The sequence below is a fragment of the Lithobates pipiens genome, unplaced genomic scaffold (assembly GCF_037356315.1).
Source record: "Lithobates pipiens isolate NorthernLeopardFrog02 unplaced genomic scaffold, aLitPip1_a1.2 Scaffold_16, whole genome shotgun sequence".
Taxonomy (NCBI): domain Eukaryota; kingdom Metazoa; phylum Chordata; class Amphibia; order Anura; family Ranidae; genus Lithobates; species Lithobates pipiens.
In genome coordinates, this window is record NW_027507748.1 from 615512545 (window position 1) to 615656723 (window position 144179).

The 144179-nt window shown below is 43.5% G+C and overlaps 1 protein-coding gene across 1 annotated transcript; it reads right to left on the minus strand.

The window, feature by feature from the left end:
- Positions 1-8705: 8705 nt before the first annotated feature.
- SLC46A3 (solute carrier family 46 member 3) lies at positions 8706-70233 on the minus strand. Its single transcript, XM_077484080.1, has 6 exons — positions 69956-70233; positions 57102-57354; positions 44095-44962; positions 20986-21069; positions 16072-16228; positions 8706-13401 (listed from the first exon to the last, which is right to left on the minus strand). Exons 2-6 carry the CDS (start codon positions 57288-57290, stop codon positions 13320-13322), a joined length of 1380 nt encoding a protein of 459 aa, XP_077340206.1. The 5' UTR covers positions 57291-57354; positions 69956-70233; the 3' UTR covers positions 8706-13319.
- Between the last annotated feature and the right edge of the window lie 73946 nt (positions 70234-144179).

Genomic DNA, 144179 nt, shown 5'->3' on the forward strand with positions numbered 1-144179 from the left:
GTCACCTGCCACACGTTGCAGATTGTCACTTGCCACACCATCTGCCACCAGATACAGATTTCCACGTCACCTGCCACATGTTGCGGACTGTCACTTGCCACGTCACCTGCCACATGTTGCAGATTGTCACTTGCCATGTCACCTGCCACACTTTGCAGATTGTCACTTGCCACGTCATCTGCCACCAGATACGGATTGCCACTTGCCATGTCACCTGCCACACATTGCAGACTGCCACTTGCCACATCATCTGCCACATGTTGCAGATTGTCACTTTCCACGTCATCTGCCACCAGATACGGATTTCCACATCACCTGCCACACGTTGCGGACTGTCACTTGCCACGTTACCTGCCACATGTTGCAGATTGCCACGTCACCTGCTACACGTTGCGGATTGTCACTTGCCACGTCACCTGCCACCAGATACAGATTGCCACTTGCCATGTCACCTGTCATTTGTTGCCAATTGTCACTTGCCACGTCACTTTCCTGCTGTCGGGGCGGAGGGAGTGATTGTGATGAGTATGGACAAGATGGAGGGATGAGGTGATGCAGGTAGGAGGGGCCAGCACACTCAACACACTCAGGGGCGGACGCATAAAGGGAAGATTGCTGGCGCTCTGCCTCTGTCACACAGTGCCCCTATAGTGTCATATTTTGCTCCCCATCACAGAATGCTCCGGAAGTGATGTTGCAGCCAGAAATTTAGCACTGCGCATGCACGATGCGTTCCAAACACTTGCACCATGCGTTTCAAATGATTTGCAACAATGCAGACCAGTGAAACAGTCCGATAATGTCAGAGAAGTGAGGGGAGGTAATCCCCTCCCTGAGCCACAGTTACCTGCTCTCTCTCCGCCGCTCTGTCTAAAGTTAATGTCACGATTACCTCCCCTCACTTCCGTGACATTATCCGACGGTTTCACTGACCTACATTGTCGGAAACCCTCTGAAACGCATGTGTAAGCATTTGGAACGCATCGCGCATGCGCAGTGCTAAATTTCTGGCCGCAACGCCACTTCGGGAGCATTCTATGATGGGGAGCAAAATATGACACTACACCGCTCCTCCAGGCAGCTCCTGTCACGTGACGTCGGCTCTGAGTCTGAGACTCCGAGTCTGACGTGAGTCACGTGACTGTCTCAATGACATCACTCGTTGCTAGACGCCAGGCGGGCAGGCGCTAGCAACGAGTGCAGGGTTGCCAAGCCAACGGCTCAGCTCCACCCACCTCCTAGCTCCTCCTGGTCCAGTGCCGCCGTGTAATACACCAGAGTCTCTCTCTCTCTCTGCGCCGCTGATCGCTGATGAGACAGAGAGAGAGACTTGGGCATAGCAGCGCTGCAGCCTGCAAGTCAGTCGGTGACAGTGTGATATTTTCGGGGGGGGCAATTGTCCTGTTGCCCCCCCCCTGGATCCGCCCCTGAGTGTGTCTCTATTTTCTATATTCTGCATATTAGTAGTAGTTAGCTTTAGGGGGGTTATATATGTACTTCCCTTCCCTCTCTCCTCCTGTGTAATTCATATATACACTCCTCTGGATAGGATCTGATATCTATATGACACCTCTTGTGGCTCTGTGATAGGCTAATGGTGGAGGCGTACCTCTATTTTATGTACACACCCCATTTGAGCAAATTTAAAGTGGCGCCGAACCCCTTTTATAAATAACCTCCTCTTAGTAAGAGGCATGGTGAGTTTTTTTTAAGTTGTAAATTTTTCCCACAATTCTTTGCAAAATTAAGATTTTGTTTTCTTTTTTCACCTAATTTTCATACTAATATGTTATTACTCACACAACAGCATATGCATACATGCAACTACACCCCAAAATACATTCTGCTACTTCTCCTGCATATGGCAATACCTCATGTGAGACTTTTTCACAGCCTGGCCACATAGAGAGGCCCAACATGCAGGGAGCATAAATTACACATCTAATTTCTTGACTACCCCTTACGCTTTTGAAGGTCCTGGAGTTACCAGGACAATGGAAACGCCCCAAATTAGGCATAATGAGTCTTTTGAAACATGTAATTTTTTTCCATGTTTTTGGAAAATGTGTAAAGAAAATAAAAAACACTTTTTTTTTTCTTTTTACACAGTTGTCCATTTATAAGATATTTCTTGTACATAGCAAAAATTACACCCCAAAATATATTCTGCAACTCCTGAGTATAGTGATACCACCTGTGAGACTTTTACACAGCCTGGCCACATGCAGAGGCTCAACATGCAGGGAGCACCATCAGGTATTCTAGGGACATAAGTTTAGATTCTGACTACCTATTACACTTTTGTGAGGCCCTGTAGTGGCACGGGTGAGCACTGATGTGACATTGATGAGCCATGTATGGGGATGTATGAGCATGAATGTGGATGGACAGATGAGCCATGGATGGGCACAAATCTGCACTGTGGGAACTTTAGATCCAGCCCACAGCGCCTCTCCTTCCTCTCCTCGCACACTGTAACGATCGGTGCGAGGAGAGGGGAGGAGCTGATCTGGACATGCTGCTGTTTTTGTTGACATCTGATCGCTCCGTCTTTGGATGGGGCAATCACTTGGTAAAGGGCTGATGTCATTGGCATTTTACCCAGATCCATGACGCGTTGGGTCTGGAAGACCCGACTGTCACGGACATTCCCGGGTGGGCGCCCCAGGGGGCGCGTAGGATTGAAATTCTGGGAGGACATCATTGTACGCCCTCACAGAGTCAATCGGCTATGACCCAGTTAATAGGTGGTTAATGGGAATTTTTGCTCATTCAGCCTAAAGATCATTTTTTAGGTAATGCATTACTGTTGAAGGAGAAGACCTGGCTCAGAATTGGCATTTCAAATTGTCCCAAAGGGGTTCAGTAGGGTTGAGTTTAGGGCTTTGTGTAGGCCACACAAGTTCCTCCACACCAAATTCATGGAGCAAAGTTCTGGAGTTGCACACCATTTCCAAAAGGGAAAAATAAACTTTTTTTCAGTACAAGCACACATATGCCACCCAGGATCCTCCGTCTAACATGTTTCACCCTCTACTGACCATTCTTTGTGGAGCTCCAGTAGTAGTAGATATTTGCGGGTGGAGTGTCTGCTGAAATAAACATGATTTTACCCTTTGGAAGCGGTGTGGGGTTCCAGCAGGTTGCTGGTGTGTGTGCGTGCGTGTGTGTGTGGTGATGGTGGTGGTGGGGGGGGGGGGTTAGATCCTGCAGATAAGGTTTACATCGGTGTTAGGAGCAGCTTCGTCTTTTTTGAGCAACATATGTGTTTATGGAGCTGGCTTATGGTGCACGGGGCCAGTCATGCTGGAACAGAAACAGCCTTTCCCAAACTGTTCTCACAAGGTTGGAAGCACACAATTGTCTAAAATGTCTTTGTATGCTACAGGACTAATAGTACCTTCACCAGAAACCTACAAGCTCAATATTTTGGAGAGGTGCCAAACTACTGTATACTATATTATGTGCATTGAGTTGCAATTTCATATGAATGACACTGCTTTTATAATGCAGATAGTATCCTGCATTAACGTGTTGGGATTAACACAGTGCCCAACTGTGAAGCCAGCCTTAAAGTGTCACCAAACCCACATCATAAGAAAAACTCTCAATAAATGCTGTATTACATGCTGTTCATACTCGCTGTGATTCAATTTCTGTATTCTGCAAAAACTCTGGTTGATCCTGCTCCTCTCTATCTCTACCTTCTGTTCATGTTCCCAATTCAGCTAGGGAATTTTCAGCTGTGGTGGCAACTCTGCACATGCTCTGTGAGTTTCTATGCTGAGCATTTCCTCTCGATCACATCTGAGCAGCCCATATAACTATAGAATAACACATGCGGGCAAATACACAGTGATAAATGCCCACTCCCTCCCTCCACCATGCGCACTAACCAGCTAAACACAATGGGGGCAGGATATTACATGTAGATTAATGGCAGCTTCACCTCCCTCTTATTCTAAGACACAGGCTGAAGGGGTATGACACAGCCTGTGACTGGCAGAAAGATGCCCAAACTACATTATTTCCACAAAATAATAACGATTTGATTTCAAATTTATATATATATTTGTATGCCGATTTAAAACAGTTTATTGAAATTTTTTTGTTTATTTTTACTCTGTATTCCAAAGACTGTTTTTCATTTTATTTTTATTTATTTTTTTCAACACGTGACCAGCAGCAGAGGACTAGAAGCTCCTCCTGCTTATGTTTCCCTGCAGACGGGCTGGGAAAGATCTTGGTCATTTGACAGCTGCATATCCATTAGGAAAAGGGTACTTTTGATGTTTTTTTTTAAATAAAATAATTACAGTGCCATCATGTAAATGTAAATTAAACTGCGTGTGTTTAGTATCACTTTAATGAAAGCTACAGATTTTAAAATGATTTTTGGAAATGACAATAACATGCAATGAGATTTTGGTAATTGAGTTTACATCTTTTTAAACGATGGTAATACTTGACTTGAGATTAGAATACATAATAGAGGGTTAAATATAGTTGAGATATCAGACTGCTGATTACAGGTTCTCTTGCTGCCAAGTCACTGTTCAGCTCTCTTGTGATGCAAGTTCTGTTTACTCAGCAGTTTTTCTTTCAGCTACACAGCTCATTGTAATCCAGCAGTTCACATTTCTGCAAACTGGTATATTTTCAGGCTCAAAAGTGCTTAGTCACTGATGCAGCTGCTGTATAAGATGGCTGGAGAGCTTCGCTAATTGTGAGGAGGCAGACATATTTCTTCCCATGATTAATCATGGAGAAGGCTAACAAAATAAAAGTGTCTGTAAGCACAATTATTTCACTTCAGAGAGTAAATGTCATGTGACTGGAGGTTTTAGGTTGCATGAATGTGTTGTAAAGGGACAGCATCCTTTTTAGCTTAGCTTTTTATGATGGTAGCCAATCAGCTTATAGCTTCAGCTTGTTGAATTATTATTTTTTTCAAACCTGGAAGCACATTGGTTTCTATGCAGAGCTGCACCAAATTTTACACTCTTCAGTTTTAGTAAATCAACCCCATGATTAGCTTACAGAAAACATGTGCTTTACCTGTTTTGGCCCCAACTGAAAAGTCACTTTAACCTCTTCCCGCCTGCGCTATAGACTAAAAACGGTTACAGCGTGGGGTCACATTGCTGGGAGGGCGTCTATGGACATCGTCCCAAGATCACAGGATCATTAGGACACAGCGGATCACAGATCAGGATAAAGAGCCAGTCACAGCAGCTATTTGACATGTGGCCAGCTGTGTCCAATCACAGCTCATCACAGTGTAAACAGGATTTGCCCGGTATCGACAAATCCACACAAGGGACATCTACACTCATAATCAGTATCCTAATGATCATTGCAGCCCACAAATGCTGCCTATCGGTTCACTCTCATCAGTGCACATCAGTGAAGGAGAAAAATTACTTATTTAGGAAATGTTATAACAAAAACTAAGAAAAGTTTAAAAAAAAAAACAAATTTAAAATTGGCCTGGGCAGGAAGGGGTTAAAAGCAGTAGGCACGTGATTAAAGGATCTAAATACATTCCAGGTACATCAAAAGAAAAGGTGTGCAAAGCCTTAAAGTTTGTTTTCTTTAAAAGTAGCCACAGCCTGGAGAGAAAACCAGTCCCCTACCCACAGCTGCACAGTGCGCATCTCTGTATGGAAGCAGAGAACTCTCTGCAGAAGTCCAAAATGCCCACTGTTGTGTGAGAGGCAGAGCTCTCCAATCAGCAGGAAGCATAAGTTTTGCTTATTGCAGAGCTATAGCTTTGAATTAGCAGGGTGTGTCAGACCTCTGCAGAGAGACCATTGCTTTTTCACAAGGAGCAAGGGTCCTGTTTTGGCCGCAAAGTTTTGCAGGCGGCCGTGTAATTGCATTTGCACTTACATTTTTTCCTGTTTTTTTTTTTTCGGTTAAAAACGCAGTACTTTTAAGTTAATGCACTGTTGCATTTGTTGCCGCAAGTTTTGACACGGTTTGTAGGTAGTGACTCCCAGATTGAGGAGCACTCTGTTTTTTTGTGGGTATAAAAGTTCTTTGCTATTCCCACACTGTTTTGTGGGTGAAGTTTCATACTGGTTCCCACATGCCATATTTTGTTGAGAATCCTTTACAGGCAATGACTGTCTGAAATCTGGAACCCATGGACATTACCAAAGACTGGGTTTAATTCTTTCTGATGCTTTGACAGACTAACTAACTGCAGCTGTCTTCATTTGTTGTTTGTGGGTCTTTCTGCCTTAAGTTTTGCCTTCAGCAAGTGAAATAAATGCATGCTTAATTGTGTCGAGATCAGGTGATTGACTGATATGCCATTGCAGAATATTACACTTCTTTTGCTTCAAAAGCTCCTGGGTTGCTTCTGCGGTGTGTTTTGGATCATTGTCCTTCTGTATTATGAAGTGTCGTCCAATCAACTTTGGCTGAATCGGAGTTGACAGTATATCTCTAAACACTGCAGAATTAATCGGGCTGCTTCTGTCACATCGATAAACACCAATGACCCAGTGCCACTGGAAGCCATGCATGCCCATGCCATCACACTGCCTCCACCATATTTTAAAGATAATGTGTGCTTTGAATCATGATCTGTTCCAAACCTTCTCCACACTTTTTTTCTTCCCGTCATTCTGGTACAGATTAATTTTAGTTTCATCCGTCCAAAGAATGCTTTTCCAGAACTGGTCTGGCTTTTTTTATGTTTTTTTGGCTAAGTCTAATCTGGCTTTTCTATTCTTCAGGCTTATGAGTGGTTTGCAATGGTTTTGTGGTGAACCCCGTATTTGCTCTCGTGAAGTCTTCTCTTGATTGTAGACTTTGACAAAGATACGGCCACCTCCTGGAGAGTGTCCTTCACTTGTCTGGCTGTTGTGAATGGGTTTTTCTTCACCATAGAGAGGATCCTAAAATCATCCACCACTGTTGTCTTCTGTGGACGTTCAGGCCTTTTTAGATTGCTGAGCTCACCAGTGCGTTCTTTCCTCAGAATGTATCAAACTGTTGATTTGGCCGATCCTAATGTTGCTGCTATCTTTCTGATGGATTTGTTTAATTTTTAAAGACTTAAAATGGCCTGTTTCACTTGCATGGACAGCTCCTTTCAGGCATGATGTAGGTTCACAGCAATAGATTCCAAATACCGTATATACTCGAGTATAAGCCGAGATTTTCAGCCCCTTTTTTAGGGCTGAAAGTGCCCCCCTCGGCTTATACTCGAGTCACCGCCGTCTGTCTACCCGATCAGCATGTCGTGCAGACAGACGGTGGCCATTCCACTATTCAAAAGCCGCGCCTCCCTGTCTGTGATAGGCGGAACACTCAATTTCCCAGCAGTCAGTGGTCCGCCTATCACGGACATCCGCTCATCCTCATACTACGGACGAGGATGAGAGGATGTTCACGATAGGCGGAACACTGACTGCTGGGAAATTGAGTGTTCCGCCTATCACAGACGGAGGCGCGGCTTTTGAACAGTGGAATGGCCGCCGTCTGTCACAGACGAGAAGAGGTGCGGCGATCCTGGCATGTTTTTACATGCAGATCGCTGCAGAAGGACAAAGGCACAGGGCAAAGGCACAGGACACAGGGATGGACGGACACACAGGGATGGACGGACACACAGGGATGGATGGACACACAGGGATGGACAGGCATGTCTCACCCTCGGCTTATACACGAGTCAATAAATTTTCCCATTTTTTTTGTGGTAAATTAGGGGCCTCGGCTTATATTCGGATCGACCTATACTCGAGTATATACGGTACCACACTTAGATTCAACTCCAGACCTTTTACCTGTCTAATTGATGAAGAAATAATGAAGCAGTAGCCCACACCTGACCATGAAACAGCTTTTGATTCAATTGTCCAATTACTTCCCTTGAAAAAAGGGATAGCTATTTTTAAGAGCTGTAATTCCTAAACCCTTCCTCCAATTTGGATGTACATACCCTCAAATTAAACCAGAGAGTGTTTGAATATGTTTTGGTAAATACCTGAAAAAAAAAAAAAAAAAACTGTGCGTGTGTCCAAATATATATGCACCTAACTGTATCACAGCAAAAGGTGATCAGCGGGTGCAGGCCAATGGATGTCTGGCAGCACCCGCTGATCATCAAGGAGCAAGGCTGGACGGAGCTCTGCATATGTAGACTGCGTATGCAGAGCTCCGTTCAGTCAGTGGAGATGTGATGGATTTTCCTGCTACGGGGCGGCTGTTCTGTGCACAATCACAATCACACACACACACACACACACACACACATATATTATACATACATACATATATAATTCTGCACTTCTGCCTAGGGGGTGCGTGTCGCTTCTGCTGTGATTAGTCACAGCAAAAGCTGATCGTCAAGGAGAGAGGCTGGGTAGAGGTATATGTAGACAATGCAGAGCTCTGTTCTGCCAGTGGGGATGTGAATTTCTTACCCAGAAAGCCGAAATGAAAGCAGATGAAGTTCAGTATCCAGAAGTTGACCATCCAAATAGGTCAGCAGCCAGTATAGGAGCTCTGGTACACAGCAGCTTGAAATGAAGGTCAGTATATTTACATTTTATTACACAGTTTTCTGCAAAGTGCTGCTATTGGTATGCTGGGAAACTACAGAGCAGCACAAAGCAGAGTATGGAAGTATACCAGAATTTCTGTAGAACACAGATTAATGTAAACAACTCCAGAACAATCATTACCACACATTCAACAGATTGGAATTATCTTTTAATACTTATATGTATAACAAAATTAGAAAACTTCAGTTACAAAATTTCAAAAATATATCCGATATTAAGTATTTAATACGTGGCAATGGCAAGAATTTCCCTTTAATTTGTGCGGTTACAAAGAAAGCATGCTGATCTTTTTCATACTGGAATTACTAGAATTCAAAAATGTGATCAGTAGATTCTGAAATCAAGTGCTATAATACAACGTTTATAGAATACTATATAAGTCTTTATCAACTCTTTTTTTTCAAAAAGTGCACAGCATGATTCATCAATTTCATGCACATGTTGCTATAAATAAACCTTTAACAGTCCAGTCCAGCATTAAAGTCATCCTTGCAGTTTAAAATATGTAAACTACCAACAAGACTTGATGGGTTGGAATCCACACTGCAGAATGACCAGAAATTTGGGAAGCTCTATTATGCAATTGTAAATTCAACCTTGGACCCACTCCTTGCCATTTCCCAGATTTTACTACTGGCCAAGTAGCTGTGATAGGCATCCTTAATGGGCAATAATGAAATATAGGATCTGAAGATGGCTTTTTTTTTTACCAGAGAGTACCTTGGGTTCTTGGACCATGCTGCAAGCTGAGTTTATGCAAACTTAGTCACCTACTCTTTAGTCAAGCTGTTGGATTATCAACTTTAACCTGAACCTTTTAGGCTTGCAGAAATCCTAGTAGAACATATTCATGCAAAGTATTAATTGGACTTTTAGAAGCATTCTGCCTAAAAAAGGACATGAAGGTGCTCCATAGTCATATGTATGGACAAAGTAACAAAATGTGATCTCTCTAACGGCTAAGTGTAGAGTGACTCATAGCAAGCTCTAAAGGCCCCTTTTACACGGATGTTCCGATCCAGTTCGCCTGTCCATTTTTCAGGTGCACCCGATCGGAACCTCCATTCTTCTCTGTGCAGTGGCGGGTGTAAACGAACATACAGTATATCCATTTACACCCGCCTACATCCAATCCAATCCACCAAAAAGACAGATGGGGATCCCCTTCAGTCCAGCAGATCAGATCAGATGTTGGGTGTAAACTGGCAGGCAGTCCATTTAAATCCGGCCACCCATAGAGGACACGTCTGTGTCCGTATCTGCATGAGCGGACATGGACCTATCTACTGCTCAGCGGGGATCAGCTGAGAGATCCCCAGCTGAGCTAGCGGATCCCAGCTGCAGTTCGCCCCATGTGAAAGGGGCTTAAAACCCCACTCTGTGAAAATTTAAAAAAATCCACTCTTGCAGTGGGGTTCCCCTGCACTGTAATTAAGGAGAAATAATTACCTTACCCCTTGCTCCAGCAAAAAAAATGTTACTCAAAAAAAATGTGCAGAAGCTCTGTATGTAGGTAATAATGTATTAAAGCAGTCTGATGGGTTTCAAAAACCTTATGCTTTCATTCATGAGTTAGCCAATAAATAGCATCATTCCAGCCTCAAACTTCTGCTTTCATCAATGGCTAACATAGTACAATGCTCTGCTGCTTCCATAAAGTGCAGAGTACAATTTCACCAATGGAAAAAGAAAACATCCTTTAACACAGATTTTCAAACAATAACATGTAACTTAAACATGTACTCAGAGGACTAATTCCAAAAATGTTAGGTGGTACTTCTGGCTCCTAAATTAAATGTATATATGGGACTGATCTGAGAAATTACAGTTTGGAAAATAAATAAACATGGTTAGGGAGTACTGGTAATAAATTATACATGTCCTGAGGTTCTAGAAAAAAAAGGCTGAATACCACCAGGGGGTACTCATTAAAGTGGAGTTCCACCTACCTTTACGACTTGGTCTTAAACAAAAGACCACCCCTCTTTTTGGATATACATTTTTTTCCTTTCCTTAGTAGTAAGCAGCGATGACGTCACTCCCGCACATGCGCATGGGAGCCGAGACTCGCAGCATTGCATGCGCCGTAGATAGCGGTGCCCGTCTTTGGGCAAATATCTCCTAAACCGTATAGGTTTGGGAGATATTTCTTGGACCTACAGGTAAGCCTTAATCTAGGCTTACCTGTAGGTCAAAGTGGTTTGTAAGGGTTTACAACCACTTTAATACAAGTTCATATTGCTTAATATGCCAAATAATTAATAGTCCCAGTACACCATGCTAGCATGAAAATGTGTATGCAGACTATTTTTTCTCAATGGGTGAATAAGTGCTTTCTCCACGTGTCCAGGTGAAGTGTGCATTCACCAGATATAAGTGGCTGACAAAGCAGCCTATGTGCTTCTAAGGAAGAGCTCTGTGTCCTCTTGTTCTTAACAACTCTTCTTCATAAAAGATCCTAATATGCCCCACAATAGAAATATTTCTGGTGATAACTCTCATTCAATCATGGATAATATAAGAGAGCCAAGAGATTACGAGGTCGTTCAGAAAGAGCTGCGCCACTCGCGCATGCGCAGTAGAAAACCAGCTGTGAAGGCTCCACTGCTGGTTTCCCTTAGGTACAATGGTTGCGCCTGCACCCGATCCGATGGACGGATCATCCTCGGTGGGCCGACATTGCGGGCTCCCTGGACAGGTAAGTGTCCTTATTAAAAGTCAACAGCTACAGTGTTTGTAGCTGCAGACTTTATACAAGAGACCCAAGAGATAGATTGTAGTGTAGTGTGTTTATTGAAACAAGGTGCAGACAAAATTGTCCACCAAGCCACCATGTGTTCTAAAGGACGAATGGGTGACAGACAATAGACCGGATATGGCGTTGCGGCTCAGCTCAGCTATGCATTAAATGCATAGTGGCTGAGCCGAGATGTCATATCAGTGGGTACGAGCGGCAGCGCAACTATACTGTAACAGTTGCGCCGTACAGGCATCTAAACCATGTGAGTACTTTATTTTACCAACGTTGTCTGCATCTTGTTTCAACACGCTACACTATGACCTATCTCTTGGGTTTCTTATATAAAGCCATGACTGAATGAGAGTTATCATCAGAAGGATTTCCATTCTGGAGCTTATCAGGATCTTTTATGGGAAAAGTTGTTAAGAACAAGAGGACACAGAGCTCGTCCTTAGATGCACATGGGCTGCTTTGTCTGATGAGTGCACACTTCACCTAGGCACGTGGAAAAAGCACTTATTCACTCATTGAGAAGAAATAGTCACCATACACATTTTCACACGAGCACAGTGGATTGGGACTACTTATAATGATTTGGCATATTAAGCAATTTGGACTTGTATTATTATATTGTTAATGTATAGTTGATCCTTCATTAATATAGATGTGGTAATTGGCTTTTTAAAGTGAGAAACTAGCACCAGCGTTTTGCTATATTTTGTGACACTGGTGTTTATACAATTTAAGGGGCAGCAGGTTCTATTAAAAACGCTTTAACAGTGTTGGTTAAATGTGTAAGTTACACTTCTCTACATAGTGTCTGTTCCAAGAAGTGATGCTTTAAAACTCTCCTGTTGGCTGCAGACTTCCTGCCCCTATGTTCTTGTTACAGCTCTCTCCAGCTCCATTCAGGCAGTGTTAATTTCCAGCTTTGTTCTAGCTCTCTCTAATGCTACAGCTTAGCATTTCCTTGTGACTCTTCTTACAGTTCAGTCATGGCTTTTCAACAGGCATCAACACACGCTAATGACGCTGGGAGTAGCTAGGAAGGTATTTAAGCAGCATTCTTTGAACGGGCTGGTGCCATGTTTTCTTATCAGCTACCTGAATACTATAAATAATGAAGTCTGCTATTGCCTGATTGCTGCTGACCCAACTTCTGCCCTGTCTACTGCTTATTCTTTACAAATCCTTCTCGATTACCCTCTGCTTGCCACCTGCCTTCACCCCTGCTTCAACCTGACTACTGTTTTCCTTACAGCCTTCTCTATTGCATACTCATTGCTGACCTGGACTGCATGTCTACCCTGTGTTTGTAATCTGGCAAGACCCCTGCTTGTATCGGACTGCTTTTTGCTAGCTGTTTGTCTTGACCCCTTCTACAGACTAATCTTTAGTTTTCTGCCTTACCCGCTCTCTGCATAGTAGTAGGGCTTCCACTGGGGGGCCTCGACCAGGGGCCAGTTTGCAGAAAACAAATCTAGGGGCCACTAGGGTTCATGGCCATTATCCGCTGCAGGGTGCTCTGATGAAGACGAACTTGTATTCAGACTCCATGCTCTTGGTGAACCTGTCAGTTCTACTCATAGCACTCATAGGGGCCGATCACTTCAAATTTAAGCTATAAAGAACATAACAGGGATCACAAATGTGTGGGCATTAAGTGCACAAGGATAGAGCTGCATTTTTAAAGCAGTTTACAGTATATAGTAAAAGGATGCTATGAGACATACAGAACATACATACTACACTGATCTTCACTAAACGTATTACATCATTTTTTATGGGCTTCTCCCTTAAGTTCATTTGTAAATTAGAAAACCAAAATCTACCTCATTACCCACTTGGTAAATGCTATATAGATCATGGATCCTTATTTTAAGGAAAAAAAGACTAGTTTGACCAGCTACAGATGCTATATTATGGGAAGTATTTAAAAGGAAGTGAAAATGGCAAGTGCTCTCAGGCTTAAAGTGTTAGTGAGTCATGATTTCTGTCATTCAAGATCCCTCTTCAGTGCTGCATTCTTCATTAACAAGAAGAATATGATCCCTTTCTTGATAGCCAAAACACAGCAAGAACCTGCAATGAAATAAACATTAAACATTAGTGACGACTGTTAGCAATGTTTTCTTCTTAAAGGGTACGTGCACTGTAAAGTGAATTATCCTATCTGCTGCTGCCTCCCCCCCGCTATTGAACATATACTTCTGTAGCTCTGTCCATATTTTCAATATGAGGGCAGACCGTACACTTTCAGAGGGCCCTGCTCGTTAGAGCTTACAATCTAGAAGGGAGGGTCAAGTTGAAACAAGGTGATAACTGTGGGGGATGAGCTGATGGAGAAAATTAAAATACAGTTGTTAGGTGTGGGTAGGGTAGGCTTCTCTGAAGAGAAAGGTTTTCAGGGATCATCTAAAAGCTAATAAAGTAGGAGATAGGCAAACAGATTGGGGTAGGGCATCCCATAGGGTTGGAGAGGCTTTGGAAAAGTCCTGGAGGTGAGCATGGGAGGAGGTGATGAGGGAGCTAGAGAGTAGGAGGTCTTGAGAGGAATGAAGAGAACGAGTAGGTTGGTGTTTAGAGACTAGGCTAGTGATGTAGCTGGGGACAGAGTTGTGGATGGCTTTGTACATAGTTGTTAGTATTTTGAATTTAATTCTTTGGCTGAGCGGAAGCCAGTGGAGGGATTGACAGAGAGGAGTAACAGACACAGAGCAATTGGTAAGGTAGATGAGTCTGGCAGCAGCATTCATGATGGATTGAAGAGGAATGCGGTGTGATTCTTGTCCAAATCACATCCAGTTTCCCGCAGCTCCCCGTGACTTACCTGGATTCTTGCTTCGACTTCACAGCACTTTCTCTAGCGGTTCTAGCGGGGACTGAAGTTTGGACTGGGGGCGCTTCAGTGAGCTTGTTTTATGCCTGTCACCAGTGGTTTCTGTGAGTGCAATACTGTTTCATTTTAACCCTTTTTTGAATAAACATTGCTACACTATTGGCTCTCCCTCTCCTCTTGCAGTGCAGGAAACTGCATGTGATTTGAACAAGAATCCCACCTCATTCCTGTTCAAATCACATGTCATTTTCTGCAGTGCGATCAAGCCCATTAATTTTGTATGGGCTCAAATTGTACCGCACAATATCGGTAATTGGTGTTGGCGAGTGTTTGAAGTATTGGTTTTAGATATCGGAGCATTTGCACAAGTACAAGTACTCGTGTATCTGCAAAAGATACCGATATCGGTGCAACTATACCTCTTTAGACATCTCCTCTGTCTTGAATCATTCCATGGACATATGCACAGTTCAGATTCCATTCTCTTCAATATAAGGCCCATCAACCTATGGAAGTGAAAGGCCCGGTTGTATGCCAAGAAATTTTCCAAAAAGAGTCTGGGCTGCATTGTGCATTTTCTTGGCAGTGACATATAAATAAACATGGGACTGTGGCACCACTTTTTAAAAACAGCTGGATTGGACAATACTTATTTGATATCTATGGTCATCTGTACAATTTGTGTAGAAGACCACATCAGCTTCTACCACTTCCCAATGTAAGCTGGAAATTAACATTCACTTTACAAACACAGGAGGACACAGCTTGCCGATGTACAGGCACAAGTAAAAAACATGAAGGCTGCACATCCTTGCTCTTCAGAGCAACAATTTTTTTTAAAAAACAGTTGTGTAGATGGCCGATTAAGGGGCTTCCCAAACACCCCATTGGGCTTCACTTAGTAGAAACAAAGCAATTTAATTACTCTTTATGGGAATCATTGGCCCTACAACCCGTAGTCACACAGTGTGTGTAAGACATTGGCTGCTCCACCTAATGCCGCGTACACACGACCGGACTTTGAGGAACTAGGTCCGATGGACTTTCGGTGGAGTTCTGACGGACTTTCCGAATGAACGGACTTAGCCACACACAATCACACCAAAGTCAGACGGATTCGAACGTGATGACGTATGACCGAACTAGAATAAGGAAGTTCATAGCCAGTAGCCAATAGCTGCCCTAGCGTCAGTTTTTGTCCGACTAGCATACACACGAGTGGATTTCTCGGTAGAAACTGTGTCCGGCGGAAAAATTTGAAACATGTTCCATTTCTAAAGTCTGTCGGATTTTTGCAAATCAAAAGTCCGCTGCAGCCCACACACGATTGAATGGTCCGCCGGAATCGTTCCGTTGGACCTTTGATGTCGAAAAGTCCGGTCGTGTGTACGCGGCATAACAGTGCAAAACATCCTAATAAAATATACAGAACATCTCAGAGGGAACATGTCCTACTGGAATGCTCTTCACTGATTTTGGCAATACAACAGCGGGTGGATGACTATTAAAAAGGCCATCTACACTAAGGCAGTAACAGAAAAATGGTTACTCCAATACTCCTGATACAATAGTTCTTTGTTCTTGCTTCATTAAGGGAAGGATTGTACCAAAATTAAACAAATCACGTCAGTATTTGTTCATGTATTACAATCTTTCCCGCAAGCACATAAAAATCTCAATGAGCAATACATTCACAACCATACAGAACAAATCTAATATAATCATTAACCAAATCCACATCTTGTGTCCATCACAAGCTTATCCTGTTTAACAAAGAGGCCTTTAGAATCAGAATTACATAATGTCTAATTTTTACAAAAAATTTAATTAATTGATGAGGCATGTACTGTATATAAAATACTTTAACTAGAAAATTTGATATCTGTGTAAATATCACAAACAAAGCTTCTTACCACACTACTCCGATTGGAATTAAGCAAAGCGCGGCAGACAACAGGAAACAAAAGCCAGGAAACCACAAGACAGTGGCTGCATAGATGCTGTTGTAAAAAGCAACGGTCAGGGTTCCAATTAAACTCTCCAAACAGGCGATGCATGCAAACAGAGCTCCTGAAACAGAGGAAATAAGGAAGCTGTGTTAGAAAAGACTGGAGGTCAAATGTATCAAGTGAAAGTGAAGTCCAACTTTGATCAGGATACAGTAGCAACTAGTGAGCAGGTTTTTCATACAAGACTTGATTTGTATCTTGTACCTTCTAGACCAGGAGTTTCCAAACTGCGGGCTGAGGGCCAAATGTGGCCCTTTGCCAGCCGTTATCCGGCCCTTGTGGAACTATTCCTCCCACTTACACAAACAATGGGGCACTATTTCTTCCACCAATACCAATGATGGGATACTATTCCTCCTAATAGGGACACTACTCATACTCCTATTGACCACTAACCCTGAGGCCATATTTATTCTCTCTCATGCTGAGCCTGTGACATTTTCTGCCCCTGCTGGCCACGATCCGGCCCTCCTAAAGTCTGAAGGACAATTAACTGGCCTTTTGTTTGAAATGTTTGGAGACCCATGTTGTAGAGAGATAATAAGCAATAGAAGCCTTGTGTCAATATATAGTTATGGAACTTGGGTATTGTGATGTTATTCCCAGAGGACCCAGCATGAAAGAGCCCCCATTCCATGATCAATGTAATCACTAAATGAAAGGTCCTATCCACTCAAAACTATGGGATCCATAGGGAGCAGCATTATGATCTGATTGAGGGCATACTGCTGCTTTAAAGTGGAAGTAAACTCCCCTATCGTTTTCAGCCAAGGAAGCTGCCATCTTTGCCTCTGTTTAATCTTCAACTGCTATGGTGCTGCACATGTGATTCGTTATGACACCAGCCATTGGATGGTTTGATAGTTTGGCTGAGAGCACAGCCAATGTGCAGTTAGCATTCCCGGCGTGCCTTTTTTTTTTTAACTGGTTAAATCGATGGGTTTACTTCCACTTTAAAGAAAAAAAGACTGCCACCTTTATAAAATACAGCCATATAATTTTATTACTAGATTTGCATTGCCTTTAACTGATACCACCTCCAAATCTAATGTAAATGCAATTTTTTCCTTTTCTTGAATGGCCTGATGGGATTTTATCTAATTAACAACTGCCTTCAAGCCCATGCTCACTTTCACATATTTTTTTACCTTTATTTCACACAGTGCTCTCAAGGTTTTGCCCAGCTTTTGGGTGGGAGCTGGGCTCAAAGGTGCAATTCGGAAATATTATTGCGGAGCTCCACCCAAAAGTGGAAGCTCTGCGTATCTGCTTCCTCCCCCCTGCGGTGCCACATTTGGCACCTTTCATGGGGGAGTGGGTACCTGGTTTTGACAGCTCCCACTTCTGGGTGATCTCACAGCAGGAACATAACTTTGGATTATAGAGTCCCACAGCAGAATTCTGATGGGGCCCTTAGCTAATTCTCAGCTGGCAGTGTCAACTGTGTCAATATGGGGGAGATTTACTAAAACTGGTGCACACAGAATCTTGTGCAGCTGAGCACAGTAACCAATCAGCTTCTAAATTCAGCATGTTCAATTAAGCTTGGATAATAAAACATAGAAGCTGACTGTTAACTATGCACAGCTGCACCAGATTTAGTGCAGTTTTGATACATTTCTCCCTATGTGTCATTTTTTTAACATAACATATGCCTTAGGCTAGGTTCACACTTCTTCAGTTGCGGGACTGTGTGTAAACTGCAGGTTTTCCTGTATTCACAGAAAAAAAACTCACTGCTGTTAGCACTGCAGTCTAATGGCACCCCCACACACTGAAAACCGCAGCGCTTTTTTTCCATGCTGGGAACCACAAAGCACTATGTGGTTTCCCTGTGGCTGCGATTTTGAAAAAAGGTGCAAGGACATTTTCCCTGCATTTTTCATAAACAAGCCATACAATGAACAAGCTGCTGTGTCCATGTAAATGTGGCCATACGGAAAGCACAATAGTATGAACGTGGCCTAAAACAAGAAAGGGAAGCAGGGAAGTTGCCAGCATAGTCAGTCTACTAGGGAACAGTCCTTTGGATAAAAATCATAGTTGAAGTAGTAGTAATAATAATAATAGTTTTTACTGCATGAAGGGGATCTGTGACCAGCATAGACCCGGAAGTCTGCCTTTGGTTTTTATACACTGGATTGGGGGTCATCAACCTGTATATGGCAGAAAGGTGACTGGTACATCGCTTTCTGGGCTTGCTGACCCACCATTCCAGATCAAACAGAGTGCAATGCAGAGGGACTACTTGTAAAGCTGGAGCTGTAGTAGGGACCCAGAGCCGCATAAGCCAATGCCTCCTCTATAGTGCTGGCTCCTGTCCAATGCGGAGTGATACCAACTGCACTTCATCTCTTATCCTGTCTAGCAGTTTCCAAGTGCCCTGCAATCTTGTACAGTACAGCAAACAAGGGGTGAAAGCAGGCAGCACTGTGTTGCTTTCTTACCACCTGCTTTAATCCCTTGGACCCTGCAGAAGCATGCAGTTGTGGAACACTTGCAGAGTGGCCTCATTTATTTGAATGGGTCATGATTGACAGGTTGTTGCACCCACCAAAAGCAACAGGGGGCCTAATTCCTGCTGCAACATGTGTATACTGTTGGCTGCTGCCTCCGCAGCTAAAGGGGGTAGAGATTGGGGTGGTAAAACTGTGACTCAACTGCAGAGTTTTAACACACACGCACACTTTACATGTGAACGAGCCCTCAGGCTGCCACTGCCAAATTCAACTAAGTGTTCATTTACAAGTGCTGCAGGCACTGCTGTTCCTCTGAAAAGAGATCCAAGTGTGTTTGACAGGTGGTGAGGAGGCAATATAATGCCTCCTCACCACCTGAATTAGACCCATGATTGCGACATGCTAGTGCGGCAATCGGAGGTTTAAATCAGGTGTGAGGAGGCGACACTGGGCCTGGTGATCTTTGACTTCTCCCATGTTCAGATAGATCCGATTAGGACTGCAAGCAATACACAGGGTGCCATGAAGAGGCCTTGCAGCTTATGCATGTGTTTGCAAATTCGTGCTAACTAAACCCTTGTTTTTAGCACAGACCGTTGGACAGCTTAATTCAGTTGGTCAGCAGACTGGTTGGTGAGTTGAGCTGGGAATGTTCTCTGGTTTTGTCTTTTATGCGTTTGCCCCTCTATGTGCTCCTTGCTGTGATGGTCAGTTATAGATGGGGGCATGGGCCTTTGTTTCAGATAGATCTCCACCTCTTTAAGGTTGCCTACCCCTGCTTCACAATAGAGCTGCACTATTAATCGTTAAAAAATTGCGATCTCCATTCACGACCCCTGACGATCTCTCCTGCTGAGAGTAGGCGATTCTTTCATATAAACAAGTGGAGATATTATCTGCTCACTCAGCTGTCAAAAGAAAGCATCCCGGGCAATCTGCCAAGTTTAGAACTTGAAACATTGTAACTAACTTGCTTCTTAGATCAAAAGGATAGAACCTCTTGTGTAAACAAATAATCAGGGCAGTCTGCCAAGCTTTCCAGTGTAAATGCAGGAAGTTTAACCACTTAAAGTGGTTGTAAACCCTTACAAACCACTTTGACCTACAGGTAAGCCTAGATTAAGGCTTACATGTAGGTCCAAGAAATATCTCCTAAACCTATACGGTTTAGGAGATATTTACCTGAAGACAGCCAGGCGCGCAGGCGCACTGGGTAAGACACAGATCGCGGCGATATGCCGCGAGTGTCGGCTCCCGTGCGCCTGCACGGGAGTGACGTCATCGCTGCGCCGGAGCAGTGAGACCCACGGAGACCCACCAAGAAGATGGACGCTCGGAACTACATCTTTTTCTGACACTTCTTTCTTAAGTTAAAATCAATATTTTTTGCTAGAAAATTACTTGGAACCCCCAAACACACACACACACACACACACACACACACACACACACACACACACACACACACACACACACACACACACACACACACACATATATATATATATTTTTTTATTATTATTTAGCAGAGATCCTAGGGAATAAAACGGCAATTGCTGTAATATTTTATGTCACACTGTATTTGCCCAGCGGTCTTTCAAATGCAATTTTTTGGGAAAAAATACACTTCAATAAATAAAAAAGAATGAAATAGTAAAGTTAGCAAATTTTTTTTTTGTTTTAATGTGAAAGATAATGTTACGCTGCGAGAATCGTGAAAGAATCGTGGTCTATTTTCTAAGCAAAAAAAATGTGATTCTCATTTTAGCCAGAATCGTGCAGCTCTACTCCCCAGTGAGGCTCAGCTTCTATCCAAGGCCCCATAGCAGCTGCGTGGCCAGCTATTGCTAGTGTTAAACCACTGTTCTTAATATATGTTCAGCCTTTCAGTACCTATTTTAATTTTTGATACTTTCTCTAAATACATAATCATTAACTGCCGAAAAGACGTCAACTTTTTAAATATCAACTCTACCCCAAGCTGATTATTCAGTTTTGGGTTGAATTATAGGTTTGATACTCCTGTAGTCCTAGGTTATCACCTCTTGCAATCATAACATATCTTGCTCTGTTTATACAGAATTTTCTACATATTCCTTTGGACCATCCACAGTAGAGGGTGATTGAAAACATCAGCCACCACATGAGACATATCACATCTGCAGTGCTGTAGCATTGCTGGCCCTTCAAAGTGGAAACTTCCTCTTTAAGGGCCTATTTCAAGGAATTAACATGGTATCAAACTAACCAGAATCAACTGATTTTTTTAAAATGTATTTATCATTATGGCTAGACTTATTGTTTCATTTCACTTTGTAGATATTCTGGTTGTGCTCACAGAGCGTGTATAACTTTTTACCTTGTTCATTATCCAAAACTACTTTGGACATCATTGATCTCATCACTGGAAGAGGCATGGCAGAAAATAGAAGAGGGACTCTCACTGTAAAAAAAAAAGTTTAACATATCAGACATTATGTAATTATTAAAACATTATGACACATTTCATCTGTTCTTTTTAGTAACACAGTTTTAAAAATTCTTCTTGTGTGACATTACATATTATAAGAAAATATGGATTGCCAATAAAGCTGACTATACCGTATTTTTCGGACTATAAGGCGCACGTAAAAGCCTAAATTTTCTCCCAAAAACGACCGTGCGCCTTATAATCCGGTGCGCCTTATATATGACCTGTTGACATCGCTGGAGTTCTTTGTTAACAGTATCTGTCAGATGGGCGCGCATGGAGTCACAGATCAATAGGGATGGAGATTCGTGGAAAAAGCCACCCGGTCTCTTGACGTTAACCTTCGGACTATAAGGCGCACGTAAAAGCCTAAATTTTCTCACAAAATCGACCGTGCGCCTTATAGTCCGATGCGCCTTATATATATATGGAAATATCCATTTTATCAGCCGGTCGTTGCTAGTGCGCCTTATAATCCGGTGCGCCTTATAGTCCGATGCGCCTTATATATGGAAATATCCATTTTATCAGCCGGTCGTTGCTAGTGCGCCTTATAATCCGGTGCGCCTTATAGTCCGAAAAATACGGTACACTAGAAGCATTGGCCAAATGCCTGACCATATATCAGTTTTAAAGGATAAGTTCACCTTTTCACAAAAAAAAGTGCATTTATTATTTTTTGTTGCAGGAGCCTGTAAAGCATTACACCAGCACTCAGCAGATCACTGGTGCCATGCAGGTCTTCTGCAGATCTGTCACTGTCACTGGGCTTCCTGCGATAGTTCATGGAAAACTACAAGCCAACAGCTGCAAAGGCTGCCAGACCTTATTGTTTTCTATTCACAGAGAGCTGTGCATGTGAGAGGCCGGGTGGGTAGTGCCCCACATGTCTGCAAATTTTGTCAGCTAGCGGGGAGAAGATTCCTCGCTAGCTGTCACAGCAGAGGAGTGGGAGGTGCGGGGGTCAGTGCAGTCATAACATGTTACACTGTGATTATGGGTTTAACATGTTATGTTAAGTCATCCTTTAACTTTGTTGTTAAAAAATAATTTATTGTTTGGGGGGACTGTACCAAAATTTCCCCACATACAGCTCTGTGAAAAAAATACTCAGTTGCCACAATTTTTCACTTCACCACTTCACTTCACCAAGACTCGGTCATATGGACCAAATTTGGCATAAAAAAAAGTAGGAAATATTCGGGATGATTTACTAAAACCTGGAGAGTGCAAAATCTAGTGCAGCTGTGCATGGTAGCCAATCAGCTTCTAACTTTAGCTTGTTCAATTAACCTTAGACAATAAAACCTGGAAGTTGGTTGGTTTCTATGCAGAGCCACACCACATTTTGCACTCTCCAGCTTCAGTAAATTAACCCCATTGTGTGTATGTAATGGAAAGCTCCTCCAGTTTGATGCCTTAAAAAACGAAATTTCATCTACCCAATACTCATTTGTTTTGCTATTTACAATTTATGTATGCATATACCATTCAATTTGGTGCGTCACCTCTTTAGGTTCAAGCGAGTGTCTGGAATCATTGCTTAGAGATGACGCTTTCGATATGGCCCTGTCCATTATTTACAAGCAATTGTTTGGTGAGGTTGTATATGGGAGAAAAAAAGTGCTTAAAATGAAAGCAGCATTGAAGCTGCGACTCAAATGTGTGCTATCACTAAAACAGCATAATATGTAGTCGCGCTTAACATGTACAGCATAAAACATCTAATAGTGAACAGTCCTTATTAAAGGACTGTTCACTATTAGATATAAAGAGCAGGGTGATAGGTAGACAGCAGTGCCAAAATCTTGAAATTAGTAGTCCATGTGTAGACTTTCAGATACAGTACATTCCCTTCCAATCCCCTGTGTAATGGACACTATACAAGACCACCACCAATGATAAGAAATGTCTGCTTACCAGATGTAATGGACCTTTAAAAACGCCAGTAACGCTTGTGGCTGATTACCCCACCAGGGACTGAATTGCAAACTGACCAAGGACCCTGCCCTTACATCACTTTTCCAATAAGGAGGACTGTTCACTATTAGATGTTTTATGCTGTATATGTTTAGTGAGGTTGGCAAGCTACTTGCACGCTGTAGAGCTGCTTGGGTGGCGATGTTCCCCCAGATGGATGGGGATGACTGAGATAATACAGTGGTGTGAAAAAGTGTTTGCCCCCTTCCTCATTTCCTGTTCCTTTGCATGTTTGTCACACTTAAGTGTTTCGGAACATCAAACCAATTTAAACAATAGTCAAGGACAACACAAGTAAACACAAAATGCAATTTGTAAATGAAGGTGTTTATTATTAAAGGTGAAAAAAAATCCAAACCATCATGGCCCTGTGTGAAAAAGTGATTGCCCCCCTTGTTAAAACATACTATAACTGTGGTTGTCCACACCTGAGTTCAATTTCTCTAGCCACACCCAGGCCTGATTATTGCCACACCTGTTCACAATCAAGGAATCACTTAAATAGGAGCTGCTTGACACAGTAAGGTCCACCAGAAGATCCTTAAAAAGCTACACATCATGCCGAGACCCAAAGAAATTCAGGAACAATTGAGAAAGAAAGTAATTGAGATCTATCAGTCTGGAAAGGGTTATAAAGCCATTTCCAAAGCTTTGGGAATCCAGCGAACCACAGTGAGAGCCATTATCCACAAATAGCGAAGACATGGAACAGTGGTGAACCTTCCCATGAGTGGCCGGCCGCCCAAAATTACCCCAAGAGCGCAGCGACGACTCATCCAAGAGGTCACAAAAGACCCCACAACAACGTCCAAGGAACTGCAGGCCTCACTTGCCTCAGTTAAGGTCAGCGTTCATGCCTCCACCATCAGGAAAAGACTGGACAAAAATGGCCTGCATGGCAGAGTTCCAAGGAGAAAACCACTGCTGAGCAAAAAGAACATCAAAGCTCGTCTCAATTTCTCCACAACACATCTTGATGATCCCCAAGACTTTTGGGACAACATTCTGTGGACCGATGAGACAAAAGTGGAACTCTTTGGAAGGTGTGTGTCCAAGTATATCTGGCGTAGAAGGAACACTGCATTTCATAAAAAGAACATTATACCAACAGTAAAATATGGTGGTGGTAGTGTGATGGTCTGGGGCTGTTTTGCTGCTTCAGGACCTGGAAGACTTGCCGTGATAAAAGGAACTATGAATTCTGCTGTCTACCAAGAGATCCTGAAGGAGAATGTCCGACCATCTGTTCGTGTACTCAAGCTGAAACGAACTTGGGTTCTGCAGCAGGACAATGATCCTAAACACACCAGCAAGTCCACCACCGAATGGCTGAAGAAAAACAAAATGAAGACTTTGGAGTGGCCTAGCCAAAGTCCTGACCTGAATCCTATTGAGATGTTGTGGTATGACCTTAAAAAGGCCGTTCATGCTCGAGAACCCTCTAATGTAACTGAATTAGGACAATTCTGCAAAGATGAGTGGGCCAAAATTCCTCCAGGACGCTGTAAAAGCCTCATTGCACGTTATCGCAAACGCTTGGTTGCAGTTGTTGCTGCTAAGGGTGGCCCAACCAGTTATTAGGTTTAGGGGGCAATCACTTTTTCACACAGGGCCATGATGGTTTGGATTTTTTTTCACCTTTAATAATAAACACCTTCATTTACAAATTGCATTTTGTGTTTACTTGTGTTGTCCTTGACTATTGTTTAAATTGGTTTGATGTTCCGAAACACTTAAGTGTGACAAACATGCAAAGGAACAGGAAATGAGGAAGGGGGCAAACACTTTTTCACACCACTGTATTTGGGAAATTAATTTCTTCAGGTTAGTGTCGGCCAGAGACCATCTTATCTAATAAAAATTTCTACACCGTAGAATTGTATATACCTGACTCCGGACAGATTGGCTAAAATTTCTCCTGCCCAGTCACGCAGACTTCCTCCACATCTTTTGGGAGTGTGCAGCTATCAATATTTTTTGGTGTGGAGTTACTGAATGTATAGGGGAGATTACGACACTGTGTGTACGGCTGGAAGTGGAGACCTGCCTTTTGGTTTTCGTTGACACCCTAGCCCCCAGAAATGTGACACGCACGCTATTGACTTTATTGTTTTATTATGCTAGGAAATTAATAGTACTTTCCTGGAAAAAGCCTAATCCCCTGACTGTTCCAGCATGGAAGGCGCTCATTAATAAAGCCATCCCTCTATATAAAGCCACGTATACTAGTAGAGGTGTACCTCATAAGTTTGATAAAGTGTGGGGTGGATGGATGAATAGTGCATCCACAGTGTCTGATTAAATGGATGTTTTCTATTACTGGTGGGAATTTCATTTTATGTTCAGTAGACGATGGATGGTTATTGATCATCGTTAAATATTATTGATATGGGGATGGAGATATGGACCTGAGCAGGGCCGTCTTTAATATTGATTGGACCCTGGGCCAAACTTTTCTTGGGGCCCCCCCATGCAGCTTCGCTCTCCACCTGCTCTGAGACATACAATAAATAGCAGTTAGACTCAAAATCAGTTTACTTAATCAGATCAGGCAGATATTGCGATTGGTTGCCAGAGGTTACAGTGTATCATTACCGCTCACTGACTGGTTGCTAGAGGTTACAGAACACATTACAGCTCACTGGTTAGTTGCTAGAGGTTACAGCACATGATTTCTGCTTGTTAATTGGTTGCTAGAGATTACTATGGATATGACCTCAGGGGGGCATGATATACATATCAATGCCGCCGCTATTTACTTATGAATGCCGGTAATTTACATGTAAGCACAGGGTCTGCAGGTGAGTCATCTGTACACAATGGGGAAGTGCTGGGCAGCATTAGTAGCAGCACTTCACACTGAGATATTGGGACACAGCACAGGACTAAAACCTCAAGGGGCAAGGGAATTTAAACCATGATAGTTGGCAAGTATGAAGCAGCTGCTTTGGGCCCCACAACAATGACAGGGCCCAGGGCAGCTGCTCCTTTTGCCCTGCCTTAAAAATGGCCCTGGACCTGAGCATTACATCTGTGGTTCTAGTGTCAACGGGTCATATGCCATAGATGTTTGAAGATAAAATAATGACATTGTATGATGCTGAATTTAAGTACATATGATAAATAATGGTATTATGGTCTTATTTCAAGCCTCAGAGTTATACTGCCGGCCCAATTCTGAGACGTGTTCTGAGTTTTAATTTTTGAATGTTGTTGGAGAGTGAGGTCTGGTGTCAGACTCACTCTCACTTTTTATGTGTTTGTTTTTTGTATGTTATCTGAAAATTACAATAAAAATAATAATAAAAAAAAAGCCTTTATTAGTGGTACCCAATGTAGTCATAGAACACAATTATTGTTAAACCCCTCTAAAGGTGGCCATAAGCTCTACCACTGGTATCTAACCTGGGCCAGAAGACCATATGTGGTACTTTGGTACTTGCTGTGTGGCTCTTTGCAGATCCTAGCAGTCAGTAATGGGGCTTTATCTGACTTACTGCAGCTTCTAATTCACAGCGTTAGGCCTCTTTCACATGGGGCGGCTGCTCTGCCGCTGTTAAAAGCATGTTTTGTTATTTTGAAATTCCAAGACTCCAGGCACAGGGATCACTTGCAGTTGTACATTGTGATTAGCAGAGTTTACGTGTGTTTGCATGCGTTTACATGCGGCCATGTTTGGCTGCGGTGGAACATTCTTGCCATTTCTGATGTACTTCCCATTTTTCTTTCCTTGTTGCCACTGCTATCCGCAGGTGAAATAGTACACTGCGATTACCTGCGGTTATGTGCAGATATGCGCTAAACCGGTCCTGGATGCAGTCAAATTCATTTTTTCTAACCGCACAAAAACCCCAGGTGATGAAACTGTTTCTAAATGCAGTGTCTGAATGGGGCCATAGGAAAAAGCATAGTGTGAGGTTAGGTGCAGTAGATAACTTCATCTATCTGCAGCTAAAAGCTGAATTCTATCCACCAGTGTGAAAGGGGCCTAAGAAGCTCACAGTGTGCACTGAAATCAGAGTAAGCAATTTCAGTACAGAAGAGCGGTGTGTACAACTGTGCAAGACTGATGGATGGAGTTCAGCTTTAAATCTTTGAGGGAAATACCATTATGGCTGAGATAGAAGCTGTGCAATGTTAACTTGCTAGTTTCCTGTGTAGATGGTAGGCTTCTGAATTAAATTAGTGACCCAAATAATGCAATAAGTGTTCAACAACATATAGAGAAAGGCTGATGTCTGAAGATTATAGTACTGCTGTATAACTAAGAATCAGTAATATATATATATATATATATATATATATATATATATCACTTTGATAAGAGGGAATGAGTCAGCACTTATCAAATTATTAAAGGTTTGCTAATGAAACAGACTTCTGGTTTTACTGTATCACTTAATACTTTCCTTTACTAGAGGCTTTTAAAGTGTATTTCCAACCAAAAGATGTTTTTTTTGCATAATGATTTTATTGAACATTTTTTGATGGCACATGGTACCCACAGTATAGATTACAAAACACAAACAGTAGATTCTGAGTTAAAGCGTTAATAAACCCAGGACCCTGCATTCACTATATCTGATCCCCCATAGTACACAGAACATGAAAATGCATTTGTTTTAGTAAATATAAACTGCTAAATACCTTTTCTCATCAGCAGTTAGAACAGTCTTGTGACTTCTATCAGTGTCGGGTTAAAGATTGTAGGAGGAGTTTTCATACTGCACTGACTGTCTTATCAGGATCCAGGACCCCTGACCCTCTGTCTGGACAGTGCTGATTACATGCACTCTCCCAAGAAAAAAAACACTCTTGAGCAATACACACCAAACTGAGCATGTGCAGCCCGACTCCAGTAACTGTCTTCTCTGGACCTGTTCTGGAGTCAGTGGAAGTAGGAGGATCTCTGCATACAGGATCACACAGCCTTTTTACACAATGTGGAGGATTAACCCCTTAGGTACCACACTGAATATAACAAGCAGGCTTTACTGCATATACAGATTGATTTTACTGTTGTGGGTTTAGTAACACTTTAAAAGAACTGAAATTCAGAAGTTGGGTGAGCCAACAATTATACTACAAACAGTATAACCTGAAAAAAGAAAAAAAAAAGAAAAGGTTGGGGGAGGAGTGGAGAGGAAGGGATAAAAGGTAACAGGTAAATGATCCCTTAGTTAAGTACTATGTTGTTAAGAAGTCCACTAAATACAGGTCTAGAGCAGCTTATCTGAAGTGGACAGTTGTACCTAGAAATGGTAGGGGTATAAAAGGATTTACAAAGGTGGTGTTCAGGGGACAAAGGGGCAGGAAAGAAAAATAAAGCAAGGAAAGATAAAAAAAAAGGGGGGGTGAGAGGAGGGGTGGATGAAGGGCATCAGGGGTGGCCTGGATAACGTGTCTGTTTGTCCCTTCCCTTGCCAGCCTGCCAAGGCCTCCAGAGTCAGACCAGGGTCAAGGGTGAGTCTGCCATATGTAATCATTCCAATTATATAAAGTTTGTGTCCTTTGTACTGTATTGAGTACTTTAATTTTAAGATAAGGTTTGTTTACCTTTTTTACACCTGTAATGTTTAATTTAGAAATCTGCTGAAAAGACAAAAAACATCCTACTGTTTATTTAGAGGGATTGAAGAAAGTGACAAAGTTCAGCAGGGTGTTTGGGGACACATCTGACAATTTAAATAGAAATTGATTTAAACTGAAAAAATATGGGAAAGTGTATGGTAGTCCGAAAGAATGATCCTTCTTACATACTAACATGTAGAATGAAGAGATGTGAGGTGTTCTTGTAAACCAAACATAGGATTGCACCAATACTGATACCGGTATCAGTGCAGATACTAAGCATTTGCACAAGTATCAATACTTGTGCAAATGCTCTGATACCTGAAACCAATACCTTCAGGCTCAGTTCTTTCAGCTGTCAGTGGGATTCCCCCACTGACAGCTGAAATGTAAAAAAAAAAAAAAAAAAAAAGGCAATTACTGGTTGTTAAGGAGCGGGGTCGCCACGTCCTTAACAACCGATGACTCATTCAACTGTCAAACTGTGTAAACAAAGTCCCGGTGTTCTGCCGTATAGTGTCTGGCCATCAAATAGTGTCCACCCCGTACTGCGCATGCGCAGTACGGAGCAGACAAAGCTTCGGAAAATCTCTGAAGCTGAACGGCGCCTGCGCCGTAAGTGGAGGTGGTAGCCCCACCATCCAAGCGGACATAGGGTTGTGAATATTAGAAGGCCCCTCGCGGGCGAGCTTCGCTCGCCACGCTTCGGGCTCGGCCTCGCTGCGCTCGGCTCTTTTATATTCCTACTCTATGTCCACTTGGATGGTGGGGATGGAACCTGGACTCACGGCGCAGGCGCCGTTCATCCTCGGCAATTTTCGGAATCTGTGTTGCTGTGTACTGCGCATGCGCAGTACACAGCGGACACTATCGGATGGGGGACCTTATATGACAAGACACCGGCAATTGGAACTGTCAAAAAACAAACAAACGCTAAAATAGAAAGATAAAAAGAAACATTGTTTCATTTTGTAGCTGTTTATTCATCTACAGATCAAAGGGATGAACTTGGGATGAACTTGGGATGCAACAATTGATCCATCAAGCAAACGATACTCCAACCAAATACTCCACAAAATGGGCGGGCTGGTTACACTTTAGAGACTCTTCGCAATTTACTGAGCTCATCCAGGTGACCCGAGTTACTCCTTACCTCCACTCTATAATATATTACAATACACACACACGCGGACAGATTGGACATACCATGGGCTTTGGAGACGCAACTTTCGGGTACCTTCTTTTATCTTCTGACTCAAAGTATAAAGTGCATGTTTTCTCAGTTCTGTTACTCAGGCACTACCATCTCACCCTACCTAAGGAAAGCCCAGACGAGGGATTGCCCGCTGGTTTCGCCTCTAAATTTGGGAGATCCAATCTGTCGCATGCCAATTATACACCCTTGTTCATATCCAGTAATCGTTCTGTCCTGTATCACTACATTATATATATATAGCACACGCTCTTATAGACTCTTGTAACGGATAACTCCTACACTTAGGGAACACAACTATTAAGCTACTGGGTTAAACTGTAGGCTCCCATCAAGGTGGTTGACTTCCAGCTCCCTCTGCACAGCAAGTTCCCAGTCGGTGTGCAGAGGTCGAGAAGGGAGCGACCTACTATCCCACATGCGCAGATGACCCTATTCAATAAATTGACACTGAGTTGTCCTGAAGGTCGTCCTCCTCAAGACTGAGCTCATTTTTAACTAGTCTTTACTTACTTTTTCCTCTATGGAATGATGTTGTTGATTATATTTTATTAACTAAATGGTCGACACCAGATATGTGTTTATTCCTTGGAATTCACGCTTGATATATGTGTAAGGTGATATGACGACTGCATTCAGACGGATGTAACATTATGCTCATTGTTTGTACACTTCGTACTGTTTTATTGAGCTGTTTCTGTATTATTCTACTTAATAAAAATGATATGAGAAAAAAAAAAAAAAACAGTTGCCGGCTTGTATCAGTAATTGATATTAGCGGGTACTAAAACAAAAAGTATTGGTACTCGTTGTAAAAAAGAAAAAAAAATGGTATCCGCGCATCCCTATTTGCATTAAAGTCCTAAACTGAAAGCCTGTTTTACTTACCTAAATCTGTGGTTACAAGAAGAACCAGGTCCTGAGACTTCTGTTTTCTTCACTACAGAGGAGGAGGGACCATTTTAGGATGTCTACATCACTGGGCTGGGTGTTGTGGAAACTTCCTTTGGGCTGTGCAGAAGCAGGATCCTCTAAGACCCTGGAAGACTGCACAGCATGGTAGTGTCATGAAGATGGGATAGTGCTGGCACTGACTGCAGTGCTAAATCACCACCACTGGACAGCGGAGTTAAATACATGAGGCCCCCTTCCACTTATACATCTTGTCCTGCAACTTTGGACTGCAAAGTCACATGACAAGTCATACCCCATGATTTCCAAAGAGTACAATTCATATCTGTGTGACTTCAAGTCGCAGCGACTTTAAAGTAGTCCCTGCATTGCTTTGGTCTGACTTTGATGGGACTTGAGGTTCAAAGACCTCAAGATTATACAGGCATTGCTTCGAGTCGCATCAAAACTGCTGCAAAATTGCTGTCAGAAAAAACTGATCAGTGGATGCAGCCGTAGATCAAATATTTTCTAACGTGTCCCTTTCTCTTTTGACAGAAGTCGATTAAATTATTGGCTTCTGTAAAGCGGCCACACCCCAGAGTGAATAAAAATCGATTTATTTTAATAAAATGCTTTTGGAGTAAAAATCCATCTCAAGCTATTTAAGATACAATCATAATTTAGTTTATTCATTGATTATTCATCTGCCTTTCAGGCCGATAGCGGATATCAGGTGCCGATATTCTGTAGATTTAAACTTTATTTTTACACTGTCCTTTAAAAAAAAAAAAAAAATTTCCATGACTTTTATTGCTGTCACAAGGAATGTAAACATCACTTGTGACTGTAATAGGCAGCACAGCTACTCTTTATGGAGGGATCTGGGTCCTATAAGACCGCAAACCCCTCCTCTGCACTTGAAAGTATTCAAAACGGCAAGATCTGCGTTTTTGAAAACTTTCTATTTTTTTAAAATAGGATACCAGTAATCTGAAAGTGATGTCATGACCTCGCCTCTGAGTTACTAGATCCTCTGCTTTGTTGGGGTCTTTGGCAAGCCAGAGGACATGCTGGCTGATCGCTCGGCCTCCCAGTGGGACAGGAGACTCGGGTGGAGCAGTGGGATGAGGGGGGCATCCTTGAAACAACAACCAAGCAGCTGCTGAGTTGCAACATTGTCATTACAAGAAAGCCGACCGTCCGTTCTAAAGAACGGTACTGGGGTGATGTCTGCAGCTGCAGGCATCACCCCGGTATAACCTTTTGAAGCAATATCGGTAACATCGGTACCTTTGTGACTGATACCAATGCTTAAAAAAAAACAAAAGTGAATATTGTCCACTCATAATCGGCTGCACCTCTAATCGGTCGACCCCTTGTTAGTAGGCAAGAGGCTACCCTGCAGTCCCCTCAAAAGGCCCTGCACAGGTTGGGTCTGTCACACTTCCAATCTGGAGAGATGAGAAGATAAAGACAATGGGGATGATTTACAAAAACTGGTGCACACAGAATCTGGCACAGGTGTGCATAGTAACCAATCAGCTTCTAGGCTTTGTTATTAAAGTTTAATAGGACACACTGAAGTTAAAAGCTTATTGGTTACAATGACAGCTGCACCAGATTCTATGTGCACCAGTTTTAGTAAATCTCTCCCCAATGTCATAAGTAGTATTGTGATCTGTGTGAGCGGTCACGTTGTTGTTCCAGGCTAGTGACTCACTGGGTAGTAAAACCAGTATTGGGATGACCACCTGGGAGCTTGCACTTTTATAAAATAAACTAAGAAATGGCAGCCTCCATTTAACATTGTTTGGCCAAGCTGCCCTGAGCAAGCCAAAGAGGCTTTGTTAGAAACTCACAACCTATATGCTAAAAAGATCTGCTCAGACCACATGCGCATCTAAGGCCTTGTGCATATTGGGCTTTTACCCCAATCAGTGGCGGTCCGTTCATACGGGGTGTAGGGGTGCCGCCCCCCTAATGCAGGGCTTTTTATGTTTTTTAGAAGCACATTAAAGCCTGAGGCTCTAATTGACTTAAAGAAATGGTGGACTTGGTGAGCAGAGCACTGGAGGGGTTGCATTGTTTGCCCCTGCCCCCTAAAAAATGTTCCTCCAGCCGCCAATAGTTATAAGGTCCCCTCCTTTATTAACGTGTCTGAAATAAGAAAAATCTGTGTAGCCCTGTAGCAATGGGTGCTATTTACTAAAGGCAAATCCACTTTGCACTGCAAGTACAATTGGAAATAAAGTCGCTGTAGATCCAAGGGGGATATGCATAAAAACCAGCATTTTAGCTTGCACATGATTGGATGATTGGATGATAAAATCAGCAGAGCTTCCACTCATTTCAGATTTACCCCTTAGATTTAAAGCGACTGCACTTCCAAGTGCACTTGCAGTGCAAAGTGGATTTGGCCTTTCGTAAATAACCCCCAATGTCTTTTAATTTTTCCACCGTTATTTTTGTTGGCAAGTTAGAATATATTTGGTTGTTGTAGGGTACAAGGGATTCCATGTCTACACGGATTTACCCCAGATACTGTGTTTATTGTAAATTGATTACCTTCTGTTTGGAGTATGCAACTTGGTTCAAAAGGAGTGCGTAAAATCATGTTCAGGTCTCAGGGAAACCCTTACTTAAAACCAATTCACCCCCAACAAAACTCATGGACATGCTGATGGCTTTCCCAAGTGATGTTGGCCCTGGAATTATGCAGACACCATTAAATTGAAGTTCAAACCCCAAGCAACCTTTGGAGGAACCCTGGTTGGAAATGACTGATGTAAATGATTAACCGCTCGCCGTTGAGCCGCCGTCATTATACTGATTAGTATATTGGCTTGTTCCCACAAATCGCTGTAGCTGTACGTTGGTCCCTTTAACTGCTATAGCAGGCGCATGGTTTTCCGTTTTCATCCAATCTCCATAGAGGACAGCGGGTCTGACAGGTCTGTTTCCGCACAGTGAGCAGAGACAGACCTGTCATGTATGCTCAGCGGATCAATCCTTGCTGAGCATACATGGAAAAGCCCTTTTTCAAAGGGGCCTAAGGTGTATTTTTGCTAATTAATGAATATATAGATGAAAACTAGTCAGACTGGTGTCTTTAATGAAGATATTCTGTCACTCTTATGCCCTGTACACACAATAGGATTTTACAACAAAATCCATGTTTCTTTTCCGACGGCTGTTGGCTCAAACTTGTCTTGCATACACACGGCCATACAAATTGTCAAGAACGACGAGCCAAGAAAAATGAAGTTCAATAGCCAGTGCGGCTCTTCTGTTTCATTCTGAGCATGCGTGGAACTTTGTGCATCGGAATTGTGTAAACACGATTGGAATTTCTGACAACTGATTGTGTTGTCAGCATATTTGACATCAAGAATTCAAATTTTGTGTGTTGGAAACTCTGATGGAAAATGTCTGATGGAGCCTACACACGGTCGGAATTTCCAACAAGCTCCCATTGAACATTTTCCATAAGAAAATCCTATCGAGTGTACAGGGCATAACAGTTTAGTGCCATTTTCATTTTTTGATCTTATTGCTTGGTACTAGCTCTGATGAGTGTATTATAGCTACATTCAGAGGCCTACTTACCATTGTCTGTAGTTCACATGGGAGGGTGACAAGAATACAGTAGCAAAGTTCCATAGATAATGTAAATATTGGCAGTTATACATTAGGTTTCCCCATCAGAGTGCCCCCTTACATATGGTGTCCCCATCAGAGTGGCCCCATACATCAGGTTTCCCCATCATTGTGCCCAGTCTGGATCTGGACCACTGCCATTTAGTGAAGGACCTCAACGACCAGTTGTTGGCGCCGTACCTAATTGCACATAAGGCCAGATTCTGGTACAAAAAAGTGTCTGTATACTTATTTCAGTTGGCTCTGCTGAATGCTTATGTGCTATACAAAGCGTTAGGATGAACTGGACCCTTCCTTGAATTCCAGGAACAGATGATCACAGCCCTTCTGTTTCCAGACGATGCTGTGACCCAACTTCCCAATACAAATGCAGTGAGCCGGCTGCAAGAGACACATTTTCTGCATGTGCTCTCTGGTACCCCTACCCAAAGAAACCCCCAAAGAAGATGATGTGTTTGTAGAAAGCGCGGATATAGGCGTGACACCCACTTTTATTGTCCCTCCTGTCCAGACCAACCTGGTCTTTTCATTGTTTTGAACGCTACCACACACTAGTGGAGTATTAGCATAGGGTACAGCATTGCACAGTCCTTGGCACACGTACACAGGGTCTCCAAAGGTATGCCATTCAGCTGCAGCACTGATTTATCTTGAAAGCAACAGCGTTTGCTCTCACGATACGAAAATCAGCAACTCCAGCGCTGTAGGAGGTGATTTCACCACCACAGTTAAAAAAAGTTATAAAAATAGTGCATGTATGCCCATCATTAGAAGTAGGTGGATGATGTGCGGTATTCTAATGGTGGGCATACCCACCGATCAATCTCTTTTTTTTTGTTCAGCCCACAGGCTGATTTCACTTCCTCACTACCAATCAGTTTAAGAGGACTTGAAAAGTCAAGATAGCACAAAACTCCTCCAAATGACCCCATTTTGGAAAGAAGACACTTCAAGATTTTTGCTGAGGCATGTTGTGTCCATGGAATATTTGATATTTTGCCACAAGTTTCGGGAAAATGAAAAAAAAAATTCTTACAAAAAGTTGTCACTAAATTATATATTGCTCAAACATGGCGTGGTCATATGTGGAATTAAATCTAAAATACATTCTGATGCTTCTCCTGAGTATGGGGATTCCACGTGTGAGACTTTTTGGGAGGCTAGCTGCGTACAGGACCCCAAAAACCAAGCAACGCCTTCAGGTTTCTAAAGGCGTAAAATTGTGATTTTATTCCTCACTACCTATCACAGTTACGGAGGCCCTGAAATGTCCAGATAGCTCAACGCCCCCCCCCCCCCCCCAATGACCCCATTTTGGAAAGTAGACATCCAAGGTATTTGCCAAGAGGCATGGTGAGTATTTGCAGCTCTCATTTATTTTTGAAAATGAAGAAAAAGAGACTTTTTTTTTAATTTGCAAAACTTTGTGACAAAAAACAAGATCTGCAAAATACTCAACATGCCTCTCAGCAAATAGCTTGGGGTGTCTACTTTCCAAAATGGGTCATTTGGGAGGGTTCTGTGCTATCTGGGCATTTCATGGCCTCCGAAATTGATAGGCAGTGAGGGGTGAAATCAATATATGCCCTTAGAAAGCCTGAAGGCGGTGATTGGTTTTCGGGGTCCTGTACGTGGTTAGAATGCCAAAAAGTCCCTCACATGTGGTATCTCCATACTCAGGAGAAGCAGCAGAATGTATTTTGGGGTGTAATTCCACATATAACTATGCCATGTTTGAACAAAATATCATTTAGTGACAACTTTGTTAAAAAAAAAAATATTTCTCAAAACTTGTGGCAAAATATAAAATATTCAATTTCAACATGTCTCTCAGCAAATAGCTTAAAATGTCTTCTTTCCAAAATGGGGTCATTTGGGGGGGGGGGGGGGATTTGTGCTATCTTGACATTTCATGGCTTCCGAAACTGTAATAGGTAGTGCGGGATGAAATCAAAAATTTATGCCCTTAAAAATCCTGAAAGCGGTGCTTGGTTTTCGGAGGCCGCTCCCAAAAAGTCTCACACATGAGGTATCCCCATAATCAGGAGAAGCAGCAGAATGTATTTGGGGTGTAATTGCACATATAACCATGGCAAATGTGAGCAATATATCATTTAGTGATAACTTTTATTCTTTTCATTTTTCAATCACTTGTGACAAAAATATAAAATATTCAATGAGCTCAACATGCCACTCAGCAATTTCCTTGGGGTGTCTACTTTCCAAAATGGGATCATTTGGGGGGGGGGGGGGTGTCATACTGCCATTTTAGCACCTCAAGAAATGCGGCAGTCAAACTAAAAGATGCGTAAATTCTAGTAAATGTACCCTAGTTTGTAGATGTTATAACTTTTGCGCAAACCAATATACATACACTTATTGATTTATTTTACAAAACACACGTGACTGAATACATTTTGGCCTAAATGTATGACCAAAATTGAGTTTATTGGATTTTTTTTATAACAGAAAGTAGAAAATATCTTTTTTTTTTCAAAATTTTCTGTTTATATCGCAAAAAATAAAAAAATCGCAGAGGCAATCAAATACTATCAAAAGAAAGCTCTATTTGTGGTAAAAAAAGAACGCAAATTCATTCGGGTACAGCATTACATGACTGCGCATTTACTAGTTAAAGCAGCTCAGTGCCAAATTGTAAATGTGCTCTGGTCATTGAGCAACCAAATCCTCCGGGGCTGAAGTGGTTAAAAGATTTGTCTGAAGACCATACTGATGCAAATCTCCCTACTGTGAGTAATTACAAATAGCAGCAATTTATAGAATTAAAAGTGCCAAAGCATAACTACCATTATGCCCTGGTTGTACAATAAGTGATTTCCTTTTGTATTTTTCATTTATTTTCAGTGTTAATGGAAAGACACCTGCAGTCTCTGATGTTTTCTCGATTCATTAGCCCACCGGTAATGACATAGCATCAGCTAATTTTCCATATCATAAATACAATGTGTAACAAAAGCTGAAACCCACTGGTCTGAAAGTATGACAAATTGCGTATAAAAACATATTTGAACCTCCAATGCAATACTCCAAATGCAATACTGCCAATGCACACGTTCCTGCACGGCTGTATCTTAGATTGGGTGCTGAAATGACCAACGGCTGGAAACAACTGCAATCATGAGAAGGAAGTCTCACCAGCACCCCAGGATCTCCAAAACTGGGTCCAAAACTTTAATCATATAGTATCAAAAAAAGATTAAAATTGTTGATACATTACAACCATAAGCAACATCACAATCCCAATTATCTGTCTTCAAGAAAACACAGATAGGATAGAGTGGTATTAAGACCTCCTGGCTGGACTGTGCCCAAGGTATATATCCAGAATATACAATGGACTCCAACGCTTAAATGGGATTTGTGAGGAATGCTCTTATTTAGTGGATGCCGCAAGCACTTTCATGAGACACCAGCTCATGTATATAGACCAAAAGAAAAAATGGAGGTGCTGCGCTTCCAAAAAAAATGGGACCTTACACGAAAATGTTATAGAGCTAATTATTCAGATGGAGATATGTCAGATGGTATATATTCAAACTAGTATGGTAAAGTAGTAAGGGAGAACTCTTATCCTAATGTAGAAATTCTTCTATCAATAGTGCCTGCAACAGTGTGTACACAATAACTGTCACAATCCCAAGTGCAACTTATATCTCTATGATATAAAAATAGTGCTAAGTGCAAAACCACATACAGTGGTCTAACTATAAATCAGACTTCTATGACAGAAAGTGCTGAGTGCATCATAGCAAAACCAAAGTGACTGAAATATAAACAAACAGTTACTGGCTACGTAAGCGCAAACTAGTGACAATAATAAAGTACAAAAAATGCAAAACTACAGTGCAAAAAATGCAAGCAAGCAAAAATAAAGTGCAAAAAATGCAAACAAAGTGCTTAGTGTAACACAAAATATTAATAAAAAACATATAATAATCGAACTATAGAACAAAACTCCATAAACAGAAAGTGCTGAGTGCAAAAAATTGGACTATATCCAGCTGTTAATGATGTGAACACAGTCCCGTGATGATGTCACATAAACATCTAAAGTGATTCTGTGCTGGAAAATATCTCAGAGGTTCTTCTTCCACATAAGTGATTTCACGCATAAGCTGGATATAGTCCAATTTTTTGCACTCAGCACTTTCTGTTTATGGAGTTTTGTTCTATAGTTCGATTATTATATATTTTTTATTAATATTTTGTGTTACACTAAGCACTTTGTTTGCATTTTTTGCAATTTATTTTTGCTTGCTTGCATTTTTTGCACTGTAGTTTTGCATTTTTTGCACTTTATTATTGTCACTAGTTTGCGCTTACGTAGCCAGTAACTGTTTATATTTCAGTCACTTTGGTTTTGCTATGATGCACTCAGCACTTTCTGTCATAGAAGTCTGATTTATAGTTAGACCACTGTATGTGGTTTTGCACTTAGCACTATTTTTATATCATAGAGATATAAGTTGCACTTGGGATTGTGACAGTTATTGTGTACACACTGTTGCAGGCACTATTGATAGAAGAATTTCTACATTAGGATAAGAGTTCTCCTTCCTACTTTACCATACTAGTTTGAATATATACCATCTGACATATCTCCATTTGAATAATTAGCTCTATAACATTTTCGTGTAAGGTCCCATTTTTTTTGGAAGCGCAGCACCACCATTTTTTCTTTTATATATCCAGAATGCGACAATCACGGTCTCCCCCCTCACTGGTCCTGATATTTGTTCAATAACCATACCCCTTAATTTGTGTATTTTATGCTTCTTAGCGACAAAGCATATTGCTACAGGTTTATTTAAAATCGGGGGCTTCACCTTTCAGGGTCCTCTTCAGCGCTACTCTTATATCACTGTTTCTGGAATTGTCATTTTAAAAAGGGCCAACTGTTTTCCCTACATACACCAATGAGCAGGGACATTTTAAAATGTAGACACAAAACTCTGTGTTGCAGTTCATATATCCTTGTATGCAATATTGTCTGCCATTATGTGGGTGGGTGAAATGTTCACCAAATAGAGTTGCAAACATTACAATTATAACATCAGTAACAACCGCTTTTTTGTGAGATTCTAACCTTTGGCTTATCTGGACGTCATGCCCCGTACACACGAGAGGTATTCAACTCAAGCTTGCCTTGCATACACATGGTCACACAAAAGTTCTCTGGAACTCTGCCAGCAAATGTCAGATGGAGCTTACACACTGTCGGAATTTCTTACCAAAAGCTCACATCTGACTTCTGCTGGCAGAATTTCTGATTGTGTGTATGGGGCTTTAGAATTACCAATGAGCAGGGTACAATTACATACATCATAATTTGCAAAACCAACTGACAGGAACGTGTTGCTACACTACCAGAGTGCACACCCGAAACATCTCCGTGATAGCCTACACATTCCTCAGTTTAAAAGGGTAATGCGTATCTGCTCTGATGAACGTGAGAGGAAATTACAACTAGAGACTATGTATGGGAAATTCATTGAGCGAGGGTATCCCATCACGACACTTGACAAAGCGCTTAGCAGAGCCACTTCAAATTCAGTTAAAACTAACAAAACAGAAGATAGGCCTTTGTTCATACATGGTTCTAACCAGGAATCAGATTGTATTAGGCAGGTGATTGCACGCAACATTAACATTTTGAGAGCTGACAGTATGTTGACAGCCAGTATCAAGAATCCACCATTACTAGTCCACAAACGAAGTAAGTCCTTGCGCGACATATTGATACAGGCAGACCGGAGATCTAAATATGTTAAGCCAAAGGTTAGAATCTCACAAAAAAGCGGTTGTTACTGATGTTATAATTGTAATGTTTGCAACTCTATGATATTTGGTGAACATTTCACCCACCCTCATAATGGCAGACAGTATCGCACACAAGGATATATGAACTGCAACACAGAGTTTTGTGTCTACATTTTAAAATGCCCCTGCTCATTGGTGTATGTAGGGAAAACAGTTGGCCCTTTTAAACGACAATTCCAAAAACATAGGATTGATATAAGGAGTAGCGCTGGAGAGGACCCTGAAAGGTAAAGCCCCCAAATTTAAAAAAAAAAACCTCCTCCTTCACACCATGAGGCATACTGAACATATACCTTGGGCACAGTCCAGCCAGGGGGTCTTAATACCACTCTATCCTATCTGTGTTTTCTTGAAGACAGATCATTTGGATTGTGATGTTGCTTATGGTTGTAATGTATCTACAATTTGCATTTTTTTTACGCTTTTATTTTTGATACTATGTGATTAAAGTTTTGGACCCAATTTTGGAGATCCTGGTGTGCTGGTGACACGTCCGTCTCATGAAAACATATTTGGAGGTGACAGATTTATAAAGAGGAAAAAAAATACGGTTTTTAAGACCTTGTCATCTCATGTCTTGAAGGTTGCAACCAGAACTATGGAAGGGTTAAAAACCTTTTATTTTAATTTGCCATCTGTGTCCCATCAGGGAGATTTCCTTTTAGTTCCTGTCCAGTAGTTACAGCAGGATGTAACAGGAAATCTCTGAAGAGCGAGGGAAATGTTCTCTTAAACAATGGTCACCAGGAACAGCTTCCAATTGGAGGACTTCCTCTCTATTCCTGTCCCAATGACAACTCATAATTTTGGATTTCCCAGAACTTTGTTCTTTTCTCAATGGTCTCTAGAACAAATATTGATTGAGAATCTCCATGTGGAGACATAGACAGCATCAACACCCAACAGGGGTTTTAGCCTCTCTCTAGACCAGTGATGGCGAACCTTGGCACCCCAGATGTTTTGGAACTACATTTCCCATGATGCTCACCTATACTGCAGCATGCAAGAGCATCATGGGAAATGTAGTTCCAAAACATCTGGGGTGCCAAGGTTCACCATCACTGCTCTAGACTATCCAAACCTGATACAAATGTTGGCTTTAGATGCACTTTAACCCACTTACCGTCCGTGCTATAGCCGAAACATGGCTACAGCTCGGACTTCATTTGCTGGGAGGGCATCCCTGGACGTCCTCCCATGCTTTAGCGGCCTGCGCGCCCCCTGCAGGGTGATGATGCTGGGATGATGCCTGTAGTTGCAGGCATCATCCCAGTACTATTTTTTTTTTTTGGAGTTGACAGTTGGCTCTCTTGTAAAAGCAATCCTAATAGCCACCGGATCGCATTTACAAGCAGCGGGAGGGAATGTTTCCCTCTATCCCGCCAGGAGTCCCGATCGACCAGCCAATACTTCTGCCAGCTGATCGCAGAGTAGAACAAACACAGGATCAGCTTTGTTCAGCTCTTGGCTATGGTAGCCCATAAGCAATAACCTGACCACACTTCCAGGTTACCTGGATGTAAACTGCGCCATTTTCAAAAGTCAAAATCATTTGAACACATAGATTGGGGTTTCTTTAAGACTTTCCAGAAAGAGTAACTGTCACATGCGTATTACAGGCACAAAGGATGTTTACATTCCTTGTGACAGCAATAAAAGTGATCGAAAAAAACCCATAGGTGCCCCACTGCTTGCCCGCATAGGTGAACGCATGCGTCAATTCCACATGCACGCAAACAGCGATCGTCCCACACATGTGAGGTTTTGCCATAAATGTCAGATCATGGGCAGTAATTTTAGCACCAGACCCAATGTGTAAATCTAAAGTGGTAAACTGTAAAGGCTTTTACAGGGTCACCTATTCATAATAAATGCATATAGTTTGTGGCCGTAGCACGTTTATGCATAACTTTAAAGTATGACATGTTTGGTATCCATTTATTCAGCATAACATCTTTTTTATTTTACCATAAAAATGGGTTATGCATTTTTTTTGCATTAAAATAAAAAAAAAAAAAAGTGTATGATAGTTTGATATGTTTTTTTGCCCCTAAATTCCAGGTACTTAGTTCTCACCTACTGGCAAAGCCTACATTGCTTATGCCCAGCAGGTCCTCTGTAACATACTGTAAAGTAGGCCTCCGCTCTCCTGCCTCCTCCCTATAACACAATTGCAAAAAAAAAAAATGTAATATGTTTTTTTCCCCAAATTCCAAGTACTTAATTCTCACCTACTGGCAAAGCCTACATCACTTCTGCGAATGAGCAGGATCTGCCATGTCTACGTATGCAATGGATCTCATTTAAAAAAGGCAGCACCAGAGAGGAGCAGTGTAGACAATGCTGGACACCATAAACTAGTAAGTATGTTTTTTCTTGGTTTTATACAGAGGCAAGTTTTAGAAAATAAAAGAAAATGTGTATATACACACCCTCAGATGAACTATGTCCACTAAAAGGATTAAAAACGGGGATAGGTTATGAAATATTTACTAACACTAAGGATTGGAGCTTGGAACTGGTTGTTTCTACCATAATTTACTCTGATAATATCAAAGATAATAACTTGTCTGAGATGAGAATCCATAAACTCTTATGACACTAAAGACAAAAATCAGATTATGCAAATAGTACTTAAAGTTAACCTTCATTCCCAAATACCCATATTTATTACAGTAATCCTCCTTAACTTAAAATTGCCTCTTTTTTTTTTTTTTTATATTGGTCTGGCCTACTGTCTCATGCTTGCCAGGTGTGAATTACCGTACATTAGCGATATCCTGGGATCTCTATGTCAGTTATCCCAGAAGGCATCAGTTTCTACTCTGTGGCTGGACCCTGTGCCCACACACACAGACACAAACACACACACACCAGGGCCGTCTTTAATATTGACTGGACCCTGGGCAAAAATTTTCTTGGGCCCCCCCCCCCCCCCCATGCAATTTCACTCTCCACCTGCTTTGAGACATACAATGAATAGCAGCTAGACTTAAAATCAGTTTACTGTATCAGATCAGGCAGAAAATGTGATTGGTTGCCAGCAGTTAAAGTGGTTGTAAACCCTTACAACACACTTTGACCTACAGGTAAGCCTAGATTAAGGTTTACCTGTAGGTCCAAGAAATATCTTCTAAACCTACACGGTTTAGGAGATATTTGCCGAAAGACAGGCACCACTGTCTACGGCGCATGCGCCGTGCGTGGCGGCTCACGTGCGCATGCGCGGGAGTGATGTCATCGTGGCTTCTCCGAATGACAGCGGCAGAGCAGCGAGACCCACTGAGAAGATGGATGCGCCGGACTACAGGCGACAGCGGTGACACAGCTGAGGCTGATACCAAGTCAAATTGAGGGTTAACTATGCCATCCAAAACTAACAAAAATAATTCTGTCTGGGAATAAATTTTAAACGTAGGGTTTTTTTTTTTTGTTCTGTTTTTTAATCATTGTAAAAAATCATTCTTTAAATGTGGGACTAATCATTTAGAAAACAGTGATGGAGATTAAACAAATATTTATCCAGCCCCAACATTGCGTTGCCTTTTTATGGCCTTGTAATAGTGAACATAGAAGGTAATTTCTGCCAGGAAAATGCTGCCATTGGAATCTCTGAAATTGGTGGATAATCCTGACTATAGTATAGATGCCCAGAAATCTGAATTACTGGTGGAAAAGACTTTCAAGCACTAAGAGGCAATTGATGACAGCTTACACTTTTTGCTTCTTTTAATATTCCAATAGGTGTAAACTGGCGAACATGCATTTCTAAGAACTGCAGCTTCAAAACAAGGTATACCCATATGGAAAAAAATTTACTTGCTTATCACAGAGAACCTTACCTAACATCATGGTTACGGTTGTTGTGGCAAATGCAGCCATAACGATCCCTCCAATCCAAGATGCCATTCCAATGAGGCAGATATAGGAATCTTTCAGACAGCGCGTGAAGAGGAAAACGCCCAAGAAACTGCCTACAAAGCAAAATGTAGACAGAGCCGATCCCCATCCGATGAGTACCGGGCCCCAGCACAGAGGTGAGTCCAGCTCATATAAGGTGAACAGGTTTATAGCTCCAAAATTGGCAAACAAAAAGAACATAAAAGCAAACAATAGGAGGCTGATTGTCAGTCGTTTCTTGCAGGATGCATGTTTAAACAATAAAAAGACTCCGGAGAAGAGTTCCTTAAAGCCTTCTTTGCTGAAGACAGGTTGATAAAATTCTGACCTTTTTACAGTTTCTTCCAGTATAAAAATTATGTACAAAATATTTAAAATGTGCAAAACTGCTGGTATGAAAAATGACCATTTAAATCCCAGTCCATTAATGATGTACCCAGATGTGATCCCTGAAATCCCACTTGACACCCCAAAAACCATATCAATAAAAGCTATGCGAATATTCTTCTTCCGGACGTCCTTTGCTATATCTGCTATGTAAGAAAAACATCCCCCCAAAAATGTAGCAAATCCACCCAGGAATCCGCTGAGTACTGAAGAGAGATACAAGCCTTCCAGTGGCCACTCAAAGAAAGACACTGAACAATAAACAGTGACGGTAATTAAGCCACCTATAGAGGGCAGTAGTAAAGATGCCTTCCTCCCGTGATTATCACCATAAGAAACCAGTATTAAGGCCATTATCAGACTTGGGACGAGAGAAATTAAATCCAACTTTGTAGAGAACATAGAAGCTCGCTTCTGGACTTCCTGCAAGTAAAAACAGAAAAAAGCTTGATGTAATCACTTTAATAACAGAAAAATAACTTTAATTTGGTAGTAAATTTCAATATTAAAAAAAAAGGTGCACCTATACTATGTGCGTTGAATATACTGACTTCCTCGGTAAAACATTTCAAAATGTATAATTTGAAGCATCTTACAAAAAATTCTCTTGACTTTTAGGTCCCACATCTTCCAATAGGGCATGTTGCGATTACACTTGGAAGACTCAGCAAGGTTCCCAGCAAGGCAATGGAAGCCAGACAGCGCACACAGTTACTCATGGCCATTTGCATGCAATCACTCATGCAGCGATTACCTGCAGATGATTGGTTCTAGACACAGACTGTCAACTGAGTGATTACATGTAAACAGTCAAAAATGTCTGCAAGTGCTGTCACGGTTAGGCTCCCACTGCTTTCCATGGGGCTTCCTGCACACAGCTAATTGCAGGAAACCCAGCTAATGGGGAAACGAAAATGGTCCTATTTGGATGTGTAAATGGGGCCTTATTCTGTGGTAAAACAAATCTGGCTTTATTCAAAAGAATGCTATGAGCTACATGAGTTCAACATTTGGTGAATGCAGTTCAGTGTAAAACAACCACTTGGTGGCTTAATTAATTTAAAGCGTATCTAATCTATAAAGGGAAAAAAAAAAAAAAAAAAAAAAAAAACTTGATTAACCGCTTCAGCCCTGGAAAATTCTATCCCCTTCCTGACCAGAGCACTTTTTGCGATTCGGCACTGCGCTGACTTAACTGACAATTGCGTGGTCGTGCGAAAATTGCCCCCAAACAAAATTGATGTCCTTTTTTTCCCCACAAATAGAGCTTTCTTTTGGTGGTATTTGATTACCTCTGTGGCTTTTATTTTTTGCGCAAAAAAAAAAACAATATTTTTTACATTTTTGCTATAATAAATATCCCTAAAAATAAAAAACTATTTTTTTTCTCAGTTTAAACCAATATATACATATTTCTGGGGGAAAAAAAAAAATCACAATAAACGTATATTGATAGGTTTGCGCAAAAGTTATAGCGTCTACAAAATAGGGACAGTTTTATGGCATTTTTATTATAAATCTTTTTTTTTTTTTACTAGTATTGGCGGCAATCTGTGATTTTTAAATCGGGACTACGACATTATGGCAGACACATTGGACAATTTAGACACATTTTTGGGACCACTGGCATCAATACATAGATCAGTGCTATAAAAATGCATTGATTACTGTGAAAAGGTCACTGGCAGTGAAGGGTTATCACTAGGGGGTGATCAAGGGGTTAATTGTGTTCCCTGTTTGTGTTTCTAACGGAAGGGGGGAGGGGACTGTGTAGGGGAAGAGCTAGATTGCTGTTCATGCTCTGTATGAACAGACGACCTGTCACTTCTACCCTCAGAGAACCCGGAAACAGTGTGTTTACATACAAAGATCCCAGTTCTCTGTGTCTCAGCGGCGATCACGGGAGCCCGGCGGTGATTGTGACCACCGGGCACTTGCATCGGCTCGGGGGCATGCAGCGGGTGCGCCCCCGTGTGGCCACAGGGCGAAGCAACGTAATATAAGGTCACTTCGCCCGGCCGTGCCATTCTGCCACAGTAAAACTGAGGTGGCTGGTCGGCAAGTGGTTAAGCTCTAGTGGTACATACGAGTTGAAGAAATCGTGTCAGTCCAACTGCAGGTGTATTCAGCATTACAGTCCTGCTTCAGAACAACCAGCATTCAGCCTTCCTAACTAAAACACAGCACTTCTGCTCAGGCCTTACACCTTAGGCCTTGATCTATCTTCCCCAGACCTGATGCTCAGCACCTCTGTGCTTGCAGCTTTGTGCTGCACTGGCTCCCTCCTGACTCCAAGGCCAGAACTCCTGTCTGCCGGGCAGCAATGTCTCTAAGGCCGCGTACACACGGGCGGATTGTCTGCCCAACTAAGTTCGTCAGACAATCCGACAGACAGTCCGTTCAAAATTTGCATGAACGGACTTGACCACACACGATGAGCAGACAGTCCGCTGAAAGCGTGCGCGATGACGTGTACAGCACGTACGACGGGACTAGAAAAACGACGTCCTATACACTGCAATGCAACCTTCGGCCGTGTAAATCCTTTCTGAGCATGGGCCATACTTAGTTCGTCCAACTTGCCTACACACGAGCGGACTGTCCGCTGAAACCAAGTTTGGACGGACAAAACCAAGTTTGAACGGACAAAATTTCGGAAATTCCGTAAGACTTTGTTCGTCAGACAGTCCGCTGAAAAAGTCAGCTGAAGCCCACACACGAGCGGATTGTCCGCTGAAACACGGTTCAGCGGACTAAGTTGGACAGACAATCCGCCCGTGTGTACGCGGCCTAAGGATGAGCACTGACCTCTATTCCTGGGATGATTACGAAGCCAGCGCACAGGTGTGCAATTAGTATTTCTGCCAAAATCAGGCACACACTGCTCATATTCACCTTTTACACGGGGGTCGCATCGCCACAATATTATATATATTTTATACTGAAGCTTAGCTTATTGAGGCTGAAGTTTTTAGATCTAGTGGTTGCATTAGTTTTCTTTTTTGAGGCCTTTCCCTTTATTTTCACCTAGTAATCCTGCAAACACCACAGTTCCTATGCTTTCATGACTATGCATTTTTCTCCAATGTATCAAAGGGGGTAGCCATGGTTGTCATACATGCTAGACTTCAAACATGTCTGCCTTTGCTCCATTACAGGTTGGATTGATGGGACTAGTAGTTTAAACAATAGCGATAAGGATCTTTGCTACTTCTCACAACAAAGTGACAAAAGGATAAGATCAACAGGTTTTCTTTACTTGCTGAAAAGTGAAAACGAATCCCCACATCAAGGACTGTCGTGGTCAGAGATCAGTAACTATAGCAGTAGAAAGGCTCCCACTGACCAGCAGGATAAGTATAAAAGCAGGTCACCCTGGCAGATGACTCGGGGGTCGAAGCACTAACCGATATTCACCACAGCTCCAGATGGAGATGGGTTTTGCGTGTTAGTACCATGTCATGGCCCTCAGGATCGCGCCAACAGTCAGTGAGCAAGCCAGGGTCCAGCAGCAGGTATAGCAAAAGGGTAGACAGCAAACAAGCCAAAGGTCGGTGGTTGCAGGTTGGGATCAAGCAGAAGCGTACTCAAGGAACAAGCCAAAGATCGGCTAGCCCCACTGTGTGTTAATAGACACATGGCCTGCCTCAAGTGGCTTGCTATGGGGACTGTCGGAAGGGAGGAGGAGCAGAAAGAACTGGTGGGAGACACCAGAAGACAAGGTTTGGGACTATTGCACAGAAAAGGTAAGTATGACATGTTCGTTATTTAAAAAAAAAAATACCTTTACAATAACTTTAAATGATTCAGCCACATAGATATCAAATATTCAAGCCAATTATAGTTGCTTTAGGAAAAGCACATTGCCAAATTGTATTTGCTGTTTTTACCCACAAATTCAAAAGACTTATGTGCTATGGTCATAGTAATGGTTTTCTTACAATGAGAAGTCATCTGGTTGTTATAGTAGAACTCTAGGCAAAGATAACAAGATAAAAAGGAATACCCCCAAAAAAATCTAATAAAACCAACTTTTTCTGCAATATTCACATTCATTCCAGATATTTCCCATGCAACACTTTTTTTCTACCACCAGAAGTCTCAGTCTGATGGTAAGCATCATTCAATCCACTTTCTCTGAGACCTGGTTGTTGTGGAACCACCCCACCCTGAGACTGGACATCTGCTTTCTCTTCTTATATGCATGTACCCCATTTCAGTACTTTTTGTTGCCCCACTAGGAAAATTTATTTAGGTTTTGTCCAGGAAAATTCAAATATAGGAGGTGTAGTTTCACATACATCACTTCTTTTTGAATAGCTTAATTTAAATAAATAAAAAAAAGGGGGGGGCATGAAACAGACAGGCAAGTTTTCATCATACTCTGATACTATGATAAAATCCTTAAAGTGTTACTAAACCCACAACAGTAAAAATAGTCTGTATACGCAGTAAAGCATGCTTGTTATACTCACTGTGGAACCTAAGGAGTTAATCCTCTGCATTGTGTAGAAAGGCTGTTTGATCCTGTCTTCTCTGATCCTCCCCTCCTTCCACTGACTCCTAATAATTTCCTGATAACACAGAGTCTATGGAGTCAGGCTGCATATGCTCAGTTTGGTGTGTTCTGCTAGTTTTTTTGTCTTGGGGGAGTGCATGCCAATCAGCACATAGGTCACATGACTAACTGCTGATGGAAAGGTATTTAGCAGTTTATATTTACTAAAATAAAAATATGGCATTCCCATGTTCTGTGTACTGTGGGAGACCAGATATTGTAAATGCAGGGTCCTGGGTTCAGGTCTACCTGAAAAACTGACAGGTGGATCTGATCAGGAAAACTGTGTGAAAGGGCACTAAGCCCTGGTTCACACTAACACAACTTGTCATGCGACTTGAGTTGAAAGTCGTATGTCAAGTCGCACCCCATCAACGGTAATGGAACCATTCTAATCAGTACGAATCAAGTCGCTCTGACTTAGAATAAGGTTCCTGTGCTACTTTTGGTGTAACTTCAACACGACTTGCATTGACTTCTGTTAAACAAGTCATATACAAGCCACGCCTAAGTTGCGCAGGGATGCCGGGTCCAGAGTTGCGTGACTTTGAAGCTGCATCAGTGTGAACAAGAGCTTAGACTTAAAATCTGAACTGGCAGAAAATTTAAAAGTACAGCACTTTGGGTCAGAAGAAGAAAGGGAAAAAAAGTTGAACAATTAAATGTTAGATTTTGTTTGATTTGAACCCAATGGGGTAAACAGGGATTTTACTATTCTGTTTATGTTTTATTTGATCATTTGTTTGACTACTGTCCATTACTTTGATTGAGATTTGTATGTAAATGTTTTACTGCTATACCTGATTGTTATATACCAGAACCAGCTGCCTTGAACTTTTCTGTTATTTGTATGGAAATTTCAATAAAAATTCTTTAATGGGCAAAAAAAAAATTTAGTTTGATTTGCCTGAGTATATTTAAATACGTAAGGACCGCCTCCTGTATATACATGTCAGTACTTTGAGGAGGGATATCTTGGTAATGGCAGAAGCTGCTGTCACAACAGAGAAATCCCTCTTTACAGGAGGCAGATCTGTGTGCAATAACGGTGGTCTCTGCGGTGGCTTTGCCACGAGATCACCGTCACTTACCGGAGCCGTCGGTAGCGGCGGAGGCGATCGGGGCCTTCTTGCTGCTGGGTATGGAGACGAGTGATGCCAAGATGGCCCCCACTCGTCTCTATACCATAGGAGGGCGGAAACAACGTCAAAACGTCACTTCCGCCCATACCTCTTAGCCCTTGTACACACGGTAGGACATTCCGACAACAAAAGCCGTTCGTAACGTGATGATGTAATATCGTTACGATAGGACTACGTTCAGGCTAGTAGCCAATAGCTTTGGTCTAGGAATTTGATCTGAGCATGTGTGGCACTTTGTCCGATCGGAATTCTCTACAAACGATCGGACTTCGTCCGATCGGACCATGTTGTCAGAAAATTTTATAGCCCAGCTCTAAAACTTTGTCGGTCGGATATTCTGCCGGAAATTATCCGACAACACGGTCCGATCGGACATTTTCCGATGGAATGTCCGACCGTGTGTACAAGGGCTTAAAAAGGTAAATTTTTTTCAATGTAATTTTTTCAAATTACTTTTTTTTTTTTTTTTAAAGTCCAAATATGAGATCTGCGGACTTTTTGACTCCAGATCTCATATTTAAGAGGACCTGTCATGCTTTTTTCTATTACAAGGGATGTTTACATTCTTTGTAATAGGAATAAAAGTGATCCATTTTTTTTTACACTGTAAAAATAAATAAAATCAAGTAAAATAAATAAGAAAAAAAAAATTTTTTTTTTTTAAAACACCCCGCCCCGACGAGCTCGCGCACAGAAGCGAACGCATACGTGAGTAGCGCCCGCATATGAAAACGGTAGTCAAACCACACATGTGAGGTATCACTGCGATCGGTAGAGCGAGAACAATAATTCTAGCCATAGACCTCCTCTGTAAAGCATGCAACCTGTAGAATTTTTTAAATGTCGCTTATGGAGATTTTTGAGGGTAAAAAAAGTTTGATGCCATTCCACGAGCGGGCGCAATTTTGAAGCATGACATGTTGTCTATCAATTTACTCTGCGTAACATTATCTTTCACAATATAAAAATAAATTGGGCTAATTTTACTGTCTTATTTTTTTTATTCAAAAATTTTTTTACAAAAAAAAAGTGCGCTTGTAAGACCGCTGCGCAAATACGGTGTGAAAAAAAGTATTGAAATGACCGCCATTTTATTCTCTAGGGTGTTATAACAATAATAACAATATAGCAATCATTTTCTAGCAAAAAAAAACAGTTTTAAATGTGTAAACACCAAGTCTGAAAAAGAGTTGTGAGCACAGGTAATTTAAAAATGGACTTGCTATTTAAAAAAACCTCCTGTATCTTTGATGTAGCCGTGTATGTGTGAAAGTATTAGGACTTGGAATAAAGTGGCCAGCTTTACTTTAAATGACATTGTACATATCCAAGTTTACCCAGCTTCACTTCATTGTCTACAAAGCATGAAAGAGTCGCTTGTGATTAGATTACAGATGGATATGTAAAAACATAATACAGCCACAACCAGAAGCAGGAAACTCCCTACTCAACACCACTTTACAACACCCGAGATACATGTATTTATTTTATTTTTTGCTTCCTCTTACGATCAGCTTTAGTTATCACCGCTGAAGTAATATTTAAAGATGTAGTAGAATTAAACCATTTTTATTATATCTGAAATTGTATGTAAGATAACTGGACAGCTTTTATAGAACACCATCATATTTTGTATTCAAGCTCATGCACACAGTTGTTAAATGAGATCTGAAATGTACACTTTTTTTTTTTTTTACAGACCCGAATGCAGCTTTATTTTATGCAATGGAGCCCACCTCACATAATCTAAAGCTGTGTTCAACTGCATACAAAAACCATTAAAAAAAATAGAATAATCTGTGTCTGCGATCCTGCTTATGGACTGTATTTAAAGCGGTTCTCCACCCTAAAGGGGAAGTTCCGCTCATCTGATCCCTCCCCCCCCTCCGGTGCCACAATCGGCACCTTTCAGGGGGGAGGGGGGTGCAGTTACCTGGATAATCCAGGTATCTGCACCCACTTCCGGGACAGACCGCCGCAGATGCCCCCCCCCCCCCCCCCGTTGTGTTCTGGGAAACACACAGTTCCCAGGACACAGCAGGGACCAGCAGAGATGCGCAGCGCGACTCGCGCATGCGCAGTAGGGAACCGGGCAGTGAAGCCGCAATGCTTCACTTCCCGATTCCCTTACAGAGGATGGCGGCGGGGGCAGCAGAGAGACGAGCGATTGCTTGTCATCTGCCGCCGACATCGCTGGACCCTGGGACAGGCAAGTGTCAATTTATTAAAAGTCAGCAGCTGCAATATTTGTAGCTGCTGGCTTTTAATATTTTTTTTTTTAAGGTGCAGAACCGCTTTAATGGTGTAGGCATGTAATGATTTGGGATAACATTTACATGCATACACCATTTATTGTAATTTAGAAAGGTGGCTGTTTGCATCCTAGAAACCAAGGATGCTGGTGGGCACAAGCTGCCTACATCCTAGCTGCCTGCTGACTCTTTGTTAACGACAACTCCTGCTGCTTAGTCCCCCTGGATGGCTTCTGTTGCCTAGCTTCCTCGGTTGCTAGGGAGCAGGTTAGTTCTGCCACTTATGGTCCTGGTACCTCTGCCAACTAGTATCCTAGAAAAAAAAAAATGAAGAAAGGGTGCCCCAGCCTAGTGCGTGATCTCAAAAAAATTTTGTTAAAGTGGTTGTAAACACTTACAAACCACTTTGACCTACAGGTAAGCCTAGACCTACACGGTTTAGGAGATATTTACAAAAAGACAGGCACCGCTGTCTATGGCGCATGCGCTGTAGACAGCGGCGCGCAGGCGCACTGGGCATGCTGCTGGTAACGTGATGTCATCGCTGCTCCGACGCTGTGAGTGGTCGGAGCAGCAATACCCAGGAGAAGATGGACTCCCCGTGCTACAGGGGACAGCGGCATCATCGCTGGCTCCTGTGTCAGGTAAGTGACACATAATGGGCTACTATGTGATGCATAGTAGTCCATTATGCTTTACTTTTGCAGGGAGACAAAGAGGAAGTAAACCCATCAGGGTTTACTTCCTCTTTATACAAAAACATAAATACATTTGCTAACAGAAGTCCAGACTGTCAAAGCATATCAAAGTATTAAAATTCAAGATTCTGATCTTAAATTATGTCCTCCCAAGCCTAGGAGAAAGCTGATTGGATGAACTGATTTAATACTTTGATATGCTTTACCAGTCTGGACATCTGTGAGTAGATTTATTTATTCTTTTGTTTAATAAATAGTTTTAGAGATGATGTACTAGGCTGATGCGCCCTTTTGTTTTGTTTTTTTAGTTGTCTGTGTGGCATCCCTGGTCCAGAGAAGGCAGCAAGGCATGGTGTGATTATATTTCCTTTCTTATAATGGATGTGTTATAAGCTCTTGAATCAGATAACCACACTCATGTGCAGGAGGTGATAGGTTTCATTTTGTAACCTAATGGTAGATGGCAGAAGCTCCCCGATTTCATTTACACTCAATTACATCTAATACAGTACTATATACACGTAAAAGAACAACTGAGCTTTAATACAGAACTAAAGGGAACTTTACTTAACTCCTTGCTAACAATCTGGGTCCCTTGCCAGCGGCGACATTGTCTTCCTGGGTGCCAGTCTCTGGGCATCTCTTGCGCATGTGCAGGAGTAAATCCTCCTGGCACACAGGGACCATGCTGGCAATGCAAGCGGAGCTGAGCATGCGCAGCTCAGTTTACATGCTACAGAAGACTGTGACCAGGCAGATAGGTGTATTTTAATGGAGAAGTGACATTGCATTTCTCTTCTGCGATAATAGCCTCCCTGCTGCAGTATTTTGTAAAACGCATTCCGTTCCACTTTAAGCTGGCAATAGACTGTTGAAACTGAATTTTTGCTTATTGGGTGGCCCTGTCTGCCCCCTCCCACCCGACATCCGTTGTTTAAAAAGTTCAAAGGAACTGGGCAGAAAATGGTCAGCCAAACAGTGGCTGAATCCAACCAGATGCAGACACTGGTCAGGTATTTTTGTTTTTTCTTTATAAATGCTTTATTTATATTTAACAAAGAATACAGTAGGTTACATAGCCATGTAAGGCAGAGTAATCATACAAGTAGACCGAACCCTCAAACCGAGGGAAGCAGTATACAGTTTGACATAAACAATATAGAGAAATCATCAGAGTTGGTGACAAGACTGTATGGACAAATCAAGAGGCATATTGGTGTTGATGTGGTTTGGGTATTCTGACAGCTGCTATATAATATAACAGCCTCAGTGGGAGATTCATCTATCCATCCATGCTGTATAGCAGATGTAGAGGAATCTATTAGATCCTTTTTATTCAGCCTATGGGCTAAATGAAAAAAGACTGAATAGGTTATGTATGCATACCTCCCAATTTTTCGAGACAGGAACAAGGGACACTCATTAGCAAAAGTATGTAGGCAGAGGACTTGTTCAAGTAGCCACTGAGGGGTGGGGGGATGCCAGCGACTGAGGAGCAATCGCTCGCTGATTGGCCACAGTGGGAGCCAATTAGCGGGTCCATTAAAAAAAAAACTACCTGCAAGCAGCATCTTTGGGGCGGTGAAGGAGCGGTGTATACACCACTCTTGCCCATTGAAATGAATGGGCACCACTGCCGAAGCACCTGCAAAGCGACTCGGCAGCGGCGCTACACGGGTGCATTTAAGCCTTTAGCGCTGCTAAAATGACGGTAAAACACCCCTAAAACTAGCAGCGTTTTTCTGTCAATGTCCGCCTCAGTGTGAAAGCAGCCTAATAATGTCACTGATTCCCAAAAATGTGTCAAAAGTGTCAGCTACAGTAGGTGTCTGATCTGTCTGCCGCAATGTTGCAGTCCCTCAAAAGAAAACGCCATTACAAGTAAAAATGAAATAAATAAAAATGCCATAAATATATCCCCTATTTTGTAGAAGCCATCACTTTTGCCCAAACCAATACAAAAAAATAAAAAAAAAATAAAAAAATAAATAAATCGCTGATCGCCGCCATTACTAATAAAAAAAAAAATATATTAATAATAATGCCATAAAACTATCCCCTATTTTGTAGACGCGATTTTTTTTTTTTACCAAATATATGTAAAAGAATACGCATCAGCCTAAACTGAGGGAAAAAAAAAATATTTTTGGGGATATTTATTATAGCAAAAAGTAAAAAATAATGCGTTTTTCAAAATTGACGCTTTTTTTTGTTTGTAGCGCAAAAAAATAAAAACCACATAGGTGATCAAATACCACCAAAAGAAAGCTCTTTTTGTGGGGGTAAAAAAAAAGGACATCAGTTTTGTTTGGAAGCCATGTCGCACGACCACGCAATTGTCAGTTAAATCGATGCAGTGCAGAATCGCAAAAAAGGCTTTGGTCAGGAGGGGGGGTGGGGGGGGGGGGGGTAAATCCTTCTGGGGGTGAAGTGGTTAACAGACAGTGCATTTGGTTTTATCCCAATATTATAAATAGGGCTGTACACAAAATGTCTGTGTAGCATTTGTGAACAGGGAAGATATGTTCAGTTTTTGTGGCTGAGGAATTCATTTGCAGTATTAATGTATGCTGAATATACTATGACAGTGCTATACCCTGCCACTGTGCACAAAGGAGTATATGTCACACAGCGTTATCACTGATGCAGGTTGAGGGGCTCCAGAATGTCTATTCTGAATGGAGAAATCTTACAGTATCTGTAATGCCCTGATTGGGTTCTGGAGTTCGGAGAATTTGAAGAGCTTTGGGAGAGATGACGCCTCTAATCCTGTGTCCACGTTTTACTGGAGACCAGCATGGGTGTGGAGACAGACACTGGCAGAGTGTCCACCCTGGCCTCAAATAGAGGTGGCCAGATCTGAGCAGACCATCACTTGTGAGGCACCTGAGGTGCATCTTTAGGCAGGGGCCTGTGTAGCCCAGGTGGACATTTCGTGTCAGAAAGCTGACTGAGCCAAAGTGGTGAATCTGTGTGGAGATCGTCTCAGGGACTACAAATTCTGGATAGGCAGGAAGATTTAGGTTTTGATGCTGGAAAGCCTTGCAATAGTAACCATGTTTTATTTTTGAATGTTCCATTTAAATAAAAGTGGACCACAAGCCCTGAAACTTGCTGATCTATAATGAATGGAAAGCACTACACTGAACAACCCCCCCCCCCCCCCCCCACAATACATATAAGATTTTTTTTTTTTCATATGCAATGCTGTTTATGCTAAAAGAGTGATTTTATTTATTGAAATTGAAATAATGGAAGAGTAGGTATTTTTATCAAAATGGTGAAGAATTTCCTTGATTAATTTTCATAGAAAAATGGTGTTATCTGTATCTACCCTCTGCAGAAATCTGAGGCCCATTTACAGGCCAAGATAACGTCTTCACCTCAGGCCATAATCTTGAGGCAGCATTCAAAATGGCTGACAGTGTGCACTTAAATGATAGCAGTATCAAGCACTTTACACTCTCTTATCAGCATGCACCAGTGAAGCTTCCAGTTCAGATAGCCCACAGTAACTTTTATGACTCCGCTGTGTTCTTCACTATGAACAGAGTATATGTGATGTTATCCTACAAAAAAAGTCAGCTTTATTAATGCAATTTACATACATCGGGTGGTTTATGAGAATTGAAGTAATGAAATAACAGGACTGGTGATCATGGCAACAACTGACAGTAAACAATTGTTCAGATTTACATTTACAGCACCAATTTACTTTTCTCCAGGTCTAAAAATGAATAATTTGGCAATATTTTTTTTTTTATATATCTAATAGGCATGGTTCACCTTTACCAAAAAACTGCCAATAAAGCTAAGGAGCACCTGTACATCAAAACAAACTGCGACTTTGACCAAAGTTGAATAATGCTCCTATAATGCTATAAATGCACCGTCATTTTAAAATGCGCTTACCTTTTGATGGATATAGCCGGGGTTACTCTGATTGGTTTCGCAGTGTGATACATTGTCACTGATAAGAGTAGTATTAAATTCATCCTGCCACATCCGGTGATAGATGTACTGCCCTATTATTGGTAAACTGACAAAACTTGCAAAGCAGTAGATGGCCATCACTGGCTCCACCATCTGGAGCTGCTTCATGTTGGCACCTTGGCAGGTCCTCTACTCCATGGACACATCCACGATCTTCTTCACTTCTTTATCCCTGTTAGCAACATAGACAGACTTATTCAAATGTTCAAATAACACTAGAAATACCAAAACTATGGGAAATATTTCATCTCTGGATATCAATGATGAAAGAGACAGGTGTCACCATAACTCAAAAAAAAAATAAAAAAAATAAATAAAAAAAAGGGTACAAACCCTTCCCCAAGCCACTAAATACAAGTGTTTTCATCACTGCTGGTGTTGATTACCACTCACTTCCTGTCCAGTTGACAACATAGCACCAGGACATAAAGTGAGGAGAAATCTCCCCAATGGGGACACAAGAAAGAAAAACATACAAAAAAAAAATCTAAATTCTTTAGACTAAAAACACGGAAGTTTACCTTTAGCCTATTGATACTCTATCTGCATTGCTGCCGATGTTTGTAGTGTGCAACACTGAATGCTACAAGGAATTGCTTCATAAAATACCAGGGTGATACCAGTCTGACTCATTGTGTCATACCGGTATATAATGAGTAGTCACATCAGACTGCATAGTTTATTATTACATGTGACAAAGTGCTCCCAACCCAAAGCAAATTATTGGAGGTAGAGCCAAGGTTAGGCAAACATTTCAGTCAGTTCAGCTGAAATCAATAGATCAATCAGATAATCAGAGATACAAGACTACAGGCAGTCCCCAGGTTATGAACAACATAGGTTCTGTAGGTTTGTTCTTAAGTTGAATTTGTATTTAACCACTTAAAGACCGAGCCTCTTTCTGAGATTTGTTTAAAAAAAGTTTTTTTTTGCTAGAAAATTACTTAGAACCCCCAAACATTATACATTTTTTTTCTAACACCCTAGAGAATAAAATGGTGGTTCGTTGCAATACTTTTTGCACTTTTTTTGGAATAAATACACTTGTTTGAATTAGAAAATAAGACAACAGTAAAGTTAGCACAATTTGTTTTTATATTGTGAAAGATAATGTTACGCCGAGTAAATTGATACCCAACATGTCACGCTTAAAAATTGCGCCCGCTCGTGGAATGGCGACAAACTTTTACCCTTAAAAATCTCCTGGCGACGTTGAAAAAAAATTCTACAGGTTGCATGTTTTAAGTTACAGAGGAGGTCTAGAGCTAGAATTATTGCTCTCGTTCTTCTGATCACGGTGATACCTTACATGTGTGGTTTGAACACCGTTTTCATATGCGGGCGCTAGTCACCTATGCATTCGCTTTTGCAAGCGAGCTCGTCGACACGGGGCACATTTAAAAAAAAAAAAAATCTTATTTACTTCATCTTTTTTGTTACATTTTTACACAGTTTTTTTTTTTTTTATTGTAAATGTAAACATCCCTTGTAATAGAAAAAAGCATGTTAATTCTCTGATCACCGGCGAGGAGATCTCAGAGAATTTGAAGCTTCTCCCAAATAAGGCCCCCGGGCCCTGATGGCCTTCCGTATGAATACTATAAAAAAAAACTTTCCTCACTGCTCCCACATATGCGTTTCCTCACTGCTCCCACATATCCGTTTATTTAATGGATTCATGGGCAAAGATGAAATCCCACGAGACATGCAGACCTCACACCTCACGTTCATACCCAAATCTGATAAAGATCACACACTGTGCGGGAATTACAGACCCATAGCTTTATTAAATTCGGACCTAAAAATTTTAACAAAATTATTATCCCTCCGAGTAAATGAGATCCTCCCCTCCCTGATCCATACGGACCAGGTGGGCTTTGTTGCAGGGCGCCTAGCAGGGGACAACACCAGAAGAGTGATCAACTTAATTGACATCATTAATAGACAAAAAGATGGGGCGCTGTTGCTCAGCTTAGATGCTGAGAAAGCCTTTGATAGGCTTAGCTGACCTTTTATGTTTTCCACCCTCGAATATCTAGGCTTCAGGGGGCTGTTTCTTAGGGCGATTAGGCACTTACGCAACTCCATCTGCCTCCATCAAAACACCCTTTGCGGCATCTACTTCCTTCTCCATCTCAAATGCAACTAGGCAAGGATGTCCGCTCTACCCGTTGCTTTTCACCCTGTGTATCAACCCCTGGCGGCCCAGATCTGACGGGACCCCAACATCAGTGGCGTAATACAAGAAAATACAGGTAAATGGTGCAAAACTAAAATAATAATATAGAACAACACAGTGCTTGGTAAGCATAGATTTATGCACAACAAAGACCTACAGTCCATTCTGTATGGTGATGAAGTAGTCCATGAATTATGCACTATGGCTATAGAGGCATAATATGCTCAATAGCAATATGGGTGAACAGGATAGGGGAGGGGAGGGGAAACACAATCCACAAATCACTGCAGCCGTCTGGTGGAAACAGAAACCTTGTTCCCAAGAACACTAAAACAAAACAAAAATAGGCGCCTCTGGGTGGAAACTGTATAACAGTTTTAATTTAACAAGTAGTTACAGGCATAACTCATATTTAAGTTATAAGTATAAGGCCTGGTAAGTTCCATACAACGGGGGGTCATCAGTGAGGTCAATCCCAGGGATGGATGTGCTGTCCCTGTGTCGCTGCGTTCGTCTCCAGAGCCGCTAGATAGTGTTCAGCCGGCAGCAGTGAATGGGCATCAGAACGAGGCTTGGGAAGCAGGCTGGAATCCAGACGGAGGGTGATGACGTCACTGGAAAACACATCCATCCCAGGGATTGACCTCACTGATGACCCCGTTGTATGGAACCTACCATAACTTATACTTACCACTTAAATGTGAGTTATGCCTGTAACTACTTGTTAAATTAAAACTGTTAGACAGTCTGTACCTAGAAGCGCCTCTTTTTCTTGTTTTGTTTTAGCGTAATGGTTAGAGGTCACAAATTTAAAATCTCATTGTTTTGTGGATGACATTCTCCTGACCCTAACATGCCCACATATCACCCTCTCCAACCTTCATAAACTCCTTATGGAATACGTGTCCCTGTCAGGATGCAAGGTTAACCCAGCTAAATCAGAACCCTCCCACTCAACCTCCCCCCTGTGGAAGTGCACCGCCTATTAGAAAACTTTTCATACATGTGGAAGTCTCACGCCATCAAACATCTGGGGGTATACCTCACTACGAATCTCTATATGATGCAAACTTCAGACCCCTGTTTGCGTCTATACGATCCCTATTGACCAAATGGAGACATTACCCAATGTCTTGGTTTGGACGCATTGCCTCATCAAGATGAACATAATACCTAAACTCTTGTACCACTTTATGACCCTCCAGATGCCCATCTCGTCTGCCCAGTTTAGGAAACTCCAGAATGATCTCCTAAATTTTACGTGGAATTATAAACAGCACCGAATAGCCCGCTCCATAATGTGTGCCTCCTGAAAGGATGTGGGTTTGGCCTTCCCACATCTCCAGCGTTACTATTATGCGGCCCAACTGAGGGCTATAGCTTCCTGGGTTACCCTTCCGGCCTATAATCGCTGGACTCAAATAGACTAAATATGGCTAGCCTCCATCCACCCGAACAATTTATTGTGGAATACTAATGCCGATGTCCCCTCCACCGCCCTACTACATACCATGAACCTCCTACACACTGTTTAGAGACAACTAAATCGCAACACACCCCTACAATCTGAGGCCTCCTTGGTAACAGCTTTTCTTTAAAATCATAAAATGCACAACAGCTTAACCTCCCAGATGATTTCCCCCTGGTTGCAGAGGAATCTCTTTCAATATGGACATCTGGTGAACCCAGTTTCTAGGATTTTGTTGCCCCTCGACAAACTCAGAACTAAACCCGAACTCCCCCGCAGCTCCTTTTATGGTTACCTCCAAATCAGGCACTACGCACTCACCATCACCCCAACCCTCCAATTCTCTACGCCATTCCCATTTGAATGCTTAATCTTATCAGGCCCTACACAGAAAGGGCTGACTTCGGACATATATAAGCTTTTAAATTCCTATGATATGGTCTCTCAGGGGAAACATAGCTATATGCGTAGATGGGAGGAACACCTTGAAGTGGAGCTAACCCTTGAAAAATGGGCCATCATATGGTCTTGGGCGGCCAAGAGTTCTATGTGTACTCTTTACAAAGGGAACACATACAAGGTACTCTTCCACTGGTACCTAACTTTGTCACGCCTGCACGCTATATATCCATCAGCCTCAGATCGCTGCTGGAGGTGTCTCCAGGACCAGGGCACTCTACTTCATATTTACTGGAGCTGCCCATCCCTTCAGCCTTATTGGCATTCGGTCCAGGAACTGCTCCATCGGCTGTTCAAGGTAAATATCACAACCTCCCCTAAGTTTTTTTACTGGTCCTCCCCCCATAAACTTTTCACACTAGCCAAAAAGTTGGCCACACAAATTTTAACAGCAGCCAGATGTCTAGTAGCCCTCTACTGGAAACAACAAAACCCTCCGTCTCTACCCAATCTTTATTCCAGAATTAAAGATATGGAGGTCATGGAGTCCATGACAGCTAGGCTAGCGGACCAGGTGGACCGACATACGGCGACATAGGAACCATGGCATCAAAGAATAGACCCCCCATGATCTCATGAGACTCCCCCCTCCGTTCTATACAATACGATTACTCGAAGCCCAGGAGAGACGCACCCTTCAGATTGGGACTTTCTTATACTTTTTCTTTCCTCACCCCCCCCCCCCCCCCTTTTCTTCTCGCTCATCCTCTTTCTATTATTCTTCCCTTCCTCTTCTTCTCTTTGTTCTCTGGAATAGCGGGCCACGCAAATATAAATCGTGGACCCTACTGTTTGTTAGAGAAGTCTGAACAGTAATTATTTCAGCACTACCTGTTACATAGTGCTGTTCCTTGTTGACCTATGTCTGTGGATCGTGCATTCATTTTGTCATACGTAGACCTCCATGCCCACTCCAGAGCTGTTTATGACTACGATTTCCTCTTATTACTTTATTCTCCTTTGTTTATGTTTTAAGCCACTGTATTGCATATGTTGAAACCTAATGAAAATTGTGAATTATAAAAAAAAAAGCATGACAGGACCTCTTAAATATGAGATCTGGGGTCAAAAAGACCTCAGATCTCATATTTACATTAAAATGCAATAAATAAATACAATTTTGTCATTTAAAATATTTTTTTTTTTTAAATGGCCCTTTTAGAGCTATGGGCGAAAGTGACGTTTTGACGTTGCTTCCGCCCTGCAGTGATATGGAGATGAGTGGGGGCCATCTTCCCCTCAATTGTCTCCATACCCAGCAAGGGGACAGACATTTGTGAGTTTTTACGCGTCGGATTTGCATACAGACAATTGGAATTTTTGATAGAAACTTTTTCCATTGGAAAAATTGAGAACATGCTCTCAATCTTTTGCTGCCAGAAATTCAGCCAGCAAAATTCCGATGGAGCATACACACGGTCGCATTTTCCGATGAAAAGCTCTCATTGGTCTTTTGCTGGCCGAAATTCCGACCGTGTGTATGCGGCATAAGACTGACACTCAAAAGAACAAACTATTCCAACTAGCCTGAATATGCACACATCCGATTATAATGTAAAAAAAAAAAAAAAAAGAAGCATACCGAGCACAGCATGGCTAATTAACTGACTTGCTAGCTAACGATTTAGGTACATTATTATTAGACACTAATCTATATGGAACTCCATTACTTTTAAATATCTTCAATTAAAGTGGTGATAGCATAGGACGCCACGCCAAGCTGGCTCTCCCTCCACACTCCGCTATCACTTTCTGCTGGCATGGGAAATTTTATTATTATTGTATGAAAAGCCAAAACCCTTTCTTCTACTTTTGGAAAGAATAAGTGAGAAAAGGGACACTAAACCCTGGTTTACAAAGTGTTCTATTCAAGTATTTATTCTTAGTTTTAAAAAGTATCCTCTATTGCTCTCAGCCTCTTCCAAATGTCTTTTTTTTTGGTGCTGAGCTTCAACCTCCTGTTAGAGGGTGGATACATTCCTTCTCCATGGTCCCGCTGTATGTAGGAATGTAGCCACCCTCTGACCCAGCCATTCCCAACCAGGGTTCTGTGGAAACCTGGGGTTCCTCCAGAGGTTGCTAGGGGTTTCTTGAGCTGTGGCTGATGAACCACCTATTTGATGTTGATGCCTACAAAGTTCAAGGTTCAGCACCACTTAGCAAAGCCAGCAGCATGACACCAAATATCTTTTTAGCTGTCTTTAAGGGTGGCATTCTAAACACCACTTTAAGGGGGGCATTCTTCCTATTGACCACCAATGTAAGGAGCATTGTTCCTATTGAGCCCTGATGATTTGGTTTTAGTAAGGGTTCCTAGAGACATGAAAATTATTCTTGGGTTTCCTCTAGGGTTAAAAGGTTGAGAAAGCCTGCTCTGACCCCTGACATGGATTAGGTACTATGGGGGGTGTAGTGTGCATACAGCAGTGATCACCACTAACATACATCACTAATTCCAAAAAATGGAAGTGAGAGAGGAAAAGGAGAGGTCAGGGGGTTCATAGAGTATACTAGAAGGAGGCAGAAAACCACAGGAAGAAAAACAATTCCAAGCAGTATTAAACCCAAAAGCAAACCCTTTTTTTATATTGCAGCTTACCAATTCTGCGATTCAGTTCGCATTGTGCGCTATACAAGTATTTCATTCATTCATTCATTCATTCACTCGTTTTATTTTTAGACATTCTTTCTTGTATTTGCATCTGGTGGTCCAGCTAGTAAGTCTGTTGTTGTTCAAAGGAACAAGCTCTCTTCCAGATGTATCAGTTTACAACAAACCATTTACCACTGACAGGAGTGCTTACAAAAAAAAAAAAAAAAAAAAAAAAAATCAGCTTTTAGTTATTCATATTAAATCTTTATCTCCAAAAAAAAAAAAAAAAAAAGAAAAACTGGTTGCTGTAACGGATTACAAAATTGGAGCAGGAGTTTGGCTCAAATTTGATAGTATATTTAAATCTGCTAGTACATTTAACACCTCTCCCGTCAGACTGGGAATTCTGCTGTCTGCTGTGGCCTCCTCATTCAGAGGGTACACACACTAATGCCACATACATGACCGGGGTCAGTCCATCAGACAATCCAATCGTGTGTGGGCTACTAGTTCAACAGCTTTTAAAAAAATAAATAAAAATCAGACGGACCTAGAAATAGAACATGTTCAAATCTATCCGACGGACTCAATTCCGACGGACTCAATTCCGACGGACTAAACTGATTAAGTCGTGGATGTTTATGGATTATTTTGGAGAATAAGGATATTGTTTAGTATCAGTTTAAAAAACCCCATCAGGTTCTATTCTGCTGCTTGTGTGCTTTTCTATTCACACCTATGTTGGCTTTCGAGCATTTGTGCTTTTTTGCGTTTTTTACCACAATTTGCATTTTTTTGGGCAAATTTGTTGTTGGGCAGATTAAAAAAACGCAAATTACTGTAAAATTGCGGTAAAATAGCACTCCGTGCTACTTCAATAAACTGCAAGTTTATTGAAGCGAAAAAAAGCATTGTTTTACATTTTAAAGAGTCCCTGACCCATTCCAAAAACGCAGAGGCACAAAAATGCATTGATGTGAATGTGTTCCATAGGAACCCATGTTAAAAAAAAAATTACGTCCCGCATTTCTGCAAAAAGCATGAAAAACCCGAGCCTTAACCCTCATTCACACTTGAGGTGTGTTTGAAATCGTGTGCGTTCAGAAGCGATTTGAAAGACATCTGTGTGGGTTCCTGCACAGATGTCTATTGAAATGGCCCCCAAAGTCACCAAAAGTAGTGCAGGAAGTATTTTTGGAAATCGGTGCGATGCCGACTTTGCGGCGCCGTACTGATTGGGACAGTGCCGTTCCGGGAAATAGGCTGCGATTTGACATGACAAAAAGCTACGATGTGGACGGGGGTGGGGGGGGGGGGCTCAGGGAAATTTCCCTTCACTATCTTTTCTTAAGGACCCCACAGGAAGTTTAAGGAAATCTCCTGACAGAGAATTGAATTCCCACTTTAGTTGCCACCAGATCATTTCTCTGGACCTCTTGCTCTTGTGCCAACTCTAAAATGTAGGTTCTCTTCTTTGTGTCAGGGTGGATATAAATCAATGATTTAGACCTCATTCACACTAAGCCGCCCCGAGCGTTAGCGGTAAAGCGGCGCCATTTTTAGAACAGATTTACCGTCGTTTTAGCTGCCCTATTCGGCTTCTAGTAGGGTGGTTTTAAAAACCCCGAAAAGGGGTTAAATCCACCTGCAAAACGCTGCTGCAGTGACGCTTTGCCGGTGGTATAGCAGTGCTGCACCATTGTTCTCAATGGGGCTGCTGGGAGGACTTTTTCTGATGTCTTGCCAGCGCACCGATCCAGTGTGAAAGCCCTTGGGCTTTCACACTGGAGTGAATGGAGCCCAATGTGAAAGGGGTCTTAAAAATAGGATTTTTCAAATTTATTTTAAGAAAATGCTTTTGGGGTAGAAATCTATCCAAAGATAGTTTTCTATTTAAACTGGAAAATGCATTTCCTGGAGAAAATTCATGGGAATGCTGAATAGCATCAAAACTGCCCCATCATATTGCCCCCCCATCAAAACTGCCCATCATATTCCTCTATTATAAATCAGTACATGGTGTGTCTATGCTCTCCCCCACTGCCCATCACTGTGTATAAGAAGCTTTGGTAACCATGGAAACAAAACAGACAACAAAAGCCTGGATACCCTAAATTTAATGAAATTTTCTGAAATGATCACGAAACTTAAACAGCTTTTTCACAAAAATTGTAAAAGATATCAAACTGAAAAGATATAGCCAGATAGTTGAATATTTTGTGAACATTTTAAAGTTTGTTTGGTGTCTGTAGGTGAAAGTATGAAGGAGCTGAAACTTTTGGTAGCGAAAGAAGATTTTAAGGATTTTAAGCATGCTCTCATTGATGTCAATGTTAAAAAAAGTGTTAAAAAGCTTAATATTTTAAAAAGTATAAATAGTAGAAAAAAAGTTGAAGAAGTCCCATCATCAGCTGAAAGCACTGAACATTTTAAAAATTGAATGGATTTAATAGCTGAAAGTATGCAGAAGTTACGCAGAGCCCAAAAATTTATGGAATAAAATTAAAAAGATGATTAATAAATAAAAAAACGAACAACAATAATGGGACTGCTGAAGCACTCCCACAAAATATATTAATAATTTAGTTTATTCAGCATGAAATGGAGCTTAGTTATGTAGCATGCGGCTGTATATTCTGCAATATTTAAGTTTTTTGTAAACTCATTCAATGAATCCAAACTCTGCAAGCTGAGATAACATGCACTGCATTGATGCATTCACACAATTTCACAATAACCCTGAGATTATCCATAGTTCAGGAATATTCCTTTATCCCATTGTTTTGCAAATCTATGTACACTAAAAACTGTATGATTGAATCGGTTCTGATATCGCTGTTTTGCTAACCTGACAGCTTTTTATTCTAAATACGAAATCTTCATTTTGTTTGCAAATATTAATGATTCTAACTACCAGCAAGAAGAAGTCTTTACATTTAAAGAGCACCTGTCATTTCAGATCCATCATGGCAGTGCCTGTTAGCGGGCATCCACTCACCTGCTGCCACCACGTTCCTCACCTTGTTGTGTCACTGCCGCATCACCAGCCGTCCCATTAAAGTGAATGAAACTGCCAGTGATTCAACAGCGGGTCAGGAGAGGAGCCCCTGCGGGAAAAGATGACAGTTGCTCTTTAAAAATTATGGATTTAAATCGAGTTGATTTTAATCAAGCCTTTTTACGAGTGATTGCAATCAAATTCACCCTGCTCAACCCATTTTTTTCTGCCCCCCTGGCCACTCATGTGAAGGAACCTTCATTGGCTTAAACACGAACATGTAAAAAAAAAAGTAACAGGACCGTCTTGTTTTAGAGGAAGTGATGAAGCCTGAACAAAAAAAGTCTGCAAACATTCTGTACACAATACTGAAACTCTGACATCATTATACTGATGAGACAATCTTTGTCCATTGGAAGTATAGAAGGCAATTACACTTGTGTTTCTCTGTGAAGAGCGATCCGTGTTTGGTTTGCTCTTCATAAAGCATTTGACAGGTGCTGAGGAGACGTTGTACCACCTGTTTTAACGCCTAAATGCTGGACTACCGTGTGGTTGTAGCGCAGCTCTATTCACTTGAATGGGTTGCGTTCAACATGTAATTCCGGCCGCGGCCATGAAGCAAAGCATTGTGACATGTATACACCCCCCAGCTGCAGTCTTTCCATGTAAGGGAAAGCAGTTGAAGGGCACTAAGGCCTGGTTCACACATATGAAGTTTGCTATTGGTCGTTTCTGCAATGTTTTTTTCTGTGCGTTTTTGCACACGTGTTTTTCGTTTGATTTTGCCGTGATTTGCAGTTTCTATGCTTTTTTTTTTTTTTGGGCAATTTGTTGTTAGGCAGATTAACCACTTAAGGACTAGGACTGTCCCCCTTAATGACCAGGCCATTTTTTGCGATACGGCACTGCATTGCTTTAACTGATAATTGCGCGGTCGTGCGACGCTGTACCCAAACAAAATTTATGTCCTTTTTTCCCCACAAATAGAGATTTCTTTTGGTGGTATTTGATCACTTCTGCGGTTTTTATTTTTTGAGCTTTTAAAAAAAAAAAAAAAAAAGGGAAGAACGACATTTTTGAAAAAAAAAAAATATATATATTTTTTAGTTTTTGCTATAATAAATAACAAAAAAACAAACAAACAAAACAACTTTATCCAGTTTAGGCCAGGGATCTGCAAATAGCGGACCTCCAGCTGCTGCAAAACTACAAGTCCCATCATGCCTCTGCCTCTGGGTGTCATGCTTGTGGCTGTCAGAGTCTTGCTATGCCTCATGGGAATTGTAGTTCTGCAACAGCTGGAGGTCCGCTAATTGCATATCACTGGTTTAGGCCAATACGTATTCTTTTTTTAATTTATTTTTACTAAAAATAATGCAGTATTTTATCAAGGGTATATTGATTGGCTTGTGCAACAGTTATAGCATTTACAAAATAGGTGATATATTTATGGCATTTGTATTACTGGTAATGGCGGTGATCAGTGATTTTTAGCAGGATTGCAACATTGCGGTGGACAGATCCATCACTTTTGACACTTTTTGGGGACCATTGACACAGCCATACACAGTGTGTGTGTGTGTGTGTGTGTGTGTGTGTGTGTGATAGAATATAGCACACACACACACACACACACACCATCGATAACATTATGGCCATCGACAGATAACATAAATACCATTGATTATTCCATTACAATGGCATCTGAAAGTGGGTGGAATATATTAGGCAGCAAGTAAACATGTGGTTCCTGAAGTTGAGGAGTTGAAAGTACAGAAAATGGCCATCAGAGTTTGTTTATGGGACTGCGTAGCTGCAGACCGGTTAGGCCTCTTGCACACTGAAGCTTTAAAAAGCCCAACATTTTTGTTTTTTTAATTTTTTTTAACTGACCTAAATGCAGCCCATTGTTTACAATGTGCCTGTACACACACACCCGACCATCCACATGATGTAAAAGAAAACACAATCCATCACACCAGGCCACCTTCTTCCGTTGCTCATGTGCCTATTGTAGGTTCTTCTGGCTGCGGAAATGAGTCAACATGGGCACCCTGACCAGCCTGCAGCTACACAGCCCCATACACAACAAACTGTGATGCCCTGTGTGCTCTGACATCCGTCTATCAGAACCGGCATTAACTCAGCAGATTTGAACTAGAGTAGTTCTCCTATTGGATGGGACTACACAAGGCAGTCTTTGCTTCCCACGTGCATCAGTGAGCCTTGGCCACCCATCACCCTGTTGTCGGCTCACTGCTTTCCTTCCTTGGACCACTTTTGGTAGGTCCTCCTGATCACTGCAGACCGGGAGCGTCCCACCAGCTGCATTGAAGGTTTGTATTGAAGTTGCTTCAAACCCAGTTGTCTAGAAATTACAATTAGGCCTTTGTCAAAGTCACTCAAATCATTAAATGTGCCCACTTTTTTTTCTGCTTTTCAACTTCAAGGGCAACATGTTCACTTGCTGCCTAATATATCCCATCCACTCTCAGGTGCCATCATAATGAGATCATCGACTTTGCCTGCCAGTGGTCATAATGTTATGGCTGATCGGTGTATGGTGCCAATTTGGGGCAAGCAGACAAAGCTGGAGATGGCATGAGCGCTACACCGACATCCAGCGACACACATCCACAATGGGGACATACACAAAGTCTAGGAGGGTGGACTGTGCTGTATATATGTGGAAACTATTAGGGATCTGAACCCACATCTCCATATCTACTGCACAGTGCAGGATCTACTGTATTCTCTGATATTATACCTTCACTGTCCTGTAATCCTCCTTGTATGACACATACATACACACACACACACACACACACACACACACACACACACACACATCTGTCTATATAGATACACATATCAAGAAGGATTCAGACAGAATCCGGGGCAGCTGTGCACGGCAACCACTCAGCTTCTATCTTTCATTTTCTAAGTGTAACTGAATAAGCTGAAGCTAGAAGCTGATTGGTTTCCATGGCTGCTGCAGGTTGGATAAGCCCCCCCATCCCATGTGTATATATGATAGATCTATAGTGAAGAGTAGCTAGTGATTTGCACTGACCTCAGCCATGAGCAGTGTGCGGCGTCCTGTGTCCCCTCCTGCTGTCACACTTGTCACCCCGGACCCCTCCGCATCTCCCTCCCACTGTCACCCGACACAGCGCTTGTTCTTCTTTGAGGCCCCGCCCACCTTCGGTGCTGAATGGTGAGATGGACAGCCCGCCCCTCTGCTCAGCCTGTGTCCAGCGACCTATGACGGAAGCGCCTGTCAGTAGGCGCAGCCCCGCCCCCTGTAGTGTTTTGTAATGTGTGTTTATATATCATGCCATCGCTGAGAGGATATATAAAGGTGCGGAGAGGAAGCGGTGCGGAAATGATGAGGAGGCGGGGTGTAATGATCAGTCACGTGGAGGAGAGAGGGGGGGGGGCAGGGCATCAGTATGGGCAGTGGGCACTGTGCAGTGTGCACATTGTACAGTTTATGATTAGAAGAGGTGTACTCTGCCACCCCTAGGTTCACACCTATGTGTTTTTTGTTTTTGTTTTTTTAGTGCAGCTTGTAGAAACGCACTACAGTCCATTTAACCAGGTTTCCTATGGTACACGATCACATCTATGCGTTTTGTGGCTGGTGCATTTTTTGTAAAGGGTTGGAGGCTTTTTTTTCTGCGTTTTTTCATGTAATAGACATCAATGGAATAGCACTAGAAACGCAAGTGTTGTGTTTGTGATGTGATTTTTGATGCGTTTCGCAGTTTTTACTGTATATAGCTGGTTGCTAAGCAGGGAGTCAGACAGTGGGCCACCGCATCCTTAACAACCGATGAGTCATCAGCTGGTAGCGCGCTTCCCCGCTGAATCTATGTGGAAAAAAATTGGAAGCAAAAAAAAAACGTCAAAATGTGAAGTGTAAGCGCTAAACTTGTGCTAATATAGTATTTAAAGAAGTTTTAAAGCATAACATATACAAAAGTGAACAATATACGTGCCCAAAACAACAAAAAAAAAATATATATATATATATAAATGACACAAAGAGTGTCAATGTGACTGTGAGTTGTATTATAAACCCATGTATAAAAATAGCATCCTAAAACAACAAAAAAAGTATTTGTTTATAAGCAATCAAGTCCATATATTGGTGATCATAGATATACGGATATCTCAACAGTAGTGGTAACAACAGCAAATCCAAATTTGAAGTAACCATAAAACAATTCCGCCGTCGTGCCAATCCCACCACCTTACGAAGTGCAGGCTTACCGGAAGAAAATGACTCAAATAGACTTATGTCTAGAGAGTCAACAATAGCTTTGCAGTCCCAGCTGCTGAGGCATTGGTATCAACATTCCATGTTTGCGTGAATCACAGGATGCACAATCTTTGCGGTATGAAGGACTGTATATGGCCACCGTGTTTTAGAGAGACAACTCCGGCATCAACTCGGACATGGAGGACGGAAAGATAAGGCCAAGATAGTGTGATATCGTTATTAGGAAAAATTTTTTTTTAATAAAGAATAAAATATCAAACTCACATTTCCATGGATAAAATAGACATGTCACAAAAAAATGGGCAGTGGTAGAGTCTTCCCGACGCGTTTCGACCTATGGGTCATCATCTGAGGTTAAAAAAAAAAAAAACGGCATGCCCCCCCCCATGTCCATACCAGGTCCTTCGGGTCTAGTATGGATTCGGAGGGAACCCCCCACGCCAGAATTAAAAAACAAATTGCCCTCCCTTTCCTGACCTGCCAGGCTGCATGCTCGGATAAGGGTCTGGTATGGATTTTGGGGGGACCCCACACCCATTTAAAAAAATATTTTGGTGTGGTCAGTTCCCTCCAATCCCATACTAGAGCCTAAGGGCCTACTATAACCCGAGGGGGGGGGGGGTGGTGGAACCCCAAGCTGTTTTTTTCACAATTTATTATTTTTTTACATTCAGCTGATGACGCATTGTTAAGAACGCAGTGACTGGCTTCCCGGCCCCCTCCATAGCAACATGCAATATACAGTGTGTTTACAGTGCTTTTAACCACTTACAGACCGGAAGATTTCCCCCCTTAATGACCAGGTAATTTTTGGAGATACGGCACTGCATCACTTTAACTGACAATTGTGCGGTCATGCGACAATGTACCCAAACAAAACTGATGTCCTTTTTTTCCCACAAATAGAGCTTTCTTTTGTTGATCACCCCTGCGGTTTTTATTATTTGTGCTATAAACAAAAAAAAGCATACATTTTGAAAAAAAAAAAAATATATATATATATATATATATATATATATATATATATATAAATTTTTGCAATTATAATTATCCCCAAAAAAGTTTAGGCCGATATGTATTCTTCTACAAATTTTTGGTAAAAAAAAAAAAAAATCACAATAAGTGTATATTGAATGGTTTGCATAAGTTATAGTGTCTACAAAATGTGGAATAGTTTTATGGCATTTTTATTTAATTATTTATTTTTTACTAGTAATCTGCGATTTTTAGCGGTACTGCCACATTGCACTGATTACTGTGTAAATGTCACTGGCAGGGAAGAGGTTAACACTAGGGGGCGATCAAGGGGTTAAATGTTAAATAAAATAATTATCCGCGCTTAGGCCAAAGGGGAAATAAGGTGTGCAGCCTACCTTGCTAGGTCCCCCATAGGGGACTAGAATGATAATAGTAAATATGAGGGTAAATGGCGCTACCTATATAATGAAAGGCGACAGACCTTGTTCAATTGTTAGGTGCTATGTGTCTCTATAGTGACTAATACAAGTGCATATACCAATAGTGCAATCCTAATAAATTGCCAAAGTGCATGCATATACCAGTGGTGCAAACCTCACTAGGTTGCTAAATAAATATGACCTAAATATAAATAAATGTTAAAAGTGATACATAAACCGTGATGCTCCAATAACAAAAATGCGAGTACATAAAAAATAAATGTATATATGAAAATAGTCCCAAAGGTGTAAGGCAAATGTTAAATAATAAAAAATAGTTAAAATTATATAAAAGGGTCCCAAAAAATTAGCGAGCCAAGTCCAAAAAAAATCAATAAAAAAAAATCAATCCAACCAAAGTCTCATGTGATAATTAAGTGCTTGGTGATGATAAACACAGGAAAAATCCAGGTGACTTTTAAGTGCTCCCCCTCTTGGGTCTTCACTCACCAGCCCCAATAACCCCTACAGGGGTATCTCGCATAGCATATAGGCTTGATTAGGGATGAGCCGAACACCCCCCGGTTCGGTTCGCACCAGAACTTTCGAACGGACCCCACGTTCGTTACGAACGTTAGAACCCCATTGAAGTCTATGGGACTCGAATGTTCGAAATGGAAAGTGCTAATTTTAACGGCTAATATGCAAGATATTGTCCTAAAAAGGGTTTGGGGACCTGACTCCTGCCTCAGGGGACATGGGTCAATGCAAAATAAAGTTTTAAAAACGGCCGTTTTGGCGGGAGCACTGATTTTAATGACGATTAAAGTGAAAAAAAAAAAAGTTAAATATTCCTTTAAATATGGTGCCTGGGGGGTGTCTGTAGTATGCCTGTGAAGTGCCACGTGTTTCCCGTGTTTAGAACAGTCCCTGCACAAGATGACATTAAACGGAAATAACACCATTTAAAACTGCTTGCGGTTTTAATGTTATATCTGGTTCCTGCAATATGGTTGAAAATCATTCAGAAAAATGGCATGGGTAGCCCTCCCTGCCCATTACCAGCCTATTTGGGTCTTGTACGCATATTAAGGGGAACCCTGTACCCATATTAAAAAAAGGAAATGCGTGTGGCCCCCAGGCCCTATATACTCAGAACAGCAGTATACAGGCGGTGCAAACAAAACAGGGACTGTGTAGGTTTGTTGTGGTAAGTTGAATCTGTTTGTAATTTTCAACTGGTACATTTTTAAAGTGTAGCTCCAGTCAAAAAAACTATTTTTAAGCTTTTTGGAAAACATGGGAAGGGTTATTACCCCTGTATAATTTGTTTTGTCGTCCATCTTTTTTCATCTCACTTTCTGCTGTCTCCTTGCGTTTGGAAGTAGGAGATGTTTGTAAGTTGGATGTTTGAAAGTAGGGGCCTGCCCTATATGCTCTGCAGAAATGGCGGAACAAGGTGTTGGTTTTGCCACAACATTGTAAGCCCTCAAAGTGACTCTTGGTGGGCGCTGGAGCGCCCTGCTGTGAACGATTATATCAAGAATTGTAATTACATGCCATTGTTGAACAGTGGTAGAAAAATTGACCTTTGGTGGTTGTGGTGCTGGTGCCACAACACTATAAGTCCTCACCGTTACTCTGGATGGGCACAGGAAGGGGCCCTCCTGTGAAATATTATATCAAGAAGTGTAATTACATGCCCCTGTTAAACAGGGGCAGAAAAATTGGGCCTTAGGCACTGGTGCCATCACACTGCAACCTCTGCCATATACTCTAGTTTTATTGCAGGAATTAGCCCTGCTGCAAAGCATTGCATCAAAAATTGTACTTAAACGCCCCTGTTAAACAGGGGCAGAAAAATTGGGCCTTAGGCACTGGTGCTGGTGCCATCACACTGCAACCTCTGCCATATACTCTAGTTTTATTGCAGGAATTAGCCCTGCTGCAAAGCATTGCATCAAAAATTGTACTTAAACGCCCCTGTTAAACAGGGGCAGAAAAATTGGGCCTTAGGCACTGGTGCTGGTGCCATCACACTGCAACCTCTGCCATATACTCTAGTTTTATTGCAGGAATTAGCCCTGCTGCAAAGCATTGCATCAAAAATTGTACTTAAACGCCCCTGTTAAACAGGGGCAGAAAAATTGGGCCTTAGGCACTGGTGCTGGTGCCATCACACTGCAACCTCTGCCATATACTCTAGTTTTATTGCAGGAATTAGCCCTGCTGCAAAGCATTGCATCAAAAATTGTACTTAAACGCCCCTGTTAAACAGGGGCAGAAAAATTGGGCCTTAGGCACTGGTGCTGGTGCCATCACACTGCAACCTCTGCCATATACTCTAGTTTTATTGCAGGAATTAGCCCTGCTGCAAAGCATTGCATCAAAAATTGTACTTAACCACTTTAAGACCGGACCATTTTGCTGGTAAATGACCAGAGGTCTTTTTACACTTTGGCACTGCGCTGCTTTAACTGGTAATTGCGCGGTCATGCAATGTTGTACCCAAACAAAATTTGCGTCCTTTTCTTCCCACAAATAGAGCTTTCTTTTGATGGTATTTGATTGCCTCTGCGATTTTTATTTTTTGCGATATAAACGTAAAAAGACCGCAAATTTTGAAAAAAAATGATATTTTCTACTTTTTGTTATTAGAAAAATCCAATAAACTCAATTTTAGTCATACATTTAGGCCAAAATGTATTCAGCCACATGTCTTTGGTAAAAAAAAAGTCAATAATTGTATATTTATTGGTTTGCGCAAAAGTTGTCACATCTACAAACTAAGGTACGTTTTCTGGAATTTACGCAGCTTTTAGTTTACGACTGCCTATCTCATTTCTTGAGGTGCTAAAATGGCAGGGCAGTACAAAACCCCCCCAAATGACCCCATTTTGGAAAGTAGACCCCCTAAGGAAATTGATAAGAGGCATGTTGAGCCCATTGAATATTTTATTTTTTTGCCTCAAGCGATTGAATAATGACAAAAAAAAAATTTTTTTTTTTTTTTTACACAAAGTTGTCACTAAATGATATATTGCTCACACATGCTATGGGCGTATGTGAAATGACACCCCAAAATAAATTCTGCTGCTTCTCCTGAGTACGGGGATACCACATATGTGGGACTTTTTGGGAGCCTAGCCGCGTACGGGGCCCCGAAAACCAAGCACCGCCTTCAGGCTTTCTAAGGGCGTAAATTTTTGAGTTCACTTCTCACTACCTATTACAGTTTTGAAGGCCATAAAATGCCAAGATGGCACAAAACCCCCACAAATGACCCCATTTTAGAAAGTAGACACCCCAAGCTATTTGCTGAGAGGCATGTTGAGTTCATGGAATATTTTATATTTTGCCACAAGTTGCGGGAAAATTACAAACTTTTTTTTTTTTTTTTTTTTTTTCACAAAGTTGTCACTAAATGATATATTGCTCACACATGCCATGGGCATATGTGAAATGACACCCCAAAATAAATTCTGCTGCTTCTCCTGAGTACGGGGATACCACATATGTGGGACTTTTTGGGAGCCTAGCCGCGTACGGGGCCCCGAAAACCAAGCACCGCCTTCAGGCTTTCTAAGGGCGTAAATATTTGACTTCACTCCTCACTACCTATTACAGTTTTGAAGGCCATAAAATGCCAAGATGGCACAAAACCCCCACAAATGACCCCATTTTAGAAAGTAGACACCCCAAGCTATTTGCTGAGAGGCATGTTGAGTCCATGGAATATTTTATATTTTGCCACAAGTTGCGGGAAAATTACAAACTTTTTTTTTTTTTTTTTTTTTTTCACAAAGTTGTCACTAAATGATATATTGCTCACGCATGCCATGGGCATATGTGAAATGACACCCCAAAATAAATTCTGCTGCTTCTCCTGAGTACGGGGATACCACATATGTGGGACTTTTTGGGAGCCTAGCCGCGTACGGGGCCCCGAAAACCAAGCACCGCCTTCAGGCTTTCTAAGGGCGTTACAGTTTTGAAGGCCATAAAATGCCAAGATGGCACAAACCCCCCCCAAATGACCCCATTTTGGAAAGTAGACACCCCTAAATTTAGGGGTACACTAGTGAGACTAGGTAATAAATGGCGGGTGCCCTGAAACTATAAAAAAATAACTAACCAACCAGCGTCACCTGTAACAGTTATATGGTGATCACTGGTGAAAGGGTTAACTAGGGGGCAATCAGGGGGCTTTATGCGGTAGTATATGGGGGTCCCTGGCGCTATAAAAAGCTGCGGCGAACCTAAATACCTACTTGCCTAACTAGCGTCACCTGTGACACTAATACAGCGATCAGAAAAACGATCGCTTATTAGGCTGGGTTCACACTGGAGCGATGCGGGAACGCCACGAATGCGCGGCGGGTTCCCGCATCGCATGCCTCCCGGCGGCAGTTCACACTGCCCTATGCGAACTGCTGGGAGTGTCAGTGAAATGTTACTGACACCCCCAGATCAGTTCGCATATCGCAGTGCGATCTGAAAACTCGGATCGCATGGTGTGAACACCCATGCGATCCGATTCTGCTGCGGGCCAAAAAAAGGGTCCCGTGCGAATTTGCGGCGGGTGCGGCGGGTGTGGCGGGTGCGGCGAATGGCTGAACTCGAATCGCACAGAGATCGGATGTGATTTGCACTGCAGTGCGGTGCGAATCACATCCGTTCTCAAACCGCTGCAATCTGAACCCAGCCTTAGTGACACTGGCGACGGGGGGTGATCACGGGGTTAAACCTTTATTGGGGGGGTTAGGGGGGTACCTTAGAACTAAAGGGGGCTAACCCTAACTGCCCTAACAGTTATTAGTCACAAATGACACCCGCCGGGTGATCAGGGGGTTAAACCTTTATTAGGTAATAAATGGCGGGTGCCCTGAAACTATAAAAAAATAACTAACCAACCAGCGTCACCTGTAACAGTTATATGGTGATCACTGGTGAAAGGGTTAACTAGGGGGCAATCAGGGGGCTTTATGCGGTAGTATATGGGGGTCCCTGGCGCTATAAAAAGCTGCGGCGAACCTAAATACCTACCTGCCTAACTAGCGTCACCTGTGACACTAATACGGCGATCAGAAAAATGATCGCTTATTAGGCTGGGTTCACACTGGAGCGATGCGGAAACGCCGCGAATCCGCGGCGGGTTCCCGCATCGCATGCCTCCCGGCGGCAGTTCACACTGCCCTATGCGAACTGCTGGGAGTGTCAGTGAAATGTTACTGACACCCCCAGATCAGTTCGCATATCGCAGTGCGATCTGCAAACTCGGATCGCATGGTGTGAACACCCATGCGATCCGATTCTGCTGCGGGCCAAAAAAAGGGTCCCGTGCGAATTTGCGGCGGGTGCGGCGGGTGTGGCGGGTGCGGCGGGTGCGGCGAATGGCTGAACTCGAATCGCACAGAGATCGGATGTGATTTGCACTGCAGTGCGGTGCGAATCACATTCGTTCTCATAAACTGCTGCAATGTGAACCCAGCCTTAGTGACACTGGCGACGGGGGGTGATCACGGGGTTAAACCTTTATTGGGGGGGTTAGGGGGGTACATTAGAACTAAAGGGGGCTAACTCTAACTGCCCTAACAGTTATTACAGTCACAAATGACACCAATGCAAAAAAAAAAAAAAAAAAAAAAAAAATGACATTGGTGTCACTGTGACTGGGGGGCAGGGGTAATTGGGGGGGTGATCGGGGGGTAAAGGGGGGGTGTGAGTGTGCCTGGCATGTTCTACTGTGTGTGTAGAGTGTTGGTGCAACTCACCGATCCGCTCTCCTCCGTGTCGGAACGGAAAATACCGACACGGAGGAGAGAATACATCACTTCCTCTCCTGTGTTTACATTACAGGAGAGGAAGTGATGTCACGGGGGATTTCCATTCGTCGAGAGCGATCGCGAGGGGGTGGCCATGAATGAATGGCCGTCCCCTCATCCCTGATCTCTCCCGAACGAATGCCGACCGCCGCAGGCACCGGGGGGGGGCCCGATCGGGCCCCCCACCCGCGGGCAGGCATGGACTTATATATACGCCAATATGCCTGCCCGTGCCATTCTGCCGACGTATATCGTCGTGCGGCGGTCGGCAAGTGGTTAAACGCCCCTGTTAAACAGGGGCAGAAAAATTGGGCCTTAGGCACTGGTGCTGGTGCCATCACACTGCAACCTCTGCCATATACTCTAGTTTTATTGCAGGAATTAGCCCTGCTGCAAAGCATTGCATCAAAAATTGTACTTAAACGCCCCTGTTAAACAGGGGCAGAAAAATTGGGCCTTAGGCACTGGTGCTGGTGCCATCACACTGCAACCTCTGCCATATACTCTAGTTTTATTGCAGGAATTAGCCCTGCTGCAAAGCATTGCATCAAAAATTGTACTTAAACACCCCTGTTAAACAGGGGCAGAAAAATTGGGCCTTAGGCACTGGTGCTGGTGCCATCACACTGCAACCTCTGCCATATACTCTAGTTTTATTGCAGGAATTAGCCCTGCTGCAAAGCATTGCATCAAAAATTGTACTTAAACGCCCCTGTTAAACAGGGGCAGAAAAATTGGGCTGCTGGCATCACCCAGAACCAAAAATGTTCTTCCAACATATCAGCGGAGGAGGAAGAGGATAGACAATCAACATAACAGGACAGTCACTCAGCATCAGCATAGGCAGTCTTGAAGGAATGTGATATTTCAAAAAAAAATATTCGGTTACATCAGCTTCAGGTGCTTGGTAGCTGTGGGTGATCCAAGACTGATTCATCTTGATGAAGGTCAGTCGATCAACTGATTCGGTGGACAGGCGCACCCTGTGATCGGTAACAAAGCCACCAGCAGCACTGAAGGTGCGTTCCGAAAGAACGCTGGATGCAGGACAGGCCAGTAGCTCAATTGCATACTGTGCAAGCTCTGGCCAGTGATCCATCCTCAAGACCCAGTAAGCCAGAGGATTTTCGGTGGGAAAGGTGTCCAAGTCTGACCTTGCCCCTAGGTATTCCTGCACCATGTAAATTAGACGCTGGCGATGGGTGCTGGAACCAATCATACCTTGGGGCTGCGGACTAAAAAATTGTCTGAAAGCATCAGTCAGACGGCCACCTTCTCCACCGCTCCTTCTGACTGATGCCTCAGCAACACGTTGTCCAGGACCAGGAGTTTGTGACCTCCCAGTCTCTGGGAACGCATTGCACAGAGCTTTCTGCAAGGCCTCCCGGAGATGTCTCATCCTCTGCTCCCTCTGCGATGGCAAGATAAGGCCGGCAACCTTACCCTTGTATCGTGGATCAAGGAGAGTGGCCAGCCAGTAATGGTCCCTCTCCTTGATCCGAAGAATACGAGGATCCTTCCGCAGGCTTTGCAGGATCAGGGAGGCCATGCAGCGTAGGTTAGCTGAGGCATTCGGTCCGGAGTCCTCTGGGTCACTAAGGACAACATGATCCGCAGCTACCTCCTCCCAGCCACGTACAAGTCCACGTGTTTCTTGGGACTGTAAATCATCCCTATAAGACTGCTGCTGCTGATGCTGAGTGCCAGCCTCCACCTCCATGCTGACACAATCATCCTCCTCCTCCTCTTCCTCCTCCTCATCCTCTTCCTCTGTAATGGGTGGCACAGCAGGAACACTGTCTGGATAAAGGGGGCCTTGAGAGGCAAGGAAGTCCTCCTCTTCCTGCCTCTGTTCTGCCTCAAGTGCCCTGTCCATTATTCCACGCAGCGTATGCTCCAAGAGGTGGACAAGAGGTACAGTGTCACTGATGCATGCACTGTCACTGCTCACCATCCTTGTGGCCTCCTCAAACGGTGACAGGACAGTGCATGCATCCCTGATCATGCCCCACTGGCGTGGTGAGAAAAAACCAAGCTCCCCTGACCCTGTCCTGGTGCCGTAGTCGCACAGGTACTCATTGATGGCCCTCTGCTGCGTGTGCAGCCGCTGCAGCATGGCCAATGTTGAGTTCCATCTGGTGGGCATGTCACATATAAGGCGGTTCTTGGGCAGGTTCAACTCCTTTTGGAGCTCAGCCAGCCGAGCACAGGCATTAAATGATCGGCGGAAATGCACACAGACTTTCCTGGCCTGCTTCAGGGCATCATGTAAGCCGGGGTACCTGCCCAAGAACCGCTGCACCACCAGGTTAAGGACGTGAGCTACACAGGGCACATGGGTCAGTTGTCCCTGTCGGAGGGCGGAGAGGAGGTTGGTGCCATTGTCGCAAACCACCATTCCTGGCTTAAGCTGGCGTGGCGTCAACCACCTCTCGGCCTGCCCCTGCAGAGCTGACAAAACATCCGCCCCAGTGTGGCTCCTGTCCCCCAAACAAACCAGCGCAAGCACGGCATGGCATCGTTTTGCCTGCGTACTTGCGTAGCCCCTGCAACGCCTACGGAGCACCGCTGGTTCTGAGGACAGAGCACTGGAAGAGGCCATGGAGGAAGAAGAAGAGGAGGGGGTGGAGGAGAGAGGTGTGTCACAACCAATAGTAGCATTTTGGAGGCGTGGTGGCGGAACAACCTCCAACACTACTGCACCTTGTGCTGCATCCTTCCCAGCAGCCAGAAGAGTGACCCAATGGGCCGTGAAAGACAGGTAACGTCCCTGTCCATGCCTGCTGGACCATGAGTCAGCGGTAATATGCACCTTACCGCTGACCGCCCTGTCCAGCGAGGCAAGGACATTGCCTTCCACATGCCGGTAGAGAGCCGGAATCGCCTTCCGTGAGAAAAAGTGGCGTTTGGGGACCTGCCACTAAGGAACCGCACATTGTACAAACTCACGGAAGGGGGCCGAGTCTACCAACTGAAAAGGCAGCAGTTGAAGTGCTAGCAATTTAGCCAAGCTAGCATTCAACTGCTGGGCATGTGGATGGCTGGGAGTAAACTTCTTCCGCCGGTCCAGCAGCTGGGGCAGGGACATTTGCCTGCTATAATCGGATGTGGATGTACCACTAGCAGAGTTCCCGGAAGCACTTGGCTGTGACACACCTAATTCTACACCTTCATTCCTCTCAGAGCAGGTTTCAGAGAGGACTGAAGGTCTAGTGGGGTTGGAGATGCCAGCTGATGAGGGGCAAGGAGAGGTCCGCTTTGTTCTTTGGTGTGGGTCTTTGAGGTACGCTTGCCAACGAGCTGCATGGCACGTCAACATATGTCTGGTCAAGCATGTGGTGCCCAAGCGGCTGATGTTTTGGCCACGTGAGATACGCTTGAGACATATGTTGCAAATAGCAGCGGTGCGATCTGATGCACTCGTCTCAAAAAAGGCCCACACCAAAGAACTTTTAGAATAACGCACAGAGGAAGCGCTCTGCGCAGGCGGAGCTCTGCGGTGTGATTCAGTCGGTGTGCTGCCCCTAAGCTGGCCCCCGGAGGGCATCCTGCCTCGTTGGACATGTGCCTCCTCCTCCTCCTCCCTCCTTCCAGGCACCCACGTGGAGTCAGTGCCCTCATCATCCCCTCCCTCTTCATCGCTGTAGCAAACCTGGCAGTATGCTGCAGCTTGTGGAACATGACTGCCAGATTGCTGTCCTTCTTGAGCATCCCCTCTCTCTGCGCTCACGCTACTGCCTTCCTCTAGCTGAGTGTCATCATCAGAGCCCACCAAACACTGGGCATCCTCCTGGAGCATGTACCCAACACTGTGCTCAAAGAGTTCAGGAGACTCCTCAGGAGGACGTGGTGGGTCTAGGGAAGGAGTCACTGATGATGACATTGAGAGGAGGGAAGACGATGTGTTGGCAGCTGCTTTGCTACTACCCTGAGACTGGGTGAGAGAGGCTGAGGAGGATGAAGAGGGCTTGGTCATCCACTCTACCAAGTCGTTGGCATGTTGCGGTTCAACATGTCCAGCTGCAGAAAAGAAGGACAAGCATGTCCCATGGCCACGTGCTGATGACAATGCACCGCGTCCACGACCAGCACTGTTGTCTCTAGACACAGAGCCTGCCTTCCCTCTTTTATCGGCTCGCGCCTGTCTGCCTCTCCTTGCTGGCCTTCCAGACATGGTAATGGCCTGAAGGGAGTTGGGTAAAACAGTAGTTGGGTAGTTTATATTGTGCTGGAGGCACACAACACCCACTAACTCCTGCAGATGCCTTTTTTATAGAACAGCAGAGATAAACGGGTATATACAGATGTATACTGTGCTGTGCTGGAAGCACACACAACTTCCAATAACTCCTGCAGATGGCAATTGGGCCCAAATAGAGAACAGCTATGTAGGTGGATTATAGCGGTATGTACTGGGTACAGAGCACGCAGACAGCACGCACTATCTCCTGACACTACTGACTGCAAGCTCTATTATTAAAGCTAGATCACTAGCTATATAGGTGAGGTGAATATCACGGTGTATACTGCGGTCAGGGCACGCAGACAATAACCAGAAAACAGCAGAGTTAAAGGGGTATATACAGATGTATACTGTGCTGTGCTGGAAGCACACACAACTTCCAATAACTCCTGCAGATGGCAATTGGGCCCAAATAGAGAACAGCTATGTAGGTGGATTATAGCGGTATGTACTGGGTACAGAGCACGCAGACAGCACGCACTATCTCCTGACACTACTGACTGCAAGCTCTATTATTAAAGCTAGATCACTAGCTATATAGGTGAGGTGAATATCACGGTGTATACTGCGGTCAGGGCACGCAGACAATAACCAGAAAACAGCAGAGTTAAAGGGGTATATACAGATGTATACTGTGCTGTGCTGGAAGCACACACAACTTCCAATAACTCCTGCAGATGACAATTGGGCCTAAATAGAGAACAGCTATGTAGGTGGATTATAGCGGTATGTACTGGGTACAGAGCACGCAGACAGCACGCACTATCTCCTGACACTACTGACTGCAAGCTCTATTATTAAAGCTAGATCACTAGCTATATAGGTGAGGTGAATATCACGGTGTATACTGCGGTCAGGGCACGCAGACAATAACCAGAAAACAGCAGAGTTAAAGGGGTATATACAGATGTATACTGTGCTGTGCTGGAAGCACACACAACTTCCAATAACTCCTGCAGATGGCAATTGGGCCCAAATAGAGAACAGCTATGTAGGTGGATTATAGCGGTATGTACTGGGTACAGAGCACGCAGACAACACGCACTATCTCCTGACACTACTGACTGCAAGCTCTATTATTAAAGCTAGATCACTAGCTATATAGGTGAGGTGAATATCACGGTGTATACTGCGGTCAGGGCACGCAGACAATAACCAGAAAACAGCAGAGTTAAAGGGGTATATACAGATGTATACTGTGCTGTGCTGGAAGCACACACAACTTCCAATAAATCCTGCAGATGGCAATTGGGCCCAAATAGAGAACAGCTATGTAGGTGGATTATAGCGGTATGTACTGGGTACAGAGCACGCAGACAGCACGCACTATCTCCTGACACTACTGACTGCAAGCTCTATTATTAAAGCTAGATCACTAGCTATATAGGTGAGGTGAATATCACGGTGTATACTGCGGTCAGGGCACGCAGACAATAACCAGAAAACAGCAGAGTTAAAGGGGTATATACAGATGTATACTGTGCTGTGCTGGAAGCACACACAACTTCCAATAACTCCTGCAGATGGCAATTGGGCCCAAATAGAGAACAGCTATGTAGGTGGATTATAGCGGTATGTACTGGGTACAGAGCACGCAGACAGCACGCACTATCTCCTAACACTACTGACTGCAAGCTCTATTATTAAAGCTAGATCACTAGCTATATAGGTGAGGTGAATATAGTGGTGTATACGGCGGTCAGGGCACAGACAATAACCACTACACAAGAGCAAGATAGGAAATCAGCCAAAAACGATTGGTGTGTAACTGTGTTGAAGGTACACAGAACACCCACTGCTTCAGATGCCAACACACTACAGGAGGCCGCCTCAAAGGCGGCCTTATATAGTGTGGGGCGTGCACTACACAGCCTGAGCTATGATTGGCCACAGGCAGGATACCTGTGGCCAATCATGGCTCTCCTCGCTGCTGGCGCTGCGATTGGCCAAGCATGCGGGGTCACAGTGCATGCTTGGCCAATCATGAGCCAGCAATGCACTGCGCCATCGCAGTGCATTGTGGTCCGCGCGCGCCATACGAATTTTGACGCGAACGGACCAAGAGTTCGGATTTCGCCGAACGCCCGAACAGCCAATGTTCGAGTCGAACGTACGTTCGACTCGAACACGAAGCTCATCCCTAGGCTTGATGTACCGGTACTTATTCCCAAGATAGATCATGCAGCCAGGCTCCAATCTTTCCAACCAGCATCCATTTTTTTAAAGCTTTTTTTTCCCTTAAACTTCCCTCCTAAAGTTTTTTTCCTTAAAATTCCCTCCTAAACTTGAGATACGTGTTATACGCCGATACATACGTTAAATGTATTCCCTGGAAGGTGTTTCTTATTGTGGAGGGAGGGGACTGACTGAAGGAGGGGAGAGATCGCTGTTTCTAATCACTTGGAACAGCAGATCTCTCTCTACTCCCCTGTCAAAACGGGGATCTGTCTGTTTACATTGACAGATCCCCGCTCTGACTCTCGTGGCCGGCGGACATCGTGGCCACGGGCATCAGGTCCCCGCCGTGCAGCGTGCCTGCTAGCACTCTTAAAGGTGCCAAATTACACCTACGGCTATTTGCGGGAACGAGCCGCCCTGCCGCAGTATAATGACGGTGGCTGGTCGGCAGGTGGTTAAAGAGAAAAAAAAAAAACGTAAAACACAAACTGCATGCAAAAAAAAAAAAACGAGGGTTTCAAAACGCACTATGAAACGTGCCTGAAAAAAGCATCAAACACAGCTGCATAGATGTAAGCCTAGACTCAGTTATTTTCTGTGGTTTACAGTCAATTACCAGAGACAAGGGGAGGTTTCTGTCACTGACCTCCTGGTGACAGTCATCGGCTACAACTATACATATGTGATCAGACCTCACCTACGAGAGTGATTGCGTCTGCTTTGGGTTCAAAGTATAACCAAGGGCAAAACTTCTTTTTTAGTTTTGGATAGAGTGGATATAGATTAGAGCCTGTCAGTTTTATTGCTGTCTGTGCCCCTGTTAGCAATGGTGGCTGGTAGTATATTTTTTGATTGCCCAATGAGGCTCAGGGCTGATCCCAATGTGGGCCGGTAATCATGAAGGATGGTGCTCACAATTGCAGTGGCAGTGTAGAGTCACTGGAGAGTGCTGGACCATCCCAGTTGGTTCCCTGAACATGCACTCTGCCAGTTCGCTGTGCAGTTCTGCTGGCTCAAATTGCAGGTGCCAGTGGCATCAGTGGGTGCCGTGCTCAGTCAGAGCCCTTCCGGCGCTCAGATTCTTCTTGTCTTCTAGGTGAGCAGAAGGTCAGTTGACGGATGACAGGGATTTAGGAGCCTCGGGTGGACCTGTGGGAGTCTCGATTCTCCCTGGCTCGATATTCAGTTTTGTGCTTCCTATTACTGTGCGGAACAGCGTGTGTTGGCCTCAACGGCCAGTGGATAGGCATCAGCTGGTTTGACTGTAAGCCATGGCATGCAGGAACACACCCACCATGCATCTCCTCCTTAGCAGCCAATAGGATCGCTTCTCCTCTCAGCCAATCAGGTGACGGTCTCTGGACCCACTTCCTGATTGGCTGGGAGGAGAATCAGGAAGACAATAGCAAATATTCATTCGCTATTGTGGCACAACTGGGTGGGAGCACTGCGCCCCGGGCACACCTTTTTTTAAGCCAATTAGAGCATTAGGCTTCTAAAAAAAAAAAAGAAAAGAAAAAACAGCCTATTGGAATCCATGCGTCCGGCGTCCTGCATGTAGATTAGGGGGAATGAAATTAACCACTTGACCTCCAGAAGATTTATCCCACTTCATGACCAGGCCATTTTTTGCAATACTGCACTGTGTTACTTTAAAGACCCATACACACTATCAGTTTTTCTGCTGAGTTTTTCCTTCAGGTTTACCAAAACTATGTAGTGCAAGGGCCTGCCTGATTTCATACAATTGGAAACTCCTAAGGTTTGACCTAATATTATATGGTTTTGGTAAATCTGATGGAAAAACTCAGCAGAAAAACTGATAGTGTGTATGGGGCTTAACTGACATTTACATAGTTATGCAAAACTGAGAGGGAACATTTTTTTTTTTTGATTATCAAATATTTATTTCTGATTAAGCAGATATATTGGATGTGTAGTTCGTCTGAAGTCGTATTGTGTAACAGCTGTAGTGATTGTGTTAAAATGCTACCATATTTACACCTCCAGATGTGGAGATGTTGCTATGTTGACCTTTTCCCCCAAAGAGCCCCTGGAAGTGACCATCCGCATCTCAATCAGTTTCACCAGAGACACAGATTTGACTTCAAAGAAAGTTTAGATAGCTAGGTGCCACCCATTATATGCCATATAAATTATATTAGATCTCCCAGCCAGTTAAGTCCCATACACACTATCAGATTTTCTGCTGAGTTTTTCCTTCAGATTTACCAAAACCATATAATATGAGGTCAAACCAAGGAGATTCAATTTGTATGCAATCAGGCAGGCCCTTGCTCTACATGGTTTTGGTAAACCTAAAGGAAAAACTCAGAAGAAAAACTGATCGTGTGTATGGGGCTTTAGAGCAATACTCTTGAGACCAACACTATGTATTGTGCTGCTCTCCTGGCATGTAGGTCTAGCTGCTTGCTTGTATAATAAATACATCTACTTTTCAGTCTGGCTTCAGCAGTCAAAATGTTTCTGAGATCCATCGAGTTTTGGGGTTTCCCCTACAATGCTGTACCCAAATAAAATGTATGTATTTTTTTCCCCACAAATAGAGCTTACTTTTGGTGGTATTTGATCTCCTCTGCGGTTTTTATTTTTTGCGCTATAAACAAAAACGCCCAACAATTTTGAAAAATAAATAAATACATTTTTCTGCTATAAAAACATATCCAGTAAAAAATTTAACAAATACAATTTCTTCATAAATTTAGGCCAATATATATTCTGCTAAATATTTTTGGTAAACAAAAATCTCCAATAAGCATATATTGATTGGTTTACATGACAGTTATAGCATCTACAAACTATGGATTTTTTTTTTTTTTACTAGTAATGGCTGTTATAAGCAACTTGTAGCGGGACTGCGATATTGCAGCAGACAAATTGTACATTAACTGACATTTTTTGGGGACCAGTGACACGAATACAATGATCAGTGCTAAAAAATATGCTCTGTCACTCTACTAATGACACTGGCTGGGAACGGGTCAAACAAGGGGAGCAATCAAAGGGTTTACTGTGTGCCTAGCCTGTGCTTTTACTATGGGAAGGCACTGATCCATGTTCCTACTTTGCAGGAAAATGGGCTCAATATCTTCCCTACTGACAGAACGATATTCTGCCTGTATACCGTACAATCAGCAGGTGCCTTTGGACATCGCCATGTTCGCGGTACCTGCTGCTGACTCCCCGGTTGGCTGGCAGCACATATGCACGCACCAGACCCGGAAGTGTCAGATAACATACTAGGTACGTGATCTGGCACAGAGCGCCCATCCTGCTGCAGTGCATCTATAAAGGGCGGTTGGGAAGTGGTCAAAAGAAAATCCCAAATTTCAGGTTGTCCTAAAACAATGACAATGGGGAAATCTTCTAGTAGGAATAATAGTTCTAGAAATATTCCCAGGATTTCCTCAGTTTGCAGGGATTTCCTCTTACTTCCTGTCTTGACAATGGGACAGGAAGTGAAGAAAAATGTCTCCAGTGGGACGCAGGTGGCAAGAAAATTCGGATGGGTTATTCCCTCCCTTACTCCATCAATGAAAAAAAAAGTTTTGCTTTGTACTTTAAAATGATGTCCCTGAAGTCTGAAGGTTTTTCACCTTCATGCATTCTATGTGCACTGGTGAGGCTGCACTGTTGGGCACTGGTGAGGCTGCATTGATGGGCACTGGTGAGGCTGCATTGATGGGCACTGGTGAGGCTGCATTGTGTCAGGGCTGGGCTCAGCCCCTCTTTCTCTGAGCTGGATGCTCAGCTGTCGGCTAAATGCCAGCTCCCATCTCTCTCCACAGTTACCCAGCTAATGTTGATCCTGCTTGTCAGTCCTGCCTACTTAAGCCATCCAGAGGAGCTCTGCCTTCGCCTTGGTCACATCACAAGAAATGATCTCCTGCGTTCCTGTTTAAAGACGGGCTTTGCTGACATCCCTTCTGGCTACAGATCCTGCTTGCTGTGCCACTATTTTGATCCCTGACTCCTGGCTTACTATCCTTTCCGGTTACTGAACTTTTGCTATGTTTTGACTATGTTTGTTCTTTTTACTTTTATTATTAAACAAGTATGATTTAAAGAGGAAGTAAACCCTCATGGGTTTACTTCCTCTTTGTCTCCCTGCAAAGGTAAAGCATAATGGCCTACTAAGCATCGCATAGTAGCCCATTATGTGTCACTTACCTGACACATGTCACCGCTGTCCCCTGTAGCACGAAGCGTCCATCTTCTTCCGGGTATCACAGTGCCGGAGCAGCGATGACGTCACTCCCGCGCATGAGCATGGGAGCCGCCACTAACGGCATATCGCCCTCAGCATGCTCAATGCGATTGTGCGCCGCTGTTTACGGCACATGCGCATAGATCCTAATTCCCCACAGGTAAGCATGAGCTGTAGACAGCAGAGCCTGTCTTTTTGCAAATATCTCCTAAACCGTAAATATGTAGACGAATATATATCGGCCTAAACTGAGGAAGAAATTTTGTTTGCTTATATTTTTTTGGGGGATATTTATTATAGCAAAAAGTAAAAACTATAGCTTTTTTTTCAAAATTGTCACTCTTTTTTTGTTTATAGCGCAAAAAATTTAAAACGCAGAGGTGATCAAATACCACCAAAAGAAAGCTCTATTTGTGTGAAAAAAAAGGACACACATTTTGTTTGGGTACAGCGTCGCACGGCCGCGCAATTGTCAGTTAAAGGGACGCAGTGACGTATCGGTCCTTAAGTGGTTAAATAATATCTAACATTGAAGGACCAAGAAGTTCATTGTTTCAGAAGAGCAAATATGAAGTTTATCCAAAAGACTGTACTATTTTCACACCTTGTACTGAATTATCAGTTTACAGTAGCATTTTATTCAATATCAAGCTTAATATTGGTTTTATTAACCAATATTATATTATTTGGTCATTTAGCACTATTGAATTGATTATAGCGCCCCCCTCACTTCATTATCATTTTTCAGTTTAGGATATCCCTACACTTTGGAGAGCAGCTTTACAAAATCATTTTTGTTTTTATTATTTGTTGTGGTGCGAGGTTTATTTTATTAAAAACTTTTGCACTATATGTGAAGGTAGTAGTTGTTGCTTCAATTTCAACGCTATCAAACATCTAGCAGCCATCAAAACAACAACTTTCTAATAGCCAACATCCTAAATGCAGGTCATAGAAATTTTTGCAGCACTAATTTTTATATTTCTATATCACCAAACTTGGCAACTCAAAACTCATTAACTCTTTGCCTACCATTGAGTAACTCTGTTGAAGTTTGTCAACATGGACCAGAGCTCTGAAGCTTTTGGACAATATTCTCAAGAACGGTTTTATTTTTGCAGCTGTGTAAGGGCTTATTCACACTTGTCTGTTATTTTGTAGTAAAACACATTAATGTTAATGTATATACTGTGAGTAGAAACCCTATTTTCTATGTGACCTATGTGTGTGTAATGCCGCGTACACACGATCAAACAATCGGGTGGAAAAGTCCAGCAAACTCAAATCCGCCGGACAATCCCCCCGTGTGTAGCCTCCGGCATACTTTTTTGACCCTAAAGTACGGCGGACTTAGAAAGTAGTTTTGCACTCTAATCTTCCCGCCGGACTCGCATTTCGGCAGACAATCCGGCCGTGCGTATGCCAGTCTGCCGTACTTTTGAAATGAAGGGACTTTTCCCGCCCGGAGAAAAGTCCGCTCATTTTGAGCGGGTCTCCAGGTAGGCGGGGCCCACGAAGGAGACGTCGCTGGCCCCGCCACCTGATATGGACTTAAAGGGGAACCTTTAGGTCCACATCAGACCCTTGTCCGAGCACGCTACCCGGCCGGCCAGGAAAGGGGGGGACGAGTGAGCGCCCCCCCTCCTGAGCCGTACCAGGCCGCGTGCCCTCAACATGGGGGGTGCCTTGGGGGGTGCGCGGCCCCCCCCCACCCCAAAGCACCTTGTCCCCATGTTGATGAGGACAGGGGCCTCTTCCCGACAACCCTGGCCGTTGGTTGTCGGGGTCTGCGGGCGGGGGGCTTATCGGAATCCGGGAGCCCCCTTTAATAAGGGGGCCCCCGGATACCGGCCCCCCACCCTATGTGAATGAGTATGGGGTAGAATGTACCCCATACCCATTCACCTGGGAAAAAAAAGTACAAAAAAAACACAACACAGGGTAAAAATAGTTTATTGCACAGCTCCGGGGGTCTTCCGTCTTTGGGGGGTCTTCTTGCCGGACTCCTCCGCTATCTTCTTCTAGCTCTTTTGCTAGCAGAGGAGCCCGGCTTTCTTCCTCGCCGCCACCCTTCTTCCGACTTCGGGGGTCTTGTCCCCCTCTTCGGTTCTTCTGCCGGGCCACCGCGCCTTCTTATAGCTCTTTTACAGGCGGTGGCCCGGTCTTCTGTCGAAATGAGTGGACTTTCCTCCGTGTGTGTGGGCGAGTCCGTTCATTTCAAAAGTAGGGCGGATAGTACGGCAGACTTAGTACGCCGTATTAGTCCGCTGAAAAAGTGCCGTGTGTGGGCAAGTAGCCCGTTCGGAAAGTCGGACGGACAGTCTGGCGGGAAGTCCACCAGACTAAGTCCGTCGGATAGTCGGCTACGTGTGACGTGGCTCCCAACCAAAATTGACGTACTTTTTTCCCTACAAATAGAGCTTTCTTTTGGTGGTATTTGATCACCCCTGCATTTTTTTTTGCACTATAAACAAAAAAACAAGCGACAATTTTGAAAAAAAAATGCTTTATTTTTTACATTTTGCTATAATAAATATCCCCCAAAAATATATATAAAAAAAAATGTCTCCTTAGTTTAGGCCGATACGTATTCTTCTACATATTTTTGGTAAAAAAAATAATAATAATAATTGCAATAAGCGTTTATTGATTGATTTGCGCAAAAGTTATAGCGTTTACAAAATAGGGGATAGTTTTATGGCATTTTTCTGAAAACAATTTTTTTTACTAGTAATGGCAGCGATCAGCGAGTTTTATCGTGACTGTGACATTATGGTGGACACATCGGTAATTTTTGGGACCATTGTCATTTATACAGCAATCAGTGCTATAAAAATGCACTGATTGCTGTGTACATGACACTGGCAGTGAAGGGGTTAACCACTAGGGGGCAGTGTAAGGGTTAAGTGTGTTCTGGGGAGTGTTTCTAACTGTGGGGGGCGTGGCTACGTGTGACCAATCACAGGGAGCAGAGATCAGTGACACTGTTGCTAGGCAGAACGGGGAGATGCTTGTTTACATTAGCATCTCCCTGTTCTTCCTCTCCGTTAGACGATCACGGGTATCCCCACGGCGATTGAGTCCACGTGACCCGCTACCCAACTCACGGATGTCCCAGTCGGCGCGCGCTCGTGCCGCCGGTGGCAAATTTAAAGGGACGTAAAGGTACGCCCATTTGCCCAGCCGTGTCATTCTGCCGACGTACATCGGCGTGCGCAGGTCGGGAACCGGTTAAAGAGACCCTGTCACAAGACCATTTATTCTAATATCAATTTTCCCAGAAGATATATGTGCATGCACTGTATTTGATACATATTATTTACCAGTAAAATTCTCTTTGTGTAGACATCCAAAAGCCTCAAGAATGCTGCTGAGAACTGCCATCTTGGATGTAAAGTCAGTAGCCCCAGCAGGCTCAGAATCAGAACCTTCCAACTTTTTGAGATAAGAATAAGGGACACCCATCAGCAAAAGTATGCAGGCATAGGACACATCCCTTGTTACTCCCCCTTAAAGGAGAATTGTACAAAAAAAAACAAGATTGGTTAAACTTACAAGTGTTTTTTTTACCACTAGTATTCCTTTATATTAGCTTTTGGAACTTACAATGCAGCAATTTAGAAATCATATGAAATGTTTAGCGCTGGAACATACTTTTTGATAGATAAAAAGTGCATTTTATATACAGCTATATAGATCAGGCCAAAATGAGAGACAAATGAGAAGCAATGAGGGACAGAGGGACATTGTTCCAAATTAGGGACCGTCTCTCGAAATTAGGGACAGTTGGGAGCTATGAGAATAGAGTGACACTCTATAATTCCCTTTGCTATTCCCCCAGCCAGCTTCATGAAAGGTTATGTAGGAAGCTGAAGGGAGGAGAGGAGGCGCTTGCCCAGTGCAAAGAGTAATTAGAAGCTCCCAGAAGAGGAGAGGACTATGATGTGGAAAAAGGGACGGGGCTGTGCTAGAGAAATGACTTTCCTGGAGTCAAATTTTCTAGCAACTTCAAAGACACAATGCAAGTGAATACAAAATAAACAATGGAAAGGAAAAACACAGCAAGTAAGTATTTAAAATACTTGAATTTCTGTGCTTTTAACAGCCGTTGTTTTAAGTTGGTGACCAACATCCCCCCCAAATCTTACACCAGCCTCTGCGCGCATCTGCAAAATCCATGCTAAGGTCATGGAGGAACACAGAGCTGCTGCTACAAACTCTCTGGCATCTATTCTGCACCCAAATGACAACTTGTTCACATGATTACATAAGATCTGGGCAGAAAAAATGTGGGATCAGCCAGAGAAATTCTAGCGGCAGCTGTGTGGCTCCCCATGGGCTTTTCAACATGGATCTCGCAGGACCATTAATAATATATGAAAATAGATATCCCACCTCACTAATTTATAGTGTGGTCTAAATGGTCCTAATGAAACTCACCAATCAAAAAAGAATGGACTGTGACAAAGACACCACAGCCCTAGTAGCGACCATTCTTTAAGAAGCCACGTGGCATATACTTAAAAAGAATAATACTAAGGTAAATCAAATAAATGTATTAATCCATATGCAGAATTATATCAAAAATCTAACATTAAATCTAAGAATACATTCTGGACATGTCAACCAGTCCAGGATTTCTGGCTGACGGTTACAGACTGCATAGCGGAAGTCCTTTCCATACTTATCCATGTGTCTATCTCAGTATGTGTACTTGGTTTAGTGGAGGCTGTGGTCCCATCCAATGCCCATAGAACCTTGCTTAACGTTTTACTCTTTTAGACATGTAAGGCCATTTTTCTCCAGTGAAAGAAACCACCGTCCCCGACTGTGTCCTTTTGGAAGGGCCTGGTAAACTCCATGATCCCATTCTATAAAGCCACATACCTATACCTCGGATGAGAAAAGAAATTCACTAAGGTGGTTTGGCAGGCTTGGTTGGATTCTTCCTCCCCTGTAGGGTATCACTCTGAAGTATGACCTTGAATGGATGGGGATTGTGTGTCGTAGATAGTGGTTAAACTGTTTATAAACTCAGATTGGCCAGTTGCACCTCCAGCACCTCTAGTACCCTTTATTTCATATAAGATGGAGATGATTCCTGTAATAATATCTTTTTCTGGCATGGTACTCATAGCTCTGGTTGGCTTAGGAGCTCATCCAGCTCTATTGATACTGGAAAATGTATACCTATATGTATTACTTCACTGATCTAGCCCTTGGGGCTACAAGTGGGAGGGAAGATGCAGTAGAGGAGGGGGGGGGGGGGGTGGGCTGGGATGGACCACTTTTATTTTGTAGCTAGTAGGTCTCGGTTTCTTGTTTTTTGTTTTTCTTGGCCAATTTTGTCTTTAAGCAAGGCTCTATGTGATCTATCTTGTGGGGATCTTGTTTTTGTATTTTTGCCACCATGTTACTGTTTTGTAAACTGCGTAAACATCAATAATATATATATATATTTTTTTATAAAAAAAATGTAAGCATACATACCCTTCCCCACATACCACATTAGAAAGACAACGTTGGCTTTACGATGCTTGGGCGGAATATGCCTTCACTAACGGTGCACACCTTACTGATCCTAACCTTTTTTGGAAGGCAGGTAAAGCTTTCCTGTAGGGAAAAATTATCTTCTATACCTCTAAGTTTAAAAAGCATTCCTGGCAGCAATACCGGCATTCTAGCAAAGCTCTCCTCTTGGCACACAAAACCGTAACACAAACTCGCACTTTGGCTAACATGAAAGCCTGGCAGCTAGCCAAACGTAATTTCGATCTGAGGGCAGAACAGCAAGAAGCAGCCAAGATGTCTTATGCCGCGTACACACGATCAAACAAGCGGGTGGAAAAGTCCGGCAAACTGAAGTCCGCCGGACAGTCCCCCCGTGTGTAGCCTCTGGCATACTTTTTTGACCCGAAAGTACGGCGGACTTAGAAAGTAGTTTTGCACTCCAATCTTCCCGCCGGACTCGCATTTCGGCAGACAATCCGGCCGTGCGTGTGCCAGTCCGCCGTACTTTTGAAATGAGCGGACTTTTCCAGCCTGGAGAAAAGTCCACTCATTTCGAGCGGGTCTCCAGGTAGGCGGGGCCCGCGAAGGAGACGTCGCTGGCCCCGCCGCCTAGTATGGACTTAAAGGGGAACCCCAACGCCGAAAAAAATCGGCGTGGGGTTCCCCCAGGTCCACATCAGACCCTTGTCCGAGCACGCTACCCGGCCGGCCAGGAAAGGGGGGGACGAGCGAGCGCCCCCCCTCCTGAGCCGTACCAGGCCACGTGCCCTCAACATGGGGGGTGCCTTGGGGAAGGGGGGGGCGCGGGGCCCCCCCACCCCAAAGCACCTTGTCCCCATGTTGATGAGGACAAGGGCCTCTTCCCGACAACCCTGGCCGTTGGTTGTCGGGGTCTGCGGGCGGGGGGCTTATCGGAATCCGGGAGCCCCCTTTAATAAGGGGGCCCTCGGATACCGGCCCCCCACCCTATGTGAATGAGTATGGGGTACAATGTACCCCTACCCATTCACCTGTAAAATAAAGTACAAAAAAAAACACAACACACAAGATAAAATAGTTTATTGCACAGCTCAGGGGGTCTTCCATCTTCGGGGGTCTTCTCGCCGGACTCCTCCGCTATCTTCTTGTAGCTCTTTTACTAGCGGAGGAGCCCGGCTTGTTCCTCGCCATGGCCTCTTCTTCCGACTTCGGGGGTCTTGTCCCCCTCTTCGGTTCTTCTGCCGGGCCACCGCGCCTTCTTCTAGCTCTTTTACAGGCGGTGGCCCGGTCTTCTGTCACCGCCGTCGCCGCCTTCTGTTCTTCTCTTCTTCTTCTTCTCCAGATGTTGCCTCGTTGAGTCCTCCGCTCACAATGACGGGGACCGGGCACGCGGCGACTTATATAGGGACATCGCCGGATGATGTCCCCGCCTATTATGATGTCACAGTCCCAGCATCCTCTGGGACTGTGACACCATAATGGGCGGGGACATCATCCGGGATGTCCCTATATAAGTCGCTGCGCGCCTGGTCAGAGCCATTGTGAGCGGAGGATCCGAAGAGGCAACATCTGGAGAAGAAGAACAGAAGAACAGAAGAACAGAAGAACAGAAGGCGGCGGCGACAGCGGCGACAGAAGACCGGGCCACCGCCTGTAAAAGAGCTAGAAGAAGGCGCGGTGCCCCGGCAGAAGAACCGAAGAGGGGGACAAGACCCCCGAAGTTGGAAGAAGAGGCCGCAGCGAGGAAGAAAGCCGGGCTCCTCCGCTAGTAAAAGAGCTACAAGAAGATAGCGGAGGAGTCCGGCGAGAAGACCCCCGAAGACGGAAGACCCCCGGAGCTGTGCAATAAACTATTTTATCTTGTGTGTTGTTTTTTTTGTACTTTATTTTACAGGTGAATGGGTAGGGGTACATTGTACCCCATACTCATTCACATAGGGTGGGGGGCCAGTATCCGAGGGCCCCCTTATTAAAGGGGGCTCCCGGATTCCGATAAGCCCCCCGCCTGCAGACCCCGACAACCAACGGCCAGGGCACCCCCCATGTTGAGGGCACGCGGCCTGGTAGGATTCAGGAGGGGGGGGCGCTCGCTCGTCCCCCCTTTCCTGGCCGGCCGGGTAGTGTGCTCGTACAAGGGTCTGATGTGGACCTGGGGGGACCCCCACGCCGATTTTTTTCGGCGTTGGGGTCCCCCTTTAAGTCCATACCAGGTGGCGGGGCCAGCGACGTCTCCTTCGCCGGCCCCACCTACCTGGAGACCCGCTCGAAATGAACGGACTTGCGTGCGTGGGCGAGTCCGTTCATTTCAAAAGTAGGGCAGATAGTACGGCGGACTTAGTACGCCGTATTAGTCCGCTAAAAAAGTGCCGTGTGTGGGCATGTAGCCCATTCGGAAAGTCCGACGGACAGTCTGGCGGGAAGTCCGCCAGACTAAGTCCGTCGGATAGTCGGCTACGTGTGTTCGCGGCATTACACTACTTTGCTCTTCCATAAATTTGGTAATAAAGTGGGCAAGCTCTTAGCCAAACAGTGCTCTGGTCCTAGACCACCTACTTGCACTGCGGGCTCTCTAATGAGATTAGTAAACTCCTTGCTGACTATTACACATCCCTCTCTTCTAAGGATCCGATTGATCAGAAATTAGTGGAGGCTCTGCTAGCCAAAGTGCACTTACCCCAACTTACCTCAACCCATCTAGAGGTTCTTAATGCCCCCATCTCCCTAGATGATATCCAACTTATTAAAGGGGGCTCACGTATTCCGATAAGCCCCCCACCCGCAGACCCCGACAACCAACGGCCAGGGTTGTCGGGAAGAGGCCCTTGTCCTCATCAACATGGGGACAAGGTGCTTTGGGGTGGGGGGGCCGCACGGCCCCCCTTCCCCAAGGCACACCCCATGTTGAGGGCACGTGGCCTGGTACGGCTCAGGAGGGGGGGCGCTCGCTCGTCCCCACCCCCTTTTGTGGCCGGCCGGGTAGCGCGCTTAGATAAGGGTCTGATATGGACCTGGACCCCCACGCCGTTTTTTCGACGTAGGGATTCCCCTTTAAGTCCATACCAGGAGGCGTCGCTGGCCCCGGCTACCTGGAGATGCGCTCAAAATGAGCAGACTTTCCTCCACGTGTGTGGGCGAGTCCGTTCATTTCAAAAGTACGGCGGATAGTCCAGCGGACTTAGTCCGCCGTACCTAGTCCGCCGCAAAAGTACCGTATGTGGGCAGGTAGCTCGTTCGGAAAGTCCGGCGGACAGTCCGGCGGAAAGTCCGCCAGACTAAGTCCGCCGGATAGTCTGATACGTGTGTATGCGGCATAAGAAACACTCCTCCAATTCGCCAAGGCACCATAGATCAGAGAGAGGAAATACACACAAATTTAAAACCCCTGGAGGCGTAATTTCCGGTCATGTCACTTCTGGGACCCTGTCTTCCGATTTTCACAATTTTCACAATTTTCACGCAGCTCCAGGACTTGAACAGAGCAGAGGAGTTCCTAGTAACATCGCACGTGGACTTATCCAGTGTCGGGGAAGCCACTACAATATGTAAGCAGCTTGTAAATTATTTCAAATTCGTGTGCATTAAACGGTATTACACTATATCAGTTCTTCTCTCTGATCTATGGTGAATTGGAGGAGTATTGCTTAGGATCCCTGGCAATGCAAGAAGACAGGAGACTCATCATTCAGGCTATTGTTGATCTTCTTTTTAGTTAAAGGGGTCATGGCTATTTATTGAGTGGCATTTCAGTAGAGCACTATCAGGTGAACAAGCAAGTGTTGGTGATGGTTTAAATAATATTTCACATTGAAGAACCAAGAAGTTTATTGTTTCAGAAGAGCATATATGAACTTTATCTAAAAGCTTGTACTATTTTCACACTTTATATTGAGTTTTTGGGTTATAGTACTTTATTATCAAGCTTAGTATAGGTTGTATTAACAAATATTATATTATTTGGTAATTTTTACACAATAGAATTAATTATAGTGTCTCCTCACTTCATTATCAGCTTCCCATATTGATCTTTATAAATGCATCCATGATGTTTACAATATGGAGTATGTGACGGCTCACCTTTATAACAAGATTATAAGGTTCAATAAGATCTGGCAACCTAAGCACCTGTTAGAACCATGCCTAAACAATATGCCCATGGTGCTCCGATAGGGTCAGGGTTGTGTGGGGGTGTCTGGTGGGGTGGGTTTTGTCCTCTACAGATCCTTTTCCCTTCCCTTCTTCCTCTCCTCTCTTTCTTTTCTGTCTCTTTAGGGTGGTCGTACCATTTATGATATAGCAGGTTCCTCTAATTTACATTTTATTGTATATCTACAGTATATGATGAAAGCTATGGTCGGATATCTCTCCAACATGTAATTTCACAGGTTCTAGAATCTATAGTAGTCATGATAAAATGTTGATGTCTTTATACTTAATTTCCTTGTTGGATAGTTGTTGGTTACCTTGATGGATATTTCTTGGAACACTGCTATATGACTTGTATTAGGGTTATTGTACTTGTCCTATTTTACTCCATTTTTGATGCTTCATCCTACCATATTTTATCATTGTATATGTATTTTCTCTGTCTTTTTTTTCTCAAAAAAAAAGGTTAATAAAAAGATTGTTAACCTCTTAGCGCTGACAGTACGCAAATATGCGGCCTTTCAGCAGGTGGGTCTTGACACCATGAGGCCACATATTTGCATGCCAAAATGTAGATAAACATGTTCTGAGAGCGCAACGCCCTACGCACTTCTGGTACAGTTACCTGTGCCTAACGGAAAGCTCCCGATCGCTACTTGCGATCAAGAGCTTTTCGATCATGTGACATCTGTGACAGCCAATCACGGTGGTCACATGATCATAAACCCCCGGCATCAGAAACCCCTTAAAGGGTCAGGGAAGCGCTGGCATTAGGGGTTAAAAAAAGAAAGCTGGGAGTCCTGAGTGGACAGGTTGCAAAGGCTTTGTCATCAATTTCAGTTAGCAGAGCCAGAGATTATTACAGACAATATACATGTGTGCTGCAAGAGTCAAAAACATGTATGATGTCAAGGTGACTAAGTAAGTTTAGTACTCTACAGCTTCTTCCTGTAACCCCCAAAATTGGACACATTACACAATTTTAATTCCCAGACACCAGGTGAACATTTATATAAGAAAGTGGTATTAGGAAAGAACATTTGATAAAAGGTTTCATAAAAGCCCTTAAAAGCTACACCATATGTGGGTTCCACTCAATGTAAAGTGGCACTTGTATCCCATTCTTACTCTCTGTGGTCTATACCATGACTTTGTTCTGCTCTTCAGGCCACTCTATAGAACTGACTTCACGAACTGTCAAGAGGAAAAGCTTATATAATGTTCTTGTGCTTCATTTTTTGCTTATCAAGAGGCACTTTTGTAGAAAAGTGTTTAAATTAAAGAATGTGAGAAAGTAATCTGAACTGCCAAAGGCTGACAGGTAATTGCAGTCATGTCTGAGTTATGCAAGGTTCACCTATTTCTCATATCTCTGTTTAAAATGTAAGCAATTCATTTAAACTATCAAAAAAGAGTTAGATTAATTGCAGCTAATTTCATAAAAAGATTTAATGTATGCTACCCTCTTCTGCAGGGATTGCACTAAAAACAGAGGTTTTGTATGGCCTGAATGCAAACTTTTGTAGAATTAATAACCGAACAGGCATAGAAAATGTTCAAATAACACATCAAATGCTAAATTCACTTTTGGAGCATGTTACACATTACACCCGTATTTAGGGTGTAAAATGTACACCTTAAATATGCTCCAACACCATTTGTCTGCTGAATAGTTCAGCCAACTCTGGAGACCAAGTGCAATATATAGTGTGATTACAAATACTCCCACATGGGAGAGAGCACTTAAAATATCTATTGGTCCCCATCTCTGTATATTTCACTGGCCAGTGATTCAAACGGAAAATTAGATTCTTAGGCCATTCTTCTGTATATGGTACAATTATTATGGCCAGTGACAGCAGGTGCAGTTTTAGGATGGGGGTGCCAGCCCCCCCTTTATTTTGATGCCTCCCATCCCTCATAAGCCATACCCCTTATATAAGCCACCCACTCCGTCCCCTGTATTCCACTTGCTTCCACCCATAGTGTAAGGAGTATACAGCTCAGCATCTCAGGACAGAGTATACAGCCCCAGAATCACAGGACAGAGTATACAACCCCGGAATCACAGGACAGAGTATACAGCTCAGCCTCACAGATCAGGGTATATAGCTCAGCATTACAGATAGGGTATATAGCTCAGCCTCACAGATCAGGGTATATAGCTCAGCATTACAGATCAGGGTATATAGCTCGGCATTACAGATGGGGTATATAGCTCAGCATTACAAATGGGGTATATAGCTCAGCCATACAGATAGTGTATATAGCCCAGCATTATAGATAGTGTATGTAGCCCAACACTACAGATATTGTATATAGCCCAGCAATACAGATATTGTATATAGCCCAGCAATACAGATAGGGTAAATAGCCCAACAATGCAGATAGGGTAAGTTGCCCAACAATGCAGATAGGGTAAGTTGCCCAGTAATACAGCCCACCCCCGGCACAGGGCTCACAGCACTGAACGCAAAAAGAACCTGTGCGGGGCTCGCGCAACTGACAGCATCCCCCCCAGGTCCGGCACTTACTGATCTGTGGAGAGGATCCTCCTGTGCCTCTACTCTCCTCCATTCCTCCACAGTGCGGGCAGCATCGGTGGCAGAGCTGTCCACTCCTCATGCTTCCTCCGTTTGCCAAATTCCTGCTAGGCATCCAATAGGATCACCTGGTGCTTTGGTTAATAGGGAAATAGGTCTCATGACCTGCCTCCTAATTGGCGGGGAGGCACTATAGTGTAAAAATAGCAAAAATTCATTTGCTATGGTCACACAATTGGGTGGGATCTGGGCGCACTCTCTGTGCCCCGAGCCCACCCTTTTTTTAAAGCCTATTAGAGCCTCTGGCTCTAAGCAGGTGCTTAAAAAAACACCCCTGCCCACCCCTACTATAGGAATCCATGCACCCAGCATCCTGAAAGGGGTCGGGCTCATGGATATGGAGGCGGCGGCAGGGATAGGGGGGTGGTGCCCGTGTGCCCACAATGCACGGGCCACCACTGATAGTGGCCATACTGTATTTGCTGTCTTTGCTACCTTTACTAAACCCAGCTTCCTTTTATAAGGCTTTCCTGTTTAATAAAACTGATTTAAAAAGTTCCAGGTGGGCTGGTGTCACTCGGGTCCAGGTAAAAGGCAGGTCAACACTAGTGCAGGCCAGAAGAACCCATACAATCTGCCGTCTATTCCAATGGAATATTGTGTTTATTATTCTGTCTCAGAATAAGCATGCACCTTTCAATTTGTAGAGTGTATTTGCACTTTTAGGCCTTCAACATAAATGGAAAGAGTATAATGCAAAAACACCATCCATTCTGCTAAATGCCCTGCATTTACAGTAGAGTACACCTAAAAAACAATCGCTTCTGCCTAGTGATCTCTATTTACAAAAAAGGTTGCATACATATGTGTATAAAATAAATATCTACGCTAATCCAAATAAAACATATGAATGTGAAAAAGGCGCTGCTGCTTAACTACGTCAATACCAGGCACTTAAACACCTTCCTGCCCAGACCAATTTTGAGCTTTCAGTGTTGTCGCACTAATAGGTGGCACAAATTGGCACTGATATCTGGCACGGATTGGCATGGATGGGTATGGATAGGCAGTATAGATGGGCATGGATAGGCGGCACAGATGGGCATGGATGGGCACTGATAGGTGGCACGGATGGGCACTGATAGGCGGCACAGGTGGGCACTGATAGGCAGCATTGTATTACATTATACTGTACTAATGGATGCCAATCAGTGCCAAACAATAATGCATGCCAATCAGTGATGCCCATTGTGGGCACTGATTGGCATCCATTATGGGCACTGATTGGCATCCATTGTGGGCACTGACTGGCATCCCTGTTGGTCTAGGGAGGATTACCTTGTGCTGGGCATCCCTGGTGGTCTGGTGGCGTCCCTGGCGAACCAGTGTGGGCATCCTCCGGGGGGCTGCACTGATAATCAATCAGCACAGACCCCCCCTGTCAGAGGAGCAGCCGATCGGCTCCCCTCTACTCGCGTCTGACAGACGCAAGTGAGGAAAAGCCGATCACCAGCTTTTCCTATTTACACTGTGATCAGCCGTGATTGGACACGGCTGATCACGTGGTTAAGAGTCTCCGTCAGAGACTCTTTACCGAGATCATAGTTGCAAGGTGTCAGACTGACACCCCGCAACAACGATCGCCGCGATGCGCCCCCGGGGGTGCGCAGCGGCTCAAAATCCTGATCACGTCATATGACGTCCGGTCAGGATTTTGAAACCACTATGCCACCGTGTATCTGCTATAGGGCGGGCGGCAAGTGGTTAAAAATAGCCTGAATACTCAGCTAATAATGTATGTATATAGGGATAATAAGCACACATCCAATAATGAATAAACACAAATTAAGTGATTTGTGAATTCCAAAATCATTAAATTATCATCGTAAAAAACACTAATAAAATTCATATAAATTCATATAAATTGTAACAAAATTGAGATCCAACTGTTGTGGTAAGCAGCGCTGATTGATCTCTTTGTGAGTAGGAGCGCTGGATAAACACATCATTGGGGATTATTTACGAAGGGCAAATCCACTTTGCACTGCAAGTTCACTTGGAAGTGAAGTCGCTCTAAATCTAAGGGGTAGATCTGAAATGAGTGGAAGCTCTGCTGATTTTATCATCCAATCACGTGCAAGCTAAAATGCTGTTTTTTATTTTCCTTGCATGTCCCCCTTGGATCTACAGAGACTGCACTTCCAAGTGCTCTTTCAGTGCAAAGTGTATATGCGGTTAGTAAATAACCACCATTGTGTCTTTTTATCACTCTGCACTTTTTGGAGCACCATACATACAATTGTCTATAATTAATACCAGTTATATACTTTTTACATTATACGTTTTATTTAATTATTAATTAATTTATTTTTTCTTTGATGTTATTTCATTTAACAAGGCCAATGTAGAATATTGTAAGCCATATTTGTCATGTGCAGACCCAGATACCTGATCAGGCCCAAAAGTGATAGAGCACATTTTGGTTTTCCAGGGAGCATTTCTCATAGCTGGCATTCTGATTCTATACGGTAATTTGAGGGGCTATGAAGTGCCTGAAGATTAAAAAAATCCTAAGTGTATTCCAAATAGAAAAATAGATCACCTAAGCTATAAGCCTTAGGTGATTTACTTTTCTAGTTGTAATAATTTTCTGGCTTTTTGAAAGATAAGGTCACAGACGGGTTTCTGGTTTTGTTACAGGCCAAAGGCGTACGTGTATCACTGTGTTACCTGCCAAATATCTGAACATAATATGCAAATACAGCTAAATATCTGCTGGCTCTGCTTCTTTTTTATTAATTCTTTTTATTTTCTGTAAAGTTCACTTCTTAATGTAGAGCATATTTTCAATATTTTAAATGGGTTAATGGTTGATTTTCATAATTTATTTACTAATGAAAATATCCCCAAAAAAATCTGTTTAAATTGGATCATTTGAAATTAAGCACAATACATTTCAGCAACTTTTCTCTAAGCATAACATGTTAGACTCTTGGTATGAGCTCAATCCAGCCCATAAACGCTTTACATATTACTCCCATCCACACAAATCATTTTCTAGTGTGTACAATAATCCTTATTTAAACAATAGAATAAGCAGCGCTGAATATAATATAAATCCACACCAGTGAATTCAAAAATATTGAATACTATAGACCCAGTCCAGTGAACATGAATTACTAAATGTTACTACACTGTGCAAACCCTGCCCTGTGCATACAAAAATAGAAAAAAATAATAACTTGTATCGAAATCAATTAACACAAATTATTGTATAGTGCATGTCACCAGATGAATAGTGATGGCAAATATATACAATCTGTTGAGATAAATCACCCTGTGACTAAATATTATTCAATACTAAAGATAAATAAACAAATAACGAGAATCAAATGAATTGTTTCAAGTTCTATCAGACAATGTCCACTTCCTAAAAACATTGTTACCATCACCACTGTGAAAGTTCCTGAGAACATAATATAATGTATCCCAATGAAATCATAGTCCATACGTTGAATCTTCAGATCATAATCCAAATAATGAAATAGTGAAGAAACATGGAAAAAACGTTTAACCAGTGTCTCTTGAATAAACAGCAGATTACATCTACACTCCTCCACCACATCTGGTGACATGCACTATACAATAATTTGTGTTAATTGATTTCGATACAAGTTATTAATTATTTTTTTCTATTTTTGTATGCACAGGGCAGGGTTTGCACAGTGTAGTAACATTTAGTAATTCATGTTCACTGGACTGGTCAACTATCAAAAATCGACTGCACTCAACATTTCCTTGCCTCCTTCAGACTTTCAGCTTGCTAAAGATTCACTTCCCTTCTTATGCCGCGTACACACGTAGCCGACTATCCGGCGGACTTAGTCCGGTGGACTTCCCGCTGGACTGTCCGCCAGACTTTCTCGTTACGGGCTACTTGCCCACACACTTTTTCAGCAGACTAATATGGTGTGCTAAGTCCGCCGGACTATCCGCCGTACTTTCGAAATGAACGGACTCGCCCACACACGCGGAGGAAAGTCCGCTCATTTTGAGCATCCTCTGGGACTGTGACGCCATAATGGGCGGGGACATCATCCGGTGATGTCCCTATATAAGTCGCCGCGCGTTGCGTCCGTGCCACTGTGAGCGGAGGATTGGACGAGGCAACATCTGAAGAGAAGAAGAGAAGAACAGAAGGCGGCGACAGCGGCGACAGAAGACCAGGCCACCGCCTGTAAAAGAGCTAGAAGAAGGCGCGGTGGCCCGGCAAGAAGAACCAAAGAGGGGGACAAGACCCCCAAAGAGGGGGACAAGACCCCCGAAGTTGGAAGAAGAGGGTGGCAGCGAGGAAGAAAGCCGGGCTCCTCCGCTAGTAAAAGAGCTAGAAGATAGCGGAGGAGTCCGGCGAGAAGACCCCCGAAGACGGAAGACCCCCGGAGCTATTTTAACCCTTGTGTGTTGTGTTTTATTTTTTTTATTTTTTTACAGGTGAATGGGTAGGGGTACATTGTACCCCATACTCATTCACATAGGGTGGGGGGCCGGGATCCGGGGGCCCCCTTATTAAAGGGGGCTCCCGGATTCCGATAAGCCCCCTGCCCGCAGACCCTGACAACCAACGGCCAGGATTGTCGGGAAGAGGCCCTTGTCCTCATCAACATGGGGACAAGGTGCTTTGGGGTGAGGGGGCCGCGCGGCCCCCCCTTCCCCAAGGCACCCCCCCATGTTGAGTGCACGCGGCCTGGTACGGCTCAGGAGGGGGGGCGCTCGCTCGTCCACCCCCCCTTTCCTGGCCGGCCGGGTAGCGTGCTCGGACAAGGGTCTGATGTGGACCTGGGGGGGACCCCCACGCCGTTTTTTTTCGGCGTTGGGGTTCCCCTTTATGTCCATACCAGGTGGCGGGGCTAGCGATGTCTTTTTCGCGGGCCCCTCCTACCTGGAGACGCGCTCAAAATGAGCGGAATTTTCTCCGCGCGGGAAAAGTCCACTCATTTCAAAAGTATGGCGGACTGGCATACCAACGGCCGGATTGTCCGCCGAAATGCAAGTCCGGCGGGAAGATTGGAGTGCAAAAATACTTTCTAAGTCCGCCGGAGGCTACACACGGGGGGATTGTCCGGCGGACTTGAGTTTGCTGGACTTTTCCACCCGATTGTTTGATCGTGTGTACGCGGCATTATGGACACGTCATAGACTTCCATACCTAGGAATACAACTCACTCCTAAGATAACTGACTTATACTCAGCTAACTTCCCTCCATTACTAAAATATGTTTATGATTTATTATCACAATAGTCCTCTATCCCTCTATCCTCGATAGGCAAAATTTATGTAATTAAGATGGCCATTTTGCCCAAGTTTTTATATCTTTTTAGAGTCTTGCCCATCCCAGTTCCATCTACTTTTTTACGCCTTAGGCTTCATGCACACGAGACGCAGATGCAAACGCTGCTGGACACATGTTGAAACCGGCGTTTAGAAACGCGCGTTTTGCCGCGATTTTTACCGCGATTTAGCGGCGTTTTACCGCGTTTTACCGCGTTTGCGTCTAGAAGCGTTTAGTTAAGCTAACATCATAGACCCTCCCCAGCTCAAAAATTAACTATTCAGCAATTTTGTGAGACCAGAGTGAGTAGCAGCAGCTGTGAGAGCTGCAGTGTACTTGTATTTAGCGTGTCACTTGCCACGGCACCTGCCACAAGTTGTGGATTGTCCACTTGCCACTTGACTTGCCACATCACCTGCCACGTCACTTGCCATGTCATCTGCCACAAGTTGTGTATTGTCCAACTGCCACGTCACCTGCCACAAGTTGGGGATTGTCCACTTGCCACGTGACTTGCCACATCACCTGCCACGTCACTTGCCACGTCACCTGCCACAAGTTTTGGATTGTCCACTTGCTACGTTACTTGCCACGTCACTTGCCACAAGTTGGGGATTGTCCACTTGCCACATCACCTTCCACAAGTTGTGGATTGTCCACTTGCCACGTCACTTGCCACATCACCTGCCACGTCACTTGCCACGAGATGTGGATTGTCCACTTTCCACGTCATTTGCCATGCCACCTGCCACAAGCTGTGGATTGTCCACTTGCCATGTGACTTGCCACATCACCTGCCACGTCCCTTTCCACATCACCTGCCACAAGTTGTGGATTGTCTACTTGCCACGTCACTTGCCACATCACCTGCCACGTCACTTGCCACGTCACCTGCCACAAGTTGTGGATTGTCCACTTGCCACGTGACTTGCCACATCACCTGCCACGTCACCTGCCACAAGTTTTGGATTGTCCACTTGCCACGTCACTTGCCACGTCACTTGCCACAAGTTGGGGATTGTCCACTTGCCACATCACCTGCCACAAGTTGTGGATTGTCCACTTGCCACGTGACTTGCCACATCACCTTCCACGTCACTTGCCACGAGATGTGGATTGTCCACTTTCCACGTCATCTGCCTTGCCACCTGCCACAAGCTGTGGATTGTCCACTTGCCACGTCACCAGCCACATCACCTGCCACAAGTTGTGGATTGTCCACTTGCCACGTGACTTGCCACATCACCTGCCACGTCACTTGCCACATCACCTTCCACAAGTTGTGGATTGTCTACTTGCCACGTCACTTGCCACATCACCTGCCACGTCACTTGCCACGTCACCTGCCACAAGTTGTGGATTGTCCACTTGCCACGTCACCTGCCACATCACCTGCCACAAGTTGTGGATTGTCCACTTGCCACGTCACTTGCCACGTCACCTGCCACAAGTTGGGGATTGTCCACATCACCTGCCACGTCACTTGCCACATCACCTGCCACAAGTTGTGGATTGTCCACTTGCCACGTCACTTGCCACATCACCTGCCACGTCACTTGCCACAAGATGTGGATTGTCCACTTTCCATGTCACCTGCCATGCCACCTGCCACAAGTTGTGGATTGTCCACTTGCCACGTCACCAGCCACATCACCTGCCACAAGTTGTGGATTGTCCACTTGCCACGTCACTTGCCACATCACCTGCCACGTCACTTGCCACAAGATGTGGATTGTCCACTTTCCATGTCACCTGCCATGCCACCTGCCACAAGTTGTGGATTGTCCACTTGCCACGTCACCAGCCACATCACCTGCCACAAGTTGTGGATTGTCCACTTGCCACGTGACTTGCCACATCACCTGCCACGTCACTTGCCACATCACCTGCCACAAGTTGTGGATTGTCTACTTGCCACGTCACTTGCCACATCACCTGCCACGTCACTAGCCACGTCACCTGCCACAAGTTGTGGATTGTCCACTTGCCACGTCACTTGCCACATCACCTGCCACGTCACTAGCCACGTCACCTGCCACAAGTTGTGGATTGTCCACTTGCCACGTCACCTGCCACGTCACCTGCCACAAGTTGTGGATTGTCCACTTGCCACGTCACTTGCCACGTCACCTGCCACAAGTTGGGGATTGTCCACATCACCTGCCACGTCACTTGCCACATCACCTGCCACAAGTTGTGGATTGTCCACTTGCCACGTCACTTGCCACATCACCTGCCACAAGTTGTGGATTGTCCACTTGCCACGTCACCAGCCACATCACCTGCAACAAGTTGTGGATTTCCACTTGCCACGTGACTTGCCACATCACCTGCCACATCACTTGCCACGTCACCTGTCACAAGTTGTGGATTGTCCACTTTCCACACCACTTGCCACCTGCCATGTCACTTGCCACAAGCTGTGGATTGTCCACTTGCCACGTCACTTGCCACGTCACCTGTCACGTCACTTGCCACGTCACCTGCCACAAGTTTTGGATTGTCCACTTGCCACGTCACTTGCCACGTCAGCTTCCACGTCACTTGCCACAAGATGTGGATTGTCCACTTGTCACATCACCTGCCACATCACTTGCCACATCACCTGCCACGTCACCTGCCACAAGTTGTGAATTGTCCACTTGCCACGTCACTTGCCACATCACGTGCCACGTCACTTGCCACGAGATGTGGATTGTCCACTTGCCACGTCACTTGCCACGTCACCTGCCACGTCACTTGCCACGTCACCTGCCACAAGTTTTGGATTTTCCACTTGCCACGTCACTTGCCACGTCAGCTGCCACGTCACTTGCCACAAGATGTGGATTGTCCACTTGTCACATCACCTGCCACATCACTTGCCACATCACCTGCCACGTCACCTGCCACAAGTTGTGGATTGTCCACTTGCCACGTCCCTTGCCACGTCCCCTGCCACGTCACCTGCCACAAGTGGATTGTCCACTTGCCACATCACTTGCCACATCACCTGGCACAAGTTGTGGATTGTCCACTTGCCACGTCCCTTGCCACGTCCCCTGCCACATCACCTGCCACAAGTGGATTGTCCACTTGCCACGTCACCTGCCACGTCACCTGCCACAAGTTGTGGATTGTCCACTTGCCACGTCACTTGCCACGTCACCTGCCACAAGTTAGGGATTGTCCACATCACCTGCCACGTCACTTGCCACATCACCTGCCACAAGTTGTGGATTGTCCACTTGCCACATCACTTGCCACATCACCTGCCACGTCACTTGCCACAAGATGTGGATTGTCCAATTTCCATGTCACCTGCCATGCCACCTGCCACAAGTTGTGGATTGTCCACTTGCCACGTCACCAGCCACATCACCTGCCACAAGTTGTGGATTTCCACTTGCCACGTGACTTGCCACATCACCTGCCACATCACTTGCCACGTCACCTGTCACAAGTTGTGGATTGTCCACTTTCCACATCACTTGCCACCTGCCATGTCACTTGCCACAAGCTGTGGATTGTCCACTTGCCACGTCACCTGTCACGTCACTTGCCACGTCACCTGCCACAAGTTTTGGATTGTCCACTTGCCACGTCACTTGCTACGTCAGCTGCCACGTCACTTGCCACAAGATGTGGATTGTCCACTTGTCACATCACCTGCCACATCACTTGCCACATCACCTGCCACGTCACCTGCCACAAGTTGTGAATTGTCCACTTGCCACGTCACTTGCCACGTCACCTGTCACGTCACTTGCCACGTCACCTGCCACAAGTTTTGGATTGTCCACTTGCCACGTCACTTGCCACGTCAGCTGCCACGTAACTTGCCACAAGATGTGGATTGTCCACTTGTCACATCACCTGCCACATCACTTGCCACATCACCTGCCACGTCACCTGCCACAAGTTGTGAATTGTCCACTTGCCACGTCACTTGCCACATCACCTGCCACGTCACTTGCCACGAGATGTGGATTGTCCACTTGCCACGTCACTTGCCACGTCACCTGCCACGTCACTTGCCACGTCACCTGCCACAAGTTTTGGATTTTCCACTTGCCACGTCACTTGCCACGTCAGCTGCCACGTCACTTGCCACAAGATGTGGATTGTCCACTTGTCACATCACCTGCCACATCACTTGCCACATCACCTGCCACGTCACCTGCCACAAGTTGTGGATTGTCCACTTGCCACGTCCCTTGCCACGTCCCCTGCCACGTCACCTGCCATAAGTGGATTGTCCACTTGCCACATCACTTGCCACATCACCTGGCACAAGTTGTGGATTGTCCACTTGCCACGTCCCTTGCCACGTCCCCTGCCACATCACCTGCCACAAGTGGATTGTCCACTTGCCACGTCACCTGCCACGTCACCTGCCACAAGTTGTGGATTGTCCACTTGCCACATCACTTGCCACATCACCTGCCACAAGTTAGGGATTGTCCACATCACCTGCCACGTCACTTGCCACATCACCTGCCACAAGTTGTGGATTGTCCACTTGCCACGTCACTTGCCACATCACCTGCCACGTCACTTGCCACAAGATGTGGATTGTCCAATTTCCATGTCACCTGCCATGCCACCTGCCACAAGTTGTGGATTGTCCACTTGCCACGTCACCAGCCACATCACCTGCCACAAGTTGTGGATTTCCACTTGCCACGTGACTTGCCACATCACCTGCCACATCACTTGCCACGTCACCTGTCACAAGTTGTGGATTGTCCACTTTCCACATCACTTGCCACCTGCCATGTCACTTGCCACAAGCTGTGGATTGTCCACTTGCCACGTCACCTGTCACGTCACTTGCCACGTCACCTGCCACAAGTTTTGGTCTGTCCACTTGCCACGTCACTTGCTACGTCAGCTGCCACGTCACTTGCCACAAGATGTGAATTGTCCACTTGTCACATCACCTGCCACATCACTTGCCACATCACCTGCCACGTCACCTGCCACAAGTTGTGGATTGTCCACTTGCCACGTCACTTGCCACATCACCTGCCACGTCACTTGCCACGAGATGTGGATTGTCCACTTGCCACGTCACTTGCCACGTCACCTGCCACAAGTTGTGGATTGTCCACTTGCCACGTCCCTTGCCACATCCCCCTGCCACGTCACCTGCCACAAGTGGATTGTCCACTTGCCACATCACTTGCCACATCACCTGCCACAAGTTGTGGATTGTCCACTTGCCACGTCACCTGACATAAGTTGTGGATTGTCCACTCGCCACGTCACTTGCCACATCCCCTGCCACAAGTGGATTGTCCACTTGCCACGTCACTTGCCACGTCACCTGCTACAAGTTAGGGATTGTCCACATCACCTGCCACGTCACTTGCCACATCACCTGCCACAAGTTGTGGATTGTCCACTTGCCACGTCACTTGCCACATCACCTGCCACGTCACTTGCCACAAGATGTGGATTGTCCAATTTCCATGTCACCTGCCATGCCACCTGCCACAAGTTGTGGATTGTCCACTTGCCACGTCACCAGCCACATCACCTGCCACAAGTTGTGGATTTCCACTTGCCACGTGACTTGCCACATCACCTGCCAGATCACTTGCCACGTCACCTGTCACAAGTTGTGGATTGTCCACTTTCCACATCACTTGCCACCTGCCATGTCACTTGCCACAAGCTGTGGATTGTCCACTTGCCACGTCACCTGTCACGTCACTTGCCACGTCACCTGCCACAAGTTTTGGATTGTCCACTTGCCACGTCACTTGCCACGTCAGCTGCCATGTCACTTGCCACAAGATGTGGATTGTCCACTTGTCACATCACCTGCCACATCACTTGCCACATCACCTGCCACGTCACCTGCCACAAGTTGTGGATTGTCCACTTGCCACGTCCCTTGCCACGTCCCCTGCCACGTCACCTGCCACAAGTGGATTGTCCACTTGCCACATCACTTGCCACATCACCTGCCACAAGTTGTGGATTGTCCACTTGCCACGTCACCTGACATAAGTTGTGGATTGTCCACTCGCCACGTCACTTGCCACATCCCCTGCCACAAGTGGATTGTCCACTTGCCACATCACTTGCCACGTCCCCTGCCACAAGTGGATTGTCCACTTGCCACGTCACTTGCCACGTCACCTGCCACAAGTTATGGATTGTCCACTTGCCACGTCACATGCCAGTCACCTGCCACAAGTTGTTGATTTTCCACTTGCCACGTCACCTGCCAGGTCACTTGCCGCGTCATCTGCCAGGTCACTTGCCACGTCACCTGCCACAAGTTGTGGATTGTCCACTTTCCACGTCACTTGCCACTTCACCTGCCACGTCACTTGCCACAAGTTGTGGATTGTCCACTTGCCACATCACTTGCCACCTGCCATGTCACTTGCCACAAGTTGTGGATTGTCCACTTGCCACGTCACTTGCCACCTGCCATGTCACTTGCCACAAGTTGTGGATTGTCCACTTGCAATTGCAATTGTTTAAAATATTTTTCTAATGGTTTTTCATCATTTGCAATCATTTTTGAGATTTTTAATGTAAAAAAAAGGTCACCTTTAAAAACGCATATAAACGCAAACGCGGCTAAACGCGGTAGCGGCGTTTTGCCGCGTTTTACCGCGTTTTGCGTCTGAAACGTGGAAATTTTTGTTTCTGAACGCATTTTTTTGCTTCTGGAAAAACGAGACTAAACGCAACTGCATAAAAACGGAAAAAAACGAGACTGTGTGCATGGACACATAGGATAACATTGAATGAGTTCAGGGGCAGTTGCAAAAACTGTCCAACTGCATCTGAACGCGCGTTTAACTGCGTCTCGTGTGCATGAGGCCTTATACAGCGCAGAATTATCTCCTTTATCTGGGGTAAAACGAAACCTTGAACTTCTAAATCCACTCTCTGTCTCCCACAGTGCTGTGGAGGTTTAGGTCTCCCAAATATTTCTACTTACTATCATGCTGCACACCTTGTACATTTACCAAAATACCATGCAAACAAAGATATTCCTTTATAGGTAACAATTGAGTCTATTGACTGTGACCCTATTACAGTATTGAACATGTTATGGTTAAGACCATCTGATCGTACTTTTATTCGCAATCTTATCACAAAAGATTCTATATCCATCTGGCACAGATTCAAAACTTCTCTTGTCCTTCAATCTTCTCATTTACTGCTCCTTTCTTTTGTTAAAAATTCCGCTTTTTACCCTGCCTGGATTGCTCCTAATTCTTTCAAAGCATGGGATACAGCTAATTTATCCCATTTATATAATTTGGTATCTGCCTCCTCCATACATTCTTTTCCTACCTTGTGTGATACATTTTCAATATTTACAAATCAAATTTTTTTCCCAATCTTATCTCAATTCCAACTCCCAACTATCCCAGATGTTGCGTTTTGAATGCATATGTATTTCTGACCCTCATGTTAGAGGACTTGTTTTGTTTCCCTATAAGCTACTGAATTGTCTAGCATATGGCCCCCCACCTAGTCTGCTTCTTCTAATGTTGTTTCTGTGGAAACTAACTTTAAGGCGCTAACCCGTTGGTATTTGTTCCCTGCTAGTATATTTAAATATGCTTTTGATTACCTTGGTGCTTGTTTTCACAGCTGTTCAGAGTCTGGCATTCAACTTCATATTAGGTGGGATTGCCCAAAAATTCTGGAAGGCAGTTTTTGACTACAGCCCTATTAAACCTGAAACCTGGACAATCGGATGGACTGCTGGACTTTCAAACGAGCGGACTTGGCCACACACGATCACTCCAAAAGTCCAGCGGATTCGAACGTGATGATGTAGAATAAGGAAGTTCATAATAGCTGTCCTAGTGTCGGTTTTAGTCCGTCGGATTAGCACACAGACAAACAGATTGTCCGCTAAAAGCCGAGTCCGGCGGACAAATTTTAAGCCAGTCTTATTTCTAGGCCCGCCGGACTTTTCTGAAGAAAAAGTCCACTGGAGCCCAACCATGACCTAAGGCCTAGGCGTGAGACCTTGAACAGCCATGTGTCAAGTGAGTAAGCCAGGAGGCTGAGGTATTGTGCAAGTTACAGTAATGGTGGAACCCCTGCATGGGAAATTGCTGTCTTCTGTGGTTTTTTCTATTCCCTTAAATAAAAGTGGACTGCTATGCCCCTAAAAATGCAGTTTTGGATGGCTCAACTTCCTGAAAACGCATGCACCACTTGAGTCTTATCATCCTAATCATACAATCTATAGAACACCAATTTAAAAAAATATAGCATTTGATTCCCCTATGCTTTCGAAGCCTGTTAACTCTATAAACAGTAAGACTATGTATACACAATAGGATTTTTCGACAACAAAACCATGGATTGTTTTCCAAAGAATGTTGGCTCAAACTTGTCTTGCATACACACAGTCACAAAAATGTTTTTGTAAATTCCGTATGTCAAGAACGTGGTGACGTACAACACAAGCCGAAAAAACTGAAGTTCAATAGCCAGTGTGGCTCTTCTGCTTTATTCTGAGCATGTGTGGACTTTTGTGCAACGGAATAGTGTACACACGCTCGGAATTTCCGACACCAAGTCTTGTCGGAAAATTTGAGAACTTGCTCTCAAACATTTGTTGGTGGGAAATTCCGACAACAAATGTTCTATGGAGCATACACATGGTCGGATTTTCCGACAACAAGCTCACATCCAACATTTGTTGTCAGAAAATCCTACTGTGTCTACAGGGCATTGCAATTTCTGCATTGTTCATTCAAGGCAAAAGGCAAAACTTTTTTTTTAGTTTTGCCTATAGTGGAGATGGATTAGATCATCTGTCACTTTTTTTGCCATCATCCTCTCTATGTGTCTTGTTTACCATTATCATTGAAAGTATAAGAAAATCACAAATTTTGGGATGTCCTCAAAAAGTAATAAATCTTTCAATGGGGATACTAGTTCTGGGGACCAGGGATTCCCATCATTTGCAGGAATTTCCTCTCACTTCCTGTTTTGGCTATGGAACTATGGGAATCTCCAGGGGTCAACTCCTGGGAAAAAAAGTGTGGGAACTCCGACCCTAGATCCACTCGCCCACCAAAAAAAAAATTGATACGCTCATATGCACGAACGCTTCAAAAGTGGTATTTTTCATCCAATTTTCGTATTGTATGTATGAAGCTTAACTGTTAGTACATAAAAAAAACAATCCTCAATAAACATAAATACGGTAATTCTCTTAATAATCAGCATTTATTCCATTGTACTTCCATGCAAATGTGAACATCATGTTCTGATCTTTATTGGGGAATTTTATTTTGTATATAGAGTGTTTATGTGGTGAGTTTACACTTTTAATTGAACAGAGTTTGGACAACACAGGGTTAAATGGAAAGGTCATAAATGAACTGCACATTATCTGGACAGAATGCTTGGGGAGATAGTGATGTGTTCCTGCTTAGGAGATGTATGTTAGCTTGGGGGGCTGCAAACTCTGCAGGGCTCCAACACACTCGCTGCTATTCCAACCCTTCACTTATTTCCACATAAACTTTCCTCCTGGCATTTATTTTTGCCAGGTATTGTGCTCAGCTTACCACCCCAAACTGATGTTCCTCCCTCAGCTCACCTCTCTCCCTGCATTTAGTGTGAGCAGAATAGCTGATCTACCCGTCAGCTAGACCTAGACCTGATCTACCCGTCAGCTAGACCTAGACCTGATCTGCCCGTCAGCTAGACCTAGACCTGATCTACCCGTCAGGTAGACCTAGACCTGATCTACCCATCAGCTAGCTGTGATTGACAGGTAGATCGAAGCGGAAGCTGTCATGGCCCCCTACTGGCAATGCCTGAATGGTCAGGTGTGCAGCACTTACTATTGCGAGCTGTCTCGGCAGCTGCTGGTGTAGCACCTGCCACATAGTTCACATACTTCAAAGTCTTGCAGGACACGGCTGCTAACGGGAACTGAGTTCCTGTTGTGAAAAAAGTACAGGAACTCCGTTCCCATGCATTCCCGCAGGACTTGAGCCCTGGGAATCTCCCCAATAGGAGATAGATGACAAAAAATAAAATGATCGGGTTATGACCATACCTTGGTCTATCCCAAATGAAAGAAAAAAGTTTTGCCTATAGTTGTATCACGTGGCAGCGGACCACGTCATGGTCATCCAGCACTGACATCCCATACTTGTTTTCTTGATGAGCTAGTCATACTCATAACTATGCAAGTTGCCCCTTGTTACTCATTGTATTCAATAAACTCATTAACTGTCTGCACAGAGGTGCTTTTTGTTCTCTCTCCGGATTGACAAAGGGAGACCTTCCCGGAGGCTGAATGATCAGCAACCAGCACGATAGAGTTGGGGGTATCGCATAAGGGCATTATCCCTAGGGTGAGAATGTGAAGTAATTAAAAATGCTGTGCAACACATATAGTCAAACCTTGGGCATCAATTCAACTGAATTTTGAATTTAATTGAATTTTTTAGGGCAATTTCATCTGGTATAAGGAATTTTATACAAAGGCAGCAACTCATTAATTGCAGTCTTCCACTCATGCACAGAAGGAGTTTGGGATTTCCATATCAACAGGAAGGATCTCCCTCTGTGCATAAAAAATGAACAGTTTATGATAGCGGGAGGTCTCAATTTTGTCACTAATGCCAAGAAGAAAAATAAGAGACTACAGTTAAAGCAAGGATCCCCACAGTGTTGATAACTTTAACCACTTCACTTCCGATAATCCTGTAATTTAGGACATGTCCAGAAAACATGAAGAAAGGTTCCCACTTCTATACCACACTTATACCCCGAACACACCATAGTATTTTCCAATGGAAAATGTTTCATAGGAGCTTGTTGTTGGAAATTCTGACCGTGTGTAGGCTCCTTTGGACATTTTCCATTGGAATTTCCGTCACACAAAATTTGAGAGCTGGTTCTCAAATTTTCCGACAACAAAATCTGTTGTCGGAAATTCCGATTGTGTGTACACAATTCCGACGCACAAAGTTCCACTGGCTATTGAACTTCATTTTTCTCGGCTCGTCATACGTGTTGTACGTGACCGCATTCTTGATGTTCGGAATTTCTGACCAACTTTGTGTGACCGTGTGTATGCAAGACACGTTTGAGCCAACATCCGTCGGAAAAAAAACATGGATTTTGTTTTCGGAAAATCCTATCGTGTGTACAGGGCATTAGAACACTTCTCTCAATTATTAGTGCTGTCTGTGACCCTGTCAGAATGATTTGCCGTTACTTCCTATCTCTGAGATAAGCAGGACAAAAACAACGGGGTTGTTGTCACTGGAACAGAAAGACATAGACAGTAATAATAATCTAAAAAAGTATTTATAAAGGGCATTAACACCCTAAACGCAACCAGGTACAAGAAAAGGGGGGCACTAGTGCAACTGCCAAGAATAACAATAGGCATGGAATGATAAACGACATAAAAAGAGGGAGTCTTATAGTCGTTAAGAAAAGTCCATAAAAAACACTGTGGCATGAAGTTCACATGAAGTTCACATTAAAGCAGCACCAGCAGTCTCTTTCAAGCAGGAATGGGGAGACTCCTACCAACAAACTATGTAAAAACAAAAAGAAGAGGAGGAAATAACCACAATCTAAGTGTAGCATTTATTTAAAATGTATTTATAAAATTAAAAACAGTTTTGACAAAGGAGCCACGCTTTGAAATACGTAACCAAGCCCACTTATGTCACGTGACATCATCACACCCATCTTGTGGGCATACAACACTTCTTTGGTGTCCACAGTGGTTCTCATCCATGTGATATACACAGACAGTCTGCTGCTTCTATTGACTTTTCCTGGTGTTTCCCTGATTAACTTGCTGGTTACAAGCACCTTACTTACATCATATCCGCCCGGAGGCGCTTGTTCGCCATTGACAGCCCGAATGGTTGCCACCCGCTGGAAACGTATCAATATGCGTTTATTATCTTGTAAATGTGAGTGCATACTTATTGTTTTTCATTTCATAAATATGGTTTATTAACCGCTTGCTGACCGTATGCCATAGATATGGCAAGGTGGCTTCTCTGCGCAGAATCAAGTGCAGGTACGTGACTCTGTACTTCCGGGTCTGGGGCCCGCACACATACTGCCGGGGACCCGCTCCCATTGTGATTAGACGCAGCAGGAGCCAATCAGCGGGACCCGCCGATCATTTCCAATTGAGGCAGAATGTTATGTAAATAAGGCAGATTGCCGTTCTGTTAGTGGGGAAGGTAGAGATCCTGTGTTTCTGCTAAGCAGGAACATGGATCCCTGTCTTCCCACAGTACAAGCAACCCCCACACAGTTAGCAAGAACTCCCTAGGGACACATTTAACCCTTTGATCGCCCCTCATATTAACTCCTTCTCTGCCAGTGTCATTAGTACGGTGACTTTTTTAATATTTTTTTGCACTGATCACTATAATAATAAATTATGTCACTGGTCCCCAAAAAAGTGTCAAAAGTGTCACTTAGCATGTAGTAGAATACATATTGGCCCAAAGAATGAATAAATGATATATATATATATATATATATATATATATATATATATATATATATATTATTATTTTTTTTTTCATTTTTGTATTGGATATGCTTTATAGCAGAAAGTAAAAAATATTGTTGTTTTTTTTGCAAAATTGTCGACATTATTTTGTTTATAGCGCAAAAAATGTAAAACAAAGAGGTGATCAAATATCACCAACAGAAAGCTCTATTTGTGGGAAAAAAAGGACATCAATTTTATTTGGGTACAGTGTCGCACGACCACGCAATTGTCAGTTAAAACAACACAGTGCCGTATCACAAAAAATGGCCTGGCCATGAAGGGGGTAAATCCTCCGGAGGGCAAGTGGTTAAATGCTACACTGATTTAGTGGCGCTTTTCTCTCCTTTTGTTTTTACATGTAATATAATAATCTGGCAGTGCATCAAATCCTTCCATGTTTTACTGGGAAAACAAGCATTTGTTGCAGTCTGGGGTATGATTTCCAGTTACTGGAGAAAGTAGGGGAGATATAGCTTTCAATGAAAATGTAAAGTGTAACTAAACCCAAAAATTAAATGTATTGTATGTAGTAAATGTATTGTAGCTTACCAATCATTGGATGTGGTGGCTACATCTGCTTATTTAATTGAATGCCAAACACGCCAAAGTAGCTCCTGCATAATTTTTTGGTTAGTGATCCTTGCGTGTCTTTGTACACTTTTAATGTGACAAAACGCGTGCTTCCAAGCAGCGTTTGGGTGCCATTAAATAATTATGGCACCACAAGAATGATGCATGTTTTTCTCACATTTCCAGGAATGTGCACAGAAACATGCATTTCCGTGTATGTTCATGTAATGCTCAAGTGTGAATGAGGCCTTAGGGAGGCTTTATTTACTTCTCCACTGTATCTATGCAAAAGCAATGTTGCTACCCTTGGGCAGCAGCATTGTCAGTCAGTGGAGAGGGTAGCAGGACAAGCAGAGGTAGATGAACTTTACAGTGCCTTGAAAAATATTCATACTCCTGGAAATTTTCCACATTTTATCATGTTACAACCAAAAACATAAATGTATTTTATTGGGATTTTATGTAAAAGACCAACACAAAGTGGCACATAATTGTGAAGTGGATAGAAAATGATAAATGCTATTCAATTTTTTTACAAATAAATATATAAAAAGTGTGGCATGCATTTGTATTCAGCACCCCCCCGAGTCAATACTTTGTTGAACCTCTGATACTGCAATTACAGCTGCAACTCTTTTTGGGGATGTCTCCATGTCTCCACCAGCTTTGCACATCTAGAGAGTGACATTTTTGTCCATTCTTCTTTGCAAAATAGCTTAAGCTCTGTCAGATTGGATGGAGAGTGTCTGTGAACCCTAGGTGTCGCCAGGCGCTGGCTATTGAGGCTGTAGCCCTGAATCTGGAGCCCTTAGCCCCGAGGAGTGGCGGAATTACCAGGGTCACAGCAGTTGCCCTGATGACGGGGCCCTGGAATTCCGTCACTGTGGGGGAGGGGGCCCAGCAGTGTTGCTATTCACAGGCCCCTGAGCGGAGAGTGTGTCTATCATGTAACAGCAGAACAGAGACACCGGCATTGACAGTTTTATTCCCACTCTGTCCGTCCTCTCTCGCACGGGGCGACAGAGGACACACAGCTGATCTGCTCCCCCTTCTCCCCCCTCCTCTCTCCTGTGTGCTCCGCAGACAGTCAAGTGTGAAGCTAACAAGCTCACATTTCCCGTGGAGCACACAGGGGAGGCGGGAGAAAGGGGAGCAGATCAGCTGTGTGTACTCTATCATTCCGTGCGAGAGAGAACGAATGGAGTGGGTATAATACTGTCAATGCCAGTGTCTCTGTGCTGCTGTTACATGAGAGACACACTCTCCACTCAGAGCCGTGCTGTCCTGAGAAGACAGAGGACTGATAGGGGACACTAATGGAAGGCATTGATAGAGAATGCTCATAGAAGGCACAGATAGGGGACACTGATAGAAGGCACTGATAGGGGGCACTGATAGGGGATGCTGATAGAAGGCACTGATAAGAATACACTGATAGAAGGCACTGATAGGGGATGCTGATAGGGGGCACTGATAAGGGATGCTGATAGGGGGCACTGATAGGGGACACTGATAGAAGGCAGTGATAGGGGACGCTGATAGAAAGCACTGATAGGGGGCACCGATAGGGGACGCTGATAGGGGGCACTGATTGGGGACACTGATTGGGGACACTGATAGAAGGCAGTGCTGCTAGCCTGCCACCAATGCAGCAACAATGCACATTTGGTGGCACTGGCTGGCATAGCAAGGGACAATCCACATCAGTTGGCAAGGGACAACCCAGGCAAGTTGGCAGGCAACATGGCAAGTGACAATCCACATCTAGTGACAGGTGACAGTGGCAAGTTAAAAAGCTGCATCTGGTGACAGGCGATGGTGACAAGTGACATGCTGCATCTGGTGGCAGGAAATGAGGCAAGTGACACGCCCAGAGCTCCCACTGATTCTGCATTATGGTGAGTTGAACCACTGCATTATATATTAGAATGTAACAATAGAAACAATGTGCTTTGATCACCCTGACACCATATCAGCCATGGTGCCATGATGATTGAAACGCCAACACCAGCCTTTGCCTGTGAAAAATTGTTTACCATGGTAGTGGTCGAAAAGCGCCACAAAATTGATGGTAAAGCGCCGCTAAAAACAGCGGCACTTTACTGCCGACGCACCCACCGCTCCAGTGTGAAAGGGGCCTTAGGGGTATCAGAGTAAAGGGGGCCAAATACAAATGCATGTCACACTTTTTAGATATTTATTTGTAAAAAAAAATTGAAAACCATTTATCATTTTCCTTCCACTTCACGATCATGTACCACTTTGTATTGGTCTATCACATAAAATCCCAATAAAATACATTTATGTTTTTGGTTGTAACATGACAAAATGTGGAAGATTTCAAGGGGTATGAATAATTTTTCAAGGCACTGTACACAAGCAAATTAAAGCCCCACTTCAGCTAACACTTAACCACTTAAGGACCGCCTCACGCTGATGTACATCGGCAGAATGGCACGGCTGGGCACAAGCACGTACCTGTACGTTGCTTTTTAAGTGCCCGGCCGTGGGTTGGGAGCGCGCCGGCGAGCTCCCGACCCAGTCCTGTGCTCCGTGACCATGACCGCAGGACCAGCGGACCAGATCACCGCTGGTGTCCCATGATCGGGTCACAGAGCTGAAGAACGAGGAAAGGTCTGTGTAAACAAACTTCTCCCCGTGCTTCCCTGTGTGGCTGTCACCGATCGTTTCTTCCCTTTTATAAGGAAGGAAGATCAGTGATGTCACATGCCAGGCCACGCCCCCCTACAATAAAAAACTCATGATGTCATACATAACACCTACACTGCCCCCTAGTGGTTAACTCCTTCACTGCCAGTGTCATTTACACAGGAATCAGTGCATTTAAATAGCACTGATTGCTGTATAAATGACAATGGTTCCAAAAATGTGTCAAAAATGTCCAATGTGTCCGCCATAATGTCGCAGTCACAATAAAAAATGTTGATCGCCACCATTACTAGTAAAAAAAAAAATGTATAAAAATGCTATAAAACTATCCCCTATTTTGTAAATGCTATAACTTTTGTGCAAACCAATCAATAATCACTAATTGCTATTTTTTTTTACCAAAAATATATGTAGAAGAATACGTATCGGCCTAAACTGAAGAAAAAAAAATGTTTTTTTATATATTTTTTGGGGATATTTATTATAGTAAAAAGTAAAAAATATTGAATTTTTTTCAAAATTGTCACTCTTTTTTTTGTTTATAGCGCAAAAAATAAAAAAAACTGCAGAGGTGATCAAATACCACCAAAAGAAAGCTCTATTTGTGGAAAAAAAGGACACCAATTTTGTTTGGGAGCCACGTCGCACAACCACGCAATTGTCAGTTAAAGCGACGCAGTGCCAAATCGCAAAAAGGGGCTTGGTCCTTTGGCTGAAAATTGGTCCGGTGTCTTAAGTGGTTAGAGGGGTTGTAAAGTCATAAGGTTTTTTATCTTAATGCATTCTATGTAACTATAAAAAGCCTGTGAGCAGCCCCCCTCAGCCCCCTAAAACTTACCTGAGGTCCCTCTCTGTCCAGCAATGTCCACGAGTGTCTCAGCCATCCGAGATTCTCCCTCCTGATTAGCTGAGACACAGCAGCATCGCCATTGTCTCCTGCCGTTGTCAACCAAAGTCAGCTAGCCAATAAGGGCAGATAGGGGGTGAGGCCGGGTCGGGGCTCCGTGTCTGAAAAGACTCAGGGAGCCGTGACTCAGCTTGGGTGCCCAATAGCAAGCTGCTTGCTGTGGGGGCACTGAACAGGAGGGAGGGGCCAGGAGCACAGAAGAGAGACCAGAGAAGAAGAGGATCCTGGCTGCTCTGAGCAAATCCACTGCAACAGAGCAGGTAAGTATAGCAAGTTTATTATTTTTTAAGCAGTTACAGCAGTAACGTATCATCCATGTGTGCAGGGTGTTAACGGCACATGGGCCCCTGAAGGGGGTGGGCCCCCTGTGACCTACCCTGCACCCGTGGATGATTATCCCTTCACAGTCAGGGTTGATCGGTGTGTGGCGGTGGGGGGGGGGGGGGGGGGGGCATTGTAAGCACCGATCTCCCTGTATAGCTTTTCAGCTGACAGCCGCTTCTCCTCTCCTTCCCACGCCTGTAAGCTGATTTACACCGATTACCCCCCACTGCCACCCCTGTCCTCTTCAGTGCCCATGTTCTCTGCCCCCTGTCCTATGCCTCTTGGGCGCTATGTGCTCCATCCCCTGTGTGCTCTGACTGCTCCTCTGGGGGGTGTGCTCCTCCTCCGGCCCCCCTCATCCCCTTGCACCTGGCTTCCCTCCACTCCTCTCCCGCTGGCTGCTGTGAGGGAATGTGTCAGGATGGAAAGTGAAGGAAAAGACATGTATACCGGCCCCTTTCTTTTATGAATTGGACATAGAGAGCGATCGCTACTGTTCGCTTCTGTGTCCTCTGATAACTGAGCAGAGTACTCTGCTTCAGTTTATGAATGGATGGAGCCTCTGTCTCCTGCTCATTCATCTTCAATGCTGAGGCTGCAGAGAAAGACTGAGGAACCTGTATCCTCAGTCACTTTCTCTTTCTCAAAAGGGAGATGTCAGAGGTCTGTTTAGACTTCCGGAGACAAAGCTGCTGGGGAAATACCGGACGTCCCTATTCAGAGCGTCGGAGGAGGAAGTAGGAGTAAAGCAGTAGAGAACTGGGTGATCGACTTTCTGTGAGTAGAACATGGACTGTTGATTGGGAGAGTGCAAAGGCAGTGCAAACCCAGAGGAGCTAAGTCAGAACTTCATACTGTGCTTCCAAGGAACACAGTATCAAGTGCTTTCAAAGACTGAGGGAAGTTTGACATACAAGTCACGGAAATAGGCAATGATGGCCTGTGACTTTGAGTTCAAAACCCATAGGATATCCACCAGTCTGGCAGAAGGGATTATTCAGAGTAATGTTTATCTGTCTAACTTGAGAGTGCTGTATTCTAAAGAGAAATGGAACCAAGGAAAGGATCGCTACAAGGGGTTTAAGTAACAAAGCTAGATTAGATAGATTAACACCCTTTGAAGAAAATGGAGTCAGACGTGGCATCTCATATACCTCACTGAATAACCCCACAGATTTATTCCCAAATAAAGCAGTATAAATCTGGAATTCTGACTGTTTGGTGCTATGTGATTACATTTGTAAGTTAGAAAATTTATAAATTTGGAAATTCGAAATTTGAAACTGAAATAATAATTATTAAATAGTAACTATTAACCACTTCAATACAGGGCACTTAAACACCTTCCTGCCCAGACCAATTTTGAGCTTTCAGCGCTGTCGCACTTTGAATGACAATTGCGCGGTCATGCTACACTGTACCCAAATGAAATTTTTATCATTTTTTTCCCACAAATAGAGCTTTCTTTTGGTGGTATTTGATCACCTCTACGGTTTTTATTTTTTGCGCTACAAATAAAAAAATACCGAAAATTTTGAAAAAAAAAATGTTTTTTTTTGTTTCAGTTTCAAAACTTTGTAAATAAGTAAGTTTTCTCCTTCACTGATGGGCACTGATGGGGCTACACTGATGGGCACTGATAAGGCGGCACTGATGGGCACCAATGTGGCACCAATGAAGTGGCACTGATAGGCGACACGGATGGGCGACACGGATGGGCAACACGGACGGACACTGATAGGTGGCACAAATTGGCACTGATAGCTGGCACTGATAGCTGGCACGGATGGGCGGCAAGGATGGGCGGCACGGATGGGCGGCACGAATGGGCATGGATAGGCGGCACAGGTGGGCATGGATAGGCGGCACAGGTGGGCACTCATAGGCGGCACAGGTGGGCACTCATAGGCGGCACAGGTGGGCACTCATAGGCGGCATCGGTGTTATACTATAGTAATGGATGCCAATCAGTGCCAAACAATAATGCATGCCAATCAGTGATGCCCATTGTGGGCACTGATTGGCATCCATTATGGGCACTGATTGGCACCCATTGTGCTGACTGGCATCCCTGGTGGTCTAGGGAGGATTATGACCTTTATTACCTTTTCCCTGGTGGTCTGGTGGCGTCCCTGGTGGTCCAGTGTGGGCATCCTCGGGGGGGCTGTGCTGATAATCGATCAGCACAGACCCCCCCTGTCAGAGGAGCAGCCGATCGGCTCTCCTCTACTCGCGTCTGACAGACGCGAGTGAGGGAAAGCCGATCACCGGCTCTTTCCATTTACACTGTGATCAGCCGTGATTGGACACGGCTGATCACATGGTAAAGAGTCTCCGTCGGAGACTCTTTACCGAGATCGTAGTTGCCGGGTGTCAGACTGACACCCCGCAACAACGATCGCCGCGATGCGCGCCCCCAGGGGCGCGCAGCGGCTCATAATCCTGATCACGTCATATGACGTCCGGTCAGGATTATGAAACCACTTTGCAGCCGTCAATTGCCTATAGGGCGGGCGGCAAGTGGTTAAATTATAGGTTTTGTAATTTCCTTTCAAATTTGGCTGTTAGGGAACGTAACAAATACGAATTTATACAAAGTTACGAACCAAATCTGAAATTATTATTAGTTATTATTTCAGATTTATGAATGTACAAATTTACGAATGTATGAATTTATGAATGTACGAATTCACATTAGTACGAATTTATGAATTTTCAAATATTTGAATTTACGAAGATTCTGAAAAATTTGTTAAACGGATTTTTATTAATTCGAATATCTCAGAATTAATGAATTTGTCGCAATTTGTTAAACAAATTCTGAACTAGACAAATTGCACTACTACTACGCTACTATTGACACCCCCCCCCTCGCCCTACGGACACTGTCCACAGACCCAACCCCCCCCCCCCCCCAAAAAAAGCATTGTGGAAAAAAATAAAAAGCAAATTTGATTTGTAGAAAAATAAATACATAAACAAAAAAAAAAAAATATGACACATCCACTGCCCTACTGACACCATCCACTGCCCCATATAAACATCTTACATACAGTACATGAACCGTTTGCCGACCAGCCATCGTCATTGTACTGCGACAAGGTGGTCTGATCCTGCAAATCGCCATAGGTGTACAGGGAACTCGCTTTTGTGGGGGCACGCACGCCGCCAGAGGCATGCACGCGCTTCCATTGGAGCCAATTAGCGGCCACGAGCGATCATTCCCCGCAGTGACAGAACGGAGATCTGCCTGTGTAAACAAGGCAAATCTCCATTCTGAGAGGGGAGATCACACAGATCCTGTCTTGCTGCTAAGCAAGAAGACGGATCTGTGTGTTTCTCCAGTCAAACAGTCCCCCATACAGTTCGAAAACACCTGCAGGGAACCATTTAACCCCTTGAGCACCCCTGATGTTAGCCCCTCCCCTACCAGTGTCATTAGTACAATAACAGTGCATATTTTTTAGCACTGATCACTGTAATAATGCCACTGGTTCCCAAAAAATTATCAAAATGTCAGTTAGGTGTCCGAACTGTCCTCAGCAATCCCGCTAAAAATCACTAATCGCCGCCATTACTAATAAAAAGAAAAAAAAATCATAAATCTATCCTCTATCTAGTAGATGCAATAACTTTAGCGCAAACCAATCAATATACGCTTTTGTGAAGAAAAAAATAATAATTCTACCAAAGATATGTAGAAGAATACACTGATGAATACATTTGTTTTTTTATTTTTTTCCTTTTTTTTTGTAAATGTTTTATAGCAGAAAGTAAACATTTTTTTTTTTTAATTGCCACTCTTTTTTCTGTTTATAGTGCAAAAATAAAAACCTGCATAGGTGATCACATACCACCAAAAGAAAGCTCTATTTGTGGGAAAAAATGAGGACGTCAATTTTGTTTGTACAGCATCGCACGTCCGTGCAATTGTCAGTTAAAGTGACGCAGTGCTGTATAGCAAAAAATGGCCTGGTCAGGAAGTGGGTAAATCCTTCCGGGGCTGAAGTGGTTAATAAAAGGTGACCATTGTAAGCACCACTGTCAGTGGTAAGTGTTTTTTCTCAACTTTCTAACAGCTTGGTCTATTAAAGTAGGTTGAAAAACAACAGACTTAAGCTGGTTCGATCACCAGGTAATAAGATGATGTTAACCCCTTCCCACCAACCACACACATATGACCTCATAGAAGTGGCTTTTTTTTTCCGTTGGGCCGCATATGCGTATCTCCCTTTGTGCTGGGAATGCCACACAGCGCGCTCCCAGCATAGAGTCTGGGCTCTTGTACTTATGATTGGGATCGGGGACTGCCAGCTCAAGGTCACCTGATTAGTCACTGTAAACCCGCTCCTGTGTTTACTTCCTCTTCTGAATAAAGAGAAAGATACATTGTATCTTCCTCTTCTTGCAGGAAAGGAAATGTAAACAAACCAAAGTGTGTAAAAAATAAAATAAAAAAAATAACAAGATCAAGGTTTGACAGGGTTAGTGTTGGGGTCAAGGTAGGGGTCAAAGGTCAAGTTTAGGATCAAAGGTCATGGTCAGCATACATATTTTGGGTAGAATTAATTAATTCATTTTTTTAAATTGGTATCAGCGTCAGTTATGCCCTGTACACACGGCTGGACTTTTCGACAGCAAAGGTCCGACAGAACAAATCCATCGGACAATTCAACCGCGTGTGGGCTTCATTGGACCTTTGCTGTCGAAAAATCAGACGGACTTTAGATTTAGAACAGGTTTCAAATCTTTCCGATGGATTTGAGTCCTGTAGAAAAATCCGTTCGTCTGTATGCTAGTCCAACGGACAAAAACCGATGCTAGGGCAGCTATGAACTTCCTTATTCTAGTCTGGACGTACGTCATCACGGTCGAATCCGTCAGACTTTGGTGTGATTGTGTGTAGACAAGTCAGTTTCGGCAGAACGCTTTCAAAGTCCTTCGGAGTTCAGTCCAACAAAAAGTCCGGCTGTGTGTGCATTAGTGTTAGTGTTTCAGGCAGGATAAAAAAAATGCAAAATGTGCACCATTGTTTCTGGGCTGTATTATGGGTACAAACAACAACTAATGCCCCATACACACAATCAGAAATTCCATCAGAAAAAACTTTGATGGTTTCTTCGAGGGAATACCGCTCAAGCTTGCATACACACAGTCACACAAACGTTTTCTGATCTTTCGACTGTCAAGAATGCAGTGACGTACAAAACTACGACGAGCTGAGAAAATGAAGTTCAATGCTTCTGAGCATGCGTGATTCTTTGCGCATCCGAATTACATACAAACGCATTTTCGGACAGGAACTTTTTCTGACCGAAAAATAGAGAACCTGCTCTCAATCTTTTGCTGGCTGGAATTTTGCCAGCAAAATTTCGATCGAGCATACACACGGTTGGAATTTCTGACCAAAAGCTCACATCCGACTTTTGCTGGCAGAATTTCTGATTGTGTGTACGGGGCATAACATCCACGTAATATTTATGGTATTGCTGCAATCTTCAGGAGCAGGATAATTTATTTTGGGTTGCTTTTTGGTGGTAAATTATGATTATAGCAAGAAATACACAGCTAAATAAAAAAAAAGATTCTTTTTTTTAACTATTCTGGGCCAGTTTTTCTTACGTCAAAGAAGACAGGGGATTAGCATGTATTGTCAAGGGATTGACGGTTAGTGCTCCACTGGCATAACGTCCACGTAATATTTATGGTATTGCTGCAATCTTCAGGAGCAGGATAATTTATTTTGGGATGCTCTTTGGTGGTAAATTATGATTATAGCAAGAAATACACAGCTAAATAAAAAAAAAGATTCTTTTTTTTAACTATTCTGGGCCAGTTTTTCTTACGTCAAAGAAGACAGGGGATTAGCATGTATTGTCAAGGGATTCCAGCTGACCGGAAATAACTTATCTCAAACATCACCGAATGCCGTTTTGTCAGCCTACGTCTGACCAGGGCCCTTTTTAATATTGATTGGACCCTGGGCAAACATTTCCTTTAAACACACCATTTCTGCTAACCGATTGGTTCCTAGAGATTACTGCACATCCTCGGTTGCTAGAGGTTACATGCTTACCGCTCATTCATTGGTTGCTAGAGGTTACATGCTTACCACTCATTGGTTGCTAGAGGTTACATGCTTACTGCTCACTAATTTGTTGCTAGAGGTTACTGCACATTATTGCCGCTCAGTGATTGGTTGCTAGAGGTTACTGTGTATTATTACCACACATTTATTAGTTGCTAGAGGTCACAGCACATCAATACAGCTCACCGATTGGTTACTGAAGGATACACCACATCATCTGCTCACTGCCTGCACACTATGGACTGGGGAGGTGAGGGGATCCACCAATAGACAGAAAACTCATAGAACTTGCTATTAGCAATGAGCAGAGCAAAGGACACAGCTATGAAGGTTAAACTTGCAGCAAGGAGCAGAGCCCAATAGGAGCAGTATTCCTGAGCACAGGCTGCCAGAAATAAATGACTAGTCATGCCACCTGCAGCAGAGCAGTGGGGAGGGGTGAGCTATGTGCAGAGTTAAGGGGTGAGCTGTGTATGGAGTGCAGGGTTTAAGGCTGAGCTGTGTATGGAGTGCATGGTTTAGGGGTGAGCTGTGTATGCAGGGTTTAGGGGTGAGCTGCAGTGGCAGCTGGTGCTAAAAATTTTGGGGGGAACAAACAGACTGAAAAATTCAGAACAAAAACATTAATTGCAGCCTCACTGTGCCCCATCAATTGCAGCCTGTCAGAAACCATGAAACAGACTGAGACAGAAGTACAATCAAATCACACTTGCTTATTAATAAAAATAAAAAGGTAAATAGAAAAAGCATAGTGAAGCATAGTCAGAGTCCTGTAGCTAGATCGGGTAGTCAGTCAGTCCAAAGTTCATTAACCAGATCGGGGTAATCAGCCAGGCCAGAAATTAGGGATCCAAGGATAGCAACCGCAAGCAGGATAAGAAGCCAGGTGGGATGTCAGCAAGCCAGTCTTGAAACAAACAGCAGGAGATGGTTCCCTGTGTTCTGACCAACGCAAAGGCAAATGGAAAAGTGAGCAGGAAGGCTTTAAATAGGCAGGTCAGACGAGCATCATCGGGAACAGCTGGTAACTGTGGAAAGAGAAGAGAGCTGGCAATTAGCCGACAGCTGAGTGGCCAGCCCAAAGGAGGAAGGGCTAAGCCAGCCCTGACACAGCCTCACTGTGCTCCATTAATTGCAGCCTCACTGTGCCCCATCAATTGCAGCCTCACTGTGCCCCATCAATTGCAGCCTCACTGTGCCCCATCAATTGAAGCCTCACTATGCCCCATCAATTGCAGCCACTGTGCCCCATCAATTGCAGCCACTGTGCCCCATCAAACGCAGCCACTGTGCCCCATCAAACGCAGCCACTTTGCCCCATCAAACGCAGCCACTGTGCCCCTCATACATAGCCTGTGTGCCCCATCATATACAGCCTCTGGGACCCATCATATACAGCCTCTGGGACCCTCCCCCCCGCTCACCATCTGACTGGCACACGCTTACCCCATCCTAGTGGCGGGTGATGGTGGCGAGCTGTGGGATATGCAGCAGGTGACGGCGGTGAGCACCTGTGTCCTCCATGGCTCTCTGTCCTCTCCCATTCCACTCCTCTGCACTCTTTCTGTTAGGTGTCCAATCAGGACGCCTGTGCCTTCAGCCAACCAGGTGATGGGTATTAGATCTACGCCTCCTGATTGGCTGAGAGGCGGTTCAGTGTTAGCAAAGCAAATATTCATGTTTACATCCCCCCCCTTCCCAAAGTACAAAGTTCTCTTCTCCCCAGAATCAGATTAGTTTGGAGCCCATCCGCCATCAATACACATTTCTCTGACATCAATCCCCCTTCCTCCCTCTTTCAATACTGAGCATTCCGATCACCTAACTAACATCAGAATGAGGCTGCAGGAGAGAAGCTGTAACTCACTGCATGTTACATAGTTAGTTACATAGTTAGTCAGGTTGAAAAAAGACACAAGTCCATCCAGTTCAACCAAAAAAAATAAAATAAAAATAAATAAAATAAAATATACTATACATATATATATATACACATATACACACATACACACATACATACATACATATATACATATATATATATATATATACATATATATATATATATATATATATATATATATATATATATATATATATACATACATACATACATACATACATACATATATATATATATATATATACATATATATATATATATATATATATATATACATACATATACATACATATACATACACACACATACATATACCAGCCCATATACCCAATTCTATACCCACAGTTGATCCAGAGGAAGGCAAAAAACCCCAGCAGAGCATGATCCAATTTGCTAAAGCAGGGGAAAAAATTCCTTCCTGATCCCCCGAGAGGCAATCGGATTTTCCCCGGATCAACTTTACCTATAAATTTTAGTACCCAGTTATATTACGTACACTTAGGAAATAATCCAGGCCTTTCTTAAAGCAATCCACTGAGCTGGCCATAACCACCTCTGCAGGGAGTCTATTCCACATTTTCACAGCTCTTACTGTGAAGAAACCTTTCCGTATTTGGAGATGAAATCTCCTCTCCTCTAGACGTAAAGAGTGCCCCCTTGTCCTCTTTGTTGACTTTAAAGGGAATAACTCGACACCAAGTTCCCTATATGGACCCCTTATATATTTGTACATGTTGATCAAATCCCCCCTTAATCTCCTCTTATCAAGAGTGAATAAATTCAGTTCCTCTAATCTTTCCTCATAGCTGAGTTGCTCCATGCCTCTTATCAGTTTGGTTGCCCTTTTCTGCACTTTCTCCAGTTCCCCGATATCCTTTTTGAGAACTGGTGCCCAAAACTGAACGGCATATTCCAGATGAGGTCTTACTAATGATTTGAACAGGGGCAAAATGATATCTCTCTCTCTGGAGTACATACCTCTCTTAATACAAGAAAGGACTTTGCTCGCTTTGGAAACCGCAGCTTGGCATTGCATGCTATTATTGAGCTTATGATCTACCAAAACCCCCAGATCCTTCTCCACTATGGATTCCCCCAGTTGTACTCCCCCTAGCGTGTATGATGCATGCATATTCTTAGCCCCCACGTGCATAACCTTACATTTCTCAACATTAAACCTCATCTGCCACATAGTCGCCCAATTAGACAGAGCATTGAGGTCTGCTTGTAAATTGGTGACATCCTGCAAGGACGTTATTGCACCACATAGCTTGGTGTCATCTGCAAAGACGGAAATGTTACTCTTGATCCCAGACCCAATATCATTTATAAAGATATTAAAAAGTAAGGGTCCCAGCACTGAACCTTGGGGTACACCACTCATAACCTTAGACCATTCAGAGTAAGAATCATTAACCACTACTCTCTGAATTCTGTCTTTTAGCCAGTTTTCTATCCATCTACAAACTGATGTTTCCAAACCTGTAGACTTTACCTTACACATGAGCCGTGTGTGCGGAACAGTATCGAATGCTTTTGCAAAATCCAAATATATCACGTCCACCGCCACCCCTCTGTCCAAGGTTTTACTTACCACCTCATAAAAAGAAATCAGGTTTGTCTGACAACTCCTGTCTTTCATGAATCCATGCTGTCTGTTGCTCAAAATATTTTTTTCCTTGAAGAACTCATCTATGTGGTCTATAATTACTTGGTAAAGACTTTGTTCCCTTTTTAAATATAGGCACCACATTGGCCCTGCGCCAATCCAGTGGTACTATTCCTGTCATTAATGAGTCCCTAAAAATTAGATACAATGGCTTTGAAATTACAGAGCTCAATTCTTTTAGGATCCGTGGGTGGATGCCATCAGGTCCAGGTGCTTTCTCCACCTTTATTCTGTCCAAATATTTCTGGACCATATCACTTATGAGCCATTGTGGATTAGGGGCTGCGTCAGTACCACCCCCATTGTGGACATGAGCTCCCCCATGCTCCTTTGTATACACAGAGCTGAAGAAAGTATTTAATAAGTTAGCCTTCTCTTTGTCCCCAGTCACCCACTCCAGATTATTTTGCAAAGGGCCTACATGCTCAGACTTAACCTTTTTACTATTAATATATTTGAAGAATTTTTTGGGGTTTGTCCTACTGTCTTTTGCAATTTGTCTTTCATTTTGAATTTTTGCATCCTTGATTTCCTTTTTACATATTCTGTTAAATTCCTTGTAACATTTAAATGACACTAGTGTTCCTTCATTTTTATATTTTTTGAAAGCTCTTTTTTTATAGTTTATAGCTTTTTTAACTTTGGCCGTGAGCCACATCGGCTTTATTTTTAACCTTTTAAACTTATTGCCCATGGGAATATACTTTGCCGTGAGATCACAAACAAGCTTTTTGAAGAATTCCCATTTCTGTTCTGTGCCCATTGGTGCCAATATTCTCTCCCAGTCTAAGTCCTGGAGAGCAGCCCTCATCCTTGGAAAATTTGCTCTCTTGAAATTAAGTGTTTTTATCTTTCCCGTATGTGATTTTTGCTTACAGCTAACATCAAATGAAATCATGTTATGGTCACTGCTACCCAGATGTTCCTTTATCTGAACATTAGTAATACGTTCTGCATGGTTTGAGATTACCAGGTCCAACAGAGCATCATTCCTAGTTGGGGCCTCAATAAACTGTACCATAAAATTGTCCTGTAATAGGTTTACAAATTTTTGCCCTTTAACTGTCCCAGCAGTGCCATTACCCCAGTCAATTTCTGGGTAGTTATAATCCCCCATTATTATCACTGTCCCAGCCCTTGCAGCCCTTTCTATCTGTGCAAGGAGCTGAGTCTCCACCTCCTCATTAACATTGGGTGGTCTATAACAAACTCCAATGATTAACTTTGAACTACGCGCATCTGTATGCAGTTCTACCCATAATGCCTCAGACTCATCACACTCTCCGCCCACCAGGTCCTCTTTCTCACTTGCTTTGAGATTATTTCTCACATACAGACAGACCCCTCCACCTTTCCTTTTTACTCTGTCTTTCCGAAAGAGTGCATAGCCAGGAATATTAATAGCCCAGTCATGTGAGGAATGAAGCCAAGTTTCAGCAATACCGATTACATCATAGCTCTCCTGATGCACCAGAGCTTCCAACTCGCCTATTTTGCTTGGCAGACTTCTGGCATTGGCAAACAAACATTTTAATGTATTAATATATTTTGACCGGTCACACACTATCCTCTTGGGTGTTCCAAGATTACAACTAGGACTTGCTACTATATTTACCTTGGGTTTATGTGCTTCGGTTACCCCACCACTAATGCCCTTAATATTACCCTCTGGAATATGCTCCACGCTGACTATCTCTATCTCTGAACCCACCCCCCCATCACCTAGTTTAAAAAACCCTCTAACTTTTTGGCCATCCTCAATCCCAGCTGATCTGCACCCTCCTCATTTAGGTGCAGTCCATCCCTTCTATAGTACCGGTTGTCGACTGAGAAGTCGTCCCAGTCCTCCAGGAACCCAAACCCCTGTCCACGGAACAGCTTCTACCTGCGTAGATCCCCTGCCCCCTCCCCTCTCTGCTCTCACCTAGAGATAGATAATGTGTTTTGTAGAGCAGATAGGGTTCTAAACAGCTGTCGGGAGGAGAGCACTGTCGCTTGTAAATACAGAAGCAGCGCTTCTGTATTTACAAGTGACAGTAGCGAGCAACATCAAATTCCGGAGGTGGAGGAAGTGGAACCCTGGCTGAAAAAAAGCCGGCGGCCAGCGTGGGCTCCAGGGGCAGCTGCTTTGGGGCCCTAGGCAGATGCCTCATTTGCCCTGCGGTAAAGACGGCCCTGCCTCTGACATCTTCAATGCAATACAACCTTCTTTTTTAAATGAATGATTTGAATTACTGCACCATGAGAGTATCCTTTCATCTCCCTCTCTATATGGCCAAACTGGAGCTTTGAATACACTATATATATATATATATATATATATATATATAGCACTGACTCCCGAAGGAGCGGCTGATTTAATTGGGCTTACTGTTACCTTCTTCACCTCGTGTTTGTCTAGGGGTTTCCCGCGGTAGATGGCCCAAGAACTGCACAGACTGACGCCAGATCCACTTAAAGGGATTTTTATTTGCAAAAAGTAGTTAACGAACACAGTCTCTCAACATAGGGTTAGAAGGTTTAGGTAGGAAAGTCCAGGTACTCTTAAGCCGCGTACACACGTAGCCGTCTGTCCGACGGACTTAGTCTGGCGGACTTCCCGCCAGACTGTCCGTCGGACTTTCCGAACAGGCTACTTGCCCACACACGGTACTTTTTCAGTGGACTAATACGGTGTACTAAGTCCGCCATACTATCCGCCCTACTTTTGAAATTAACGGACTCGCCCACACATGCGGAGGAAAGTCCGCTCATTTCGAGCGCGTCTCCAGGTAGGCGGGGCCCGCGAAGGAGATGTCGCTGGCCCCGCTACCTGGTATGGACTTAAAGGGGAACCCCAACGCCGAAAAAAATCGGCGTGGGGGTCCACCCCACGGTCCACATCAGACCCTTGTCCGAGCACGCTACCCGGCTGGCCGGGAAAGGGGGGACGAGCGAGCGCCCCCCCCCCTCCGGAGCCGTACCAGGCCGCGTGCCCTCAACATGGGGGGTGCCTTGGGGAAGGGGGGGCCGCACTATATATATAAAATGACAGCATGGGTGTCATTCCTGTGACCTCATGTATAACATCTTGTAGGAGTCTATGTGTCAATTAAGTCTGAGTGCATAGTGTTTCTGCATGTGGGTGGAGAGGAACCTTTCCGATATTCACCAAGGATGTTATTCACGTGTGGGATCTATACATAGACATCACAATTTTTATGTATTTTTTATCATTTAAAGCGGTTGTATAGTCAATTTTATAACTTTTACCTACAGGTAAGCCTATAATAAGGCTTATCTGTAGGTAAAAAGAATATCTCCTAAACCTGTACGGTCTGTACTGCTGGAAAGAAGTCTCCGGTGCGCATGCCACTCACAGAGCTGGAGCCGCGATACCTGGAAGACACACAGAGGCAACATGTCGGCTCCCTCGACGTGGACCAGGTGAGTTACCAACGCCTCATTCTAAGGTAAGTATTTCATAATGAGCTAGTATGCGGTGCATACTATCTCATTATGCCTCTTGCCTTACAGGTGTAGAAAAAAAAAATTGGGGGGTATACAACCGCTTTAAATTAAGATTTATTTGTTTATTCACTATGATGATTTATAATACGTAATTTATGATGTAAAAGTGCAGTTCCTTTATTTCCCATATGCACTCAAAAAGATGGTTGTTCCAGGAACTGAATGTACTCCATACTCGACTGTAGGCATTTTGAAGTGTATAGGTTTACTGCATATAGCATTTACCACCAGATAGTTTTGCTTTGTATTGTGATGAGACTTCTGAAAACTTGTCTGACTACTGGAGTGTGAAAAATTCACCCCTGGGATCAGCCAAGCACAAAAACGACTTTATCTTGTAAATAAACCCAGCAACCAATGTTCTTTTTGCCTTATATTCACAATAATACAACATCATTATCTTTATCATGAAACATAATAACATACTGTTCTGTAATAGGGAAATGATCTGGGAATTCTGACTCCCATCACTTGCTGTACATAAAAAACATTATAATATTGTGACGCAACAGACAATATTCACTATGCAAGTGGTATCTGTCTCACTGGAGAGCTGCCACCTGCTGGTTACTACCTATTATTAGAGAATTTATACTTTGCAATACTAGTATCTAAAATGGATCATAAACATTTTACATATTGGTACTGGATCATTACAATACTCCATAAAGACCCTCTACGTTGCCTTTAATAATTCAGCTCGCACTGTAACTCCTAGACACTGGAGATCAGCAACAGTCCCAATTCTGAAGGCATAAATATATTACATAGACTATATTCAGGAAATATAATCAACCCCCCACTTCAAACAGGATAGACTTGCACATTTTAACTATACTTGAACAATGTACCAAGTCAGAATTTTATAATGAAGTTAAATTGAAGGAATGGAGAACGTAGTATACTATTGAATTAATTACCTTTGGAATTCTCTAAGACAGCGTTTCTCAACCTATTTTCAGTCACAGCACCCTTTAAAATACTGCACAATCTTGAGGCACCCCATTTTAAAATGTAAAGAAACAAAACTAATAGTTTTCTATAAGGCAGCAACATCCATACACGTAAAACAGCCAACATTGAAGGTGATTTATTCTTACAAAGCAAATCTACCTTTGTATATTGATTAGTATTCCAACATTTTTCTTCTCCCTCAATTTCTCTCCCTCAGCTCACGCAGAGGGGCAGGGGAGAGGCATTCCCATGAATCCATGATGACATCAGCTGTTAGCACATTAGCAGCTGGTTGATCGCTTCTCGGCCTTTTGGCTAGATCAAAGGACTCCCGCGCGTGACCGAATTTTCGGGGGACTAGCGGGCCAGGCCTCTGAGCCTGGCCAGGTGAGCATCGTACTTTTGGGGGTTCCCCCCTTGTATGGAGAAGGCCGAGGGCGATTAAGGTTTCTCTTTTTGGAGTACCTAATTTGCATGTCAGATGGAGAACTCCAGATTTACCTCAGCGGCCCCTGAGGTTCGCTTTAGGAATGCAATTAAAGTAGAGATAAAAGAAAATGAATACGAAAGTGATCTGGCTAAAATGGTGATGGAAAATGTGCTCTCACCATGTGGAGTAGATGGTGAGGATTTGTGGTGTATGGCTGAATACAGGAACCAGGGTGTTGTTGAAATTGTTTTCGCTGATCATGACAAGTACCGCTCCTTTAAAGGAGACTGGGAAAGAAAACAAGATGAACCTGCAATGCAAAATTTTGAAATGGAATTTTTGCATAGAAACCCCTGGAAAATGGTTACAGTCATGATGTATAATCCATATGTAACAACAAGAGAAGTGACGGATTTTCTCAAGATGGAATGTGAGGAAGTGGAGTTTGTTAAACTCATAGATAATACTGTTGGTGTTTGGTCTGGTAAGAGGCTCTATAGAATACGCTTTTATGCAAATGAATTCACCCCAGATCGTATTGAGCATATTCCCCAGACCTTTCAAATTGGAAAGAATAGAGGTTTTTTTAAATATTCTGGAATGCCAGCGTACTGTTGGAAATGTGGAACAATGGGACATGTAACGAAAGATTGTGAACTTTTGAAAAAATGTGGAAAGTGTGGTAATTTGGGGCATACGGAGGAGAAGTGTGGAGTCCCTAAAGAGTGCTCCCATTGTAAAAACCAAGGCCATGTGTATGAAGAGTGTCCAACAAGGACTAAAACTTTTGCTGAAACAGTGGCTGGCCCAAAGAATATACAAAAGAACCTCCCGGATGATGATGATGTATTGAGACAGGTGGTCGAAATGGAGAAAAAATTGGAGAATGAGAAGATGAGAAAAGAAAAAAAGAAAGAAGCCCCTAGAGAAGAAAAGAAGATGGAAGAGGAGGTGGAAGTGCCAATGGAGGAGAGCTCGGATTCACCACAAGGTGGTGGTGTGAAGAGTGGAAGTCCGGAGGTGGTGCCAGAAACAAGTGGAAGCGTGCAAGAAAGTTTGATAGAGAAGATCCCTGAAGTGCCATGTGAAGAGATGGAATGTCGGATTGAGAAGGAGGGAAGACAAGAAGAATTCTCAATAGAAGATATGGGGAACAAAAGGCGGAAAGTGGAACCTGGAGATGTGGAGGATACTTCCGAGGGGATGGGTTCTCCGGATTCCTTCTCATGGTCGATAGAGGTGGGGAAGGAGGATGATGGAGATTCTGTGATCTCGGACACAGGGGTTGAAAGGAGGTGTGTAGATGGTCAGAGGTTTGAACCAGGATAGCCTGGAGTATGAAATGGAGGTTTTTTCTTTCTCAGATGTTTGAATGTTTTTGAGGATTGCGTCCCTCAATGTGAGGTCTATTTTGAGTTGTAGACGAAGATCTGTTTTTTTTGATTTTCTTTCAAGTACCCCAGCAGACATTATTTTATTGCAAGAATGCGGAATTAATTTCAGATTATCGTATGGGGAACTGGAAAAGGACTGGACTCTTGGCCCGTCATTGTGGTCGGGGGAAAATGAAACAAAAAATTCTGGAGTAGGTTTTTTGGTGAAGACAAACCAAGTGGAGATAATTTCTGTTTTTCATATTGAACCCGGCAGAGCGATGATGGTAAAAATTTCTTTTATGGGAAAAATCCTTAGAATAATAAATTTATATGGGTCTGTTCGGAAAAATGAACGTTTTGAGTTGTTAGAAAAAATTAATTTTTTTTTAGTTGGTTTAGAGCCAGTCATTTTTATGGGAGACTTCAATTGTGTGTTGTCAAGAAATGATAGAGGTGGGGATCATTCGTTGGACAAATCGTCTAGACTTTTGAACGAAATTTGTGAAGATTTACAACTTCGGGATGCATGGAAGGTAGTAGGAGATGAGTCAAGTAGATTTACTTGGAAAGGTTCAAACGGGAAATCTAGAATCGATTATTGTTTTATTTCTGATGGGCTAGAGCCAATAAGGTGGGAGTTGCGTGAAAATTTGTTTTTAGATCATTCTTTAGTTTTAGTACAGTTAAAAGTGGAAGGCAGTGTTGAGGTACAGAGAGGGTTGTGGAAACTTAATGTTATGTTACTTGAAGATAGTAAAGTAGAGGAGGGATTTAGAGAGTTATATGGGAGTTGGAGGAAGGTGAAAGGGAAATTCAAGTGTGTGAGGAAATGGTGGGATTGGTGTAAGAGACGGTGTAAGGTATTTTTTAGTAGGATGGGAGTGGTACGCAAGAGAGAGAGTTTGAGATGTTATGAGGAATTGAATGCAAGGTGACAAGGGTTGATTAAGCTAAAGGAGATTGGAGTGAATGTTGGTGATGAGATGGAAGTGGTGCGGAAAGAAAGAAGTAAGTGGATTGATGAGAGAGGGAAAAGCATTATTTTTAGAGCAAAAGTTGAGGAGTTTGAAAAGAATGAGAAATGTACTCGTTTTTTCTTTAAAAAGTGTGTTGGAAAAAAAGCAGTTATTAGTGAGATTGATGGGTGTACGGATTTAAATGGAATGTTGAAGAAAGTATTTTTGTTCTATCAAGATTTATTTGGGAAGAAAGAGATTGATGCTGTTTTTTATAATGATTTTTTGAGTGGATTGGAGAGAAAATTGGATGAATGTAAGTATGAGGAGTTGATTGAGTGTGTGACATGTGAGGAATTGGAGACAGTGGTTAAGAGTATGGCAAAGGGAAAAACACCTGGGTGTGATGGGCTGAGTGTTGAGTTCTATTTAAAATTTTGGGATGTGGTGAAAGAAGATTTGTGTGTGTTAGTAAATGAGGTATTTGAGAAAGGGGCTCTGAGTGATTTGCAAAAAGAGGGTGTAGTATCCTTGTTATTTAAGAAAGGTAATAAGGCGGATATTTGTAATTATAGGCCAATAACGTTGCTAAACGTGGATTATAAAATCATTGCAAAGTTGTTGGCAAATAGGCTTAAAAGAGTGATTAATTGTGTGATTGGAGAAAGTCAGGTGTGTGCAGTGCCAGGGAGGAGTGTATGGGAAAATTTAATTTTATTAAGAGATGTGTTGGATGATGTGTTGGTGAGGAGACAAAAGGTGGCTTTGGTTTCTTTTGATTTTGAAAAGGCGTATGATCGAGTTAGTCATCAATTTATGTTTCTTGTATTAGAGAGAATGGGGTTTCCGGTGAAATTTATTAAGATGGTGAGTGTGTTGTATAAGGATGTGTGTTCAAGAGTAATTGTGAATGGAGCGTTAACAGAAAAAATTGAAATAGCTTCAGGGGTTAGACAGGGTTGCCCTCTGTCACCATTACTTTTTATATGTTGTATTGAACCTTTAATAGTTGCTTTGTGTAAAGAAAAAATGGTTCGGGGTATTACAATTCCTGGTAGTGGTGGAAGACAAGTTAAGGCTTTAGGTTATATGGACGATGTGGTTGTTGTGTGTGCTGATGTGAGGGCGGTGAAGCGTGCTGTTTTGTTAGCTGAATGTTTTTGTGGAGCGTCTGGTTTTAAGATTAATTTGGATAAGAGCGAGTGTTGTGGTTTTGGTGATTGGGATATGAATGAAAAGTTTAAAATTAAGTGTGTGATGGAGCAAATTAAAGTGTTGGGAATCCTTTTTGATCAGGAAATAAGTGGAGTGAAAAGTTGGGAAGTGGTTTTGGAGAAAATTAAAAGAAAAGTTGCCTTTTGGAAGTTACGTAAACTGACTTTTGTGGGGAAGATTCTGTTGATTAAAGCTATTATTTTACCACTGTTACTTTATACAGGATTGTTTTTTTTTCCAAAGGAGGTTGTACTGAAGAGGATCATTAGAGAACTTTTTATGTTTGTTTGGGGAGCGAAAATGGAAAGAGTGAGAAGAGAGATAATGTATAAAGATGAGTGTAAAGGTGGAAGGGGGATGCCTGATATAAAATTATTTTTGAGTATGCGGTATTTAGGAATGATTGTGAGAGTGAGTGGAATGGATAACTTAGTTGGTGATATGGTAAGATATAGTGGTGGGAGAGTTTTGAAAAAGTATAAGTGGTTGAGTAGCAATTTAAAGAAACCGTGTTCAGATGTTCTTAGTCAACATTATAAGATACTTTATCGTTTGGTGAATTTATATAGTGTTCAAGAATGTGAGGTGAGTGAATGGAAGCAACCTAAAGGTGTGATTCAGAAAGTGAAGAATGTTCAAGGTGTTGTACAGGTTGGAAGATATAGAGAGACTTTTTCAAAAGAAATTTGGAACTTAGTAACTAATAAATGTTTAACAAATAGTCAAAAAGACCTGGGTTGGCAAGTGGTTCATGAGTGCTTGCCTGTGAGACAATTTCAGTATAGAAGAGGTTTATTAAGGACAGCTCGTTGCCCTAGACATCCTTGTGGTAATGATGAGACATGTATGCACTTAATGTGGAATTGTGATTTCGCACAGGATTTTTGGAGGAAAGTTGGAGGGTTGTTGAAAATAGTAACTGGTATGATGCATTTGAATTATGAAAAGGTGGTATATGGGATTAACTTAGGTGTGAATGTAAATAAAAGGTTAATGGCGTGGCAAATTATTAGTGTGGGAAAAGAGGTATTGTGGAAGTGTAGATGTGTGCTGGTGAATAAGAGAGAGTTGATTAGTGTGGATGAATGTTTTAAATTTCTTTTATCAGGAGTGTTTTTGTATTTTTTGATTGATTTAAAAAATAAGGGTGAGTGTGCTAAGAGTGAATGGAAAATAGGATTGTGGAATTCGATTTAGGAGAGTGTGATAATAGTTGTTGTATTGTAATATCTAATTGTAATGTGTAAATCAATCCTTATAAAAAATAAAAATAAAAAAAAAGATAGAATTTAGGAAAACCAAATAAATGATGCAAATATAAGTTCAACACAAGGAGTGTTTCTTTGAAGTCTTTTTTGACGTTGGACAAATAATATATCGCTGATATTTGGTAAAATAAAAAAAATAAAAAAAATTGAGGAGGCGCTATGCTTCTCATGCTTGTCATTGCACCTGGAAGGAAGTTTTTGGTAGGGGTTACGCTGCACTGCCCGACAGATACTGGGGGCCGGTAAATGATCGGGTCTGAGCCGTCCAGAAGGGAGCTCCTTGTGAGGATGGGTGCTGGATAGGGTCTGACCCAGAGGGTCTGGTCCCTGGCCTTCTGGCCTAGATTGGGGTAGTTCTAGCTCCGGTCAGTTTTTCGGGAGAAAAGGCTTGCTCGACTACAGCACTGGGGCGGAGAGGTTAGTATTAGGTGGGAGTGATGGGAGCAGGGGTTGAGCTTGTTCAGGAGCAGTTTCTACCGGGCTTCTTTATAGGTGTTTGCTGATGTGTGAGTTCCAGAGAAGGAGTAGATTGGTGGATAGTGAGGTGTGTCCAAGAGTGGGGTGTAGGAAAGTGGAGAATGTGGATCATTTGTTTTGGGGGTGGGGATATGCTAATGAGGTGTGGCGAGGTATGGAAAGAATGATTAAAGGTCTGACTAGGGTGGAGAGGATGTCCTTTGATATAATGAAGTTTGGACTGTGTGACGTGGAGAAGGATGAATGGTGGGTATTATGGATGTTGGTAAATTGTGTAAAAGAGAGTTTGTGGGATGTGAGAAATATTTTGTTTTTTAGGAAAAAAGTGGCAGTGAGAGATTGCAAAGCTATGGTCCATGGAAGGATCTATGCAAATGCATATGGTGATATTAGGAAAAGGGGTTTTGAAAATGCTAATAAATATGGAAGTTTGATGGGTGGAGGGAGTGGTGTGTGTATATAGCATGTTAACTTTGGGTTTAAGGTCTGTTGCTTATGTATAGGGAGGTGGGAGGGAATTATGTGTATTGTGTGGTGGGAGGAAGCAGATTGTGTGTGTGTGTTGGGTGGGGGGTGGTCCTGCTGGAGATGGGATCATGTTTATGTAAATTTGTATTGTGTGATACTAACTTTGTTCCTTTTCCCTTTATAGGATAGGTGCAGTGTGGAGATAAGAGGATAAGGGGGGAGGGAAGGGGAGTTGTGTTATGTTTTAATGGTGAGGGGTGGAGTTAAATGTATACATTTTTTCATGTATTTTGACCATTTGATATGACGTAATAATTT

What these genes read in the sequence shown, in the direction of transcription:
- SLC46A3 (XM_077484080.1), bottom strand. Translation starts at nt 57,290, where the DNA reads ATGAAGCAGCTCCAGATGGTGGAGCCAGTGATGGCCATCTACTGCTTT. An exon ending in AGTTTTGGATAATGAACAAG is followed by an intron (nt 16,229 to 20,985) that starts GTAAAAAGTTAT and finishes CCTCTGTTTCAG; the next exon opens with GAGCTCTGTTTGCATGCATC. An exon ending in ATTCCAATCGGAGTAGTGTG is followed by an intron (nt 13,402 to 16,071) that starts GTAAGAAGCTTT and finishes ATTTCATTGCAG; the next exon opens with GTTCTTGCTGTGTTTTGGCT.